General features: G+C 41.2%; 3 protein-coding genes across 3 annotated transcripts; 2 read left to right on the top strand and 1 right to left on the bottom strand.

Moving 5' to 3' along the window:
- The first annotated feature begins 22883 nt into the window (after positions 1-22883).
- Positions 22884-93839, top strand: c12h11orf53 (chromosome 12 C11orf53 homolog). The gene is made up of 7 exons (XM_039006185.1): positions 22884-23031; positions 23243-23340; positions 69328-69553; positions 90715-90815; positions 92445-92487; positions 92794-93098; positions 93423-93839. The coding sequence occupies exons 1-7, from the start codon at positions 22884-22886 to the stop codon at positions 93837-93839; spliced, it is 1338 nt and encodes a 445-aa protein (XP_038862113.1).
- Positions 93840-97151: 3312 nt separating this feature from the next.
- stk36 (serine/threonine kinase 36 (fused homolog, Drosophila)) lies at positions 97152-112425 on the top strand. Its single transcript, XM_039005980.1, has 21 exons — positions 97152-97471; positions 97610-97750; positions 97890-97967; positions 98103-98233; positions 98646-98895; positions 99126-99219; positions 99334-99494; positions 101958-102139; positions 102359-102497; positions 102638-102754; positions 102972-103148; positions 103438-103529; positions 103677-103740; positions 103829-103939; positions 104141-104215; positions 104304-104421; positions 104651-104777; positions 104950-105124; positions 105457-106497; positions 107188-107328; positions 108663-112425. The coding sequence occupies exons 1-20, from the start codon at positions 97388-97390 to the stop codon at positions 107284-107286; spliced, it is 3456 nt and encodes a 1151-aa protein (XP_038861908.1). The 5' UTR covers positions 97152-97387; the 3' UTR covers positions 107287-107328; positions 108663-112425.
- Positions 109138-114676, bottom strand: atf5a (activating transcription factor 5a). Its single transcript, XM_039005981.1, has 4 exons — positions 114446-114676; positions 112854-113108; positions 111285-112524; positions 109138-111009 (listed from the first exon to the last, which is right to left on the bottom strand). The coding sequence occupies exons 2-4, from the start codon at positions 112996-112998 to the stop codon at positions 110820-110822; spliced, it is 1575 nt and encodes a 524-aa protein (XP_038861909.1). The 5' UTR covers positions 112999-113108; positions 114446-114676; the 3' UTR covers positions 109138-110819.
- Positions 114677-144179: the final 29503 nt, after the last annotated feature.

Consider the following 144179-nt stretch of genomic DNA (forward strand, 5'->3'; position numbering starts at 1 on the left):
GAGCCCGGTCGGCTTTTCTCAAGACCACCTAGGGGGTATCGACGACAAGCGGTCTGCCACCGGACCCCGGCACCCCGGTATCGTCTCAGGCAGAGGGTATGGCTGTCCACCCGAGATCTGCCCCACTGGGTGGAGTCCCGCAAACTTTCCCCCGGTTTATCATCCCTTTCCCCATCTCCAAGATCATTAGCCCCTCTGCTGTTTGTCTTCTGTTGCCCCGTACCCTCCGTATACATCCCACTTTTCATGTGTCTAAGATCAAACCCATGTCTCACAGTCCTGTGTCTCCTGTTTACGGGATCACTCTCCACCACATGGCATCAAACTGCACAATTTTGTTTCTCTCCATTGCCCATGAACTTTCAACATTTAGATAATAAAGCATTTGACCTTTCCATTGTGTTAACGATGGAGGATTGGTTGATTTCCAGTTTTTAAGTACACGTTTTTAAGTAAAGATGATTGACAACAAAAGTATCGTCCAACCCATCGGTTAACCTGTCTAGCCCCAGCGTTCCGCTAGCGGAACTCCTCCCACATTCCACTGAAAAGGCAGAGCGCGAAATTCAAAAAATATTTTTTAGAAATATTTAACTTTCACACATTAACAAGTCCAATACAGCATTTGAAAGATAAACATCTTGTGAATCCAGCCAACATGTCCGATTTTTTAAATGTATTACAGCAAAAACACCACGTATATTTATGTTAGCTCACCACCAAATACAAAAGAGGACAGACATTTTTCACAGCACCGGTAGCATGCAGGTAGCATGCACAAAGCCAACCTAACTAACCTAGAACCAACCTAACTAACCTAGAAACAACTCCCTCAGATGACAGTCCTATAACATGTTACACAATAAATCTATGTTTTGTTCAAAAAATGTGCATATTTGAGCTATAAATCAGTTTTACATTACTGCTACCATCATAGCTACAGTCAGAAATAGCACGGGAGTAGCCAGAGTAAATACAGACACCAACGTCAACTACCTAATTACACATCATAAAACATTTCAGAAAAATATATGGTGGATAGCAAATGAAAGACAAAGATCTTGTGAATATAGCCAATATTTCCGATTTTTAAAATGTTTTACAGCGAAAACACCACGTATATTTATGTTAGCTCACCACCAAATACAAAAGACAGACAGACATTTTTCACAGCACCGGTAGCATGCAGGTAGCATGCACAAAGCCAACCTAACTAACCTAGAACCAACCTAACTAACCTAGAAACAACTCCCTCAGATGACAGTCCTATAACATGTTACACAATAAATCTATGTTTTGTTCAAAAAATGTGCATATTTGAGCTATAAATCAGTTTTACATTACTGCTACCATCATAGCTACAGTCAGAAATAGCACGGGAGTAGCCAGAGTAAATACAGACACCAACGTCAACTACCTAATTACTCATCATAAAACATTTCAGAGAAATATATGGTGGATAGCAAATGAAAGACAAAGATCTTGTGAATACAGCCAATATTTCCGATTTTTGAAGTGTTTTACAGCGAAAACACAATATATCGTTATATTAGCTTACTACAATAGCTATCACACAACAGCATTGATTCAAGGCAAACGGTAGCGATAGCACAGTTCGACAGATATATGAAATAGCATCCCAAATTGGGTCCTTATCTTTGTTGATCTTCCATCAGAATGTTGTACAAGGGGTCCTTTGTTCAGAACCGTCTTTGTTTGGATCCAGAACGAACTATTTCCCTCTTGAATTAGCAAGCACACTGGCCGTGCGGCGCTAACCTCTCCTTCTTGAACAAATTCCTCCAACGCATCACGTCTAAAGTCCCAAATAAATTTCAATAATATAATTAAACTATATTGAAAAAACATACTTTAGGATGATATTGTGACATGTATCAAATAAAATCGAAGCCGGAGATCATATTCACCTATAACGACGGTTTTCCAGGAGGCGATTCCAGGTCCAACTTCGCGCCTTCCAAAAAAAAATAATGGCGGACCTCTCACTCCAAGAGGTTGTATTCAATCCCAGAACGAGATAATCAAGTCATTTCTGCTCTCACTTCCGCATGACACCCAGGGGAAGGTGTATGACGTGTTTCTACAGTCATAAGTGACATGCCCTTTTATAGACAAGCTCTTGAAGAGAGACCTCGCTTTTGGAAATCTCACTTCCGGATAGGAAATGGGCTGTAAAAAGAGTTCTGTTTCACTTAGAGAAATAATTCAAACGGGTTTAGAAACTAGAGAGTGTTTTCTATCCAATATTAATAATAATATGCATATTGTACGAGCAAGAATTGAGTACGAGGCCGTTTAAATTGGATACGATTTTCCCCAAAAGTGAAAACAGCACCCCCTGTCCTTAAGAAGTTTTAACTCACTGCACCCTCATATGCCATGTCTTGAAATATGCAGACAGATTAAAATTTAATTTACATTGTAAAACTTCTGACGGCCAACTTTATAGACTTTATAGCATTCCACGAAGGAATGGATTATTGAGTCATTGTTAGTTTTACTCTGTCGTTGTGCTGTAGAATTTGTGAATGTTGTCTCGTGTTATAAATTCTGTACATGAATTCATACTGGATTAAGCGTACATTTACATGAACTGTAATTTAGTTAGTTCCAACATTCCCTCCATCTTGTGCCAATATCAGTTCTTTAAGTCTTGGTTCCAAGTTGGATAGGGCTCTCTGCAAGGTTTTGTATATCTTACCTATCATATGAATATCCTTTTCTGACCTAAATAGAGATTACTCTGATGTTCAAATGATCTACATAGGTCAATCCAAAATGGATTTTTAATTCTGTCATGGAATTACATTTATTTCCTATCAACAAGTTATTTCGGGGTTCTATGCCTTTAGTCTTCCATGTATATCACTTTAGCTGTGGATTCTGAAAAGCTATCCAAGGATTGTTCCATAGGGTTGTGTTTTTATGGAGTGATATATGTTCTTGTAGATTACGTTTCATTTTCTTCCATATTGTTATAGTGTTCTTAACTATGACATTTGTTAATGTTCTTAGCTCTATCCTTAAAAAAATTTAAATGTAAAAAGATTCTGGGGATGAGCATGCGCATCTTCAACACATACCCATTGTCCCTCTTTGGTGCATGTGTCGCAAGTAAAAACCCTGGGTGGTGAGTTAATACAATTCCAAGTCTGGAAGGTTGAAATCACCCTCTGCTTTCTTTTTTATCCTATAAGTTTGTTTTGCGTTATTTTTTATTTATTTTATTTCTCATTTACAACTGCGACCTGGCCAAGATAAAGCAAAGCAGTGCGACAGAAACAACAACACAGAGTTACACATGGAATAAACAAGCGTACAGTCAATAACACAATAGGGAAAAAAGAAAGTCTATATACAGTGTGTACAAATGGCATGAGGAGGTAAGGCAATAAATAGGCCATAGTAGCAAAGGAATTACAATTTAGCAGACTAACACTGGAGTGATAGATGAGCAGATGATGGTGTGTAAGTAGTGATACTGGTGTGCAAAAGAGCAGCAAAGTAAATAAAAACAATATGGGGATGAGGTAGGTAGATTGGGTGGGCTATTTACAGATGGACTATGTACAGCTGCAGCGATCGGTTAGCTGCTCAGATAGCTGAGGTTTAAAATTAGTGAAGTCTCCAGCTTCAGCGATTTTTGCAATTCGTTCCAGTCACTGGCAGCAGAGAACTGGAAGGAAAGGTTGCCAACGGGGGTGTCACGTTCCTGACCTGTTTTCCTTTGTCTTGTATTTATTTTATTTGGTCAGGGCGTGAGTTGGGTGGGTTTGTCTATGGTTGATTTTCTATGTTGGGATTTTTGTGTTCGGCCTGGTATGATTCTCAATCAGAGGCAGCTGTCAATCGTTGTCCCTGATTGAGAATCATACTTAGGCAGACTGGGTTTCACGTGTGTTTTGTGAGTGTTTGTTTCCGTGTTTGTGTTTTTCACCACACGGTACTGTATCTGTTTTCTGCACTTCGTTTATTTGTTTTGTATTTTCAGTGTTCAGTTTTTCCGTTATAATAAATCATTCATCATGAACACTAACCACTCCGCGCATTGGTCCGATCCTTCTCGCCTCTCCTCGTCCGAGGAGGAGGAATATGACGACTACCGTTACAGGGGGTGTTGGCTTTGGGGATGACCAGTGAGATATACCTGCTGGAGCGCGTGCTACGGGTGGGTGTTGTTATCGTGACCAGTGAGCTGAGATAAGGCGGAGCTTAACCTAGCATAGACTTATAGATGACCTGGAGCCAGTGGGTCTGGCGACGAATATGTAGCAAGGGCCAGCCGACTAGAGCATACAGGTCGCAGTGTTGGGTGGTATAAGGCGCTTTGGTAACAAAACGGATGGCACTGTGATAGACTCCATCCAATTTGCTGAGTAGAGTATTGGAAGCTATTTTGTAGATGACATCGCCGAAGTCGAGGATCGGTAGGAGTGTCAGTTTTACTAGGGTAAGTTTGGCGGCGTGAGTGAAGGAGGCTTTATTGCGAAATAGGAAGCCAATTTTAGATTTCATTATGGATTGGAGATGTTTGATATGAGTCTGGAAGGAGAATTTACAGTTTAGACAGACACCTAGGTATTTGTAGTTGTTCACGTATTCTTGGTCAGAACCGTCCAGAGTAGTGATGCTAGTCGGGAGGGCGGGTGCGGGCAGCGAACGGTTGAAAAGCATGCATTTGGTTTTACTAGCGTTTAAGAGCAGTTGGAGGCCACAGAAGGAGTGTTGTATGGCATTGAAGCTCGTTTGGAGGTTGGTTAATACAGTGTCCAAAGAAAGGCCAGATGTATACAGAATGTTGTCGTCTGCATAGAGGTGGATCAGGGAATCACCCGCAGCAAGAGCGACATCGTTGATATATACAGAGAAAAGAGTCGGCCCGAGAATTGAACCCTGTGGGACCATTCTCAAATCATTTTCTCTTCTATTATTCTATAATAGACATTTCACATTCTTAAAATAAAGTGGTGATCCTAACTGACCTAAAATAGGGAAATTTTACTTGGACTATATGGCAGGAATTGTGAAAAACTGAGTTTAAATGTATTTGGCTAAGGTGTACGTAAACGTCCTACTTCAACTGTATAATACCATCACTGGTGGCACTTGTAAGGGCCATCCCCTGACTTATAATATCACTGTTGTTGTGCACTAGAGGGCAGTCTTTGTTGGGTTAACACACAGGTCACATTCAGGGTTTTTCCTGGCCCCAAAAAGGGCTTATGTGGCAAGCACAATAGGATAAAAAGAGAGTGAAAGAAGGAGAGAAGGAGCAGACTAACACTGAGAGGAGAAAGGAGAAAGAAAGAGAGACTAACAACAGTCCAAAATTTCCTCACTATTAATTTACAACAGACTTGAGAAATCCCAAAGAGCAAATGCTGACTGATGTCTCCAGACTTCATATCGCACAGAAGATTGTTCATACACCTCATAGTGAAAACAGGCATCTAACCTGTAATATATGTGTGGCAGGATCAAAGGTATACCATATGATGCATTTATGAGGGCATGAGTGGCTCGGATGGCTACTCAATTTGGCCTGAAACCAGTGTTTTCATAATTTATGGGAGAGAGGAAAAACGTATCTTGTGAGATTGTGGACACGTCCAATAGCTTGGCAGTGAACTGCATACTACATCAGGGTGTAATCGTGTCATCCCGCCAGGACACATACAGTACCAGTCAAAAGTTTGGACACACCTACTCATTCCAGGGTTTCTATTTATTTTTTACTGTTCTCTACATTGTAGAATAATAGAGAAAACATCAAAACTATAAAATTACACAGATGGAATCATGTAGGAACCAAAAAAGTGTTAAACAAATAAATTCTGTCCTTGGTCTGATGAGTCCAAATTTGCGGTTTTTGGTTCCAACCTCCGTGTCTTTGTGAGACACAGAGTAGGTGAACGGATGATCTCCGCATGTGTGGTTCCCACCGTGAAGCATGGAGGAGGTGTGATGTGTGGGGGTGCTTTGCTGGTGACACTGACTGTTCTGCCCCTGAACAAGGCAGTTAACCCACTGTTCCTAGGCTGTCATTGAAAATAAGAATTTGTTCTTAACTGACTTGCCTAGTTAAATAAAGGTAAAAAAATATTCTGCAGTGATATCCCATCTGGTTTGCGCTTAGTGGGACTATCAGTTGTTTTTCAACAGGACAATGACCCAAAACACACCTCCAGGCTGTGTAAGGGCTTTTCTCAAGGAGAGTGATGGAGTGCTGCATCAGATGACCTGGCCTCCACAATCACCCAACCTCAACCCAATTGAGATGAGTTGGACCGCAGAGTGAAGGAAAAGAAGCCAACAAGTGCTCAGCATATGTAGGAACTCCTTCAAGACTGTTGGAAAAGCATTCCAGGTGAAGCTGGTTGAGAAAATGCCAAGAGTGTACAAAGCCATCATCAAGGCAAAGGGTGGGTACTTTGTAGAATCTCAAATATAAAATATATTTTGATTTTTTTAACACCTGTTTAGTTACTACTTGATTCCATATGTATTATTTCATTCATTCATTCATTTGATGTCTTCACTATTATTAAACAATGTAGAAAATAGTAAAAATAAAGAAATACCCTTGAATGAGTAGGCGTGTCCAAACCTTTGACTTGTATTGTATTTGTCATCATTTCCAATTAAGCTTTGAATTTTTTGGTTTTCTGGCATCATGACGAATAGTCATTTACTTTTGTACTCTTGTCCTCAGATTTGACATCAAAACAATAAATATGGGGTCCTACCTCGCCGCCAACATTGAGACGTACCCAACCACACCAATATGTGGGTATTTGCCTTAGGTGAGCTATATTACTCCATGGTACAGTGTTACTGGTGCCACAGTGGTGATACTGTACTCTGATTTTGAACTCCAGTGTTATTCAATTGTGTTTCTTTTTCCTACAGAGAACCATCCAGTTTAATTTGAAGGGGAAACCTCTCAGACCCCTCAACAGACGGGATTCTTTGTCAGGGTGTGAGGAGTTCATCCAAGAAGACCAGGTCCGTGTGTTTTTCACAACCTAAATTAGGAATTGGAACGAGATCTACAGGGACACATGGTGTCAATATTGTGAACTTCGTAACAACAATCATGATGAGAACAAGGTGTTCCTCGGGAACAGACACTTACACTGTCATGTAGAGTTGTCATTATATCAACTGCAGGGGTGAAATTAGATTTAATTTCTTCCCAGTACGGGGACATGCGATGTGTGCACGTGCTTGCGTGTAAAGGTAGTAAAGATTTGTTGTTTAGCTTTAAAATGTATTAGTTTTAAAATGTATTAGCCTACACTGTAAGACTTTTCTGTCATTTCAACAGTAAAACAATTTAGAATGCACAGTAAAATACCATAAATGTGTTTAACAGCATTAGTGGTGTAGATTGCACTGTATTATGGGTAAAAGCTGAAAATACTGTTAACTGTAATTGGAATCCTCCTTTAAAAATTACTCTAACATACTGTATTTCTACTGTAGATTCAAATGATCAGTTTCAGGTGTCAACCTCATGCTGTCGGGTGAGACACATGAAGCTCAGACTATTGCTGAGTAGGTACCTTGACTTGTTTATAAGTATCTTTATTGCAAGCCAACGGTGAATTACTGCATGTTTTCTTAGTTAACCAGCTAGCTGGGTAACGTTTGCTAGCTAGCAAGAGCCTCTTAAGGATCCACCCTTTTTTGTCCATTTTTGCCTAAAATGACATACCCAAATCGAACTGCCTGTAGATCAGGCCCTGAAGCAAGGATATGCATATTATTGGTACCATTTGAAAGGAAACACTTTGAAGTTTGTGGAAATGTTAAATGAATTTAGGAGAATATAACACAATAGATCTGGTAAAAGATAATACATCATCTTTTAATAAGTACCATCATCTTTGAAATGCAAGAGAAAGGCCATACTGTATTATTCCAGCCCAGGTGTGATTTCGAGTTTGGCCACTAGATGGCAGCAGTGTATGTGCAACGTTTTACACTGATCCAATGAACCATTGCATTTCTGTTCAACATTTTGTATCAAGACTGCCCAAATGTGCCCAATTTGTTTATTAATAACTTTTGATGTTCAAAATTGTGCACTCTCCTCAAACAACAGCATAGTATTATTTCACTGTAATAGCTACTCTAAATTGGACAGTGCAGTTGGATTAACAAGAATTAATATATCAGATATGTCTATGTCCTGGGAAATGTTCTTCTTACAACCTCATGCTAATCGCATTAGCCTACGTTAGCCCAACCGTCCCGTGAAAGGGACACCGATCCCGAAGAAGCTAGCTAGTTAGTTAGCTCAAAGTGAGACAAGCCATTTCGGTCTGCTCTAAATTGCTCTTAAATATCCTGCTGTGCAACATAGAAAAACATCACCCAGATAATAAATGCTGTAATGGTGATAGGCTTCGGTGTACCGCAGCCTCTGAGTACCATAGAGAATACACTGAGTGCAGATTCATGACCGTTTTTTTCACCATTACTACAGAGAAAATGGCTTGTTTCTAGCAGTTTAAAAGATAATACCCATAATACCAGCAAATAAGTTTTTTGGGGGGATTGATGGGCCGCATTTTACACATGAACCACATTGAGGGCACCGTTAAAGCTGATGCGAATGATGAGTGCACCGGTGTTGTAACGAGCTAACTGCCGACCTAAGGTGCAGTGGGCACTGGGCAGCTGTAGACTTTCACAGTGTCGTTGGCGGTAGCTATTTTTTCACAGTGTCGCCGGCAGTGGCCACTTTTTTTTCCCTCCCAGGATTATATTCAAGTAGGATAGCAGCCTACACAAGAAATAACTAATATTGGTAGCCGTCTAGATGTCGCCTTGAGATAGTCTACTCAATGGTGAGAGCATGAACGGCAACGGCAACAGCTCCAGGACACAGTGTCCTCCTTAGCTGTCACAACCCTGTGTGATTCAGTTCACTTGGCTCTCAGCTGTGCGACATATATCATTGTTTGTATTTTACAGTACTATTTTCTTTACTGTAAAACATTACACAATCACTGTACATTTACAGCAGGGATGCTGTAATGTATGCAGTAAGAAAATAGTCCTGTAAAATATATTACAGCATCTCTGCTGTAAAGCAAAATTACAGTATTAAGCTGGCAACTCTGGTGACCGTATTATGCTGTAAATTTGTAGGGGATTTTTTTTTACAGTGTACCTTTTAATTCGGCATAAACACAACCAGTCATGATGATTCCATCTGAATGTCAAACAATTACTTCAAAAGGCTGCTGTGGGACCCCTGTGCACGTTACTCTACTCTAAAATAATAGGCACATCCATTCAGTGTGCTGTGCAACCGCCATTTGATAAATGCAAAGAGACATCAGTTACAAAACACCAGAAAGTGTTATGAATAAGTGACATTCGGTTATTGTCACTTACACAAGACTTGTAACCCGAATTTACACATTCACTGCTGTCAGCATGAGTCTCGGTACCGGGAAGTACCCCACTATTTATTACTCCACACCATCTTACTTTCCCCCCTGATCAACTGTACATTTGTTCCATTTCATTCAAAAGTGTATAAACTTGGCTTCCAATCATGCACATCTATTCTATTTGTAGATTTTGTGATTGTCCATCCATGAATCCACTGGCGTACTGGATACCCCCACAGCTTCCAAATGGCCTACAACCACGTCTATTTTTTATTTTATTTAATCAATAATTTTGACAGTAACCCTCCAAAAAGTCATTCATAAACCTTTTTAATTTCCATATGTACTTTGTTAGTTTCTTGGGCTTCAAGAATGTGACAGAAAAAGTGCTTCGGACCATAAAAAAAAGTAAATGAAAGTAAGGGGATATCGGTGAACAAATGCCGTGGTCAAGGCTACGATGGCGCTAATGCGATGAGTGGAGCTTAACTCAGGTGTTCAAAAGTGCATATCAGATCGAGAGCCTAATGCTTCTATACTTCTTTATGAGTTTTAGTTTAGAAAACGATCTTTCTGCAGCAGTGACAGTTACAGGGATGGTAAATAATGCTTGATTTCCGTAGCAACATCAGGTAGTGGGCACGAAGGAGTGATGCTTCACATACAGCAGTTCTGTAACATATTTAACTGAGCCTCTCATTCTCCTTCATTTCCGGCCTCATTTGTGTAGTCCAGAGAAAATCTGCTGAGTTCGACAATAAATAGTGGTTGAATTTAAGACCGAGTCTGCGTCTCTCACATGGATAGGCAGACCATTCCATAAAAAATGTGCTCTATAGGAGAAAGCCCTGCCTCCATCTGTTTGCTTAGAAATATATAGTAATATAGAATATATAGTGAAACAATAGGGGTCCTAAAACGGAACCTTGAGTAACACAGACACTTACCATTGATTTGTCAGAGGACAAACCATCCACAGAGACTAACTGATATATTTCCCACAGATAAGATCTAAACCAGGCAAAACTTGTCCATGTAGACCAATTAGGGTTTCCAATCTCTCCAAAAGAATGTGGTGATCGATCGTGTCAAAAGCAGCACTGAGGACAGGCCTGGGAAAAGGCCGGCCCGGGGGCCGTATGCTGCCCGCGATCTGATTATATACGGCCTGCAGAATCATGCTCAGATCACATAAAGAATTTGCGATAGTAAAGTTTTCAAAAACGTATTTACTCAACAAATTAAAAGCCAAATTAATATTTGCCTTTGTGTAATGATTTAACTCCCACTGCTTGTGGGACATTTATTTTGAAGGCATGTATCAATAACAACTGCACGAGGACAGACAGTGACTGACAGGCTGACACACACGTCACAGTTACAAAAAATAGTTTTTCAAAGATTTCAAAGAAAAGGAAAGTAGACAATGAATGTAGAGTGTTCCAGCAAGAGTGGACATCAAAATATTTCTTTATTGACGTATCAGGGAAAGCTGTGTGCTTAGTGTGCAAAGAGAGAGTCGCTGTCTTGAAAGACTACAACTTGTCCCGACACTTCTAAACGAAGCATGCAGAGAAATATAGGAATATGTCTTCTGAGCAGAGGGCAAGTGCATCGAAAGAGTTGCTTTCTCAGTTGCAAAAGTAGCAAGAACTTTTCCCAAAACTGCATTCAGCAAACGACGGAATTGCGAGAGCTAGCTAAAATTGCTAAGCATAGCAAGCCATTCGCTGAGGGCGAATTCATTAAAGAATGTTTAATTGACTCTGCGGCAATACCTTGTCCCGACAAGGAAGAGCTGTTTAAAAATGGTTCCCTGTCAAGACGAACAGTGACACGGCGTGTTGAGGACATTGCAGAAAATATGGAACAACAGTTGAAAGACAAGGTAAAAGATTTCACCTATTTCTCCTTGGCCCTGGATGAGAGCAGTGATGCACGTGACACAGCGCAGTTGTTGATATTCTTACGAGGCATAACCCCAGACTTTGAAATTACAGAGGAGCTTGCTTCAGTGCAGTCAATGAAGAGCACAACCACAGGGAAATATTTATTGGTGGAGGTTAATAAGTGGCAAAGCTGGGACTGAGTTTTGAAAAGTTATCCATTGTGACCGCTGATGGGTGCCCAAACTTCACAGGAAAAAAACTTGGCCTTTTGAAAAGGATATAAGATCAAGTAGCTGAGCCGAACCCATATCAGAAAAATATTTTCCAGCATTGCATTATTCATCAGGGGGTGCTCTGTAAATGTGTTCTGAAAACGAGCCATGTTGTGGATGCAGTCACTAAAGTGGTAAACTTCATAAGAGCAAAATCTTTAAACCACAGGCAGTTTTCTCACTGCAGATCTCCCCTACCACACAAACGTGAGATGGCTGAGTTTGGGGAAGGTGCTTAAAAAGGGTGTGGGACCTGAAGTCGGAGATTGCGGAGTTTTTGCAAATGAAAGGAAAATATGTGGATTTCCCTCAACTGCAAGATAAAGAATGGTTGGCTGATTTTGCCTTCACCGTGGACATCATGGCCCTCATGAATGAACTGAATTCCAAACTACAAGGGAAGGGCTTTTTCCACATCAGATGTACAGCCTTATCAAAGCCTTCAAGGGAAAAGTATTCCTCCTGACCCGCCAAGTAGAAGCCAACAATCTCACCCACATTCCGACACCACTAGTCTGTTCCCTATCAGATGACCAGCGGGAGAAGTATACATCGCTGCTAAGTGCTTTGAACAGTGAGTTCTGTTCAAGTGTTGGAAAATTAAATACTGCTGGTTTCCTCTCCTTTCACCTTCATTGTGGATAACGCTCCCACTGACCTGCAACTTGAGCTTATTGATCTTCAGTCTGATGCAGTGATTGGAGAACTATTCAAAACAATGTCACTGACGAGGTTCTATGCATCTCTCGATGAACAAAACTTTCCAAAGATTAGGAGTCGAGCTCAGAAGATGTTTGTACTGTTTGGGTCAACCTATGTATGTGAACAGACATTTTCAGTGATGAAATATAACAAGTCAAGGCACAGATCATCTCTTACTGACTCTCACTTCTCAGCAATCCTGCGTATAGCGAGGTCAGAAACTACACCCGACTTCACTGCTCTAGTCAATTCAGGGAACTCAGTGAGGAATGCTTTATACGGGCCAGGAGGCCTGTAAACAGTAGCTATAAAAAGTGTTTGAGTAGGCTTGCACAAACTCTATAACCTGCACATTTACTTATACAAAGGAAGGGCTTTTTCCCACATCAGATGTACAGCCTTGTGAAAGCCATCAAGGGAAAAGTATTCCTCCTGACCTTATCTGTTGAGAAATAATCACATACTTACATTTGGTAGTTATATTCTTATGTCTTTCCCCTAGCACATCAGACTGCTGTAAGTGTTAATGATTTTTCTGTAAATAAATATTTTTCGTTTTAAACTGTGCTTATGTAAGGTTTGTCCTAGGAATAAGTACATAAGTGATTGCCAAATCATCAGACAAACATGGAATCAATAAGTAAATAAATAAACTACCAAAATACTATTTATAGTGTCTTAAAATGTCGTATTTTTTTCTAAGACATATTCAACACTTAAGATGTCTTGAGACGTCTTTAAAGGGATACCTCGGGATTTTGGCAATGAGGCCCTTCATAGAGTACATTCCTGAAAGTATTCAGGAATATTTTTCCACATTTTGTGACTTTACAGCCTAATTCTAAAATGATTTTAAAATGTTTTGTCAATCTACAGTCGTGGCCAAAAGTTTTGAGAATGACACAAATATTAATTTCCACAAAGTTTGCTGCTTCAGAGTCTTTAGATATTTTTGTCAGATGTTACTATGGAATACTGAAGAATAATTACAAGCATTTCATAAGTATCAAAGGCTTTTATTGACAATTACATGACGTTGATGCGAAGAGTCAATATTTGCAATGTTGACCCTTCTTTTTCAAGACCTCTGCAATCCGCCCTCACATGCTGTCAATTAACTTCTGGGCCACATCCTGACTGATGGCAGCCCATTCTTGCATAATCAATGCTTAGAGTTTGTCAGAATTTGTTGGTTTTAGTTTGTCCACCCGCCTCTTGAGGATTGACCACAAGTTCTCAATGGGATTAAGGTCTGGGGAGTTTCCTGGCCATGGACCCAAAATATCGATGTTTTGTTCCCCGAGCCACTTAGTAATCACTTTTGCCTTATGGCAAGGTGCTCCATCATGCTGGAAAAGGCATTGTTCGTCACCAAACTGTTCCGGGATGGTTGGGAGAAGTTGCTCTCGGAGGATGTGTTGGTACCATTCTTTATTCATGGCTGTGTTCTAAGGCAAAGTTGTGAGTGAGCCCACTCCCTTGGCTGAGAAGCAACCCCACACATGAATGGTCTCAGGATGCTTTACTGTTGGCATGACACAGGACTGATGGTAGCGCTCACCTTGTCTTCTCCGGACAAGCTTTTACTGGATGCCCCAAACAATCGAAAAGGGTTCATCAGAGAAAATTACTTTACCCCAGTCCTCAGCAGTCCAATCCCTGTACCTTTTGCAGAATATCAGTCTGTCCCTGATGTTTTTCCTGGAGAGAAGTGGCTTCTTTGCTGCTCTTCTTGACACCAGGCCATCCTCCAAAAGTCTTCGCCTTACTGTGCGTGCAGATGCACTCACACCTGCCTGCTGCCATTCCTGAGCAAGCTCTGTACTGGTGGTGCCACGATCCCGCAGCTGAATCAACTTTAGGAGACGGTCCTGGCGCTTGCTGGAATTCCCTTGGGCGCCCTGAAGCCTTCTTCTCAAAAATGTAACCGCTCTCCTTGAAGTTCTTGATGATCCGATAAATGGTTGATTTAGGTGCAATCTTACTGGCAGCAATATCCTTGCCTGTGAAGCCCTTTTTGTGCAAAGCAATGATGACGGCACGTGTTTCCTTGCAGGTAACCATGATTGACAGAGGAAGAACAATGATTCCAAGCACCACCCTCCTTTTGAAGCTTCCAGTATGTTATTCAAACTCAATCAGCATGACAGATTGATCTCCAGCCTTGTCCTCGTCAAACCTCACACTTGTGTTAACGAGAGAATCCCTGACATGATGTCAGCTGGTCCTTTTGTGGCAGGGCTGAAATGCAGTGGAAATGTTTTTGGGGGGATTCAGTTCATTTGCATGGCAAAGAGGGACTTTGCAATTAATTGCAATTCATCTGATCACTCTTCATAACATTCTGGAGTATATGCAAATTGCCATCATAGAAACTGAGGCAGCAGACTTTGTGAAAATGTATATTTGTGTCATTCTCAAAACTTTTGGCCACGACTGTACACACAATACCCCATAATGACAGTTTTGATATGTCATTATGGGGTATTGTGTGTAGATTGATAAAAATAAATGTTATCTCTAGATTACTGTGCAAATGTATATATATATATATATTTTTACATTTATCACATTTACATAAGTAGTCAGACACTTTACTCAGTATATTGTTGAAGCACCTTTGGCAGAGATTACAGCCTCAAGTCTTCTTGGGTAAAACGCCAAACTTCTTCAATTTAAGAATGATGTAGGCCACTGTGTTCTTGGGGATCTTCAATTCTGCAGAAATGTTTGGTACCCTTCCCCAGATCTGTGGCTCAACACAATCCTGTCTCGGAGCTCTACAGACTGACAACTATGGGACCTTATATATTTTTTATAAATTCTAAAATCTAAAAAACAGTTTTTGCTTTGTCATTATGGGGTTTTGTGTGCAGATTGCTGAATAAAATAAATATTTAATCAATTTTAGAATAAGGCTGTAACGTAACAAAATGTGGAAAAATTCAAGGGGTCTGAATACTTTCAGAAGCCAATGTACACACCTTCAATACATCTTCACTTATTAATTAAGACATGTCTTAAGATGTCTCAAGACGTTTTCAATGATGTCTTAAGACGTCTCAAGACATGGCGATGGCTGGGTATGATTCTAATGGTATTTCTTATGGCTGTTTTCAAACAGTTTCCGTGCCAAGAGGCCAGAAGCTATTTGGATCACGCATAATACAGTGATAGGTCTTGGGTTTCTCAAAACATGTTTTTTTTTAAATAACAGCTAAGAAAACATGTTTTTCCTACATTTCAGGAAAACTTGTTTAATGTGTAGCTTTGTTTCACTAAATAAAATATCTGGAGCTTGACGTTTTTATATGGTAGAAGGTAAGAGTCAGACATCTGTAAAACGATAGACACCTGATCTTGTTGTTGACAAGGGAATATGTTTGAGGGTTAACTAACTCCATGAGATCCGGAACATGTTTTCATAGTTTTATAAGACACAATACCCTCAGCATCCAACACTGCATTTCCACCATTATGTCTCTGTAGGTTTGAAGACCTTCAGTACCAACACCGACGCCTCGACCAGGCAGAGCTGAATGGACCAGAGAGACCCTTCACACGAGGGTCTCTCATCAACATCATCCGAACACCACAGATTTACTAGTGCAACACATGCAGAGCCATGTTCACCAATTCTGGCAATTTAATCTTACACCTTAGTAAGATTTTTAGGGAACTCCTGCATAACAGAATAAAGGGTTGCTAGTGAAAGTACGATGCCTCCTGTCAGCCATGTTGGCCGACCACTGCATCAATTATTTTGGCCGAGTGGCAACCCCAAGCTGCATGATAACGGTGCCTAAAACTACTTGGTTCATCACCATGGTCAATTTCTGTGATGTATTTGGCTGCGCTAACAAGGAAGGAAAGACAACAGGAAAAACATTTTTTTACAGGTTACCCGCACCGAGATTGACCCAGTATCTGTGCGTTAGAGATCTCGATGAGTATGACGGGTCTCCTCTCTAAACGCCCAGGAAGCTCTGATTCAACTACAATATCTTAATTTACTCCCTTTACGGCCGATATGTAGTTCCAAAAACGGTCTAAATAAACATTTACAAGCAACCAAAAAAATGCCTATTCAACACCTCCAATGTAAATCATGCATTACTTCCACTGACAACAGATGACTACACTAGAGGTGCCGAATAGTCCATTTTTAGGTTGCTTGTAAAATTGTATTTAGACCTTTTTTGGAACTACATACTGTCCGTAACCGGAGTAAATGAAGGTAGTTGCTCAGCGAAACTCAATTTTTGGTGAGTAATGAACGTATTTTGACATACTCATCGACATCTCTAATGCACAGATACTGGGGCACAAGGAGATAGGACTCAAGAATTGTCCGAAAAGCCAAGAATCCTTTGGTTGGATTGCCTTCATTAACCGTCAAGACCTGACTGCAGACCACAGTCAGTACAGGGTCTGCTACTATCATTTCATCACTGGTAAGTCTGATCCATAACACGGTTAGTTTATCTGTTATGCTAACCAGGTGTTAACAGCAAGACTAAGTTGCCAACATTAGCTAGATTGCTTGTAGTCTAGCTATTAAAATGCGTCTCTCTCATAGGCGGAGTGTGAGTTTCAAGTTTTGGTGAAGCAATTTTGTTCACATATCATTAAAAACAACCTTTTCTTGAATGCAACCATCTAATCTTGGCCTATGAAAAAGAAAGACACAAATTGTACAATACGACGTCCATCTATCATGGAGGAGGAAATTATTGTCAAATGTAATTCTCTAGTGGCAGTGACCGAATGAGAATTGGTTGATAACTTTATTGATAAGAGGAGGGAAAATGTATGGACATTACAGCATAGGACAAAGGCCTCAATGGGATAGGACAACCTGTTGTCTATTTCTGTTCCAGCCCAACAATTGATCTCATATTTTAATGACACTAAAACACCTGAATGAATTTAACAACCAAACAATCAAAAGCCTTGACGGCATAGGTGACCTGAAGAAGTGATCACGTCGACTGGATTCCCACTGTGAAGATTAGCAACGCTGCAGCAGCATCAGTTTATACTTCTACTACTTTGTCCTTTTCCAGATATAAAAAAGACCCAGATGACGGCCGGGAAGAAAAGAAGACTAGTAGAAGAAGAACAGATAAGTGAAGAAGATGTGGCCTTGGCACAGGCTTGGATGCTGTGGAGAAGGGTTGGTGGAAGTCATACAAACTTGGGAGCATCCAACATTGAGGCACTGACCAATGAGGTTCACTACAGTCTACTGTAAATGACTTCAAGTTTATAACAGAGCCTTTTTAGTATTCAGACGTGAAGTAGGTACCCTGCATAATAGTTTTGCCTAATTACATGGTGTTAGAGTTGTTGTTTCAGTTTGCTTTTCCTGGTATACTCCAAGCAAGGTCACGCCATGTATTTATTATAGCGTAACACTATTCTTTATGTATTTTACAATTTAAACACATTTAGCATAGACAACGTAATTGCTGTGGTAGTTTTAGGCAAACCATATTCATTATCAGTGTGTGTGTGTGTGTCCGTATGCTAGAATGGAGGTTTAAAAACGGTTGTACGATGTTCTGTGCAATAATATAAGCAGAGTTAGATTTTTAAACCAGATGAGTTCTCAAATAGCAGCAACCCAATACCATGGTGGGCATGAATAATATTGGATGCATTTTAATACAGTGCCTTCAGAGAAAGTATTCATACCTCTTCACTTATTCCACATTTTGTAGTGTTACAGCCTGAATAAATAGATTTTTTTCTCTCACCCATCTACACACAATACACCATAATGAAAAAGTGAAAACATGTTTTTAGACATTTTTGCTCAGTTAAAGAAAATTAAGTACAGAAATATCTAATTTACAGTTGAAGTCGGAAGTTTACATACACCTCAGCCAAATACATTTAAACTCAGTTTTTCACAATTCCTGACATTTAATCCTAGTAAAAATGCCCTGTTTTAGGTCAGTTAGGATTACCACTTTATTTTAAGAATGTGAAATGTCAAAATAATAGAAGAGAGAATGATTTATTTCAGCTTTTATTTCTTTCATCACATCCCCAGTGGGTCAGAAGTTTACATACACTCAATAAGTATTTGGTAGCATTGCCTTTAAATTGTTTAACTTGGGTCAAACTTTTCGGGTAGCCTTCCACAAGCTTCCCACAATAAGTTTGGTGAATTTTGGCCCATTCCTCCTGATAGAGCTGGTGAAACTGAGTCAGGTTTGTAGGCCTCCTTGCTCGCACACACCTTTTCAGCCACAAAATGTCTATGGGATTGAGGTCAGGGCTTTGTGATGGCCACTCCAAAACCTTGACTTTGTTGTCCTTAAGCCATTTTGCCACAAAAGTATGCTTGGGGTCATTGTCCATTTGGAAGACCCATTTGTGGCCAACTTCCTGACTGATGTCTTGAGATGTTGCTTCAATATATCCACATAATTTTCCTACCTCATGATGCCATCTATTTTGTGAAGTGCACCAGTCCTTCCTGCAGCAAAGCACCCCCACAACATGATGCTGCCAACCCCGTGCTTCACGGTTGGGATGGTGTTCTTCGGCTTGCAAGCCTCCCCCTTTTTCCTTCAAACATAACGATGGTCATTATGGCCAAACAGTTATATTTTTGTTTCATCAGACCAGAGGCCATTTCTCCAAAAAGTACGATATTTGTCCCCATGTGCAGTTGCAAACCATAGTCTGGCTTTTTATGGCGGTTTTGGAGCAGTGGCTTCTTCCTTGCTGAGCGGCCTTTCAGGTTATGTCGAAATCGGACTCGTTTTACTGTGGATATAGATACTTTTGTACCTATTTCCTCCAGCATCTTCACAGGGTCCTTTGCTGTTCTGGGATTGATTTGCACTTTTCGCACCAAAGTACTTTCATCTCTAGGAGACAGAACGCGTCTCCTTCCTGAGCGGTATGACGGCTGCGTGGTCCCATGGTGTTTATACTTGCGTACTATTGTTTGTACAGATGAACATGGTACCTTCATGCGTTTGGAAATTGCTCCCAAGGATGAACCAGACTTGTGGAGGTCTTGGCTGATTTCTTTTGATTTTCCCATGATGTCCAGCAAAGAGGCACTGAGTTTGAAGGTACGCCTTGAAATACATCCACAGGTACACCTCCAATTGATTCAAATTATGTCAATTAGTCTATCATAAGCTTCTAAAGCCATGACATCATTTTCTGGAATTTTCCAAGCTGTTTAAAGGCACAGTCAACTTAGTGTATGTAAACTTCTGACCCACTGGAATTGTGATACAGTGAATTATAAGTGAAATAATCTGTCTGTAACCAATTGTTAGAAAAATGACTTGTGTCATGCACAAAGTAGATGTCCTAACCGACTTGCCAAAACTATAGCTTGTTAACAAGAAATTTGTGAAGTGGTTGAAAAACGAATTTTAATGACTCCAACATAAGTGTATGTAAACTTCCGACTTCAACTGTACATAACTATTCACACCCCTGAGTCAATACATGTTAGAATCATATTTGCCATTGATGAGAGCTATGATTCTTTCTGGGTAAGTCCCTAAGCGCTTTGCACACCTGGATTGTACAATATTTGCACATTCTTTAAAAAAAAGTTAAGCTATGTCAAGTTGGTTGTTGATCATTGCTAGACAGCCATTTTCAAGTCTTGCTATAGATTTTCAAGCAGACTTAAATCAAAACTGTAACTAGTCTACTCATGAACATTAAATGTTATCTTGGTAAACAACTCCAATGTATATTTGGCCTTGTGTTTTAGGTTACTGTCCTGCTGAAAGGTGAATGTCTCCCACTGTCTGTTGGAAAGCAGACTGAACCAGGTTGTCCTGTAGGATTTTGCCTGTGCTTAGCTCTATTCCGTTTTTTATCCCAAAAAAACTCCTTAGTCCTTGCCGTTAACAAGCATACCCATAACATGATGTAGCCACCAACATGCTTGAAAATATGAAGAGTGGTACTCAGTGATGTGTTGGAATTGCTGAAAACATGCTTTATATTCAGGACATAAAGTAAATTTCTTATCAACATTTTTTGCAGTTTTACTTTGCCTTATTGCAAACAGGATGCTTGTTTTGGAGAAGAAAAAAATATTCTGTACCCACTCTGTCATTGAGGTTAGTATTGTGGAGTAACTACAACGGTGTTGATCCATCCTCAGTGTGGAGGAGGTAATGTTGCTTACCTTCATCACCTGGGGGCGGCCGGTCAGTTACATAGGGAGGAGTTCAGACCCAGGGTTGTGAGCTTTGTAATGAGCATATAGGGCACTATGGTATTGAAGGCAGAGATGTAGTCGATGAACAGCATCCTCACATATACATTCCTTTTGTCCAGGTGGGTAAGGGCAGTGTGCAATGGCGGTTGCGTTGTCCATGGATCTGTCAGAGAGGTAGGTGAATTGGAGAGGGTCGAATGTGTCGGGGAGGGAGGAGGTGATATGTTTTTTGACTAGCCTCTCAGCGCACTTCATGATGACGGAAGTGAGGGTTACTGGTCGGAAGTCATTCAGTTCAGTTACTTTCCCTTTCTTGGGCACAGGGATGATAGTGGGCATCTTGAAGCAGGTGGGTATAGAGGCCTGAGCTAGGGAGAGATTGAAAAATGTCAAAGAACACAACAGCCAGCTGGTCTGCACATGCTCTGAGGGCACGGCTAACGATGCCATCTGGTCAGGCAGCCTTGCGAGGGTTAACACGTTTGAATGACTTCCATACATCCTAAGTGGAGATTGAGTGTGTAGCCCACGTTGTAATGATTGTTAGGATCCCCTGCCACTCGTCCGACCCACTAAATTGCTCCTCCTCTTTGTCTCTATACTTCTGTTTCGCCATCTTGATCAATCTGCATAAGTCATATTTGTACTGTTTAACCAAACTATTGTCCCTGGTCACCTTGCCAGGTTTACAAGCAGCATCTCTCTCTTTCAGTTTTCCTACAAGGCTGCTATCAATCCACATTTCTTTATTTTCGGGTACGTTTTGAAAGATACTATCTGTAAAATGTCATCTATGCATTTTTATTATTATTATTATTATTATATATGAACATATATGATTTTTCTCCACAATTTTGTGATATCCAATTGGTATTTACAGTCTCGGCCCATCACTGCAACTCTCCTATGGACTTGGGAGAGGCAAAGATCGAGAGCCATGGGTCCTCCGAAATACGACCATACCAAGCAGCACTGCTTCTTGACACACTGCTTGCTTAACCCGGAAGCCAGACGCACCAATGTGCCGGAGGAAACACCATCCAACTGGCGACCAAAGTCAGCATTCAGGCGCCCAGCCCGCCATAAGGAGTCACTAGAGCGCAATGGGACAAGGAAATCCTGGCCGGCCAAACGCTCCCCTAACCCGGACGATGCTGGGCCAATTGTGCGCCAACCCATGGGTCTGCCGGTCACGTCCGGCTGTGACACAGCCTGGGATCGTGCCTTAGAGCGATGCACCACTCGGGAGGCCATCTATGCATTTTTTGATGAATCGGGTGACTGAATCAGCATATTTCTTGACATTATCTCCAGAGGCAACGCGGAACATTTTCCAGTCCACGTGATCAAAATAGTCTTGGAGCGTAAATTCTGATTGATCGGACCAACTCGGTATACACCTGATCACCGGAACTTCCCTCGAGTCTTTGTTTGTAGGTGGGGAGAAGCAAGATGGAGTCATGGTCAGATTTTCTAAAAGGAGGACGGGAGAGGGCCTTATACCCATGTAGCTAGCCAGCTAGCGTTATACAGCAAGTAAAGTTAGCTGGCTAGCTACGTTAGCAGCTCATTTGAGTTAGCCTGCACACTAACGTTACTGTAGCAAGCTAGCTAGCTAATAATACATAGTTTAACATTTTCAAAATGTATTTACTTAATTAAATAGGTTCTCCCACTGCCTCTGTTTTCTGGGTCCTTCGAAATTAAATAATGGGCAATCTTATTTGGTTTTGATGGTAGCAAAACGCAGCCAGCCATGTGGATGATTGGAGGACACAGGGAAACAAAGTTCCATCACAGTGACTCTGGTCTTCCAAAATGGCACCTGTTGTGGTTACTAGGTAATTTCTGATGCAACTGCAACCGCTCTATAGTGTAGTAAATTTTAAAACCAATTAAAACAATGTCACCTCCCATCCCATACCTGACACTGACGTCATCAGAGCGCGACGTATGTTTGTTGTTGTTGAACACTGTCGAACGCTGAAACCTGAACTAAAGACCTCAGTTTCAAAAGCTGACAGTGTTTTTATATACTTTTATTGTATTTTGAATCCTGCGGCTCTGTTGGGCTAAATTGCTGTGAGCGCTGCTATCTGTCCTGGGATCCTGCCAGATTCCATATAGGAGAGACGTGAAAGCCCAGCTAGCCTCAAGAAGAGGCCGCTATTGAACGTTTCCAACGTTGCAGGAGCTGCGTTTACTTTGCTTTGTTCCGGGACAATGTGGACCGCGTTGACTCTCAATGTAGCAGCTGCTTGCTTGTGGAGGACTACAGGAGCGAAGTAGCTACTCTTAGCAAGCAAGTAGCAAACCTTCATAAGCTACAGGGGAACCCACGCCCACCTACTTTTTATTTTTCCTCCACCCCAGTAGCCGGATGCCGCTCTGGTCTGGTGGAAGTTTCGCCGCCGTGTTGGCTCTCCACAGCCGACTGGCCAGTGCTAGGCAGGGGTTCCATCCCCAAAGGGGTCTCCTCCTTCCCTGGAGAACGGAGCTGATCTCGACTCAACCAACCAGCCATGGAGGTACGTCACTCGCCGTGGAAATCAAAGAAGGCGTCCTCTGGCAATGGCGGTCTCCATGGAGATGTTGAGCCCGGAAATGACAGCTTTGCCGCCCTGGTTCCAGAGGTTCCACTGCCTTCTTCCGTGGTGGCTTCTGAATTAAGATCGGATCCGGAGGTACCTGAGTCTTAGTCCTCGGCTCTGTCTCCCTCTCCGGTGGCTTCTACCTCAGGTTCAGATCCTCGGAGCTCCCAGCTTCACCAGACCGTGAGGCTGCCTGAGAGACCGGCCCATTCAACATCATCAGCTGTCATCCTAGGCAGCTCTATGGTGAGAAACATCTCAGTCCCCAAGGCAAAAACCCTGTGCTTGTCACACCCTGACCTTAGAGAGCCTGTTAATTTCTCTATTTGGTTAGGTCAGGGTGTGATTTGGGTGGGCATTCTAGTTTTCTATTTCTTTGTTGGCCGGGTATGGTTCCCAATCAGAGGCAGCTGTCTATCGTTGTCTCTGATTGGGAATCATACTTAGGCAGCCTGTTTTCCACCTGAGTTTGTGGGATCTTGTTTTTGCATAGTAGCTGTATAGCCCTGCAGAACTTTACGTTTGTTGATCTTCTGTTGTTTTTTGGTGTTCATTCTAAAATAAATTGAGATGTACACTTTCCACGCTGCGCTTTGGTCTCATTCCGACGACGGACGTAACAGTGCTACCCAGGAGCACGAGTACAGGACATAACAAGGTTGCTTCCCACTGGTCTACCATAGATGCTGGGATATGACACTGTTGTAGTCCATGTGGGGTCAAACGACATAGGGAGGGCTAGCTCGGAACATTTGAAAATTGATTTTAAAGAACTGATTTTAGCATTAAAAGACTCCAGAAAAACGGCCAATAATTTCAGGTCCAGTACCATCGTTGGGCCACGGGTATGAAAGATTCGGCAGACTGCTGGTATTACACATCTGGCTAAAAGACTACTGTAGCTCTGCTGGAGTCACTTTTATTGATAACTTTGACACCTTCTGGAAACAGAAGATACTCTACAGGAATGACGGAGTTCATCTAAATCATCTTGGCTCCTGGACTCTGTCCCCGCATTTCAAGGCTGCGTTGAAACAATGGCTGGTAAATTATCCAGGACCAGCTCAGTTAATCCCTACCATTGTGACAATGAGTCGTCATAATGCTGCATCAAATGTACACGATCTTAGGGGCATTGGCAAACACAATGTAAGTAATTTAAGTTATGTACCCCTAATTGCATCGAATACATCTGTTTAACCTACAGCTATTGTAAGCAGTAATCATGAGCCTATAAACCAGAGTTACACTGTTAGCACTGAGCCGGTGTGCAATAGTAGGAAGACCACGTTATGCAGCTCACTGTGCACTATCAGCTCCAATGTAAATAACATGAGTAAATCTAACTCTGATAAGCTTCCCAGTAAAGTATTAAAAACAATCAAGCAACCCAGAAAAGTGCTACAAATAGCCCATATTAACATATGTAGCCTAAGAAACAAGATCCACGAAGTCAATAACTTGCTTGTAACAGAGGACATTCATATTCTGACTATTTCTGAAACTCTTTGATGACCTTTGATGATACAGTGGTAGCTATACATGGTTATAACATCTACCGAAAATACAGAAATGCCAATGGTGGAGGTGTTGCTGTCTATATTCAGAACCACATTCCTGTAAAGCTTAGAGACGATCCAATGTTAAATACAGTTGAAGTAATATGGCTACAGGTTCATCTGACTCACCTAAATCCCATTCTTGTGGGAAGCTGCTATAGACCATCAAGTGCTAACAGTCAGTATCTGGATAATATGTGTGAAATGCTTGATAATGTATGTGATATAAACAGAGAAGTATATTTTCTGGGTGATTTAAATATTGACTGGCTATCATGAAGCTGCACACTCAGGAAAAAACTTCAAACTTTAACCAGTGCCTGCAACGTGGATCAGGTTGTCAGTCAACCTACCAGGGTAGTTACAAACAGCACAGGAATTAAATCATCAACATGTATTGATCACATTTTTACTAATGCTGCAGATATTTGCTTTAAAGCAGTATCCAAATCCATAGGATGTAGTGATCACAATATAATAGCCATATCTAGGAAAGCCAAAATTCCAAAGGATGGGCCTAACATAGTGTATAAGAGGTCATACAAGAACTTTTGTAATGATTCATATGTTGATGATGTAAAGAATATTTGCTGGTCTGTAATGAGGAGCAACCAGACGCTGCACTTGACGCATTTATGAAACTACTTATTCCAGTTAATAATAAGCTCACACCCACTAAGAAAATGACTGTAAAAACTGTTAAATCCCCTTGGATTGATGAGGAATTGAAAAATTGTATGATTGAGAGGGATGGCAAAAGGTATGGCAATTAAGTCTGGCAGAACAACTGATGGCAAACGTACTGCAAATTAAGAAATCATGTGACTAAACTAAATAAAAATAAAAAGGAACTTCACTATGATTCAAATATAAATTATATAAAGAATAATAGTAAAAAGCTTTGGGGCACCTGAAATGAAATTCTTGGGAAAAAAGCCAACTCGGCTCCTTCATTTATTGAACCAGATGGCTCATTCATCACAAAGCCCACTGATATTGCAAACTACTTTAATGACTTTTTCATTGGCAAGATAAGCAACCTTAGGGAAGACATGCTATCAACAAACGCTGACACTAAACATCCAAGTATATGGGACCAAATTATGAAAGACAAGAATTGTACTTTAGAATTCCGTAAAGTCAGTGTGGAAGAGGTGAAAAAAGTATTGTTGTCTATCTACAATGACAAGCCACCAGGGTCTGACAATCTAGATGGAAAATTACTGAGCATAATAGCAGACGAAATTCCACATCTTCAATTTAAGCCTACTAGAGAGTGTGTGCCCTCAGGCCTGGAGGGAAGCTAAAGTCATTCCGCTACGCAAGAATAGTAAAGCCCCCTTTACTGGCTCAAATAGCCGACCAATCAGCCTGTTACCAACCCTTCGTAAACTTCTGGGAAAAAAGGTGTTTGACCAGATACAATGTTATTTCACAGTAAACAAATTGACAACAGACTTTCAGCTTATAGGGAAGGACACTCATCAAGCACAGCACTTACACAAATGACTGTTGATTGGCTGAGAGAAATTAATGATACAATTATTGTGGGGGCTGTCTTGTTAGACTTCAGTGTAGCTTTTGACATTATTGTTCATAGTCTACTGCTGGAAAAACGTATGTGTTTTTGCTTTACACAACTTGCTATAATGTGGATACAGAGTTGTCTAACAGAACACAGAGGGTGTTCTTTAATTGAAGCCTATCAAATATAATCCAGTTAGAATCAGGAATTCCCCAGGGTAGCTGTTTAGGCCCCTTGCTTTTTTCAATTTTTACTAACGACATGCCACTGACTTTGAGTAAAGCCAGCGTTTCTATGTATACTGATGACTCAACACCATACACGTCAGCTAATACAGCGACTGAAATGACTGCAGTACTCAACAAAGAGCTGCAGTTAGTTTCAGAATGGGTGGCAAGGAATTAGTTAGCCCTAAATATTTCTAAAATAAAAAGCATTGTATTTGGAACAAAACACTCACTAAACCCTAAACCTCAACTAAATCTTGTAATAAATAAATGTGGAAATTGAGCAAGTTGAGATGACTAAACTGCTTGGAGCAAGACTAGATTGTAAACGGTCATGGTCAAAACATATTGATGCAGTAGTAGCTAAGATGGGGAGAAGTCTGTCTATAATAAAGCGATGCTCTGGCTTCTTAACAACACTATCAACAAGGCAGGTCCTACAGGCCCTAGTTTTGTCGCACCTTGACTACTGTTCAGTCGGGTGGTCAGATGCAACAAAAAAGGACTGCAATTGGCTCAGAACAGGGCAGCACGGCTGGCCCTTGGATGTACACAGAGAGCTAATATTAATAATATGCATGTCAAGCTCTCCTGGCTGAAAGTGGAGGAGAGATTGACTTCATCACTACTTTTATTTATGAGAGGTATTGACATGTTGAATGCACCGAGCTGTCTGTCTAAACTACTGGCACACAGCTCGGACACCCATGCATACTCCACAAGACATGCCACAAAAGGTCTCTTCACAGCCCCCAAGTCCAGAACAGACTATGGGAGGCATGCAGTACTACATAGAGCCGTGACTACATGGAACTCTATTCCACATCAAGTAACTGATGCAGTAAAATTTGATTTAAAAAAACGGATTAAAAAACACCTTATGGAACAGTGGGGACTGGGAAGCCACACAAACATTGGCACAGCCATGCATGCACACACACACACACACACACACACACACACACATATACGATAACATATGCACTATACATAGACATGGATTTAGTCATGTAGATATGTGGTAGTGGTGGAGTAGGGGCCTGAGGGCACACAGTGTGTTGTGAAATCTGCTTTGGCAGCAGCTAATGGGGATCCATAATAAATAAAAATACAAATACCTCAACCCCACCAACGTCCACATTGTGCATCAGCCTAGATAATGACATTTCTGGGTAGAGTCGACCCCCTGCAGACGTGGAGCCCCGTAATGCTCCAAATTAGGCCTCTCCCTGGGCCTCACCCTGCACATCTGCATCCAGCTAAAACAATCTGCCGCAGCTCAGACCCAGTCAGCCCAGCAGCTCGGACCCTGACCTCCAGTGAGGTAATGCTCTGGCCTGGCCAGACGTCAGATGTGCGACGTGTAGCGAACGCGTTGGCAGGCTCCTCCATCGCAGTGCTGCACGATGATGCTGATCCGATACATATTTTTTCCATCCAGATAATCAGAAACAGACTCTCATTGGCCCCCCCGCTCCTTCAGCTGCGCAGCTGCTGTTTATATGCAGATGTAAACAGCCAGAATAGAGATATCACTTTACGCAAATAAAGGCTCAGCGCTTGCATGTTTTCCCATCATTAAAGATCACAATAATCTAGTTTCTCTTCAGCAATATTATACTCCGGTCCTTTGTTTACATCTCTTTATAAGCAGTGGTTTCGGTGTTAGTAATGTGTTGTTTTCATAAGTGTCAATCTCCATTGACCATGACATTATAATGCTTTCTCTCTCTCCCCCCTGGCCCCTCTCTCCCTCCCTCAGTAACTGAGCCAGCTGCAGGAGTAGTCTCTGGGCCAGTTGTAGCTGATCTCCTGCTCTCCCCCACAGATAGACAGGTCCAGGATGGGGAAGAGGGGCTATAGTTGAATAGTACACCAAAAGGTCCTTACCTCTCAACAGGGAAGCTAGGTGCTGTACTAAGGTCTCTGCAGCATTCTGAATTAGTGTCTACTTCATAGCATTACTACAGTATGGCCTGTAGGTCACAGTCACTACCGGTAGTGACCAACATCAGATTCAGCTTTAGGACAGGACACTCATAGTTCTGGCTACGACCTCAGGCCCAAAATGGAAAAAGTAATATGAAATGATCCAGATGATGGTTGAGCAGCCTAAGCTCAGGACATTTGCCTTGGTGAACCAGATAAGGTCCGTAGTGTGGTGTAATGTCATGTAAGCAGATTCCAAGACACATGCATGTGATTTGGTGTCCCTCTGATTTGCGACCCGGGACCGAGGTTACTGTGAGGAATTGGGTCAGTTCCCATAGCATCCACGTGTCTCTATGAATCACTGAAGGTGGTAAACCAAATGGAAACAATTATCTGATGATTGTGTCATGTAGAATGGATGAACTGTATAGCAAAAAGCAAAAAGCGAAGAGGCCCAGATCTGAAGTTCCATCCACTCAAGCAATTCTAACGTTCTGGTATTGAGGAAAACACAATACAATCGATTCTCGTTGTGGTTTTGACAATATACTATCATACAGATTCAATGTCTTCCATATGGTAGTGAGACTGCACCATATTTCAGAATGTACAGTACCAGTCAAAAGTTTGGATATTCCAGGGTTTATCTTTATTTTTACTATTTTGTACATTGTAGAATAATAGTGACGACATCAAAACTATGAAATAACACATATGGAATCATAAAGTAACCAAAAAAGTGTTAAACAAATCTAAATATATTTCATATTTGAGATTCTTCAAAGTAGCCACCCTTTGACCTTGATGACAGCTTGGCACACTTGGCATTCTCTCATCCAACTTCATGAGGTCGTCACCTGGAATGCATTTCAATTAACAGGTGTGCCTTGTTAAAAGTTAATTTGTGAAATGTCTTTCCTTCTTAATGCGTTTGAGCCAATCAGTTGTGTGTTGACAAGGTAGGGTTGGTATACAGAAGATCGCCCTATTTGGTAAAAGACCAAGTCCATACTATGGCAAAAACAGTTCAAATAAGCAAAGAGAAATGACAGTCCATCATTACTTTAAGAAATGATGGTCAGTCAATGCGGAAAATTTCAAGAACTTTGAAAGTTTCTTCAAGTGCAATCGCAAAAACCATTAAGCGCTATGATGAAACTGGCTCTCATGAGGACCACCACAGGAAAGGAAGACCCAGAGTTACCTCTGCTGCAGAGGATAAGTTCATTAGAGTTAACTGCACCTCAGATTGAAGCCCAAATAAATGCTTCAGAAAGTTAAAGTAAAAAACACATCTCAACATCAATTGTTCAGAAGAGACTGCGTGAATTAGGCCTTTATGGTTGAATTGCTGCAAAGAAACCACTACTAAAGGACACCAATAAGAAGAAGAGACTTGCTTGGGCCTACTCTGCATCTTTGTGAGACGCAGAGTAGGTGAACGGATGATATCCGCATGTTTTGTTACCGCTGTAAAGCATGGAGGAGGAGGTGTGATGGTGTGGGGGTGCTTGCTGGTGACACTGGCAGTGATTTATTTAGAATCCAATGCACATTTAACCAGCATGGCTACCACAGCATTCTGCAACGATACGGCGATCGGGTTTGCACTTTGTGGGACTATCATTTGTTTTTCAACAGGACAATGACCCAAAACACACCTCCAGGCTATGTAAAGGGCTATTTGACCAAGAAGGAGAGTGATGGAGTGCTGCATCAGATGACCTGTCCTCCACAATCACCCGACCTCAACCCAATTGAGACGGTTTGGGATGAGTTGGACTGCAGATTGAAGGAAAAGCAGCCAACTAGAGCTCAGCATATGTGGGAACTCCTTCAAGACAGTTGGAAAAGCATTCCTCATGAAGCTGGTTGAGAGAATGCCAAGAGTGTGCAAAGCTGTCATTAAGACAAAGGGTGGCTACTTTGAAGAATATAAATATATTTTGATTTGTTTAACACTTTTTTGGTTACTACATGATTCCATATGTGTTATTTCATAGTGTTGATGTCTTCACTATTATTCTACAATGTAGAACATAGTTAAAATAAAGAAAAACTCTTGAATGAGTAGGTGTGTCCAAGCTTTTGACTGGTCCTGTAGGTCTACATAGTGTTTTAACCTTTATGTGTTTTAAGTTTTTCCAAATTGTAGGCTACTACCTTTAGTACATTTTATTGTTCAAATATTTTCATTGTTTTAAAGCACTACCTTACTGCTTTAGCACATGGCCACATGCACATGTTCCAATGTGAATCCTTTAAGAGATGGGTGGGTCTAAGGCTTTAGAGGGTGTGAACGATGCTAAAAGGGGCATAAACAAAGGGCAACACTGTAGCTGTTCAATGTGAAAGGTTATCTTTATTATACAACAACAGGCAATTTAATACTGTGAATGGCTTGTTTTAAGGGGTACCTTGGTGAGAATAAGTTCAGACAATCAATTTGTTCAATTTGGTGAAATAATTCATTTTCTAGATATACTGATATAATTTTATCCAATGTAAAAAACACAATTTAAAATGTCGCTACATAAGACTAAAATATACGGTGGGTCACATATTGTGTTTGGTTACCAGAGACAGTAACATCAGATTAGAATATAGGCCAAGGACTAGATAAAGTGTATTTTTACTACTACTTTTTTCTACTACTTTCACCACTGTTAGTCTTGAAATCTTTGATGGTTTACTATACTACCTTACTCTGTTAAAGCACATGGCCACACATGTGAATCCTTAAACAGGTGGGCGGGGCTAAGGCTTAAGAAGGTGTAAACAATGCTGATTGGGTGTAGACAAAGAAGAGCTCTCCAGTAGGTGTACAAAAACATTTTCTCAAAAGTGGGTTTACAAGTTTAGCAACTTTCAAAGCAGAATCACTTTCCCATTGTTGCTCAACTGTGGTGTATAATATACAATTTTCTAGCTCTGAGTCTCTACTTTTATCCAATGTAAAAATAAAAAAATAAAATTGAATTTTGCTACGTAAGACCAGATCGAGGTAGTGGGTCACAAATAGCTAAAGTACAAAAGGGAAAAAAATAACATAAATATGGGTTGTATTTACAATGGTGTTTGTTCTTCAGTGGTTGCCCTTTTCTTGTGGCAGCAGGTCACAAATATTGCTACTGTGATGGCACAAAATTTGATTTGTTTTCTAAATCTTTGTGGGTCTGTGTAATCTGAGGGAAATATGTGTCTCTACTATACATTTGGCAGGTTAAGAAGTGCAGCTCAGTTTCCACCTCATTTTGTGGGCAGTGTGCAAATAGCTGGTTATCTCGAGAGCCTGGTCTGCCTACGGCGGCCACTCTCAATAGCAAGGCTACGCTCACTGAGTCTGTACATAGTCAAAGCTTTCCTTCATTTTGGCTCATTCACAGTGGTCAGGTATTCTGCCACTGTGTACTCTGTTTAGGGAAAATTAGCATTCCAGTTTCCTCAGTTTTTTGGTTATTTCTTTCCAATGTATAATTATATTTTAGTTTTTTCATGATTTGGTTGGGTCTAGTTACTGTCCTGAGACTCCGTGGGGTCTGTTTGTGAACAGAGCCCCGGGACCAGCTTGCTTAGGGGACTCTTCCCTTGGTTAATCTCTCTGTAGGTGATGGCTTTGTTATTGAAGGTTTGACACTCGCTTCCTTTTAGGTGGTTGTAGAATTTAACTGCTCTTTTCTGGATTTTGATAATTAGCGGGTCAATTATCATCCTAATTCTGCTCTGCATGCATTATTTGGGGTTCTACGTTGTACACAGAGGATGTTTTTGCAGAATTCTACATGCAGATTCTCAATTTGGAGTTTGTCCCATTTTGTGAATTCTTGGTTGGTGAGCATGAGAAGACTTTACCTTTGTTTTGGTTTGTTTGTTTTCAATTAGGATGTGCATGGTGAATATGTGGTCTGTCGTATGGTAATTTGGTAAAAAGACAAATTTGACATTTGCTCAGCACGTTGTTTTCACTGAGGAAACGTATAAGTCTATTGTTAATGATAATGCAGTGGATTTTCCCAAGGTTGCTGTTGACGCATATCCCACGGTAGTTATTGGGGTCAAATTTGTCTCCACTTTTGTGGAATGATCAGTCCTTGGCTCCAAATATTGGGGATGATGCCAGAGCTGAGGATGATGTTAAAGAGTTTAAGTATAGCCAATTGGAATTTGTGGTCAATTTCATTTAGGATACCATTTTCTCCTGTAGTTCAGTCAATGTAATTGGAGAATCCAGTGGGTTCTGGAAGTTTTTAATAGCTAACTCAAAGATCATGATCATTGTATACATTTTTGCTGTTTGTTCTTTGTTAAAGAGCCAAAAAGATTGTAAAAGTGGTATATCCAAACATCTCCATTTTGGATAGATAACGCTTTGTGTTGTTTGTTTAGTGTGTTACAATTTTCCCAGAAGTGGTTAGATTCTATCGATTCTTCAATTAAATTGAGCTGATTTCTGACATGCTGTTCCTTATTTTTTTCTTAGTCTATTTCTCTATTGTTTTAGTGATTCACCACAGTGAAGGCATAGGCTCAGGTTTTCCGAGATTCTATGTTTTAGGTTAGATACTTTTCTCAATTTCTTTCTTAGGCTTTTGCATTCTTCGTCAAACCATTTGTCATTGTTGTTCATTTTCTTATAACAGGGCAGAATTACTATTCTTAAGAAACTACCAGGAAATGACTCATCATTGAGAATGTATAGGATCATCTACAGTGCCTTCAGAAAGTATTCATATGAATTTGTAATTTTCTGTCAATGATCTAAACCAAATACAGTAATGTCAAAGTGGAAGAAAAATTCTTCCATTTGTAAAAAATAAAAAAATAAAACACAAAAATATCTTGATTAGATAAGCATTCAACCCGAAGTCAATATACAGTATGTTAGAATCACTTTTGGCAGCGATTACAGCTGTATCTTTGTGGGTAAGTCTCTAAGAGCTTTCCACACCTGGATTGTGCAACATATTATAGAATTTCTAAGCAAACAGCTGGAGGCAGGGCTTTCTCCCATAGAGCTCAATTTTTATGGAATGGCCTGCCAATCCATATGAGAGATGCAGACTCGGTCTCATACTTGAAGTCTTTACTGAAGACTCCTCTTGTCAGTAGGTACTATGAGAGTGAAGTCTGGCCTAGGGTTGCGAAGATGAGCGTCAAGGCACTAGAGTGATGAACCGCCCTTGCTGTCTCTACCTGGCCGGCTCCCCTCTCTCCACTGAGATTCTCTGCCTTTGACCCGATTACGGGAGCCGAGTCACTGGCTTTCTCCTCTCCCAGAGGACCTGAGCCCTAGGACCATGCCTCAGGACTACCTGGCCTGAAGACTCCTGGCTGTCCCCATCCCCAGTCCACCTGGTAGTGCTGCTGATACAGTTTCTGCTCTTTTGCCTGTGGCTATGGAACCCTGACCTGTTCACCAGATGTGCTACCATGTCGTGCCGCTGCTCCAGTTTCAACTGTTCTGACTGCAGCTGTGGAGCGCTGACCCATTCACTGGACGTGCTACCTTCTACCGGACCTGCTGTTTTTGACTCTCTCCCTCTCTCTCCCTCCCTCTCTACCGCACCTGATGTCTCAACCATTGAATGCTCATCTATGAAAAGCCAACTGACCTGTTGCATCTGCTATAACCCTGCAGGTCATCTATGAACATCTTGAAAAACGATCTGGCCTTAATGGCCATGTATTTTTAGAATCTCTATACCCAGAAGAGGACTGGCCACTCCTCAGAGCTTGGTTCCGCTCTAGGTATCTTCCTAGGTGCCTGCATTCTCTGGAGTTTTTCCTAGCCACCGTGCTTCTACATCGGCATTGCTTGCTCTCTGGGGTTTTATAGGCTCAGTTTCTGTATAAGCACTTTGTGACAGCTGCTGATGTAAAAGGTCTTTATTAAATAACCATTTTCAGGTCTTGATTTCAATAAAAACTGTAAGTCAGCCACCCAGGAACATTCATTGTCTTCGTGGTAAGCAACTGCAGTGTCGATTTGGCCTTGTGTTTTAGGTTATTGTCCAGCTGAAAAGTGAATTCCTCTCCCAGTGTCTGGTGGAAAGCAGACTGAACCAGGTTTTCCTGTATAATTTTGCCTGTGTTTTAGCTACATTCCATTTATTTTTGATCCTGAAAAATACCCCAGTCCTTACAAGCATACACATAACATGATGCAGCCACTATGCTTGAACCTATGGAGATTGTACTCAGTAATCTGTTGTATTAGATTTGCCCCTCTTTCAGGACAAAAAGTGAATTGCTTTGCCACAATTTTAGCAGTATTATTTTATTGTCTTGGAAACAGGATGCATGTTTTGGAATATTTTTATTCTGTAAAGGCTTCTTTCTTTTAACTCTGTCAATTAGGTTAGTATTGTGGAGTAACTACAATGTTGTTGATCCATCCTCCGTTTTCTCCAATCACAGCCATTAAACTCTGTAACTGTTTTAAAGTCCCCATTGGCCTCATGGTGAAATCCCTGAGTGGTATCCTTCCTCACCGGCAACTGAGTTAGGATGAATGCCTGTATCTTTGTAGTGACTGGGTGTATTGATACACCATTCAAACTTTTATTAATAACTTCACCACGCCCAAAGGGATATTCAATGTCTGCTTTTTTATTTTTACTCATCTACCAATAAAATTGAAAAACATAATTCCAGTCTGATATTATGGGGTATTGTGTGTAGGCCAGTGACCAAAATAATCAATTTAATCGATTTTAAATTCAGGCTGTAAAACAAAATGTGGAAAAAGTCAAGGGTTTTGAATACATTCTGAAGGCACTGTATGTTGAGTATCAAGAGTTGAGGGTACCGATTTCTTTAACTTTTCCATGATTTTAGTGAGTATAGATTGTATTTTCTTATCACCATAGAAGAGAAGAATAATGGTACCTGTGTGGTTACTGCTGATTCATCCAAACAACCATATATTCTTTAAAGAAATAACTCTAAAAGTAGGTCACTTTGTTCTAACAAACAAAAAATGTCTGGCTCCCTTCCATCAACAAACTATCTTTTTCCTCTGGCAGTATTAGGATGGAGAATGTTCTACTGTCAAACAGGTTGCTACAACAGTGAGCAAAGTGTCTGTATATACTTTATGTCTAACTTGTCAAGGCTCCTGGATTTGATGTTCTTACACCTTCTCGTGTAGCCTGGTTAAACCAGACCGAACGCTATGAATGCATTGAACAAACCTTCCATTTGCAGCAAACACGTTCCCCAGTAACAATTTTCAGTTGGATGATTTGAATGAGTTTAGACTCAAAACAGACACTTACGTTCATCACACACTACCTTCTCAGACTGTTAGCTAACACAAAACAACGGAATATATTTGCTAAGGTTAGACTGAACGCTGTGAACGCCAGACTGAAGCCAGGTTAAACCAGACGGAACATTGTGAGCGCAATGTTCAGTCTGCTTTAACCAGGCTTCCTCATCAGATCAATGACTACAAGGTTACAGGATATAATTCCATTGAGGACAATGCTATAGCTGTGGTATATTATTAGGTAAGATACCGCAATGCATGTGATATCCTAATAAAAGCTATTGATGAAACAGATGAGGTAATGTGCTTTAGACAGACTCTTAAAGACATGATAAGAGGACGTCATATCAAGACATTCCTTATCTTAGAGATGAACGTTGTTGCTTCTCTCCATCATGAAAAGACACTTTAAACTGAAAATAAACTATTACGTGATGGTTTAATACAGATCATGTCTACAGAATTAGTTCATGTCTTTGGGGATTTTTTCTAGCCAGGACCAGTGTGATGAGATAACTGGGACTGTGGAACAAGATGGTACGAGTGCTAATTGCAAAGAGCGCCCGTAAACCACGCCCCCAGTGGGCAGATCTACAGTAGGCATGTTGCACTGGGACACATTTTAATATGGAGATTGACCTCTCACTTCACAATGGGTCCACGGTGGTTCTGTGTTGTTATGCTAATATGTTTGAGACAAGTTGGCAGTTAATTTTGTCTTTGACTTAATAAGTAAAATATCTTTGGGTAGGGTAACAGGGTTGGTTATGTTTCCTCTTGCCTCTAAAGAAATGTGTATTTAATGTTCATGTATTTTTATTGGTTGGTTCAATTCCGATGACAATAAGGCGTGTTGTTATTGGACCCGCTTGCAGATAGTGGGAGATCGCGAACGTCAAGTCTCCCCAGTATGAAAATGTGATGCAAGGGGTAGGTCACATTCTGAATACTGTATTCTATTTGTATATTTTACAATGTGTACAAGTTTGCTGTACATTCCTGATTTATACATGTGTGGGTATATGGTACCTGTTAGGGATTGAGGGGCTTTTTGGGATGTGCTTTGTTATATGATTGCTGTATATAAGTGTTAGCTAGCATGCACCGATGTAACGGTCACAAAAGCACACTGCTAACACAGTTGTTTTCATGCTACAAGCAACACAAACATTGGCACAGACACATGCATATACACACACACACACACGATAACATACACACTATACATACACATAGATTTAGTAATGTAGATATGTGGTAGTGGTGGAGTAGGGGCCTGAGGACACACAGTGTGTTCTGAAATCTGTGAATGTATTGTAATGTTGTATAATTGTATAAACTGCCTTAATTTTGCTGGACCCCAGGAAGAGTAGCTGCTGCTTCGGCAGCAGCTAATGGGGATCCATAATAAATACAAATACAAACATCATTAAGCCCTGCACAACTAACGTGCTGTTTCGTATTTAACTACAGGTATTTACACATGTTATATTTTGTATTTTGTTTAGGCCCAGTATGAAAATGTGATGCAAGGGATTTTACCATCGACAACCATCAACATCCTTAAGACCTGCACAACTAACGTGATGTTTCCTATTTAACCACAGATAATAAATAATGCTCAACTGCGACCACTGGCTGGGGGTGATTTCTTTGAACAAAACACAACACAAGGAGAGTATCTGTTACACGATAGCAAACAGTGAAACAATGAGATCCAGACAGTTCACACTAGAACATTTTCTGGGTGAGGAGGGTGTTGTTTACTTCCTGAATTATTTGGATTATCTGGTTATCCCCAGTGTTTGGAATAAATTGTGCTCGTTGATAAAACAGACCTGGGTTGCCTTTTCACACAGAGATTTATTTGACAAAGGTCCGCAGTGTGTCTGTGTGTGTAGTTTTATATTGGAGACATGTTTATAATTGCAGCGACTGTTATCTATTAATTTACTGTTAGGCTATAGTGTTTCTGAGTAGCAGCCATTGGTAGCAGCCAGGGAAACAACAACTTGTTCTCACTTTAGAGGATAGAACATTCCAATTTATCTGCATGACTGACACACTTTACCTGAATTTTTGGGATTATCTTGCTGATTAGGAAACAATGCTGATTAGGTGTAGACAAAGAAGAGCTCTCCAGTAGGTGTACAAAAACATTTTCTCAAAAGTGGGGTTACAAGTTTAGCAACTTTCAAAGCAGAATCACTTTCCCATTGTTGCTCAACTGTGGTGTATAATATACCATTTTCTAGCTCTGAGTCTCTACTTTTATCAAATGTAAAAATAAAAAAATAAAATTGAATTTTGCTACATAAGACCAGATCGAGGTAGTGGGTCACAAATAGCTAAAGTACAAAAGGGAAAAAAATAACATAAATATGGGTTGTATTTACAATGGTGTTTGTTCTTCAGTGGTTGCCCTTTTCTTGTGGCAGCAGGTCACAAATATTGCTACTGTGATGGCACAAAATTTGATTTGTTTTCTAAATCTTTGTGGGTCTGTGTAATCTGAGGGAAATATGTGTCTCTACTATACATTTGGCAGGTTAAGAAGTGCAGCTCAGTTTCCACCTCATTTTGTGGGCAGTGTGCAAATAGCTGGTTATCTCGAGAGCCAGGTCTGCCTACGGCGGCCACTCTCAATAGCAAGGCTATGCTCACTGAGTCTGTACATAGTCAAAGCTTTCCTTCATTTTGGCTCATTCACAGTGGTCAGGTATTCTGCCACTGTGTACTCTGTTTAGGGAAAATTAGCATTCCAGTTTGCTCAGTTTTTTGGTTATTTCTTTCCAATGTATAATTATATTTTAGTTTTTTCATGATTATTTGGGTCTAGTTACTGTCCTGAGACTCCGTGGGGTCTGTTTGTGAACAGAGCCCCGGGACCAGCTTGCTTAGGGGACTCTTCTCTTGGTTAATCTCTCTGTAGGTGATGGCTTTGTTATTGAAGGTTTGACACTCGCTTCCTTTTAGGTGGTTGTAGAATTTAACTGCTCTTTTCTGGATTTTGATAATTAGCGGGTCAATTATCATCCTAATTCTGCTCTGCATGCATTATTTGGGGTTCTACGTTGTACACAGAGGATGTTTTTGCAGAATTCTACATGCAGATTCTCAATTTGGAGTTTGTCCCATTTTGTGAATTCTTGGTTGGTGAGCATGAGAAGACTTTACCTTTGTTTTGGTTTGTTTGTTTTCAATTAGGATGTGCAGGGTGAATATGTGGTCTGTCGTATGGTAATTTGGTAAAAAGACAAATTTGACATTTGCTCAGCACGTTGTTTTCACTGAGGAAACGTATAAGTCTATTGTTAATGATAATGCAGTGGATTTTCCCAAGGTTGCTGTTGACGCATATCCCACGGTAGTTATTGGGGTCAAATTTGTCTCCACTTTTGTGGAATGATCAGTCCTTGGCTCCAAATATTGGGGATGATGCCAGAGCTGAGGATGATGTTAAAGAGTTTAAGTATAGCCAATTGGAATTTGTGGTCAATTTCATTTAGGATACCATTTTCTCCTGTAGTTCAGTCAATGTAATTGGAGAATCCAGTGGGTTCTGGAAGGTTTTAATAGCTAACTCAAAGATCATGATCATTGTATACATGTTTGCTGTTTGTTCTTTGTTATAGAGCCAAAAAGATTGTAAAAGTGGTATATCCAAACATCTCCATTTTGGATAGATAACGCTTTGTGTTGTTTGTTTAGTGTGTTACAATTTTCCCAGAAGTGGTTAGATTCTATCGATTCTTCAATTAAATTGAGCTGATTTCTGACATGCTGTTCCTTATTTTTTTCTTAGTCTATTTCTCTATTGTTTTAGTGATTCACCACAGTGAAGGCATAGGCTCAGGTTTTCCGAGATTCTATGTTTTAGGTTAGATACTTTTCTCAATTTCTTTCTTAGGCTTTTGCATTCTTCATCAAACCATTTGTCATTGTTGTTCATTTTCTTATAACAGGGCAGAATTACTATTCTTAAGAAACTACCAGGAAATGACTCATCATTGAGAATGTATAGGATCATCTACAGTGCCTTCAGAAAGTATTCATATGAATTTGTAATTTTCTGTCAATGATCTAAACCAAATACAGTAATGTCAAAGTGGAAGAAAAATTCTTCCATTTGTAAAAAATAAAAAAATAAAAAATAAAACACAAAAATATCTTGATTAGATAAGCATTCAACCCGAAGTCAATATACAGTATGTTAGAATCACTTTTGGCAGCGATTACAGCTGTATCTTTGTGGGTAAGTCTCTAAGAGCTTTCCACACCTGGATTGTGCAACATATTATAGAATTTCTAAGCAAACAGCTGGAGGCAGGGCTTTCTCCCATAGAGCTCAATTTTTATGGAATGGCCTGCCAATCCATATGAGAGATGCAGACTCGGTCTCATACTTGAAGTCTTTACTGAAGACTCCTCTTGTCAGTAGGTACTATGAGAGTGAAGTCTGGCCTAGGGTTGCGAAGATGAGCGTCAAGGCACTAGAGTGATGAACCGCCCTTGCTGTCTCTGCCTGGCCGGCTCCCCTCTCTCCACTGAGATTCTCTGCCTTTGACCCGATTACGGGAGCCGAGTCACTGGCTTTCTCCCCTCCCAGAGGACCTGAGCCCTAGGACCATGCCTCAGGACTACCTGGCCTGAAGACTCCTGGCTGTCCCCATCCCCAGTCCACCTGGTAGTGCTGCTGATACAGTTTCTGCTCTTTTGCCTGTGGCTATGGAACCCTGACCTGTTCACCAGATGTGCTACCATGTCGTGCCGCTGCTCCAGTTTCAACTGTTCTGACTGCAGCTGTGGAGCGCTGACCCATTCACTGGACGTGCTACCTTCTACCGGACCTGCTGTTTTTGACTCTCTCCCTCTCTCTCCCTCCCTCTCTACCGCACCTGATGTCTCAACCATTGAATGCTCATCTATGAAAAGCCAACTGACCTGTTGCATCTGCTATAACCCTGCAGGTCATCTATGAACATCTTGAAAAACGATCTGGCCTTAATGGCCATGTATTTTTAGAATCTCTATACCCAGAAGAGGACTGGCCACTCCTCAGAGCTTGGTTCCGCTCTAGGTATCTTCCTAGGTGCCTGCATTCTCTGGAGTTTTTCCTAGCCACCGTGCTTCTACATCGGCATTGCTTGCTCTCTGGGGTTTTATAGGCTCAGTTTCTGTATAAGCACTTTGTGACAGCTGCTGATGTAAAAGGTCTTTATTAAATAACCATTTTCAGGTCTTGATTTCAATAAAAACTGTAAGTCAGCCACCCAGGAACATTCATTGTCTTCGTGGTAAGCAACTGCAGTGTCGATTTGGCCTTGTGTTTTAGGTTATTGTCCAGCTGAGAAGTGAATTCCTCTCCCAGTGTCTGGTGGAAAGCAGACTGAACCAGGTTTTCCTGTATAATTTTGCCTGTGTTTTAGCTACATTCCATTTATTTTTGATCCTGAAAAATACCCCAGTCCTTACAAGCATACACATAACATGATGCAGCCACTATGCTTGAACCTATGGAGATTGTACTCAGTAATCTGTTGTATTAGATTTGCCCCTCTTTCAGGACAAAAAGTTAATTGCTTTGCCACAATTTTAGCAGTATTATTTTATTGTCTTGGAAACAGGATGCATGTTTTGGAATATTTTTATTCTGTAAAGGCTTCTTTCTTTTAACTCTGTCAATTAGGTTAGTATTGTGGAGTAACTACAATGTTGTTGATCCATCCTCCGTTTTCTCCAATCACAGCCATTAAACTCTGTAACTGTTTTAAAGTCCCCATTGGCCTCATGGTGAAATCCCTGAGTGGTATCCTTCCTCACCGGCAACTGAGTTAGGATGAATGCCTGTATCTTTGTAGTGACTGGGTGTATTGATACACCATCCAAACTTTTATTAATAACTTCACCACGCCCAAAGGGATATTCAATGTCTGCTTTTTTATTTTTACTCATCTACCAATAAAATTGAAAAACATAATTCCAGTCTGATATTATGGGGTATTGTGTGTAGGCCAGTGACCAAAATAATCAATTTAATCGATTTTAAATTCAGGCTGTAAAACAAAATGTGGAAAAAGTCAAGGGTTTTGAATACATTCTGAAGGCACTGTATGTTGAGTATCAAGAGTTGAGGGTACCGATTTCTTTAACTTTTCCATGATTTTAGTGAGTATAGATTGTATTTTCTTATCACCATAGAAGAGAAGAATAATGGTACCTGTGTGGTTACTGCTGATTCATCCAAACAACCATATATTCTTTAAAGAAATAACTCTAAAAGTAGGTCACTTTGTTCTAACAAACAAAAAATGTCTGGCTCCCTTCCATCAACAAACTATCTTTTTCCTCTGGCAGTATTAGGATGGAGAATGTTCTACTGTCAAACAGGTTGCTACAACAGTGAGCAAAGTGTCTGTATATACTTTATGTCTAACTTGTCAAGGCTCCTGGATTTGATGTTCTTACACCTTCTCGTGTAGCCTGGTTAAACCAGACCGAACGCTATGAATGCATTGAACAAACCTTCCATTTGCAGCAAACACGTTCCCCAGTAACAATTTTCAGTTGGATGATTTGAATGAGTTTAGACTCAAAACAGACACTTACGTTCATCACACACTACCTTCTCAGACTGTTAGCTAACACAAAACAACGGAATATATTTGCTAAGGTTAGACTGAACGCTGTGAACGCCAGACTGAAGCCAGGTTAAACCAGACGGAACATTGTGAGCGCAATGTTCAGTCTGCTTTAACCAGGCTTCCTCATCAGATCAATGACTACAAGGTTACAGGATATAATTCCATTGAGGACAATGCTATAGCTGTGGTATATTATTAGGTAAGATACCGCAATGCATGTGATATCCTAATAAAAGCTATTGATGAAACAGATGAGGTAATGTGCTTTAGACAGACTCTTAAAGACATGATAAGAGGACGTCATATCAAGACATGCCTTATCTTAGAGATGAACGTTGTTGCTTCTCTCCATCATGAAAAGACACTTTAAACTGAAAATAAACTATTACGTGATGGTTTAATACAGATCATGTCTACAGAATTAGTTCATGTCTTTGGGGATTTTTTCTAGCCAGGACCAGTGTGATGAGATAACTGGGACTGTGGAACAAGATGGTACGAGTGCTAATTGCAAAGAGCGCCCGTAAACCACGCCCCCAGTGGGCAGATCTACAGTAGGCATGTTGCACTGGGACACATTTTAATATGGAGATTGACCTCTCACTTCACAATGGGTCCACGGTGGTTCTGTGTTGTTATGCTAATATGTTTGAGACAAGTTGGCAGTTAATTTTGTCTTTGACTTAATAAGTAAAATATCTTTGGGTAGGGTAACAGGGTTGGTTATGTTTCCTCTTGCCTCTAAAGAAATGTGTATTTAATGTTCATGTATTTTTATTGGTTGGTTCAATTCCGATGACAATAAGGCGTGTTGTTATTGGACCCGCTTGCAGATAGTGGGAGATCGCGAACGTCAAGTCTCCCCAGTATGAAAATGTGATGCAAGGGGTAGGTCACATTCTGAATACTGTATTCTATTTGTATATTTTACAATGTGTACAAGTTTGCTGTACATTCCTGATTTATACATGTGTGGGTATATGGTACCTGTTAGGGATTGAGGGGCTTTTTGGGATGTGCTTTGTTATATGATTGCTGTATATAAGTGTTAGCTAGCATGCACCGATGTAACGGTCACAAAAGCACACTGCTAACACAGTTGTTTTCATGCTACAAGCAACACAAACATTGGCACAGACACATGCATATACACACACACACACACGATAACATACACACTATACATACACATAGATTTAGTAATGTAGATATGTGGTAGTGGTGGAGTAGGGGCCTGAGGACACACAGTGTGTTCTGAAATCTGTGAATGTATTGTAATGTTGTATAATTGTATAAACTGCCTTAATTTTGCTGGACCCCAGGAAGAGTAGCTGCTGCTTCGGCAGCAGCTAATGGGGATCCATAATAAATACAAATACAAACATCATTAAGCCCTGCACAACTAACGTGCTGTTTCGTATTTAACTACAGGTATTTACACATGTTATATTTTGTATTTTGTTTAGGCCCAGTATGAAAATGTGATGCAAGGGATTTTACCATCGACAACCATCAACATCCTTAAGACCTGCACAACTAACGTGATGTTTCCTATTTAACCACAGATAATAAATAATGCTCAACTGCGACCACTGGCTGGGGGTGATTTCTTTGAACAAAACACAACACAAGGAGAGTATCTGTTACACGATAGCAAACAGTGAAACAATGAGATCCAGACAGTTCACACTAGAACATTTTCTGGGTGAGGAGGGTGTTGTTTACTTCCTGAATTATTTGGATTATCTGGTTATCCCCAGTGTTTGGAATAAATTGTGCTCGTTGATAAAACAGACCTGGGTTGCCTTTTCACACAGAGATTTATTTGACAAAGGTCCGCAGTGTGTCTGTGTGTGTAGTTTTATATTGGAGACATGTTTATAATTGCAGCGACTGTTATCTATTAATTTACTGTTAGGCTATAGTGTTTCTGAGTAGCAGCCATTGGTAGCAGCCAGGGAAACAACAACTTGTTCTCACTTTAGAGGATAGAACATTCCAATTTATCTGCATGACTGACACACTTTACCTGAATTTTTGGGATTATCTTGCTGATTAGGAAACAATGCTGATTAGGTGTAGACAAAGAAGAGCTCTCCAGTAGGTGTACAAAAACATTTTCTCAAAAGTGGGGTTACAAGTTTAGCAACTTTCAAAGCAGAATCACTTTCCCATTGTTGCTCAACTGTGGTGTATAATATACCATTTTCTAGCTCTGAGTCTCTACTTTTATCAAATGTAAAAATAAAAAAATAAAATTGAATTTTGCTACATAAGACCAGATCGAGGTAGTGGGTCACAAATAGCTAAAGTACAAAAGGGAAAAAAATAACATAAATATGGGTTGTATTTACAATGGTGTTTGTTCTTCAGTGGTTGCCCTTTTCTTGTGGCAGCAGGTCACAAATATTGCTACTGTGATGGCACAAAATTTGATTTGTTTTCTAAATCTTTGTGGGTCTGTGTAATCTGAGGGAAATATGTGTCTCTACTATACATTTGGCAGGTTAAGAAGTGCAGCTCAGTTTCCACCTCATTTTGTGGGCAGTGTGCAAATAGCTGGTTATCTCGAGAGCCAGGTCTGCCTACGGCGGCCACTCTCAATAGCAAGGCTATGCTCACTGAGTCTGTACATAGTCAAAGCTTTCCTTCATTTTGGCTCATTCACAGTGGTCAGGTATTCTGCCACTGTGTACTCTGTTTAGGGAAAATTAGCATTCCAGTTTGCTCAGTTTTTTGGTTATTTCTTTCCAATGTATAATTATATTTTAGTTTTTTCATGATTATTTGGGTCTAGTTACTGTCCTGAGACTCCGTGGGGTCTGTTTGTGAACAGAGCCCCGGGACCAGCTTGCTTAGGGGACTCTTCTCTTGGTTAATCTCTCTGTAGGTGATGGCTTTGTTATTGAAGGTTTGACACTCGCTTCCTTTTAGGTGGTTGTAGAATTTAACTGCTCTTTTCTGGATTTTGATAATTAGCGGGTCAATTATCATCCTAATTCTGCTCTGCATGCATTATTTGGGGTTCTACGTTGTACACAGAGGATGTTTTTGCAGAATTCTACATGCAGATTCTCAATTTGGAGTTTGTCCCATTTTGTGAATTCTTGGTTGGTGAGCATGAGAAGACTTTACCTTTGTTTTGGTTTGTTTGTTTTCAATTAGGATGTGCAGGGTGAATATGTGGTCTGTCGTATGGTAATTTGGTAAAAAGACAAATTTGACATTTGCTCAGCACGTTGTTTTCACTGAGGAAACGTATAAGTCTATTGTTAATGATAATGCAGTGGATTTTCCCAAGGTTGCTGTTGACGCATATCCCACGGTAGTTATTGGGGTCAAATTTGTCTCCACTTTTGTGGAATGATCAGTCCTTGGCTCCAAATATTGGGGATGATGCCAGAGCTGAGGATGATGTTAAAGAGTTTAAGTATAGCCAATTGGAATTTGTGGTCAATTTCATTTAGGATACCATTTTCTCCTGTAGTTCAGTCAATGTAATTGGAGAATCCAGTGGGTTCTGGAAGGTTTTAATAGCTAACTCAAAGATCATGATCATTGTATACATGTTTGCTGTTTGTTCTTTGTTATAGAGCCAAAAAGATTGTAAAAGTGGTATATCCAAACATCTCCATTTTGGATAGATAACGCTTTGTGTTGTTTGTTTAGTGTGTTACAATTTTCCCAGAAGTGGTTAGATTCTATCGATTCTTCAATTAAATTGAGCTGATTTCTGACATGCTGTTCCTTATTTTTTTCTTAGTCTATTTCTCTATTGTTTTAGTGATTCACCACAGTGAAGGCATAGGCTCAGGTTTTCCGAGATTCTATGTTTTAGGTTAGATACTTTTCTCAATTTCTTTCTTAGGCTTTTGCATTCTTCATCAAACCATTTGTCATTGTTGTTCATTTTCTTATAACAGGGCAGAATTACTATTCTTAAGAAACTACCAGGAAATGACTCATCATTGAGAATGTATAGGATCATCTACAGTGCCTTCAGAAAGTATTCATATGAATTTGTAATTTTCTGTCAATGATCTAAACCAAATACAGTAATGTCAAAGTGGAAGAAAAATTCTTCCATTTGTAAAAAATAAAAAAATAAAAAATAAAACACAAAAATATCTTGATTAGATAAGCATTCAACCCGAAGTCAATATACAGTATGTTAGAATCACTTTTGGCAGCGATTACAGCTGTATCTTTGTGGGTAAGTCTCTAAGAGCTTTCCACACCTGGATTGTGCAACATATTATAGAATTTCTAAGCAAACAGCTGGAGGCAGGGCTTTCTCCCATAGAGCTCAATTTTTATGGAATGGCCTGCCAATCCATATGAGAGATGCAGACTCGGTCTCATACTTGAAGTCTTTACTGAAGACTCCTCTTGTCAGTAGGTACTATGAGAGTGAAGTCTGGCCTAGGGTTGCGAAGATGAGCGTCAAGGCACTAGAGTGATGAACCGCCCTTGCTGTCTCTGCCTGGCCGGCTCCCCTCTCTCCACTGAGATTCTCTGCCTTTGACCCGATTACGGGAGCCGAGTCACTGGCTTTCTCCCCTCCCAGAGGACCTGAGCCCTAGGACCATGCCTCAGGACTACCTGGCCTGAAGACTCCTGGCTGTCCCCATCCCCAGTCCACCTGGTAGTGCTGCTGATACAGTTTCTGCTCTTTTGCCTGTGGCTATGGAACCCTGACCTGTTCACCAGATGTGCTACCATGTCGTGCCGCTGCTCCAGTTTCAACTGTTCTGACTGCAGCTGTGGAGCGCTGACCCATTCACTGGACGTGCTACCTTCTACCGGACCTGCTGTTTTTGACTCTCTCCCTCTCTCTCCCTCCCTCTCTACCGCACCTGATGTCTCAACCATTGAATGCTCATCTATGAAAAGCCAACTGACCTGTTGCATCTGCTATAACCCTGCAGGTCATCTATGAACATCTTGAAAAACGATCTGGCCTTAATGGCCATGTATTTTTAGAATCTCTATACCCAGAAGAGGACTGGCCACTCCTCAGAGCTTGGTTCCGCTCTAGGTATCTTCCTAGGTGCCTGCATTCTCTGGAGTTTTTCCTAGCCACCGTGCTTCTACATCGGCATTGCTTGCTCTCTGGGGTTTTATAGGCTCAGTTTCTGTATAAGCACTTTGTGACAGCTGCTGATGTAAAAGGTCTTTATTAAATAACCATTTTCAGGTCTTGATTTCAATAAAAACTGTAAGTCAGCCACCCAGGAACATTCATTGTCTTCGTGGTAAGCAACTGCAGTGTCGATTTGGCCTTGTGTTTTAGGTTATTGTCCAGCTGAGAAGTGAATTCCTCTCCCAGTGTCTGGTGGAAAGCAGACTGAACCAGGTTTTCCTGTATAATTTTGCCTGTGTTTTAGCTACATTCCATTTATTTTTGATCCTGAAAAATACCCCAGTCCTTACAAGCATACACATAACATGATGCAGCCACTATGCTTGAACCTATGGAGATTGTACTCAGTAATCTGTTGTATTAGATTTGCCCCTCTTTCAGGACAAAAAGTTAATTGCTTTGCCACAATTTTAGCAGTATTATTTTATTGTCTTGGAAACAGGATGCATGTTTTGGAATATTTTTATTCTGTAAAGGCTTCTTTCTTTTAACTCTGTCAATTAGGTTAGTATTGTGGAGTAACTACAATGTTGTTGATCCATCCTCCGTTTTCTCCAATCACAGCCATTAAACTCTGTAACTGTTTTAAAGTCCCCATTGGCCTCATGGTGAAATCCCTGAGTGGTATCCTTCCTCACCGGCAACTGAGTTAGGATGAATGCCTGTATCTTTGTAGTGACTGGGTGTATTGATACACCATCCAAACTTTTATTAATAACTTCACCACGCCCAAAGGGATATTCAATGTCTGCTTTTTTATTTTTACTCATCTACCAATAAAATTGAAAAACATAATTCCAGTCTGATATTATGGGGTATTGTGTGTAGGCCAGTGACCAAAATAATCAATTTAATCGATTTTAAATTCAGGCTGTAAAACAAAATGTGGAAAAAGTCAAGGGTTTTGAATACATTCTGAAGGCACTGTATGTTGAGTATCAAGAGTTGAGGGTACCGATTTCTTTAACTTTTCCATGATTTTAGTGAGTATAGATTGTATTTTCTTATCACCATAGAAGAGAAGAATAATGGTACCTGTGTGGTTACTGCTGATTCATCCAAACAACCATATATTCTTTAAAGAAATAACTCTAAAAGTAGGTCACTTTGTTCTAACAAACAAAAAATGTCTGGCTCCCTTCCATCAACAAACTATCTTTTTCCTCTGGCAGTATTAGGATGGAGAATGTTCTACTGTCAAACAGGTTGCTACAACAGTGAGCAAAGTGTCTGTATATACTTTATGTCTAACTTGTCAAGGCTCCTGGATTTGATGTTCTTACACCTTCTCGTGTAGCCTGGTTAAACCAGACCGAACGCTATGAATGCATTGAACAAACCTTCCATTTGCAGCAAACACGTTCCCCAGTAACAATTTTCAGTTGGATGATTTGAATGAGTTTAGACTCAAAACAGACACTTACGTTCATCACACACTACCTTCTCAGACTGTTAGCTAACACAAAACAACGGAATATATTTGCTAAGGTTAGACTGAACGCTGTGAACGCCAGACTGAAGCCAGGTTAAACCAGACGGAACATTGTGAGCGCAATGTTCAGTCTGCTTTAACCAGGCTTCCTCATCAGATCAATGACTACAAGGTTACAGGATATAATTCCATTGAGGACAATGCTATAGCTGTGGTATATTATTAGGTAAGATACCGCAATGCATGTGATATCCTAATAAAAGCTATTGATGAAACAGATGAGGTAATGTGCTTTAGACAGACTCTTAAAGACATGATAAGAGGACGTCATATCAAGACATGCCTTATCTTAGAGATGAACGTTGTTGCTTCTCTCCATCATGAAAAGACACTTTAAACTGAAAATAAACTATTACGTGATGGTTTAATACAGATCATGTCTACAGAATTAGTTCATGTCTTTGGGGATTTTTTCTAGCCAGGACCAGTGTGATGAGATAACTGGGACTGTGGAACAAGATGGTACGAGTGCTAATTGCAAAGAGCGCCCGTAAACCACGCCCCCAGTGGGCAGATCTACAGTAGGCATGTTGCACTGGGACACATTTTAATATGGAGATTGACCTCTCACTTCACAATGGGTCCACGGTGGTTCTGTGTTGTTATGCTAATATGTTTGAGACAAGTTGGCAGTTAATTTTGTCTTTGACTTAATAAGTAAAATATCTTTGGGTAGGGTAACAGGGTTGGTTATGTTTCCTCTTGCCTCTAAAGAAATGTGTATTTAATGTTCATGTATTTTTATTGGTTGGTTCAATTCCGATGACAATAAGGCGTGTTGTTATTGGACCCGCTTGCAGATAGTGGGAGATCGCGAACGTCAAGTCTCCCCAGTATGAAAATGTGATGCAAGGGGTAGGTCACATTCTGAATACTGTATTCTATTTGTATATTTTACAATGTGTACAAGTTTGCTGTACATTCCTGATTTATACATGTGTGGGTATATGGTACCTGTTAGGGATTGAGGGGCTTTTTGGGATGTGCTTTGTTATATGATTGCTGTATATAAGTGTTAGCTAGCATGCACCGATGTAACGGTCACAAAAGCACACTGCTAACACAGTTGTTTTCATGCTACAAGCAACACAAACATTGGCACAGACACATGCATATACACACACACACACACGATAACATACACACTATACATACACATAGATTTAGTAATGTAGATATGTGGTAGTGGTGGAGTAGGGGCCTGAGGACACACAGTGTGTTCTGAAATCTGTGAATGTATTGTAATGTTGTATAATTGTATAAACTGCCTTAATTTTGCTGGACCCCAGGAAGAGTAGCTGCTGCTTCGGCAGCAGCTAATGGGGATCCATAATAAATACAAATACAAACATCATTAAGCCCTGCACAACTAACGTGCTGTTTCGTATTTAACTACAGGTATTTACACATGTTATATTTTGTATTTTGTTTAGGCCCAGTATGAAAATGTGATGCAAGGGATTTTACCATCGACAACCATCAACATCCTTAAGACCTGCACAACTAACGTGATGTTTCCTATTTAACCACAGATAATAAATAATGCTCAACTGCGACCACTGGCTGGGGGTGATTTCTTTGAACAAAACACAACACAAGGAGAGTATCTGTTACACGATAGCAAACAGTGAAACAATGAGATCCAGACAGTTCACACTAGAACATTTTCTGGGTGAGGAGGGTGTTGTTTACTTCCTGAATTATTTGGATTATCTGGTTATCCCCAGTGTTTGGAATAAATTGTGCTCGTTGATAAAACAGACCTGGGTTGCCTTTTCACACAGAGATTTATTTGACAAAGGTCCGCAGTGTGTCTGTGTGTGTAGTTTTATATTGGAGACATGTTTATAATTGCAGCGACTGTTATCTATTAATTTACTGTTAGGCTATAGTGTTTCTGAGTAGCAGCCATTGGTAGCAGCCAGGGAAACAACAACTTGTTCTCACTTTAGAGGATAGAACATTCCAATTTATCTGCATGACTGACACACTTTACCTGAATTTTTGGGATTATCTTGCTGATTAGGAAACAATGCTGATTAGGTGTAGACAAAGAAGAGCTCTCCAGTAGGTGTACAAAAACATTTTCTCAAAAGTGGGGTTACAAGTTTAGCAACTTTCAAAGCAGAATCACTTTCCCATTGTTGCTCAACTGTGGTGTATAATATACCATTTTCTAGCTCTGAGTCTCTACTTTTATCAAATGTAAAAATAAAAAAATAAAATTGAATTTTGCTACATAAGACCAGATCGAGGTAGTGGGTCACAAATAGCTAAAGTACAAAAGGGAAAAAAATAACATAAATATGGGTTGTATTTACAATGGTGTTTGTTCTTCAGTGGTTGCCCTTTTCTTGTGGCAGCAGGTCACAAATATTGCTACTGTGATGGCACAAAATTTGATTTGTTTTCTAAATCTTTGTGGGTCTGTGTAATCTGAGGGAAATATGTGTCTCTACTATACATTTGGCAGGTTAAGAAGTGCAGCTCAGTTTCCACCTCATTTTGTGGGCAGTGTGCAAATAGCTGGTTATCTCGAGAGCCAGGTCTGCCTACGGCGGCCACTCTCAATAGCAAGGCTATGCTCACTGAGTCTGTACATAGTCAAAGCTTTCCTTCATTTTGGCTCATTCACAGTGGTCAGGTATTCTGCCACTGTGTACTCTGTTTAGGGAAAATTAGCATTCCAGTTTGCTCAGTTTTTTGGTTATTTCTTTCCAATGTATAATTATATTTTAGTTTTTTCATGATTATTTGGGTCTAGTTACTGTCCTGAGACTCCGTGGGGTCTGTTTGTGAACAGAGCCCCGGGACCAGCTTGCTTAGGGGACTCTTCTCTTGGTTAATCTCTCTGTAGGTGATGGCTTTGTTATTGAAGGTTTGACACTCGCTTCCTTTTAGGTGGTTGTAGAATTTAACTGCTCTTTTCTGGATTTTGATAATTAGCGGGTCAATTATCATCCTAATTCTGCTCTGCATGCATTATTTGGGGTTCTACGTTGTACACAGAGGATGTTTTTGCAGAATTCTACATGCAGATTCTCAATTTGGAGTTTGTCCCATTTTGTGAATTCTTGGTTGGTGAGCATGAGAAGACTTTACCTTTGTTTTGGTTTGTTTGTTTTCAATTAGGATGTGCAGGGTGAATATGTGGTCTGTCGTATGGTAATTTGGTAAAAAGACAAATTTGACATTTGCTCAGCACGTTGTTTTCACTGAGGAAACGTATAAGTCTATTGTTAATGATAATGCAGTGGATTTTCCCAAGGTTGCTGTTGACGCATATCCCACGGTAGTTATTGGGGTCAAATTTGTCTCCACTTTTGTGGAATGATCAGTCCTTGGCTCCAAATATTGGGGATGATGCCAGAGCTGAGGATGATGTTAAAGAGTTTAAGTATAGCCAATTGGAATTTGTGGTCAATTTCATTTAGGATACCATTTTCTCCTGTAGTTCAGTCAATGTAATTGGAGAATCCAGTGGGTTCTGGAAGGTTTTAATAGCTAACTCAAAGATCATGATCATTGTATACATGTTTGCTGTTTGTTCTTTGTTATAGAGCCAAAAAGATTGTAAAAGTGGTATATCCAAACATCTCCATTTTGGATAGATAACGCTTTGTGTTGTTTGTTTAGTGTGTTACAATTTTCCCAGAAGTGGTTAGATTCTATCGATTCTTCAATTAAATTGAGCTGATTTCTGACATGCTGTTCCTTATTTTTTTCTTAGTCTATTTCTCTATTGTTTTAGTGATTCACCACAGTGAAGGCATAGGCTCAGGTTTTCCGAGATTCTATGTTTTAGGTTAGATACTTTTCTCAATTTCTTTCTTAGGCTTTTGCATTCTTCATCAAACCATTTGTCATTGTTGTTCATTTTCTTATAACAGGGCAGAATTACTATTCTTAAGAAACTACCAGGAAATGACTCATCATTGAGAATGTATAGGATCATCTACAGTGCCTTCAGAAAGTATTCATATGAATTTGTAATTTTCTGTCAATGATCTAAACCAAATACAGTAATGTCAAAGTGGAAGAAAAATTCTTCCATTTGTAAAAAATAAAAAAATAAAAAATAAAACACAAAAATATCTTGATTAGATAAGCATTCAACCCGAAGTCAATATACAGTATGTTAGAATCACTTTTGGCAGCGATTACAGCTGTATCTTTGTGGGTAAGTCTCTAAGAGCTTTCCACACCTGGATTGTGCAACATATTATAGAATTTCTAAGCAAACAGCTGGAGGCAGGGCTTTCTCCCATAGAGCTCAATTTTTATGGAATGGCCTGCCAATCCATATGAGAGATGCAGACTCGGTCTCATACTTGAAGTCTTTACTGAAGACTCCTCTTGTCAGTAGGTACTATGAGAGTGAAGTCTGGCCTAGGGTTGCGAAGATGAGCGTCAAGGCACTAGAGTGATGAACCGCCCTTGCTGTCTCTGCCTGGCCGGCTCCCCTCTCTCCACTGAGATTCTCTGCCTTTGACCCGATTACGGGAGCCGAGTCACTGGCTTTCTCCCCTCCCAGAGGACCTGAGCCCTAGGACCATGCCTCAGGACTACCTGGCCTGAAGACTCCTGGCTGTCCCCATCCCCAGTCCACCTGGTAGTGCTGCTGATACAGTTTCTGCTCTTTTGCCTGTGGCTATGGAACCCTGACCTGTTCACCAGATGTGCTACCATGTCGTGCCGCTGCTCCAGTTTCAACTGTTCTGACTGCAGCTGTGGAGCGCTGACCCATTCACTGGACGTGCTACCTTCTACCGGACCTGCTGTTTTTGACTCTCTCCCTCTCTCTCCCTCCCTCTCTACCGCACCTGATGTCTCAACCATTGAATGCTCATCTATGAAAAGCCAACTGACCTGTTGCATCTGCTATAACCCTGCAGGTCATCTATGAACATCTTGAAAAACGATCTGGCCTTAATGGCCATGTATTTTTAGAATCTCTATACCCAGAAGAGGACTGGCCACTCCTCAGAGCTTGGTTCCGCTCTAGGTATCTTCCTAGGTGCCTGCATTCTCTGGAGTTTTTCCTAGCCACCGTGCTTCTACATCGGCATTGCTTGCTCTCTGGGGTTTTATAGGCTCAGTTTCTGTATAAGCACTTTGTGACAGCTGCTGATGTAAAAGGTCTTTATTAAATAACCATTTTCAGGTCTTGATTTCAATAAAAACTGTAAGTCAGCCACCCAGGAACATTCATTGTCTTCGTGGTAAGCAACTGCAGTGTCGATTTGGCCTTGTGTTTTAGGTTATTGTCCAGCTGAGAAGTGAATTCCTCTCCCAGTGTCTGGTGGAAAGCAGACTGAACCAGGTTTTCCTGTATAATTTTGCCTGTGTTTTAGCTACATTCCATTTATTTTTGATCCTGAAAAATACCCCAGTCCTTACAAGCATACACATAACATGATGCAGCCACTATGCTTGAACCTATGGAGATTGTACTCAGTAATCTGTTGTATTAGATTTGCCCCTCTTTCAGGACAAAAAGTTAATTGCTTTGCCACAATTTTAGCAGTATTATTTTATTGTCTTGGAAACAGGATGCATGTTTTGGAATATTTTTATTCTGTAAAGGCTTCTTTCTTTTAACTCTGTCAATTAGGTTAGTATTGTGGAGTAACTACAATGTTGTTGATCCATCCTCCGTTTTCTCCAATCACAGCCATTAAACTCTGTAACTGTTTTAAAGTCCCCATTGGCCTCATGGTGAAATCCCTGAGTGGTATCCTTCCTCACCGGCAACTGAGTTAGGATGAATGCCTGTATCTTTGTAGTGACTGGGTGTATTGATACACCATCCAAACTTTTATTAATAACTTCACCACGCCCAAAGGGATATTCAATGTCTGCTTTTTTATTTTTACTCATCTACCAATAAAATTGAAAAACATAATTCCAGTCTGATATTATGGGGTATTGTGTGTAGGCCAGTGACCAAAATAATCAATTTAATCGATTTTAAATTCAGGCTGTAAAACAAAATGTGGAAAAAGTCAAGGGTTTTGAATACATTCTGAAGGCACTGTATGTTGAGTATCAAGAGTTGAGGGTACCGATTTCTTTAACTTTTCCATGATTTTAGTGAGTATAGATTGTATTTTCTTATCACCATAGAAGAGAAGAATAATGGTACCTGTGTGGTTACTGCTGATTCATCCAAACAACCATATATTCTTTAAAGAAATAACTCTAAAAGTAGGTCACTTTGTTCTAACAAACAAAAAATGTCTGGCTCCCTTCCATCAACAAACTATCTTTTTCCTCTGGCAGTATTAGGATGGAGAATGTTCTACTGTCAAACAGGTTGCTACAACAGTGAGCAAAGTGTCTGTATATACTTTATGTCTAACTTGTCAAGGCTCCTGGATTTGATGTTCTTACACCTTCTCGTGTAGCCTGGTTAAACCAGACCGAACGCTATGAATGCATTGAACAAACCTTCCATTTGCAGCAAACACGTTCCCCAGTAACAATTTTCAGTTGGATGATTTGAATGAGTTTAGACTCAAAACAGACACTTACGTTCATCACACACTACCTTCTCAGACTGTTAGCTAACACAAAACAACGGAATATATTTGCTAAGGTTAGACTGAACGCTGTGAACGCCAGACTGAAGCCAGGTTAAACCAGACGGAACATTGTGAGCGCAATGTTCAGTCTGCTTTAACCAGGCTTCCTCATCAGATCAATGACTACAAGGTTACAGGATATAATTCCATTGAGGACAATGCTATAGCTGTGGTATATTATTAGGTAAGATACCGCAATGCATGTGATATCCTAATAAAAGCTATTGATGAAACAGATGAGGTAATGTGCTTTAGACAGACTCTTAAAGACATGATAAGAGGACGTCATATCAAGACATGCCTTATCTTAGAGATGAACGTTGTTGCTTCTCTCCATCATGAAAAGACACTTTAAACTGAAAATAAACTATTACGTGATGGTTTAATACAGATCATGTCTACAGAATTAGTTCATGTCTTTGGGGATTTTTTCTAGCCAGGACCAGTGTGATGAGATAACTGGGACTGTGGAACAAGATGGTACGAGTGCTAATTGCAAAGAGCGCCCGTAAACCACGCCCCCAGTGGGCAGATCTACAGTAGGCATGTTGCACTGGGACACATTTTAATATGGAGATTGACCTCTCACTTCACAATGGGTCCACGGTGGTTCTGTGTTGTTATGCTAATATGTTTGAGACAAGTTGGCAGTTAATTTTGTCTTTGACTTAATAAGTAAAATATCTTTGGGTAGGGTAACAGGGTTGGTTATGTTTCCTCTTGCCTCTAAAGAAATGTGTATTTAATGTTCATGTATTTTTATTGGTTGGTTCAATTCCGATGACAATAAGGCGTGTTGTTATTGGACCCGCTTGCAGATAGTGGGAGATCGCGAACGTCAAGTCTCCCCAGTATGAAAATGTGATGCAAGGGGTAGGTCACATTCTGAATACTGTATTCTATTTGTATATTTTACAATGTGTACAAGTTTGCTGTACATTCCTGATTTATACATGTGTGGGTATATGGTACCTGTTAGGGATTGAGGGGCTTTTTGGGATGTGCTTTGTTATATGATTGCTGTATATAAGTGTTAGCTAGCATGCACCGATGTAACGGTCACAAAAGCACACTGCTAACACAGTTGTTTTCATGCTACAAGCAACACAAACATTGGCACAGACACATGCATATACACACACACACACACGATAACATACACACTATACATACACATAGATTTAGTAATGTAGATATGTGGTAGTGGTGGAGTAGGGGCCTGAGGACACACAGTGTGTTCTGAAATCTGTGAATGTATTGTAATGTTGTATAATTGTATAAACTGCCTTAATTTTGCTGGACCCCAGGAAGAGTAGCTGCTGCTTCGGCAGCAGCTAATGGGGATCCATAATAAATACAAATACAAACATCATTAAGCCCTGCACAACTAACGTGCTGTTTCGTATTTAACTACAGGTATTTACACATGTTATATTTTGTATTTTGTTTAGGCCCAGTATGAAAATGTGATGCAAGGGATTTTACCATCGACAACCATCAACATCCTTAAGACCTGCACAACTAACGTGATGTTTCCTATTTAACCACAGATAATAAATAATGCTCAACTGCGACCACTGGCTGGGGGTGATTTCTTTGAACAAAACACAACACAAGGAGAGTATCTGTTACACGATAGCAAACAGTGAAACAATGAGATCCAGACAGTTCACACTAGAACATTTTCTGGGTGAGGAGGGTGTTGTTTACTTCCTGAATTATTTGGATTATCTGGTTATCCCCAGTGTTTGGAATAAATTGTGCTCGTTGATAAAACAGACCTGGGTTGCCTTTTCACACAGAGATTTATTTGACAAAGGTCCGCAGTGTGTCTGTGTGTGTAGTTTTATATTGGAGACATGTTTATAATTGCAGCGACTGTTATCTATTAATTTACTGTTAGGCTATAGTGTTTCTGAGTAGCAGCCATTGGTAGCAGCCAGGGAAACAACAACTTGTTCTCACTTTAGAGGATAGAACATTCCAATTTATCTGCATGACTGACACACTTTACCTGAATTTTTGGGATTATCTTGCTGATTAGGAAACAATGCTGATTAGGTGTAGACAAAGAAGAGCTCTCCAGTAGGTGTACAAAAACATTTTCTCAAAAGTGGGGTTACAAGTTTAGCAACTTTCAAAGCAGAATCACTTTCCCATTGTTGCTCAACTGTGGTGTATAATATACCATTTTCTAGCTCTGAGTCTCTACTTTTATCAAATGTAAAAATAAAAAAATAAAATTGAATTTTGCTACATAAGACCAGATCGAGGTAGTGGGTCACAAATAGCTAAAGTACAAAAGGGAAAAAAATAACATAAATATGGGTTGTATTTACAATGGTGTTTGTTCTTCAGTGGTTGCCCTTTTCTTGTGGCAGCAGGTCACAAATATTGCTACTGTGATGGCACAAAATTTGATTTGTTTTCTAAATCTTTGTGGGTCTGTGTAATCTGAGGGAAATATGTGTCTCTACTATACATTTGGCAGGTTAAGAAGTGCAGCTCAGTTTCCACCTCATTTTGTGGGCAGTGTGCAAATAGCTGGTTATCTCGAGAGCCAGGTCTGCCTACGGCGGCCACTCTCAATAGCAAGGCTATGCTCACTGAGTCTGTACATAGTCAAAGCTTTCCTTCATTTTGGCTCATTCACAGTGGTCAGGTATTCTGCCACTGTGTACTCTGTTTAGGGAAAATTAGCATTCCAGTTTGCTCAGTTTTTTGGTTATTTCTTTCCAATGTATAATTATATTTTAGTTTTTTCATGATTATTTGGGTCTAGTTACTGTCCTGAGACTCCGTGGGGTCTGTTTGTGAACAGAGCCCCGGGACCAGCTTGCTTAGGGGACTCTTCTCTTGGTTAATCTCTCTGTAGGTGATGGCTTTGTTATTGAAGGTTTGACACTCGCTTCCTTTTAGGTGGTTGTAGAATTTAACTGCTCTTTTCTGGATTTTGATAATTAGCGGGTCAATTATCATCCTAATTCTGCTCTGCATGCATTATTTGGAGTTCTACGTTGTACACAGAGGATGTTTTTGCAGAATTCTACATGCAGATTCTCAATTTGGAGTTTGTCCCATTTTGTGAATTCTTGGTTGGTGAGCATGAGAAGACTTTACCTTTGTTTTGGTTTGTTTGTTTTCAATTAGGATGTGCAGGGTGAATATGTGGTCTGTCGTATGGTAATTTGGTAAAAAGACAAATTTGACATTTGCTCAGCACGTTGTTTTCACTGAGGAAACGTATAAGTCTATTGTTAATGATAATGCAGTGGATTTTCCCAAGGTTGCTGTTGACGCATATCCCACGGTAGTTATTGGGGTCAAATTTGTCTCCACTTTTGTGGAATGATCAGTCCTTGGCTCCAAATATTGGGGATGATGCCAGAGCTGAGGATGATGTTAAAGAGTTTAAGTATAGCCAATTGGAATTTGTGGTCAATTTCATTTAGGATACCATTTTCTCCTGTAGTTCAGTCAATGTAATTGGAGAATCCAGTGGGTTCTGGAAGGTTTTAATAGCTAACTCAAAGATCATGATCATTGTATACATGTTTGCTGTTTGTTCTTTGTTATAGAGCCAAAAAGATTGTAAAAGTGGTATATCCAAACATCTCCATTTTGGATAGATAACGCTTTGTGTTGTTTGTTTAGTGTGTTACAATTTTCCCAGAAGTGGTTAGATTCTATCGATTCTTCAATTAAATTGAGCTGATTTCTGACATGCTGTTCCTTATTTTTTTCTTAGTCTATTTCTCTATTGTTTTAGTGATTCACCACAGTGAAGGCATAGGCTCAGGTTTTCCGAGATTCTATGTTTTAGGTTAGATACTTTTCTCAATTTCTTTCTTAGGCTTTTGCATTCTTCATCAAACCATTTGTCATTGTTGTTCATTTTCTTATAACAGGGCAGAATTACTATTCTTAAGAAACTACCAGGAAATGACTCATCATTGAGAATGTATAGGATCATCTACAGTGCCTTCAGAAAGTATTCATATGAATTTGTAATTTTCTGTCAATGATCTAAACCAAATACAGTAATGTCAAAGTGGAAGAAAAATTCTTCCATTTGTAAAAAATAAAAAAATAAAAAATAAAACACAAAAATATCTTGATTAGATAAGCATTCAACCCGAAGTCAATATACAGTATGTTAGAATCACTTTTGGCAGCGATTACAGCTGTATCTTTGTGGGTAAGTCTCTAAGAGCTTTCCACACCTGGATTGTGCAACATATTATAGAATTTCTAAGCAAACAGCTGGAGGCAGGGCTTTCTCCCATAGAGCTCAATTTTTATGGAATGGCCTGCCAATCCATATGAGAGATGCAGACTCGGTCTCATACTTGAAGTCTTTACTGAAGACTCCTCTTGTCAGTAGGTACTATGAGAGTGAAGTCTGGCCTAGGGTTGCGAAGATGAGCGTCAAGGCACTAGAGTGATGAACCGCCCTTGCTGTCTCTGCCTGGCCGGCTCCCCTCTCTCCACTGAGATTCTCTGCCTTTGACCCGATTACGGGAGCCGAGTCACTGGCTTTCTCCCCTCCCAGAGGACCTGAGCCCTAGGACCATGCCTCAGGACTACCTGGCCTGAAGACTCCTGGCTGTCCCCATCCCCAGTCCACCTGGTAGTGCTGCTGATACAGTTTCTGCTCTTTTGCCTGTGGCTATGGAACCCTGACCTGTTCACCAGATGTGCTACCATGTCGTGCCGCTGCTCCAGTTTCAACTGTTCTGACTGCAGCTGTGGAGCGCTGACCCATTCACTGGACGTGCTACCTTCTACCGGACCTGCTGTTTTTGACTCTCTCCCTCTCTCTCCCTCCCTCTCTACCGCACCTGATGTCTCAACCATTGAATGCTCATCTATGAAAAGCCAACTGACCTGTTGCATCTGCTATAACCCTGCAGGTCATCTATGAACATCTTGAAAAACGATCTGGCCTTAATGGCCATGTATTTTTAGAATCTCTATACCCAGAAGAGGACTGGCCACTCCTCAGAGCTTGGTTCCGCTCTAGGTATCTTCCTAGGTGCCTGCATTCTCTGGAGTTTTTCCTAGCCACCGTGCTTCTACATCGGCATTGCTTGCTCTCTGGGGTTTTATAGGCTCAGTTTCTGTATAAGCACTTTGTGACAGCTGCTGATGTAAAAGGTCTTTATTAAATAACCATTTTCAGGTCTTGATTTCAATAAAAACTGTAAGTCAGCCACCCAGGAACATTCATTGTCTTCGTGGTAAGCAACTGCAGTGTCGATTTGGCCTTGTGTTTTAGGTTATTGTCCAGCTGAGAAGTGAATTCCTCTCCCAGTGTCTGGTGGAAAGCAGACTGAACCAGGTTTTCCTGTATAATTTTGCCTGTGTTTTAGCTACATTCCATTTATTTTTGATCCTGAAAAATACCCCAGTCCTTACAAGCATACACATAACATGATGCAGCCACTATGCTTGAACCTATGGAGATTGTACTCAGTAATCTGTTGTATTAGATTTGCCCCTCTTTCAGGACAAAAAGTGAATTGCTTTGCCACAATTTTAGCAGTATTATTTTATTGTCTTGGAAACAGGATGCATGTTTTGGAATATTTTTATTCTGTAAAGGCTTCTTTCTTTTAACTCTGTCAATTAGGTTAGTATTGTGGAGTAACTACAATGTTGTTGATCCATCCTCCGTTTTCTCCAATCACAGCCATTAAACTCTGTAACTGTTTTAAAGTCCCCATTGGCCTCATGGTGAAATCCCTGAGTGGTATCCTTCCTCACCGGCAACTGAGTTAGGATGAATGCCTGTATCTTTGTAGTGACTGGGTGTATTGATACACCATCCAAACTTTTATTAATAACTTCACCACGCCCAAAGGGATATTCAATGTCTGCTTTTTTATTTTTACTCATCTACCAATAAAATTGAAAAACATAATTCCAGTCTGATATTATGGGGTATTGTGTGTAGGCCAGTGACCAAAATAATCAATTTAATCGATTTTAAATTCAGGCTGTAAAACAAAATGTGGAAAAAGTCAAGGGTTTTGAATACATTCTGAAGGCACTGTATGTTGAGTATCAAGAGTTGAGGGTACCGATTTCTTTAACTTTTCCATGATTTTAGTGAGTATAGATTGTATTTTCTTATCACCATAGAAGAGAAGAATAATGGTACCTGTGTGGTTACTGCTGATTCATCCAAACAACCATATATTCTTTAAAGAAATAACTCTAAAAGTAGGTCACTTTGTTCTAACAAACAAAAAATGTCTGGCTCCCTTCCATCAACAAACTATCTTTTTCCTCTGGCAGTATTAGGATGGAGAATGTTCTACTGTCAAACAGGTTGCTACAACAGTGAGCAAAGTGTCTGTATATACTTTATGTCTAACTTGTCAAGGCTCCTGGATTTGATGTTCTTACACCTTCTCGTGTAGCCTGGTTAAACCAGACCGAACGCTATGAATGCATTGAACAAACCTTCCATTTGCAGCAAACACGTTCCCCAGTAACAATTTTCAGTTGGATGATTTGAATGAGTTTAGACTCAAAACAGACACTTACGTTCATCACACACTACCTTCTCAGACTGTTAGCTAACACAAAACAACGGAATATATTTGCTAAGGTTAGACTGAACGCTGTGAACGCCAGACTGAAGCCAGGTTAAACCAGACGGAACATTGTGAGCGCAATGTTCAGTCTGCTTTAACCAGGCTTCCTCATCAGATCAATGACTACAAGGTTACAGGATATAATTCCATTGAGGACAATGCTATAGCTGTGGTATATTATTAGGTAAGATACCGCAATGCATGTGATATCCTAATAAAAGCTATTGATGAAACAGATGAGGTAATGTGCTTTAGACAGACTCTTAAAGACATGATAAGAGGACGTCATATCAAGACATTCCTTATCTTAGAGATGAACGTTGTTGCTTCTCTCCATCATGAAAAGACACTTTAAACTGAAAATAAACTATTACGTGATGGTTTAATACAGATCATGTCTACAGAATTAGTTCATGTCTTTGGGGATTTTTTCTAGCCAGGACCAGTGTGATGAGATAACTGGGACTGTGGAACAAGATGGTACGAGTGCTAATTGCAAAGAGCGCCCGTAAACCACGCCCCCAGTGGGCAGATCTACAGTAGGCATGTTGCACTGGGACACATTTTAATATGGAGATTGACCTCTCACTTCACAATGGGTCCACGGTGGTTCTGTGTTGTTATGCTAATATGTTTGAGACAAGTTGGCAGTTAATTTTGTCTTTGACTTAATAAGTAAAATATCTTTGGGTAGGGTAACAGGGTTGGTTATGTTTCCTCTTGCCTCTAAAGAAATGTGTATTTAATGTTCATGTATTTTTATTGGTTGGTTCAATTCCGATGACAATAAGGCGTGTTGTTATTGGACCCGCTTGCAGATAGTGGGAGATCGCGAACGTCAAGTCTCCCCAGTATGAAAATGTGATGCAAGGGGTAGGTCACATTCTGAATACTGTATTCTATTTGTATATTTTACAATGTGTACAAGTTTGCTGTACATTCCTGATTTATACATGTGTGGGTATATGGTACCTGTTAGGGATTGAGGGGCTTTTTGGGATGTGCTTTGTTATATGATTGCTGTATATAAGTGTTAGCTAGCATGCACCGATGTAACGGTCACAAAAGCACACTGCTAACACAGTTGTTTTCATGCTACAAGCAACACAAACATTGGCACAGACACATGCATATACACACACACACACACGATAACATACACACTATACATACACATAGATTTAGTAATGTAGATATGTGGTAGTGGTGGAGTAGGGGCCTGAGGACACACAGTGTGTTCTGAAATCTGTGAATGTATTGTAATGTTGTATAATTGTATAAACTGCCTTAATTTTGCTGGACCCCAGGAAGAGTAGCTGCTGCTTCGGCAGCAGCTAATGGGGATCCATAATAAATACAAATACAAACATCATTAAGCCCTGCACAACTAACGTGCTGTTTCGTATTTAACTACAGGTATTTACACATGTTATTTTTTGTATTTTGTTTAGGCCCAGTATGAAAATGTGATGCAAGGGATTTTACCATCGACAACCATCAACATCCTTAAGACCTGCACAACTAACGTGATGTTTCCTATTTAACCACAGATAATAAATAATGCTCAACTGCGACCACTGGCTGGGGGTGATTTCTTTGAACAAAACACAACACAAGGAGAGTATCTGTTACACGATAGCAAACAGTGAAACAATGAGATCCAGACAGTTCACACTAGAACATTTTCTGGGTGAGGAGGGTGTTGTTTACTTCCTGAATTATTTGGATTATCTGGTTATCCCCAGTGTTTGGAATAAATTGTGCTCGTTGATAAAACAGACCTGGGTTGCCTTTTCACACAGAGATTTATTTGACAAAGGTCCGCAGTGTGTCTGTGTGTGTAGTTTTATATTGGAGACATGTTTATAATTGCAGCGAATGTTATCTATTCATTTACTGTTAGGCTATAGTGTTTCTGAGTAGCAGCCATTGGTAGCAGCCAGGGAAATAACAACTTGTTCTCACTTTAGAGGATAGAACATTCCAATTTATCTGCATGACTGGCGCACTTTACCTGAATTTTTGGGATTATCTTGACAACCGAACAACGCTACTTATTTTGCTTGACTAGATGTTGAAATAAATGGTGTTTCTTTGAAAAGATTGGCCTGGCTGAGAATAGAACAATCAGACATAGAACAGCCTTGTTCCACGGCCCGAGTTATCTCATCACACCGGTCGCAGAGATAGCTTATTTGTATATGCATCCATTTTCCTGTCAAATTAAGGTGAAATTCTTACCACAACAGTGAAATCACTTTTCTGGCGCTGTCTCTTACTGTAACAAGTGATGTAGTGGTAAAAAAAAATAGGTGGGTAAAATCTGATCGCCGGTTGTGGGTTGAAAAAGGTAATGCTTCCTACAAAGGTAGGTAAACTTTTTGGCAAAAGAAAAAAGATGGGTAAACTTTGTTTACTTGCATTTACCCTCCACTACTCCATTGACTGTAACATGCACTTACTCATACTGTCATCTGATGTTTGCCCCCGTTGCCAGGAAACTATCCACGTACCTTGGAGCTGAGTGCAGAGAGAGAGAGCCAGGCAGGAAGCTACTGTGTCTGTCTCCTCAGAGAGTTTGTAAAGGTGAGAAGGATTAAATGTCCTGGTGACGAAGTCTCTCCCTCAAAACCCTTTTTTTCCCTCACTACGATATCTCAAACATAGACGATGTTGATATGATGATGACACCCAGTTATGTTCAGCCCAAATCAAACTGAGGTCATTGTCAGCTGCTGACGTCTTAAATCTGACATGATTATACTACGAGTAATTCTATTATGATTTATATGAAATCAACATCAGGCTTCTAAAGGGAACATTGTATTGTATCAAGACAGTAGCCTGGTTCCAGATCTGTTTGAGCTGTGTTGCCAACTATTATCGTCTTTGGCATGACAATGACCATAGGAGTTGGTTGACAAGACAGCACAAACACAGCTGGGACCAGGCTCTCAAAACAGTGTCCCCTCAGGTCAATAATCTCCTGGCTGCTTTGGCTGTGTTTTTATGAAAAGTAACATATATTTGTGTAATAGACTTTTAATCTGATATACTGGATCCAATTGAGTATTTCTCCAACATTTCATAAACTACAGTATAATTTCATAACACCTATCAAGGTTTCAAATGGATTTCAACAGATGTTAGATAATAAACATTTGGATCACATATCATGCTTGATTTATAGGGAGCTACTTTTGTGGGCCTCAAGCTCAACTGGCACAATGTCTTTTCCATTGTCACAGAGCAGCGGTGTGATTTTTCATTAGGACAATTGTCCTTTATTTCGCTTGACAAGGATTAAGTATCTCATAACTGTGTCCTAATGTTGCTGATAGCCTATATATATATATATATATATATATTGTTGTATGTTCCATTCTTTCATGAGTAGTATGCGCAGAGATTTTTTGAAAACATTGCTGTTTTCCATTGCACATTTGTAGTGTGATATGATCATTTGTGACGACCTGACACAAATGACAACATCACACAATAACAGTGCTATTTTCCAACAGATCTGAATTTGTAACTGGGGGTGTGGTTGAAAATCTAGAGAGCTGCCCTTCTAATCAAGGTGAGCTGCTGTCAACAGGTGAAATATTGGACATAGAGAGGACAATACAGCCAATTACAGTGCCGTCAGAAAGTATTCACACCCCTTGACTTTTTCCACATTTTACTGTGTTACAAAGTTGGATTAAAATATATTTAATTGTCATAGAATTTTTATTTTTGTATTTTCTTTAAACACTAATATATCTTCATTACATAAGTATTCAACCCCCTGAGTCAATACATGTTAAAATCACCATTGGCAGTGATTGCAGCTGTGAGTATTTCTGGATAAGTCTCTAAGAGCTTTGCAAACCTGGATTGTACAATATTTGCACATTATTCTTTTAAAAAGTCTTCAAGCTTCGTCAAGTTGGCTGTTGATCATTACTAGACAGCCATTTTGAAGTCTTGCCAGGCCACTCAGGAACATTCAATGTTGTCTTGGTAAGCAACTCCAGTGTATATTTGGCCTTGTGTTTTACGTTATCGTCCTGCTAAAAGGTGAAATTGTCTCCCAGTGTCTGTTGGAAAGCAGACAGAACCAGGTTTTCCTCTAGGATTTTGTCTGTGCTTAGCTTCTTGTGGCTGAGATCCCTCAAATTCCTCAAACATACAAGTATCTTATACCATTTTAAAGGTAATCTTGTTGTTAATCCCACCACAGTGTCCGATTTCAAAAAGGCTTTACAGCGAAAGCACCACAAACGATTATGTTAGGTCACCGCCAAGTCACAGAAAAACACAGCCATTTTTCCAGCCAAAGACAGGAGTCGCAAAAAGCAGAAATAGATATAAAATTAATCACTAACCTTTGATGATCTTCATCAGATGACACTCATAGGACTTCATGTTACACAATACATGTATGTTTTGTTCGGTAAAGTTCATATTTATATAAAAAAAATCGCAGTATACATTGGCGCGTTATGTTCAGTAGTTCCAAAAACATCCGGTGATTTTGCAGAGAGCCACATCAATTTCCAGAAATACTCATAATAAACGTTGATCAAAGATACAAGTATTATACATGGAATTTTAGATCCACTTCTCCTTAATGCAACAGCTGTGTCAGATTCCGAAAAAGCAAACCATGCAATAATCTGAGTACAGCGCTCAGAGCCCAATCACGACAAAAAGATATCCGCCATATTGTGCAGTCAACAGAAGTCAGAAATAACATTATAAAAATTCACTTACCTTTGATGATCTTCATCAGAATGCACTCACAGGAATCCCAGTTCCACAATAAATGTTTGTTTTGTTCGATAATGTCCATCATTTATGTCCAAATAGCTACTTTTGTTAGCGCGTTTTGTAAACAAATCCAAAGTCATGAAGCGCGTTCACTAGGAGCAGACGAAATGTCAAAAGGTTCCGTTACAGTCCGTAGAAACATGTCAAACGATGTATAGAATCAATCTTTAGGATGTTTTTAACATAAATCTTCAATAATGTTCCAACCGGAGAATTCCTTTGTCTTCAGAAAAGCAAATGGAACAGAGCTCGCTCTCACATGAACGAGCGTCACGAGCTCAAAGCATTCTGCCAGACCTCTGACTCATTCCCCTCTACCAATAGGAGCCCTTATTTGTAAGGCATTGAAAAACCTCCCCAATCTTTATGGTTGAATCCATGTTTCAAACGTACTGCTAGACTGAGGGACCTTACAGATAATTGTGTACAGAGATGAGGTAGTCATGCAAAAATCATGTTAAACACTATTATTTCACACAGAGTGAGTCCATGCAACTTATGTGAATTTTAACTCCCGAACTTATTTAGGCTTGCCATAACAACTATACTTATTTAACTCAAGACTTTTTCAACTTTTCATTTTTTATTCATTTATAAAAACATAATTCCCCTTTGACATTATGGGGTATTGTGTGTAGGCCAGTGACACACAATCTCAATATAATCCATTTTAAATTCAGGGTGTAACACAGTAAAATGTGCTAAAAGTCAAGGGCTGTGATACCTTTTGAAGACAGTGTAATATACTGTAGGTATTTAGAAAAAATCTTATGCATCTCCTAAAGCAGTGGTCATGGTCACCAACCTTTTCTGAGTCACGTTCTTTTTTTCACGACTTGAAAAATGTAAGCCTATGCAACATTAACCTAATAAAAATGTAAGAATGAGGTTTGTGCAGTAGACCTAATACATTATCACAGCATATTGGCTATGCTTGGCCTGCCAATTGTCACGCCCTGACCTTAGATATCTCTGTTTTCTATATATTTTGGTTAGGTCAGGGTGTGACTAGGGTGGGTACTCTAGTTTTTGTATGTCATGGGGGTTTTGTATGTCTATGTTGGCCTGATAGGGTTCCCAATCAGAGACAGCTGTTTATCGTTGTCTCTTATTGGGGATCATATTTAGGTAGCCATTTTCCTCATTTGTGTTGTGGGATCTTGTCTACATTGAGTTGCCTGAGTGCATACAAGTAGCTTCATGTTTCGTTTGTTCTTTATTGTTTTGTTTTGGTGAGTTTCAGTTCATTAAAATATGTGGAACTCTACTCACGCTGCGCCTTGGTCTCATCATTATGACAAACGTGACAGAAGATCCTACCACCAACGGACCAAGCAGCGTGTTCAAGAGGAGCAGGGATCCTGGGCACGGGAGAAAAGAGAGTGGAGGACATCCTGGACCTGGGAGGAGGTAATGGCAGGGGACAAGACCCTGCCATGGAAGCAGGCGGAGGCAGCGAAAGAGGAACGGCGACGATACGAGGGGACACGACCAGCACGGAAGCCCGAGAGGCAGCTCCAAAAAATGTTTGGGGGGGCACACAGAGAGATTGTCGGAGGTAGGGCTTAGACCTGAGCCAACTCCCCGTGCTTACCGTGGGGAGCGTGTGACTGGTCAGGCACCGTGTTATGCAGTGATGCGCACGGTGTCTCCAGTGCGCATTCATAGCCCGGTGCGCTCTATTCCAGCTCTCCGCATTTGCCTCGCTAGAATGGGCATCCAGCCAGGACGGGTTATGCCGGCTCAGCGCTCCTGGTCTCCAGTACACCTCTTCGGACCAGGCTATCCTGCGCCGGCTCTACGTACTGTAACGCCAGTACGCCTTCACAGCCCAGTGCGTCCTGTGCCAGCGCCCCGCTCTTATCGAGCTAAAGTGAGCATCCAGCCAGGACGCATTGTGCCAGCTCTACGCTCCAGACCTCCAGTGCGCCTCCACAGTCCAGTACGTCCTGTGCCTCCTCTCCGCACTCGCCCTGAGGTGCGTGTCATCAGCCCGGTGCCACCTGTACCGGTCCCACGCATCAGGTCTCTGGTGCGCATCCACAGTCCAGTATGTCCTGTGCCTCTTCCCCGCACTCGCCCTGAGGTGCGTGTCATCAGCCCGGTGCCACCTGTACCGATCCCACGCATCAGGCCTCCAGTGCGCCTCCACAGTCCAGAGCATCCGGCGACAGTTCCCAGTCCAGAGCTTCCGGTGACAGTTCCCAGTCCAGAGCTTCCGGCGACATTTCACAGTCCGGAACCTTCAACGACGGTCTACGGTCCGGAACCTCCAACGACGGGCCACGGTCCGGAACCTCCAACGACGGGCCACGGTCCGGAACCTCCAACGACGGGCCACGGTCCGGAACCTCCAACGACGGGCCAAGGTCCGGAACCTCCAACGACGGGCCAAGGTCCGGAACCTCCAACGACGGGCTACGGTGCGGAACCTCCTGAGACGGTCAGCGGTCAGGAACCTCCAGAGACGGTCAGCGGTCAGGAACCTCCAGAGACGGTCCGCGGTCAGGAACCTCCAGAGACGGTCCGCGGTCAGGAACCTCCAGAGACGGTCCACGGTCAGGAACCTCCAGAGACGGTCCACGGTCAGGAACCTCCAGAGACGGTCCACGGTCAGGAACCTCCAGAGACGGTCCACGGTCAGGAACCTCCAGCGACGGTCCACGGTCAGGAACCTCCAGCGACGGTCCACGGTCAGGAACCTCCAGCGACGGTCCACGGTCCGGAACCTCCAGCGACGGTCCACGGTCCGGAACCTCCAGCGACGGTCCACGGTCCGGAACCTCCAGCGACGGTCCACGGTCCGGAACCTCCAGCGACGGTCCACTGTCCGGAACCTCCAGCGACGGTCCACAGTCCGGGGCCTCCAGCGACGGTCCCCAGTCCGGGGCCTCCAGCGACGGTCCCCAGTCCGGGGCCTCCAGCGACGGTCCCCAGTCCGGGGCCTCCAGCGACGAGCTGCAGTCCAGAGTCTTCAGCGATGAGCTGCAGTCCAGAGCCTCCAGCGGTGGTTCCCAGTTCTGAGCCTCCGGCGATGATCCACAGTCCGGTTCCTCCGGCAACGATCCACGGTCCAGTTCCACAGAAGCGGAGGGATCAGTGTAGGGAGCGGGGAGTACGCCCCGAACCGGAGCCGCCACCGAGGGTAGATGCCCACCCGGACACTCCCCTATTGGTTCCGTTTTGCGGCCGGGAGTCCGCACCTTTTTTTCCGGGAGGGTACTGTCACGCCCTGACCTTAGATATATCTGTTTTCTATATATTTTGGTTAGGTCAGGGTGTGACTAGGGTAGGTACTCTAGTTTTGTATGTCTAGGGGGTTTTGTATGTATATGTTGGCCTGATATGGTTCCCAATCAGAGACAGCTGTTTATCGTTGTCTCTGATTGGGGATCATATTTAGGTAGCCATTTTCCTCATTTGTGTTCGAGCTTTGATAACAAAATAGATCAGTTGTTGTATCACTTGCGAGGCACAGTGGAGTATAAATTGAAATAATTAAAAATAATTTTACTGGACTGATGGTACCTGCATCTGATGGTCAGTCTCAGCAGAGGGAGAGAGCAGCAGAGGGTCCGTCTCTCACGGTCCCTGCTCTCTCCTTTCCTCTGGTGAGACTGACCAGAGAGAGGGAACATGTCTTCCACTTGATAGCGAAACTCGCGTAGCACACATTACTTCTGCTTCTTGCACAAATTCATGTTGTTCCTATGACCAAAGAAAGTGAAATATTCCTCAATATTAAAATAGAAACAATGAGCTGCTAAAAAATTTAAAAGCAGGCCTATCGATACACTTGGCTTCTCATTAATTGCAGATGCAGTGCTGGTTGTAGTGACAGTAGGGAGAAGTGCATTTTATGTTTTGTTTTTAGTGCTGAATAAAAACTTAAACATGAACTCACTAATAAAAACAGCAGCTCTTTGCTGTATTCTTTGAAAGTCACGCTCTGGTCATGATTTAAAAGTTCTGAAACATCACGTGGGGTAGTATCAAACTTTGCTGTCAGGTCATGGAAACTGTAGGAATGGTGATTTGAGCTATCCGATTGGCCAGCACAGTAGGCGCACTTGATTTAGCTCTCCTGGTTCACCGGGTAGGCAGAGTTAGTCCCATCAGACAAATTAAATGGTTAAAAATGGGAACACTTTGCATACCCGGCATGCAGGCCTTCTGAATAAAGTGCACCTACCGCCAACTGCGCAAGACAAATTGCCAAGGCTTTATCGTTGGCTTTTCTACAGAAATGTTTGGTGATTGACAAGGAATGCCTTGAAGATCGATCAGTCGATCGATTGACCGGTTGGTGACCACTGTCCTAAAGATGCAATCTTAACCACCAGACGAAATAGGGCTCAGTTTCTAATGTTGTGGGGACTGACCTACTGTAACTTCCCTGTCACCAACTTCCTTGACATCTTCCTTCTCTACCAGCAACCCCAGCAGCTGATAGAATGTATAAAAGGATACCCATTAAAACCTATCACTTATTTTTTGCTCTGAAAATAACTGGAATTGCCAAACCCCAAAAAAGTCTGTCTGACTATTAAATGTTGAGAAAAAATTCTAATGACCGAAAATTGAAATATCCCTATTGTTCTCTTTTTAAAGAGACAAATACTTTGTTCCTTTGATGGAACAAACTTCCAACAGTTGACCTGAATATAAGAGTCAACATTTGAAGAAAAATAAAGGTGTTGTAGGAACAGGTGCATTGCACCCAGTAGCGGTGCGTAAAATCACTGGGGAAGCCAGAAAAAAAAGCCATATTGCAACCTGTGTGATAATTGCGTTGTTGTTCCCTCTATCTCTGCCTGAAGGTTCATAACATTTTAAATCTATCACTCAACTTCTTCAACACCATCCCCCAGCTAATTGTCACCCTCCAATAAACACTCCCTGATCCTGTTACATAAATACACTATAACCCAGACAGGGGCCAACATAATCCTTACTCAGACAGGGGTAATGCAAAGATAGACCTTGTCGTGTGTGTCCTTGTCTTACACCCAGTAGGGCCTCCAACTTCTGCCAGTCACTATGGCGGTGTCTGTCTTACTTTAAGTCCTTGTTTTACATTAAATCCACAAAACAACAAAGCTAAAAGTCGTCTAAGATTAAGTGCAACGATATGTGATGGCATGGGATCTATATTTATTAGGGCCTGTCACTTCTCAGACAGTCACAATGGCTGTGATAGTCCCCTCTTACTGTAAATACACAAAACAAGCAAAGCTAAAGTCATCGAAGCTTAATGAAACAATATGATGATGGGATTGGATCTACATTTCTATCTTTATACATCCAGTGAAGCCCATTTACTGGATTATAGTAAAATAATAGCACAAGACCAGTAGCGTAGTGAAGGGTATATGCAGGTATACGCCACATTGTGTATACTCACTTCTTAATCCCCACAATGGGTATCAAAGTGGTATAGTGGAGGTACACGCTGTATCAATTAATAATGCAGATGTAACAGATCAGAATGTTTAGCTTAAAATGTTAATGAACTATTATTTCCTCACACTTGAAGTGCAGAAATGTGCACACGGCAGTAGGCCTACAAGCAAATGTTCCAAAATGCAATTTGTGGGAAAACACCGTTCTCAAATGTGCACTGCACATGCGAGCAGTTTCATGGACAGAGATGGAACAACTATCATGGGTAACCAATACGACTAGGATAATGCCTTTGCCTGCTAGACAATGAAAGAAAGTTGATTTGAAAACCAATACAACAGGAGAGCGCATAGGAGGAAGTCTTTATAAAATGATTACCTCCATGTTTCTATGGTGGGATTTTGGCTAGGCTACATTGAAGCGAAGATATTCTTCATAGTAAAACGTCCAGGTTTCAAACAAATAAGGAACAGGAAAAATATAGTGAGGCTAATGATAGGCCTAACCGTCTTCTGGTAGATGGAAAGGCTTTCCCAAAAACATTCTCAATTAAATGTTAAATAGCTAGAAATTAGCCTATGCTTACCTGGCAGAATGATATCAGGATTATTATTATATCGACGGGGACAGAAGTGGAGCGGGTCAAGAGTTTTGAGTTCCTTGGTGTCCACATCACCGAGAAACTATCAGGGTCTAACACACCAACACAGAGGGTACAACAACACATTTTCCCCCTCAGGAGACTGAAAAGATTTGGCATGAGTCCCCAGATCCTCAAAAAGTTCTACAGCTACACCATCTCGACTGGTTGCATCACTGCTTGGTATGGCAACTGCATGGCGCTACAGAGGGTAGTGCAAACGGCCCAGTACATCACTGGGGCCAAGCTTCCTGACATCCAGGACCTACTGTATATACTAGGCGGTGTCAGGTGTCAGAGGAAGGCCCCAAAAAATTGTCAAAGACTCCAGTCACCCAAGTCATAGACTGTTCTCTCTGCTACCGCACAGCAAGCGGTACCAGAGTGCCAAGTCTAGTGCCAAGAAGCTCCTTAACAGCTTCTACCCCAAGCCATAAGTCTACTCAACAACTAAACTAATCAAATGGCCACCCAGACTATTTACATTGACCCCCCCATTACGGGGAACTGCATTGTTGGTTAAGGGCTTGTAAGTAAGCATTTCACGGTAAGGTCTACACCTGTTGTATTACGCGCATGTGACAAATACAATTTGATTTGGATCTCAAGTGCACAACAGAAATATCGCTAACCAAACAACAGTGCAGGTGCCTGCACAGTTGAATTAACTATACTCAAAACTGTAAATATCGTAGATTTTTTTCCAGACCTCAAAAGTGATCTCCTAATGTGGTTTAATTAAGCATGGTTGTAGAATTGTTGTAGAACATCCAATTTTGTTGTTTTCTATTAATAAAGTGTGACTTGCAAAAATAATGAAAAATCAGAACCCTGTGAATTTCTGAATCAGCTGACAGCGTAATTTATCTAATTCAAAAGTAGCCCTACTATTAGCCTGATTGCACAGAACAGCTTGGGTTGGCCTGACTGTGAAAGACCAATATGGGATTTATCATTTTTTGGTCTTTTAGAGTGTATAGTGTATTCGGAAAGTATTCAGACCCCTAGACATTTTCCACATTTTGTTACCTTCCAGCCTTATTCTAAAATGGATTAAATAATTTTTTCCCCTCATCAATCTACACACAATACCCCATAATGACAAAGAAAATAAATACAACTGGTAATATGACATTTACATAACTATTCAGACCCTTTACTCAGCGATTACAGCCTCAATTCTTCTTGGATATGGTGCTACAGCTTGGCTCACCTGTATTTGGCGAGTGTCTACCATTCTTTGGCCCAGTCTGAGGTCCTGAGCTCTCTGGAGCAGCTTTTCGTCAAGGATCTCTCTGTACTTTGCTCTATTAATCTTTCCCTCGATCCTGACTCCCAGTCCCTGCCACTGAAAAACATACACACAGCATGATGCTGCCACCACCATGCTTCACCGTAGAGATGGTTCCAGGTTTCCTCCAGACGTGACACTTGACATTCAGGCCAAAAGTTTCAATCTGAGTTTCATCAGACCAGAGAATCTTGGTTTTCATGGTCTGAGAGTCCTTTAGGTGCCTTTTGGCAAACTCTAAGCAGGCTATCATGTGCCTTTTACTGAGGAGTGGCTTTCATCTGTCCACTCTACCATAAAGGCCTGATTGGTGGAGTGCTGCAGAGATGGTTGTCCTTCTGGAAGGTTCTCCCATCTCCACAGAGGAACTCTGGAGCTCTGTCAGAGTGACCATCAGATTCTTGGTCACCTCCCTGGCCAAGGCCCTTCTCCCCCAATTGCTCAGTTTGGCCAGGCGGCCAGCTCTAGGAAGAGTCTTGGTGGTTCCAAACTTCTTCAATTTAAGAATGATGGAGGCCACTGTGCTCTAGGGGACCTTCAATGCTGCAGAAATGTTTTGGTACCCTTCCCCAGGTCTGTGTCTGAACACAATCCTGTCTCGGACAATTCCTTTAACCGCATGGCTAGGTTTTTGCTATGACATGCACTGTGGGACCTTATATAGACAAGTGTGTGCCTTTCCAAATTATGTCCAATCAATTTAATTTACCACAGGTGGCCTCCAATCAAGTTGCAGAAACATCTCAAGGATGATCAATGGAAACAGGATGCATCTGAGCTCAATTTCGAGTCTCATAGCAAAGGGTGTGAATACTTATGTAAATTCTAAAAACCTGTTTTGGCTTAGTCATTATGGTGTATTGTGTGAAGATTGGTCAGGGGAATTTTTTTTTTTACTCCATTTTTGAGTAAGGCTGTAACATAACAACATTTGGAAAAAATCAAGTGGTCTGAATACTTTCCAAATGCACTGTTTGTCATATCATTTTTCACACGGGGTGCCTTTCCTTCTCTGGGCGGACAGTTGGCAAAAATGTTGTATACCCACTTCTCCAGGCACCACTACAAGACCAATCATGGCAAGGAATTTAGGTCATGACTTTTTTTAACCTTTATTTAAATTATGTTTCATATTGACGGCCTACCTCGAATGACCAGACACAACTGGGAGAAGATCTCCAAAAGCACTGCCTTAGTATCCGAGCCACTGCAGCAGCAGAAAATAGCCAAGTTCTGTCTCTGATCTGATAAAAGAATGTCACCATGCAGCACGATCCAAAGTCTTGGACGTAAAAAGCCCTAGCATTTCTCCAGCCTCTGGCTTCCAAGGAAATGTTTGTTACCATGGCAGCCAAACGAACGCTGCTCTGGGACAGACAGAGAGACAGATGGTGGAGAGGAGAGCATCATCCCATCATTTCCTGGCTGAGTGGGCAGAGCAGAGGAAGATTCCAGTCAGCAGCTCTTTTTTCCCTTCTTTTGACATTTTCTAAGTGTTTGGATACAGATGCAGCCTAGAAATGTATGACATGAGTGGGATATAGCACAGAACATGTGCACACACACAAACAGCCACCATCTCCCCTCCACAGTGTGGCTGCATGAGGCTGGTGTTGGTGGGCTAGGCAGCGGGAAGAACAATTCACTCCCCTGTCCTCTCAATAAGCTCAATATCCTCCATATCAGTCCTTCCAGTCTCCCCGTCAGTCTGTCCGAGTATAGCCATATAAAAATGGCTGTCTGTATAAACTGAGTGCGTTCCTTCCCAGGGTTCACTGACTGTTACATTTTTCTGCTGCAGTCAGGTAGAAAGAACACAGAGTCCAAGGCCTCAGAGTGACAGTCATATGCAGACCAGGCCAGTCCAGTTACCTTTTTATTGGAAAGGCTTTTATACAGCCTCAAGGTATTTGAATATTATTTCTGACAGTAAATAGGAGACAGATGGCAACTGACGCCATATCAAAGAGCTAGATAGTCTATACTTTGGTTCGTCTCAGTATATCTTAACCGCATTTTTATGGCATTTTAACCGAGGCTGAAGTTGGAACACCCATACAATAACGTTGCATAACAACCCTAGTAGAGTGATTTTACACACATGCACGATTAACAGGGGTCAATCTGTGGGTCAGATTTGCCCGCATACTTTTTCTCTTTACAGACATACATTTATGACCATAATGTCCATGTTTTTTTTTTTAATTGGGGCCTCCACTCATCCCATTTCAATCTCTCGGAGGACCCACTCACCCCAAGTAGACACCCAACAGCCACTATACTTTATTTTAATTGATAAGGTAATACAAACAAACCACAGTACTTAAGTGGCAGTCATTCTTCAAATGTATGTACAATGTATGTATTCACATTTTTTGGGGTACTTTATACTACCTAGAGAGTTTTCAACTGTATTTTTCGTAGCTGTCTACATACCACCACAGACCGATGCTGACACTAAAACTGCACTCAATGAGCTGTATACCACCTTAAGCAAACAGGAAAATGGTTTTCCAGAGGTGGCGCTCCTAGTGGCCGGGGGCTTTAATGTAGGGAAACTTCAATCAGTTTTACCTAATTTCTATCAAAATGTTAAATGTGCAACCAAAGGGAAAACAATTCTAGATCACCTTTACTCCACACAGAGACGCGTACAAAGCTCTCCCTCGCCCTCCATTTGGCAAATCCAACCAAAAATTAAAGCAGGAAGCACCAGTGACTCGGTCTATAAAACAGTGGTCAGATGAAACAGATGCTAAATCAATCAAATCAACCAAATGTATTCACAAAGCCCTTCTTACATCAGCTGATGTCACAAAGTGCTGTACAGAAACCCAGCCTAAACCCCCAAACAGCAAGCAATGCAGGTGTAGAAGCACGGTGGCTAGGAAAAACTCCCTAGAAAGGCCAGAACCTAGGAGTAAACCTAGAGAGGAACCAGGCTATGAGGGGTGGCCAGTCCTCTTCTGGCTGTGTCGGGTGGAGATTATAACAGAACATGGCCAAGATGTTCAAATGTTCATAGATGACCAGCAGGGCCAAATAATAATAATCACAGTAGTTGTTGAGGGTGCAACAGGTCAGCACCTCAGGAGTAAATGTCAGTTGGCTTTTCATAGCCGATCATTCAGAGTATCTCTACCACTCCTGCTGTCTCTAGAGAGCTGAAAACAGCAGGTCTGGGACAGGTAGCATGTCCGGTAAAGAGGTCAGGGTTCCATAGACGCAGGCAAAACAGTTGAAACTGGAGCAGCAGCACGACCAGGTGGACTGGGGACAGCAAAGAGTCATCAGGCCAGGTGGTCCTGAGGCATGGTCCTAGGGCTCAGGTCCTCCGAGAGAGAGAGAGATAGAAAGAAAGAGAGAAGAGAAAGAGAGAAAGAAAGAGAGAAGAGAATAAGAGAGAGAATTAGAGAGAGCATACTTAAATTCACACAGGACACCGGATAAGACAGGAGAAATACTCCAGATATAACAGACTGGCCATAGCCCCCCGACACATAAACTATTGCAGCATAAATACTGGAGGCTGAGACAGGAGGGGTCGGGAGACACTGTGGCCTCGTCTGACGATAACCCCGGACAGGGCCAAACAGGCTGGATATAACCCCACCCACTTTGCCAAAGCACAGCCCCCACACCACTAGAGGGATATCTTCAACCACCAACTTACCATCCTGAGACAAGTCAGAGTATAGCCCACAAAGATCTCCACCACAGCACAAACCAAAGGGGGGGGGGGGCCAACCCGGACAGGAAGATCACGTCAGTGACTCAACCCACTCAAGTGACGCACCCCTCCTAGGGACGGCATGGAAGAGCACCAGTAAGCCAGTGACTCAGCCCCTGTAATAGGGTTTGAGGCAGAGAATCCCAGTGGAGAGAGGGGAACCGGCCAGGCAGAGACAGCAAGGGTGGTTCGTTGCTCCAGTGCCTTTCCGCTCACCTTCACACTCCTGGGCCAGACTACACTCCATCATAGGACCTACTGAAGAGATGAGTCTTCAATAAAGACTTAAAGGTCGAGACCGAGTCTGCTTCTCTCACATAGCTAGGCAGACCATTCCATAAAAATGGAGCTCTATAGGAGAAAGCCCTGCCTCCAGCTGTTTGCTTAGAAATTCTAGGGACAGTAAGGAGGCCTGCGTCTTGTGACCGTAGCGTACATGTAGGTATGTACGGCAGGACCAAATCAGAAAGATAGGTAGGAGCGTGCCCATGTAATGCTTTGTAGGTTAGCAGTAAAAACTTGAAATCAGCCCTTGCCTTAATAGGAAGCCAGTGTAGAGTCTTGAGATCAGGGTCCAGAGCAACGCCGAGGTCCTTCAGTTTTATTTGAGACGACTGTACAACCATCAAGATTAATTGTCAGATTCAACAGAAGATCTCTTTGTTTCTTCGGACCTAGAACTAGCAAATCTGTTTTGTCCGAGTTTAAAAGTATAATTTTTATTTTTTATTTTTTTTTATTTCACCAGGTAGGCCAGTTGAGAACAAGTTCTCATTTACAACTGCGACCTGGCCAAGATAAAGCAAAGCAATGCGACAAACAACAACACAGAGTTACACATGGAATAAACAAACGCACAGTCAATAACACAATAGAAAAAGTATATTTACAGTGTGTGCAAATGGCGTGAGGTGGTAAGGCTCATAGTAACGAAGTAATTAAAAATTAGCAAATTAACACTGGAGTGATATATGTGTAGATGAGAATGTGCAAGTAGAAATACTGGTGTGCAAAATAGCAAAAAAGTTATATGGGGATGAGGTAGGTAGATTGGAAGGGCTGTTTACAGATGGGCTGTGTACAGCTGCAGCGATCGGTTAGCTGCTCAGATAGCTGATGCTTAAAGTTAGTCAGGGAGATATAAGTCTCCAACTTCAGCAATTTTTGCAATTCGTTCCAGTCGTTGGCAGCAGAGAACTAGAAGAAAAGGCGGCCAAAGGATGTGTTGGCTTTGTGGATGACCAGTGAGATATACCTGCTGGAGCGCGTGCTACGGTTGGGTGTTGTTATGGTGACCAGTGAGCTGAGATAAGGCGGAGCTTTACCTAGCAAAGACTTATAGATGACCTGGAGCCAGTGGGTCTAGCGACGAATATGTAGCGAGGACCAGCCGATGAGAGCATACAGGTCGCAGTGGTGGGTGGTATATGGGGCTTTGGTGACAAAATGGATGGCACTGTGATAAACTGCATCCAGTTTGCTGAGTAGAGTGTTGGAGGCTATTTTGTAAATGACATAGCCAAAGTCGAGGATCGGTAGGATAATCAGTTTTACGAGGGTATGTTTGGCAGCGTGAGTGAAGGAGGCTTTGTTGCGAAATAGGAAGCTGTCTCTAGATTTCATTTTGGATTGAAGATGTTTAATATGAGTATGGAAGGAGAGTTTACAGTCTAGCCAGACACCTAGGTATTTGTAGTTGTCCACATATTCTAAGTCAGAACCGTCCAGAGTAGTGATGCTAGTCGAGCGGGCGGGTGGGGGCAGCGATCGGTTGAAAGCATGCATTTAGTTTTACTAGCGTTTAAGAGCAGTTGGAGGCCATGGAAGGAGTGTTGTATGGCATTGAAGCTCGTTTGGAGGTTTGTTAACTTCACTAGGGTAGGGGGCAGCATTCGGAATTTTGAATGAAAAGCGTGCCCAAATTAAACTGCCTGCTACTCAGGCCCAGAAGATAGGATATGCATATAATTAGTAGATTTGGATAGAAAACACTCTAAGGTTTCCAAAACTGTTAAAATAATGTCTGTGAGTATAACAGGACTGATATGGCAGGCAAAAACCCGAGGAAAATCCAACCAGGAAGTACTATTATTTTGAAAGGCTGTTTTTCCATTGAAAGCCTATCCACCATACAAAGACTTAGGACCCAGTTCACGGTCTCTATGACTTCCTCTACATGTGGCCAGTCTTTAGGCATTGTTTCCGGCTTTTAATCTGAAAAATGAGGGAGATACAGCACTTTCAATCAGTGGCCAGTGGAAATTTCCATTCATCAGCCATGCGCCTAAACGGGAATGCGCCTTTCTTGTTTCTCCTATATCTTATATCTTATAAGCTTCTGGATTAGTGTCCCACTCCTTGAAAGCGGCAGCTCTAGCCTTTAGCTCGATACGAATGATGCCTGTAATCCATGGCTTCTGGTTGGAATATGTACATACGGTCACTGTGGGGATAACGTCGTCGATGCACTTATTGATGAAGACGATGACTGAGGTGGAATTCTCCTCAATGCCATTGGATGAATCCCGGAACATATTCCAGTCTGTGCTAGCAAAACAGTCCTGTAGCGTAGCAGCCACGTCATCTGACCACTTCCGTAATGAGCGAGTCCCTAGTACTTCCTGCTTTAGTTTTTGCTTGTACACAGGAATCAGCAGTATAGAATTATGGTCAGATTTGCCAAATGGAGTGCCAGTGACAGATTTGTATGCGTCTCTGTGTGTGGAGTAAAGGTGGACTAGAGTTTGTTTTCCATCTGGTTGCACATGTGACATGCTGGTAGAAATGAGGTGAAACAGATTTAAGTTTGCCTGGGGATTTGGGCCCATTCCCGAGAAAGCAGTAGATCCTTTGCGTCAGACTCGTTATAGAAAGTGAGTAATCGCTGTTCTGATGTCCAGAAGATATTTTCGGTCATAAGAGATGGTAGCAGCAATATTATGTACAAAATAATTTTAAAATAAGTTACAAACAACACGAAAAAAACTAACACAATAGCACAGTTGGTTAGGAGCCTTTAAAACGGTAGCCATCCCCTACGACGCCATTCTAAGACAGTAATGAAATTACTGTTCACAGAAATGTGCGCTTAATCCAGTATAAACTATTGCATATAATTTATTATACAAGAGACAAAATTCACAAATTCTACAGGACAACACTAGAGTCAGATGTCTTAAGTTTAAAACTAACAGTGATTCAATACTCAATGCTTTCTGGGAATGCTATAAAGTCCAAAAGTTATGGTCGGCGCTAGATAGTTGTCTGTCAGAAGTATTGCAATGTAAAGTTACTTTTAATCCGTCTGTCTGCATATTTCAAGACCTGACATGAGCTGGACGATTCTCTTCTCATCACTCATCTTGAAAAAAAAAAGTATATTAAAAACATGGACATCAATTAATCCGCCATCACTAACAAAATGTAAAAATCTAATAATGAATTATTAAAATAGCATGGGCGACCGAGAAAAACGAATTGGTACAATTTAAGGCCATGTGGCAAACAATAACGAGTGATGGAGGTGTAAGCATATTATTTCACCTTTATTTAACCAGGTAGGCCAGTTGAGAACAAGTTCTCATTTACAACTGCGACCTGGCCAAGATAAAGCAAAGCAGTGCGCCAAAAACAACATCACAGAGTTACACATGGGATAAACAAACGTACAGTCAATAACACAATAAAAAAAAATCTATATACAGTGAGGTGCAGATCTGGGCAGAGGAGATGTAGTTGTTTATGTGCGTCTGTAAATTGCTGTTCGTACGTGTATGTTTGTATTTGGTGTGGAGAAAAATAAGACAAATAAATGAAAATAAAGAAATCGGCCCGAGTCGAATGACAAAAGCGGGCCGAGCATGGGGAGACAATGATAGACAATGAGTAGGTTCTTGTTATCTGTGAAAGCTATCGAAGGGATTTAAAGAGACTTGGATTTAAAGAGACTTAGAGAGAGAGAGAGAGAGAGAGAGCAGTCCACAGATGGTAGTGTCATAAGGTTTAGCTAGCTCCTGGTCGCTGAGTTGGAGTCCAGAGCCCAGTAAGGCAGCTAACACTTATGCTTATTTATGATGGGAAGGAAAGGACCAGACTTGACTTCTCCTGGCTTGGTTCTCTCCTCCAGGAACCCAGCGCCATGGCTGACCTTTCAGTCACTTCCTCATGCTGTGACGTCCGTCTGTTGGTCCCCTGGATGTTTATTAATGATCGCTATCCCAGAAACCACGGAAGCAGTCATCACAGAACCTCGAAAGTGAACAATGAGAATCTACTGTATACTGCACAATACCTAACACCAACGTTCATTGACAATACAGGACTGTTTTAACAATTTCTTTTGAAATAATAATATATAATCAACTTTGGGGGTGAAAATGGGGGATGGGGAGGAAAGAAGAGATCAAGGATCAGAGGAGGAAGAGGAAAGATGATGGCGTAGAGAGGGAATGAAAACATAAGAATGGAGTGAATGGAGTGTATTTACAGCTTGTTGTTATGAGAGGATGTTGAGGTTAACCGTAAGCCTAAGAGATTAGGTGATGGAGGCTGACGGTGCAGGTTGAGGTCGTGGTTGACTCCTGATTGTAACTCCAGACTGTGTGTGTGTGTGTGTGTGTGCGTGCGTGCGTGCGTGCGTGCGTGCGTGCGTGCGTGCGTGCGTGCGTGCGTGTGTGTGTGTTCATGCGTGCCTGTGTGCGTCATCTAGACACAATGGATGAGACAGACAGAGCCTCGTCTCCCAGGCTCCACCACCATAACCTCTCTCATATGGTCAACATATCCCAGGCAGTTTCCTGGAAAGCAACAGGATTCTGGATGCAGAGAATACGTTGTGAGCAACATGCATGGGGCTCATTCAAAAGTTCCATAAGCAAAGGCTGTGCTCAGGTACTTCAGAAGACTATTGGATTTTGGCATGTGGCCTCCTGGTTCGGATATCAAACCGTGTGGCTTGTGGCTTGGTCTTGTGGCTCCCTGTTTAACCATCTGAGACAGTCAGACCGATTTAGCCTACTGTAAGCAAGGGGAATACTGACACCTAGTGAAGGTAAAATAGAACTAGAGGGATATTTTACAGTTCTCCATGACCTTGTACAGTATATCAATAACTTGGGTGTTACACTGGTTTTAACGCAGAACGTCGACAGTGGAGAAATAGGTTGACTGAAATTAAAGCTCCTAAACCCGATGTTTATTTATCTTGCCCTGTCACCCAACACTACCTCATCTCTCAGATCCAAAGGCCCATGAGTGATCCAATGACAGTATTTATACCTAGGATTTATAAATAGGATGACACAACTGTATGAGTGATACAGCATAGCAACAGAGTGTGCACTGATCAGATCACCCAAGCAGAGGTAAACAGACGGACACATGTAATGTTATTGTAAGCAAGTATTGACTCCTCAACTGTTGGGTGTGGTCACTAAGGGAACATAATACCACTACAGGTGAGGTGACAGTTGTCTCTGACATCATCCCCAAGTGAGATAACACGGGTAACTAACAGTAACACACCTTTGGGAAAAGGTGATGCTACAGTATTCTCAGCTGGATGACGACACCTATCTACCCGGGTTTGGATAAACAGGTAGGTTGTTAGGCATGATTCTATTCTGTCAGGATCTGCCCTTAGCTTGGCTCCCCAACGACAACACCATGGAAGGATAGCAACACGTTGTCATCTGACCATAGAAACTTGGCAGATGTGTGATTGCCTTTAGGGGCAGTTTCCTGAACTAATCCGTCAATGAACGTAATCAGCAGATGTCATCTACTGTATGTATGTGCTCTACCACTGTCTTTAGATCATAGAAACTAGTCAACCAACGGACAGCAATGACGATTTTCTAATAATTTGTCTTGCTCTAAATGAATGAGTTAATGAGTGAACGAACGACTCGTAAATCGTCAAATGAAATGAAAATGTCGTTTGCCACATGCGCCGAATAAAACGGGTGTAGACTTTACCGGAAAATGCTTGCTTACAAACTGTTCAACGGTGCAGAGTTAAAAATGAATAATAAATTGAAAAATATAGTAACACAAGGGGAATAAAATGCACAAGAATGGAGCTATTTACAGGGAGAACCAGTACCAAATCAATGTGCAGGGGCACGAGGTATGAGGTAGATACACTACATGAACAAAAGTATGTGGACACCTGCTTGTCAAAAATCATGGGCATTAATATGGTGTTGCCACTGCCCCTTTGCTGCTGTAACAGCCTCCACTCTTCTGGGAAGGTTTACCACTAGTTTGTGGAACGTTGCTGTGGAGACTTCCTTCCATTCAGCCACAAGAGCATTACTGAGGTCGGGCACATTGGGCGATTAGGCCTGGCTCTCAAACGGCATTAGAATTCATCCCAAAGGCGTTCGATGGGGTTGAGGTCAGGGGTCTGTGCAGGCCAGTCAAGTTCTTCCACACTGATCTCTACAAACCATTTCTGTACGGGCCTCGCTTTGTGCAAGGGGGCATTGTCATGATGAAACAGGAAAGATCCTTCCCCAAACTGTTGCCACAAAGTTGGAAGCACAGAATCGTCTAGAATATCATTGTTGCTGTAAGGTTAAGATCGTCCCTTCACTGGAACTAAGGGGCCTAGCCTGAACGATAAAAAAAGCCACAGACCATTATTCCTCCTCCACCAAACTTTACAGTTGGCAATATGCATCTGGGCAGGTAGCGTTCTCCTGGCATCCGCCAAACCCAGATTAGTCCGTCTGACTGTCAGATCGTGAAGCGTGATTCTTTACTCCAGAGAAGGCGTTTCCACTGCTCCAGAGTCCACTCAGCTGACCCTTGGCATTGTGCATGGTGATCTTAGGCTTGTGTGCGGCTGTTCGGCCATGGAAACCCATTTCATAAAGCGACAAACAGTTATTGTGCTGACATTGCTTCCAGAGGCAGTTTGGAACTCTGTAGTAAGTGTATCAACCGAAGACAGGCGATTTTTATGCGCTTCAGCCCTCTACGATCCCGTTCTGTGAGAGTATGTGGCCTACCACTTTGTGGCTGAGCCGTTGTTGCTCCTAGATGTTTCCACTTCACAATAACAGCACTTACAGTTGACTCTAGCAGGGCAGAAATTTGACGAACTGACTTGTTGGAAAGGTGGCATCCTATGACGATGCCACATTGAAAGTCACTGAGTTCTTCAGTACGGGCCATTCTACTGCCAATGTTTGTCTATGGAGATTGCTTGGCTGTGTGCTCGATTTTATACACCTGTCAGCAACGGGTGTGACTGAAATAGCAGAATGCACTAATTTGAAAGGGTGTCCACCTACTTTTGGCCATGTGGTGTAAGTACATGGAGGCAGGGTAAAGTGACTAGGCATCAGGATAGATAATAATAAGAGTAACATAAAGAACAGAGTAGCAGCAGCATATAAGTATAAAAGTGTGTGTGTGTGGGGAGGGAGGGGGTGAGAGTGTCAGTGTAGCGTGTGTGAGTGAGTGTCTATATACTGTGTATATATAGGAGTGTGAGTGTGCATAGGGTCAGTGGAAGATAGAGCCAGTGCAGATAGTCCGGGTAACCATTTAATGAACTATTTAGCAGTCTTATGGCTTGGGGGTAGAAGCTGTCTCGGAGCCAGTTGGTCCGAGAGCCGATGTTTCGTAAATATATGGTTCTTACAGCCGTCTAACCTGCTGGTTTGTTGATTTTGACTAATATATCTCCATGGTCATCTAGTTTAGTGGTGATATACTGTAGGTCGAATAAGAAAGCCTTAGCATACTGAATCCTGAGCAGTGATTGGCCCATTGCCAGGAAGGAGAGAACAGTGATTGACCCGTAGCCAGGAAGGAGTCAGGATGGGATTTCCTGTTGGCTCCTTTGTAGTGTCAGACAGATACAGGGCCCAGTGTGCCTCAGGTGTCAGTCCTGTAGTGTCTACAGTACCCCACCTGCTATAAGCCTAAGGCCAGACAGTAGCCTGCACTATAGGCCAGACAGTACTCTCAGTACCCTCCACTGATTAAAAGAGACTAGAGAAGAGATGGCACTGACATTGACTGAGAATATCCTTTTGTAGGTCTATTGAGGCTGTTTTTTTTTAATCAGGGATCCATTGATGTGGGCTTTCGAAGTAATAAGGGTCCTTTGTTTCTGAAATTAGTTTTTTTCCCATGTGGTTTTTATGATAAAAAAATAGGCTAAAGGCAACAGATACTTTACATCCTGTGGATTGACTATCAGAGGATGTCTCGCTCTGATATGTGAATGAGTGTCAGATGCCTGTGTTGTTGTGGCCTTAATTAAAGATGGATGCTGCAACGTTAGGGACTTTTTGGTCAGTTTTCCAAAAATGATTAACTGGTCTGTCTCCATCCCTTCTCTCATTCTATGTTCGAGGATGCTCTTTGATCTCTCCTCCGGTTGTTTGTCTCTTTACGATGTCAGTCACAACCATCCCTCTCTCTCTCTCTCTCCCTCTGATGACATCCCTCTTTTGGAGAAGGGAACATGTTTGAAGCCACTGCTACTCCTTGATAAGAAGTTGAAATTCCACTGCAACAAGAAAAGGTCCTAAAACACAAAAAGTTACATTTTCTCTCTGCCATCAACACTCTCTCGCACCTGAGCTAAGCCCACATCACAACACAAATCACCACTCTCCTCAAGACTTCAACGTCCATTTTGAAGTCAAAGACCACGGCCAGGTGAGAAAGGAATCAATTCATTATTAATCTTTTTTAAACCATTTAGTTTACACCCATGTCACTTTGTGCCCCAAAGACAAACTACAAAGCCATAATCAAATTATTAACTATAAAGAGAGTTTGATGTCACAGGTTCATCTGTTGTGTTCTGCTGCCAGCCAGCCTCTCTTAAACCTCAAAGGCTGCCTGGCCTGTCGTAGGTGTGGACCATGTCCCACTGCCTCCGCTCCCTCTGCCCACTTCCTCCTCGCTCCGATAGCCATCGACACACAGAGCCTGCAGGCCTAGTTAGTGCTCATTCCTGTATTTAATTAAGGGTGCTGACAGGTCAGGAGCGTGAATGTCCTCCTGCGCCTCCTCCTGCCGTCCTCCTCCTCCTCAGCTGCCCAGGACGCGGGTGGCTGCGTGTCAAAGTCCATTTTGTTCACCCCACCATATTGGATCCGCCATGAAGCATCCCGAGCCAATGCCTGTCCCTACTGACCTGAGAAATTGTCTATAGAATAAAGTCACTGAAGAACAAGTCCTGCAATGACTGTTGCTTGTGCCTACCTGTGTCTCTCTGTCTGTCTCTGCCTGCCATGGAAAGAACTGGAGCAGAGATAAGGTCAAGTTGTGCTTTTAATACTGTACTGTTATTTTGAATGAGATGCATCTCTTATCGACGACTCCCACCTAACCGTCTGAACGCAACTGCACTTGTCGATGTACCACTCAGACAATAACGAACACCCAGCACCTGAGGCTATACTCCAGTCTGTCAGGCCATCCTCTAACACACAGGCCTCTACACCCCCCCCCCCCCCCCCCCCCCCCACATCAACCATGACCCAATTACAGTGGGTACAAAACATGTATCATATTAACAAACATGCACAGGTTTGAGGTGCCCAGGCTCCATTGCTATTGAGTCTGTTCAATGTTTGCTTCTTCTGCAAACCAGCAGACAGTGGCCACTAGCCTTTGCAGCTCTGTGTCACCAGAGCGAGATAAAGAGGGCACTGCGTTATCAAACTGTACACACAGAGCACGGGCAGAGGGTTTCTCTCTAGGAGAGGGTGGAGTTAGTTAACCTGATTATAAATGTTCCCATGAAAACAGAAATGCCGCTTGAAACTATAATGATTCACTAAGCCTGAAATGTCAGTTTCTGTGGAAAGAGGTGGGGCTTTTTACATAGGCCCCCCCTGCAGGGGGTTACAAAAACGGTTAGTCGGGCGGCAGGTCATTTAGTGGTTAGAGTGTCGGGCCAGTAACCGAAAAGTTGTTGGAACGAATCCCCGAGCTGACAAGTTAAAAAAATCTGTCGTTCAGCCCCTGAGCAAGGCAGTTAACCCACGAAGACGTGGATGTCGATTATGGCAGCCCCTCACACCTCTCTGATTCAGAGGGGTTGGGTTAAATGCGGAAGACACATTTCCGTTGAAGTCATTCAGTTGTACAACCGACATGGTATCCCCCTTTCCCTTTTAACCCCTCCAAAAATAACTTCCCTTTCCTGTTTAACACCCCTGTGTCATACACTGTAATTCACTACTACTGTACATGACCCACTGGCATGCATTACCAATCAATGTCAACAGTTTTACACACAGGACAGCCATGGTAGAAAACCGACCAATGATCTTAATAAGTCATCCAATTATAAAGCCCAGAGAACTTTTCCCAGGACCTGGATAAACATTCAGCCATTTCCAATGTTACAATGGCATTACACACAGGACAGCCATCCTCAAATCCCGAAATATCTGAATAAATCCTGGAAAATAAATGTACGGTAATAATAATAATAATAATAAAATATATGCCATTTAGAGGACAACCTTTTAACCCAAGCGAATTACAGTCATGCATGCATATATTTGACATAATAAAGCACACAGGACTTTTACCAGAGATTCATATTGGACACCTGTTTAATCCCCTACCCAGTGTGGGGTCATCAGGTCTACCCACATACAGCCGTTTGAGTCCTGGGAAACCCCCTCTACTAGAACAAGTTGGCTTTGTGAGATATACTGTAGCTTGACAGGTGAACAAGCCTGCCTTTTCAGTTAGGGCTTAAAAAAAAAAATGATGTTGGAGTATTCGTCATCAAAAGTTGTTGCCCTCCTCTTTCTCTTACCGGTCTCGTCTTCTTTCTCATCATCAACACCATCACCAAAACAAATTCCAAAACACATCCCCCTGCATCAGTACGATGGTAAAGTAGGTTCTCTCTGTCTAATCTGGAATAATGATGCAAATTATTTTAAAAAACGTCCAGCCAATAATTTGCATTTACACAAAGCAAAAAGACTGCCTCAGAGGCACTTCAATGACTGGGTTATCACATCTGAACTTCTATAGGAGTGGTACAGAGTTAGTTTGTAAGGGGCTGAAGTTTGGTATCATGAACACTGTCCACTTCAACTCCTGGAGACATTAAGAGAACACCCTTTAAGATCCTTGTGTGGATAACTAGGCCTCCACGATGGAAGCAGGCGCGTTCATGGAGGGTACGGTATAGTATATTTTCTCATGTTTCATCTCAACATGGAAAGGCCTTTGTGCAAAACATCTTAAAACAAGAATAGTTTACGTTTAGGGGCCGTATAAAAGAGCTTGGCTAAGTCCTTATTATAGATTTCATTGACGTTGAAGCCATGTTAGGTTACAACTGAGGAAAAACAACATGTATGTTTTGTGTCCTGATGGATTAGCCTATGGCATTTGTTCAATGCCTTAACATCTTTGGCTTAAGGTAGGTAGTTTAGCATATTATATTACTGGTATCTGGTCACTTTGAAGTTAAAGCCACTAGGGCTCATCGTTAGCCAACTGAATAAATCAAAATGACATTTTCCATGTCAATATTTAATTTATTTCTCAAATTCTTCTCCATGACACTTTTTTTATGGATGTGTAACATTTCTGAGTAGCAAGAAATAGCCTAACCTTTTCTTAGAATGGCTGCTGACATCACTGTTGTATCATTGATGTACGGCCCAGTACATCACTGGGGCCAAGCTTCCTGCCATCCAGGACCGATATACTAGGCGGTGTCAGAGGAAAGCCCCAAAAAATTGTCAAAGACTCCCAAGTCATAGACTGTTCTCTCTGCTACCGCACGGCATTCGGTACCGGAGCGCCAAATCTAGGACCAAAAGGTTCCTTAACAGCTTCTACCCCCCAGCTATAAGACTGCTGAACAATTAATCAAAATGGCCACCCGGACTATTTACATTGACACCCACCCCCCCCCCTTTGTTTTTATACTGCTGCTACTCGCTGTTTATTATCTATGCATAGTCACTTCACCCCTACCTACATGTACAAATTACCTCGACTAACCTGTACCCCCGCACATTGACTCGGTACCGGTACCCCCTGTATCTAACCTCGTTATTGTTATTTTATTGTGTTACTTTTTATTATTATTTTATTTGGTAAATATTTTCTTAACTCTTTCTTGAACTGCACTGTTGGTTAAGGGTTTGTAAGTAAGCACTTCACGGTGAGGTTGTATTCGGCGCATCTGACAAGTTTGATTTGATTTTGTTTAGGCGTATCTTGCTTCTTTTAGACTGTATTATCTAAAATTATTTTACCTGAAATTAAATAATATGGCAGTGTGGGTTCCATCTAACTTCTCCCATGATCTCATGGTATGGAAACTAGAACATCACAAGGGATGAAAGATTGGACAAATCCAATGCACGTTGTAGCCATTGTTAATATAATATCTCAAATAGGGACTTTTCTGTATCATATATCTTTTATTTTTACAGTCCTGAGGAAAATATGCTGCCAAAAAAAGTATTATTTAGCCCCGCAGCTCTTGGTAATATTCACGTTGTCTCATTTGAAACCCTGATGAAGAAATGATTACATTGGAGCTACTAGAGTGAGCAGATGTTCCTTTTCTTTTAATGACTCATTTGATTGTACAATGTGTCGAGAGAGAGAGAGAATCCTGCCTGTAGGCTACTAACATATTGACCAATACATACAGGTCAACTGTTTAATAACATTATCATAACAATGATCCCTAATTATATTCTCTGGATAAACAGGTTATGACTCTGGCGTGGTTTCTTTGCAGAATACTCCAAAAGAGTGTACCAGGGTGTCAGGGTCAAACACACTGTCAAAGACCTCCTGGCAGAGAAGAGACAGAGACAGACAAGTGTTCCCAGGTTCAACGTGAGTTTACTTTTCGGCTTGTCCTCTTTTGCTCCCATCCATTTTCTCCCTTTTCGGTCTTTCGCTCCCTCGTAGCCTCTCCGATTATTTACACTCTGTATCGTCTTTCTTTCAATTAAACAATCAACGCGACCGCCACCGACCACACAAAGGAAATAGCCATGGAGAGAGTGTGTGAGAGAGTGAACGTGTGTGTTCCCAAGAGGCTTCAGTTGACACTAGGCTACATCCCTGCTGGGCTTTCTGTGGTAAGCACTAGCAGGTCACCTATCAGAATCCTGAAATCAGACACACCTGCCAATGCTATTAGCCTTCTCCCCAGCAGATCATTTCAGACAAGCAAGCCATTGTTGGGCCCCAGGCAGTTAAGCTGAGGTTAGGCCATCTCTAAACCCAGGCCTAGATCAAACAGGGAAAGACAACAAGCTCCTTTCATCAGCCACCACCAAATCATAAAATGGCTGCTCGTTTTCAGTTGGGTGACAGGTCAGTCTGATGACTGATCACAAAGAGCTCGACTCTTTTTCATTCACTCTCATTGGGAATGGGGACTGTTTAAATAAACTGATGTATTGTCAATTGACATATATTTGTATTCTCATAGATATGGTTGGTCATTGTTGGCTGGCTGAAAAGCTTGGTTCACACACATCTTGCAGATATATGGTTGGTCATTGTTGGCTGGCTGAAAAGCTTGGTTCACATGTGTGTCTTATGACAGTTTATGTGACACCATTTCAAATGGTTCATGCAGCAGAACATGAGGGAATTTACCTAGTTCTGCTATTACCCTGTAATCATACCGTCCAAACAGTTTAGAAAAATAACAAAACCTGTGTGAAGGAGAATTTTTGGTGGTGATTTGGATAAAATTCACTAACTGGAAAGACAATTGATTTATTCTAAACGGAATGATAGACTGGGGTCATTTTGCCCATGCATTGCTACTCAGAGTAATTGGAAAATACAAGTCCATTTAACGCTCAAATATTTTTCACTAGTCAAGTGTTTAGATAGGTATTGTATAATTAAATAACCAGTCCAACTCTGCAGGTGTGATGTCTTCTCAGCCATCAGGCCCAGTCAGTATTGGCTCTGTATTCTGTCTGTGCTGTAGTATACTAGTTTGTGTATCAAAACACATTTATTTATAAAGCCATTTTTACATCAGCAGATGTCACAAATTGTTTATACAGAAACCAAGCCTAAAACCCCAAAGAGCAAGCAATGTGTACTCACTAGGGAAATGGCACTTGGAGGGGGTAGGGCACATCCCAATGGCGAATTGGCAAATTACATTCAAATTTTTACCCACAACATTTGCCTGCCTGCCCTCCATTCCGCCTCCTTCCCTCCCCCTCGGTCTCACTCAGTCTCTCTCTCTCCCATTCTCTCTCATGCTCATTGCTTACTTCCTCTCACTCTGTCTCACCGGAATTGTGTGCTTGATCCAAGTTCAGTGCATTGTTTTGCATAATGCACACACACACACACACACACACACACACACACACACACACACACACACACACACACACACACACACACACACACACACACACACACACACACACACAAAGCAGTGCCAGTGTGGTAGGTAGTACTCATCAGTCTCTGTCTCACCAGCAGGCTGGGACAAGTAATTCCCAGGCAGCCTTTGTGCAGATGCCAGGTGAGTCTATTGTTGGAGCCTATTGTAATACTCACTATGGCTGAAGCTTTTACAACAGCATACAGTATGTGGGGGTTCATATGTAAATATACCTACTCCTATTTAGCTCAATTGGTAAGAACTTGGCGCTAGCAACGCCAGGGTCATGGGTTCAAGTCTGGCTGGGATCACATATACTAAAATGTATGGACACACAGTAATTTAAGTCTATTTGGATAAAAGTATCTTCTAAATTGTATATATTATGGGGGGGGGGGGGGGGATTCCACTGTTACACTGGAAGCTTCACCTCTACTCTTTCTACAGGATCCCATATGCTTCCTGGTTACTATAGCATGAGGAGGCCCCCCTACCTGACTGACTCAGACTTCAGCCCGTCCACTAAACAGTACTCCTCAGATCCCTACAGCTCAGCCCTGGGGGGAAAGGCCCTCTCCTTCGACCACCCCTCCACTTACCCTGCCTATATTGACAGCTACTATACACCCGAGTCATTTGGGGACTACCGTGGTGCCACAGCCTTCTCTACCAGCGGAGGATCCCTCTTCCCCACCTCGTCTCTACCTCATCTGCTACCACCTCTCCCTGGGGAATCATCAAATCTCCTCCTGGTACAAACACATTTCACCTTAACTGCTATAGAGACAGTTTCAAAAATAATACCAAGAAAGAGAGACAGAGAGTGAGAGAGTCTTCCTTTAGTGTGTCACAGTGCATTTGAGCTGCTGTCTTATAAAACGTAAAGGTCTCCCCTTACGGTCAAGTCAAGTGTAAGACCTTTAAGTTGTAAAAGACCCCAGTCTGTTCTCAAATGCTTCTCCATTACTTTCATATTTGTTTCATCATCACAACCTCTGAGTATTATGTGAATACAGTAGATCTGTGTTGCGCTCTTAACCTTCCCCTCACTGTTCTCATTTGTCTTCCCTCAAAAGAGAGACTCTTGGGAGCAGTCTGACGGACACTCAGTGAGCCAGGATGAGGTCCTGTGTTCCGAGGGCCCAGTGCCCACCACAGCCTCCTCTGGCCTGGCTTCGCCTGACCCCGACAGCACCTCCCTCTATCGGCTGATACCTGGCCGTAGTGGAGGATCCACCCTGTCCGGCTCCCAGCCCTACTCTCTACACCCCCTGGAAGAGGTGCACTACCCTGGTGCCTCGTACAGCCCCTCATCCAGCTACCCCTCCAGTTACACATATTTGACATCCCCAGGGGAGACTCCAGGGGTCAAGGTATCACCTGTGCCCTCGGAGGACCCTGGCAGTGTAGCCGCCACCCTCAGTGATGCCTCGTGGGCCAAGGATGACGGCACTGGCTCTTGGTTGCCATATGAACCCAGGAAGGCCTATTGATTACGCATGGACACTGACTGAGACACGGACTGACATGTTGTTGTGGACATTAATGGATAGATACAGTACAGTTCACTACAGAGTCACTACCACAGAGAATGTGGCTGAATGTGGATGTGGGTTTGTTATACAATATAATTATATACTTTGTATTCCGTTTGACCTGTATATAAACATTTAATTGTGCAAATGTTAAAATACAGATATAAATCTTTGATTGGGACATATGTGTCTGTGTTTTTTAACTCTCTGTGTGTGTGTGTGTGTGTGTGTGTGTGTGTGTGTGTGTGTGTGTGTGTGTGTGTGTGTGTGTGTGTGTGTGTGTGTGTGTGTGTGTGTGTATAACCATTTAAAAACATTATTCAAGAAACTAGTATGAAAATGCATCATTAGGCCTACCTCTTTTGGGAGCATTGTAACTACATGGATGAGACAATAGAGGTCGCCTTAGACCAGAAAAAACGCTTCTCTTTTTGAGATGCATATTTGAATATTCAAATGCATACCCCACAATCATTGTTAATCGTTATGACGACATGGTTGTACACTGTATATATATATATGAATCACAAAACGCAGAAGTAAAAACAGAAGAAATACAACTGACCTGTATTTCTGGTTCACGTCTTAGCCACGTTTGGAGGTCCTACCTCGTGTTTCGTTTGTTTCCCTTGAGTGAGTTGATCCAGCACCTTGCCGCTGTCCACCTCCACCTGGTCGGCTTTGCACTGCATTCTTCTCAGTTTTGTGTCTCCAAGCAAAATGTCAGGTGGTGAGTTATTTTATATTTTGATAACTGTGTATTGGTTGGCTGAAAAAGCATCAGCAAGTAAGTAAGTGAAATAAAATAAGTTGAGGACGTTGTTATTCTCATGCTCAAACTCATTTAAAATTAACCATTGGCAGGAAATTACTGAAGTGTAGCCTAATGTTAAGATTCGGTCAACAATAAGGCTGGCGGCATATTCACCAATTAACGATTTAAGTGCGCAAAAAAGAAACTACGCACATTGCGTAAAATGGATAGGCTATCAAACTTCAGCACCTGCGTAAATGCATGTGTGAGAAATGCCATTTTCTTATGTATAAATCTACTCATTTCCTTGACACAGAAAAGCCAAAGGTCTACGAAGGTGTTCGGGTGAAGATCACGGTAAAGGAATTGCTGGAAAAGCGCAGAGCTCGTCAAATGAAATTGTCATCGGTAAGCTGAGATCCTTCGTTCCAAAACCAGAGAAAGAACACACATGCTCGCGCTCATCTCCACTTTAAATAACTTTGCAAAAAAGTAATGTGCAGTAAAATACGATAAGATCAACTTCACAATGCACCTCACTATGTGGTATATTAAACATACGATTGTGTAAAATAACACATTTTTGATATCTTACAGGAATATGCAAACTCTTGGTATCAAGATGCTGTTGCCACACCTTTCTTAAGTCTGGTGCCAGAGCCAAGTGCACAACCCTGGCCCTGTGAAGACAACCCCAGTGACTATGGGACAGAGTGTCTCTCATTATACAGTGATAACTTCAGCTCAGCTCAACAGACTGAACCTGCAGCATACAGTGAACCCTGCAACTACACTCATCAACAGCCCTGGTCCCTTGGACATATATTGCACAAGGACTATAGGGAAGGACAGGTACGCATAATGGCAATTCACACAGTGATATCCTTTAGCTTCCTCCCCTGTTTTTTCCCCTTCTTAAATCCTTATGTGGTGGATCTATCGCTAATTCCCTCTGTTCTAGCTGTAGGCTAATTGATTATCTTCCTAAATGTCGAGGACTGTTAAATAGCCTCTTTGAATGTCCCCAAGTCTTGAATATCCCTTTCAGAATGTGGCGCCTTGAAAGCGCCTTGGCTACGGCATATTTGGTTGTCTGAAAGGACACACTACGAATGTTTAAATTCCGCAACGAAGACTTCTCTGGAAATACTGTAGTTTCGAAGCGCCACTGAACAAGCATGTAACGTGTCTGTAAAGGAATGATGCTTCTGAAGGGGGTCTAACGTCCATCAAGGCAACCAGCACTGTCAATCAAATTATCTTGAGCTGTCTGCACGTTGCCTGCGTGCAGACCACTCGATCCTAAGAAAATTACTTTGAAGTTCGTTAAATACAATGACTTTCCAATACATTTAGTAGAAAGAAAACACATATCTACCCTACCATAAAAAAAAACAGAAAGGCAACACAACAGCACATCAATATGTAAGGTTTATTGTTGTCAGGGAAACAATACTGAACATTCTATGAGGAGCAGAATTCTACAGTCTGAAAAGGTACAGAGGCTTCTAATGCGGCAATTTTTGTAATTGTCTAAAAGGTTATCCATTTTTGCGATTGACCCATTACTGTAGCGGTGTCTTATGTATGAAAAGGGTACAATTGGATGCATATTCTCTTGAACATCATCTTTTCATGTTTTGTTTGCAGGCCTCCTGGTCATCGTTAGAGACTTGGACTCCGGCCTGCACACCAGAGAATATTACTCCTTTGGACACCCATCATCTCCCCTCCTCACTACAAGAATACTCAGACCCTGTGGATCCCACTTACATATCACTTAATACAAATGTCACTCAATATGATACCTCTGTGTACTCAAACCATACTGAATCGACCTCTACAATACAGTGGATGCCCTGACCTAAGTAGCACAGGTTATTATGGGTCAACTTTGGACAACTGTTATTATAAATGGCAAATGTCAAGCATGAGTCATGTTTAAATACAGAGTTTGTGGCGGGGAGATGGTACCCCATCTGGAGACCAACCTGAGGTTTAGGGCTGGCAGGGTCTACCAGCTGTGTGTGTGAGAGAGAAAGTGAGAAGTTACTTTTTTTTTTATAGATTGCCATAATTATTTTAAGTCAATAAAATGAAACTGAAAAAGGTTGTCGTTGTTGATCATCCAGAGCTGTAGTTTATCCAAGTATGGTTTAGAAACTCTGGTTTATCTATCTTTTTCCCCATCCATCTATTCATTATATTTCTATGGCCCAAATCCACCGACAGCATCGGTTACTGGGACGCAAAATCGGTTGTTAGGCTAAGGACCCATATTAAATTTGCTGTCTTCTCAGTAGCCTGCCTCAAATGTGTATTACGGTTTAATACAAACCCTTCAAAGTAACGTAATGAAGTATTTTGATAATAATTATAATAATTTGTTATGAAAGAATTCATGCGATGTAGTAATAATCATTAGTATTGTCCCTATGCTTCTTTGTGAGACTGTTTTAAAACGGCGCTTTCTTTAGACGCAACAGGTTGTCAAGCGCTCTTTGTTTTCTTTCCTCTGCACATTGGTTAACACTTCATTGCAGAAAAATAACCAATATTCATATATTTTATACTCATGGAGCAAATTGAATATATGTTAAGGTCCTTCAAATAACTAGTCTCTGCGACAAACGTTTATCACCTCATTAGCTAGCCTCTATAATTTTTCGAGGGATAACGTGGATATTAAAGTTTTCCTAGCTAACGTTAACGTCGTTTAGCGAGCTAGCTAAGTTCTCAAACACTCTTCAACATGGACTTGTATCACGTTTTGGAGATGATAGGAGAGGGCTCGTTTGGACGAGTGTATAAAGGACGTAAAAAGTTCAGTGGCCAAGTGAGTATATGGTATATTGGGAAAATATAAAGTTACACACTGACCTTTCTGCTGTACGTTAACTTCAGCTTTGTCTGTCATTAATAGCTTGTAGTGCTCCCTTTCATTGCGCATCCATTTTGTTTTGGTCCGTTGTAGGTCGTGGCACTAAAGTTTATCCCCAAGGTGGGCCGTTCTGAGAAGGAGCTGCGCAATCTCAAAAGGGAAATTGACATCATGAGGGGACTTCAACATCCGAATATTGTCCTGCTCTTAGACAGCTTTGAGACTGAACGAGAGGTATGTAAAGCTGTTGTCTTCACCTGCATATAATGTCATCACTTATACGTTACATTATTACTTAGCATGGAAGATACATGCTTACAGTACATTTTAATTTCATTAATAACATGATGATAATGCTGTCTATTCATGGCAGGTTGTTGTTGTGACAGAGTATGCAGAGGGAGAGTTGTTCCAGATCCTTGAAGATGATGGGAACTTACCAGAGAGCCAGGTAAAGCCATTGACTCATAATGTAGTAGGTTATTTCTCAACGTATTACAATAAGAACGACAAAGTACTGTAAAATGAAACCTATTATCGATCAAACTGCAGATATTCATGCATGTATTTTTCATCCTATGCAAAGGTTCGTGATATTGCCTGCCAGCTGGTCTCTGCCTTGTATTATTTGCATTCCCATCGGATTCTCCACCGTGACATGAAACCACAGAACATTCTGCTGGGCAAAGGAGGGGTGGTGAAGCTGTGTGATTTTGGGTGAGTATATTTGGTGCTGAAAGGACAGCCTTTGTGTTGGAGAACTTTGTGGTGTTGAAAGCTGTGACATTCAATCCGTTAAGAAAAGCTCTGACGAGGCCAACAGGCCAAAACGTAAGCTTGAATAAAAATAGTGATGGCTATTAGCAAGAACAGTGTGCGGGTGTCTCTTTTCTTTCAAGTATTGCCATTGTTACCATGCACCTGCAACAGACAGCTCAGATGTGCGAGTGCATTTTAGAATTTTGGTTCAATCAGTTATAGAAATCTCACTGATGAAGGCACACACTTTATTATATGTATGAGTAGAGGAAACTAGAGGAAACTCAAGTGGAGAATGATGCCTAATTATACCCTATAGCGAGTCTGTCTGTCTGCCTTTAACTGTACCTGTGTGTGTCCTATCCTCCAGATTTGCTAGAGCAATGAGTGTGTCCACCCTGGTCCTGACCTCCATCAAGGGGACGCCCCTCTACATGTCCCCAGAACTGGTAGAGGAGAAGCCCTACGACCACACAGCCGACCTCTGGTCTCTGGGCTGCATCCTCTATGAGCTCCACACGGGGGTGCCACCCTTCTACACTAACTCCATCTTTCAGCTGGTCCAGCTCATAGTCAGAGACCCGGTCAAGTGGCCGGACACCATGAGCCAGACCTGCATGGTACTACAGAGTCCCTGTTAACTCTGAATTAATCCAGTGTTTTACCTTGAAATGCAAACTGAATCATGCTACATTTCACAGTGAAACTATAGTGAAACTAATAGTGAAACATTTAGTTTGTGTAATTCAATTTGGAATTGAAACTAGTGATTTTAAGCTCATGTATATTAATTAAGATAGCATTTAGAGTCCCATCACCACATGGCTTGTCTATAATCTTTCCATGCCAGACTTTCCTGAAAGGTTTGTTGACCAAAGACCCACAGAAGAGGTTATCGTGGCCACACCTCCTAAAACACCCATTTGTTGCTGATGGAGTTCTAGGTAAGACCCTTTTTTATTCTAAATTCTATTTTTTATGATAGACCTCTTTAAATAACAGGCTTCTATAGTAGACATATAGACCTCGTTTATTCCTTGTGTTGTTGTTGTCTGTAGTTCTCTCAGACCCCGTTGTGTCCAGCCCGCTGACAGTGGCCCCCAGCCCAGACCTGCAGGTGCTAAAACTCCAGCAGGCAGTGCAGAAAGCAGCGCCACATGGTGGAGAGGGGAGATTACTGCGCAAGGCCAGGGAACAGAGGGACAAGAGGAACAGACAGGTAGGTAGACTGGGCAAGGGCCATCACTAGCTTTAAGCACCAGCTGTCAGAGCAGCTCACAGATCTATGCACCTGTACATAGCCCATCTGTAAATAGCCCATCCAACTACCTCATCCCCATACTGTATTTATTAATGTATTTATCTTGCTCCTTTGCACCCCAGTATCTCTATTTGCACATTCATCTTCTGTACATCTATCACTCCAGTTTTTAATTGGTATATTGTAATTACTTTGCCACCATGGCCTATTTTTTGCCTTACCTCCCTTATCTTACCTCATTTGCACACACTGTATATAGACTTTTTCTACTGTATTATTGACTGTATGTTTGTTTATTCCATGTGTAACTCTGTGTTGTTGTATGTGTCGAACTGCTTAGCTTTATCTTGGCCAGGTCGCAGTTGTAAATGAGAACTTGTTCTCAATTAGCCTACCTAGTTAAATAAAGGTGAAAAATTACTTGTCCCTTCCCCGGGACAAGTAAAAAATAAAAAATAGCAGGCAAGCAGACTAAAGATTTAAGTAGACCGAATGGACAAGTTAAAAAAATCACACAAAAATCACAATATCTTACACAATATATTACTCCGATCAGAAATTGGATCAGAGTGTCATCCGGATGCAATGTTTTGCGCACTATTCTCCCAATTTCAGCAGAGCGCATCGGAGTAGAATTGTTTTGCAATGACAGGAACGAGCAGTCTTTTTCAATCACCAAGGGCCGGTTGCACCAGTTGGTCGTAAGCCCTTCTATGAGTTACAAATGGGGCAAATTCAACGACTAGTGGGGAGCAGGCGTATGGTGTTAAATTGGGACTATATCATGATAGGCAAAGAAAATATTAGCAATCTATATTTTTTTTTACGTGTCTCGGGTTCATATTGCAAACACTCTGCAGGCTTTTGGAGTTGCATATGCGTGAGGTTATTTAAGGTTACATTAGCAAGCTAAATGTTTCTTATCAGTGATAGATGAGACAACAAATAGATGAGCTATCACCTCCACTTATTTGCCCAGCTAGAGATCAATTAACCAAATACACAGACCGATTCAGTTAGACTAATCAATCAATGTGGTTTTGTTTATCAGACAAGTCATGGGTTTTTGATTGGGAGAAGGCGAGTGAAGAGAAAAATAATCCACTTATTGAGATGAGCAAACTAGACTAAAGATGATCATAAGCACTCGCCTCAATTAAGCTAACATTTTCCTGACCTAATTGCAACCAAATATCCAATATCTGGGGATTCAGTGAAAAACTAAAGTCTGACATTGATTGATTTGTCAAGACATGTCCCCAGTCCCCACACTTGTCTCAAAGCAGCACGATGGCACTGTCCCAATCAAAACAGTGCTGAAATTCTAATCTTTTCCACTATTGCTTTAATTTATTAACAGTTGGTGGCTTTGGGAGTTTCCGAATATTTTATCCGTACAAGGTTATAGATAAACATATCTTAGTTACCTTGCTTTGAAGTAGCCTACCTTAGCCATTTGTTCCCTGATTAATTGAATGAGGGAATTATTTTATATAGACATAAAGTACTAGTTTTAATTGTGGTGTTGCAATATTTTATAGGCTACTTAAGGCGTGAGAATGCTTCAGTCCTAACCGAACGAGTGTGCTTGCATACTCCCTTAAAAGACCTTTGCTTGAAAAACTAGAAAAAAACGGCAATAGTACTGTTTGTCCGTTTTGAGATGAAGTAGCCAGTATGCACTTCCTCAAAAGAGTCCGAATGAATTTAAGATAACTCAAGAAATCTGTCATTAAAATTTCAACATTTTTGCCAAAGAGATCTTAGTTGTGCAATTTTACATCTAACAGATGTTTGATGCAGTATTTTTTCTATGAAACAAAATGTGCATGAAAACAAGTCGTCTCTCATTGAACGACAACACTTTATTGAAGAATCCCTACTGTTGACCAATCACTGACGAAGGGGCGTAGACTTTTTGTGTGCCCGATAAGCCAAGAAAACCCTCAAGTCCAAAACAAACAAAAATGTCACAAAATGTCATCAGAATAAATTCACGAACTCCACTAAACTGGGAAGCATGTGGACGCCTTTAGGGTGGCCAACCATCCACCAAGGGAGCCTTGTTATATTTTGATAGGCAGAAAATGTAGGCAAAAAAAAAATCTGATTTTCTATGGTAATAATGATAACGCATTTTATTTTGTAAAGTGGTTCCTTGCATCATACAATGATGTAAAAATGGTGTTACAGAAATCTGTCCTACTTGTCTGAAGGTTAATGTCAAACACTGTGCGCACAAAGTGACAGACAGAGCTGTTGAATCAACACACCGTATCAGGCCAGAAATGTTGTAAAAGTAAAGTATCATGTGTATCATAATTGTGTGTGTCGTAATCATGAACGTACGTAGAAATGGAAAGGAAGGACAAGCTGTTCTATTCACTGTAACTTTCACACTCATGTACACTCTATGCTCAGGTGGGAAACGGAAAGACTGAATCATCTAGTCAGGCACCTTCAAGGACAGCCCCTGCAGTGAAGCCCCTGTCCAAAGACAGCCTGGTGGCTCCCTCAGATGGTTTGGATCAAGATCTGTCACAATTAACCGCCAATCTGAGCCTTACCCCAAAACAGTCTGCCATCGAGATTTCCACTAACAGGTACAATGTGGTGAGCCTTTAAAACTCCAGACAGTCTACTCCCCACAGACAGGTGTGTTCTATGAAAATGATCAATGGAAAGCACTCACACATCTGAGGGTTGCTTCTCCAGGTGCATCGTAGATGTTCAAAGCTTTGACAAAGGCTGTCAACCTGAAACGTTACTAATTTATAAAAGTCGTTTATGTAAATGTAAAGGGGTTTCCCCCGTGTCCCCAGCAGGGGTCAGATCAGCCGGGACTACGAACAGGAGTTCCCCTCTGTGGAGGTTGGGCCCCGACAGGCCCTGAGGCGACCTGAGACTCCGGAGCGGGGTCAGGCCAGGACCAGCCTGGGTGCTGTGAGGCTCCACAGCCAGGTTCGTGTCACTACTGCTGGAGAGAAGTGCTCTTTGAGTGACAAAGACACAGTCTAGGATAGGGTTTTGGGTTTCATGAGTTTTTCTTAAGCTTATCATGTTTTGCAATTCATTGTTGGTTCTTTACTACTTTTTGTTAGGATGTTGACAGTGATGAGGAGTGGGAGAGGTTGATCCAGCAGACCTCCGTTTCCAGCGGCCAAACCATTCAAATCATACCTCGATTGAAAGAGAAGTTGCTGACATCCAAAACCCTGGTAACTACTACTTACAGGCGACTACAGTAGAATCAAGTTAGTTGAATTCAAGTTGGATGGGAAAAAACGTATTTGGTGTGATTTGAATTCAATGCCACCGTAAAGTGTGGGGTGTCTTCTATGCTGGTGACAAATCCAATTTCCCCTCTGAGGATCAATAACGTTTATTCAAATGTTTTCTTTGACATAAACCCTGTGGTTCTGTGTTCTTGGTCAGCTATTGGATGGTATCCTGGAGGGGGCATGTCAGATCCGTCAGCCACTGAAGGTCCTGTCCAACCTGATCTTGACCTCTGACTCTGAGGACTCCCATCGACTTAGACAGGAAGTTGGACTACCTCATTTCCTGTTCAACCTAGTCCAGGATATTGTGGAGAATCCAGTGGTCGTTAAGGTTAATTTGGTGACATTAACCAAAATTATTATTATACCTTTATTTCAACAAGGAACACAGACTGAGACCAAGGTCTCTTTTACAGCTGGGCCCTGCTTATACATGTTATATTTTCATAGATCAGGACTTGGTCTTCAATAATCCAATGAGATTGTGAGAACTATTTAATGGCTGTTTTATTCAAGTAAATATGTGCCAGTAAGGACTGCAATGTTAATTTCGGGGTGGATTTCCCCTCAACTGCTAACTCGCTTTTTTCTGTCTCATCATGTTAATAATCTCCCATCAGCAACCATGGAGTGTGACAGTACTGGGGGAAGTGATTGTTCTACTCTTGAACTATTGGGAGAAGCACCGTGACTGGCAACAAGCAGAGAACAAGTTTGTTTCTTTATTTCTTCTCCCCTCTTAGTGGTTTAAAATGGTTGTATTTAGTACATTTACATAGTTAAGAGGTCATAGTTTAAAATGACATAATGTTTAACAATATTTCAATGTCATATGAGACAAAACCTTTTCTCACTGTAGACTGGAAGATTACGCCATGCCCTTTTTCAAGATTCTGCTTCGGCCTGACCCTAACCCATTGGCAGTAAGTATGAAACCACTCAAAGAAATGCAGTAGGCTAGTGGTGTTGAATTGGCTCTGGACAGACTCCTTTCCTCCATCTCTCATCTAGCCTCTGGCTGCAGCCATTCTGGCCATATTCAGCCAGTGTGGAGTCTCTGTGGTTGTTAGCATGGACAGGATCACTGTCCAGCTCAACAAGCTTCTCTCAGACTCCGACGAGGTAGGCTATGAGTGTCTATTAAATTGCATAGCTAACGTACTAATATAAGTGTATGATTGAATGGTGTTATCTTTGTGTGTAAATATTTCTACAAATTATTTGTATGACAGCTTTACTTCTTGAAATAGTTTTGGAATGAAAAAAATATATATGATTTGTTGTGTCTGACTAGACTGTTCCCTGAAATGTTCCCTCTCCCAGCCACGCGTCCCGTTACCATCAGGCTGGGGGTTCTGTGATGGCTTCTTGTCATTGGTTCTCCACACCCTAACTGAGGTTAATTGTGCCTGCATACAGATTTGTCAATAACGAAAATATTTTGATCCATTTAAAAAAATAAAATCTCCTTTTATTCTCTGAACAGCATGAAAGCCCTCCACACTCTGCTTCTTTGGATCCAAGCATTCTGCGCCTCCTGTGGGTGAAAGTTGGTACTTCACTTGAGAAAACATCAGCCAGAACAAAGTTCTGCTCCTCAAACGGTATAAACTACACTACCTGATGATGTTGGTCTCTCACCAACATTGAACACAATGAAGAAGGCTAAAACCCGAAACGTCTGTCTAATCTGTTTCCCTGCCTCCTTAAAAAAAGACATTAAAAAACAAACAATTATTTTCTGGAATTCTGTCTTATTATTATTATTATTATTACCCAAGGTTGAGCTCTCACCAATCTAATATAAATGGTTTCCATCTCCTCTCCCATCAGGACTGTATGTGTTCCTGTCCCTCGCCCTTTTTGTCCTTACCAGGGACCCGTACTGCTGTGTTCCCTTGTTCTCAGACAGCGACACAAACTGCATACTCACCCTGGGCCACCTGCTCACCACTGATTGGTTAGTGACCTCTCCATCTCTCTCTCCCTCTCTCTCTCTGTTTAGCTGTCTTCTTGCATAACACATCTTCTTATTCACTTGTGATTGTCCTAATAATACTTATAGCATATCAACAGTCAATCAATTACCATACTGTTACGGTGGTGATATGTGGAGAGTGCCTCTTTTCCAGGCCGTCTGACGAGACTCACGGCCAGCTTTGGGGTGGTGACTCCAGTGTGAACAGCCTATCAGTGTTGAGCTGCCACCTGCTGTGTTTCCCCTTTGCCCTGGACCTGTCCTCAGAGACCATGGACAGACTACTCCAGCTGTACCACAGCGCTGGCATTGTCTCTGGCCTGCTGCAGGTCAGGCTCTCCCCTTACAGCACCCTTACAAGAACATTGTTACGCCTTTGGATGTATGTGTATATATTGACAATGCGCAAAGACCCCACTCTTAATTGATCTCCCTCTGTTGATAGGTCTGTCTGACATACCGAGTGACTGAAAACCTTACAGTTTTTCTGATGCAATTTAAGATGACGCTTGCTCTAGTCACACATCAGGTTCATCCCACAACTGCTACTCCACCACACTGCTGTCTTGGCACCATTGGGAGAACATTGTGTTGTTCAACGTCTGGTGTCTTTGACGGTTGAACTGGATTGTGTGTGTTTTTTTTTTCTGTTCTGGATCAGGTTATCCAGTCCGTTCCTCCGTCTCTCCTGGAACTGCCTCTCTCTCTGCTGTGTCGCCTGCTGCTGTGTGACCCCGGCCGCTCTGTCCCCTGCTTCACAGCAGCCGCCAGGGCCCAAGGCTTCTTCTCTCCACCCAGCAGTGACCCCAAGGAGGATAGAAGAGACCAGGCACCAGCTTCCAGGGTCAGGGACCAGGCTGGGCACCCAGTGTCTGTATCTAGGACTGCCAGCTCCCTTCTCTCTGACCTGCTAAAGCCTGATAGTGAAGCCCTGTGGGGGTCGGCCGTGGAGCTCTTCACCCTACTATCCCAGGCTGCCCGCTGTTCCCCTAGGTCCCGACCCTCCACCCCTCATCTCCACCTGGAGCCTGCTCCCCTGCACCAGGCCCTGGCTCACCCAGACGACAGGGTCAGAGCTGCTGCCTGTAGCCTGCTAGGTAACCTGGACCCGTTTACACCTCATACTCCTCCCTCCACCAGTGACCCACAATGGACCCGGCTGCAACCCGCCATCCTCAGAGACATAATTGGCTGTCTCCACGACCCCTCCGCGTCCGTACGGAGGATGGCCTGCAAGGCCGTGGGCAATTGGCTGGGGCTCATCGGAAAGGCAGAGTTTAGAACGCGGAGAGCCAATGGGAGAGAGAACAGTAGTGCCCCTATTACAGCCCGGGAAAGGAAGAAGGGCAAGCCAGACAAGACTGTGTCCTCCCAGTTCCTGGTAGGAGACGGAGGAGACTCATCCACAACACTCAAACAGCAAGTAGCAGACCAGGAGGATGGAAGTGGATGGGTGGAGGAAGCCAATTGGGCAACAACTGAGCTACTCTCCCTCATGGCGGACGCTGATGCCCTGACGCGCCGCCACTGCTGCGCTGCCCTGGGCAACATGGCTGCTGTGGAAGGGGGTGTGGCCTCACTGCTGGAGGGAGACGTGCCCCTTCTCCTCCTACAGGCCGCCTGTACCGACTCCCAGCATGCAGTCCAACGAGCGGCTGTCGCTACCCTGAGCTTATACAGCCAACAGGACGCACTACGACAGGTAACAGAGGGTGATATTCCCAAGGGGTAGACATTGAAATAAATATAAGCACCATAGAATAGTTTAATCACAGTGGATCAAACTTCAACAAAAAAAAAATCTGAAAAATTGCTTCATATCCTCCATGAGATGGTGAATGTCTATCTAGCACACATTAAAAAAAATTATATATAATAACTGTGGCTTGTTATCTCATTTAGAATGCAATTAATACTACTCTTTGAAGTGTTTACATAGTTATTGGATTTTCTACATTTCTAAAACCTTTTTCCGTGTGTTGAGGCCAGGCTGTTGTGGAATGTTATCCCCTCCGAACCCCTTGCTTACACAAAAAGTTTTTATTTAGTCTTTCTATTATATAATTTATTGAGTTTCTTAAATGTTGCCATATCTCATGTCATGATCAAACACCAAAACTTTCTTTACTCACAGTTGCCTTTAGTCATTTAACTCTGGATGCAACACTGCATGTCTGCTCACACACACACATTCACTCTCTTATCACTCTCGTGCTTACACAGATACACACTCACACTCTCTCACGCAAACATACTCTCACACACACACACACACACACACACACACACACACACACACACACACATTCTCGCTCTCTCTAACACATACACAAACAGACAAACTCTGTCTCTACTAAGACCATATTCCAACCTCTTTCATCTGTGCCTTAAGGCTCTGCTGTCCCTTGATGCACGTGAGAAACTTCGTCAGGCTTCACAGCATGTCGCACCTCCACAGTGTGACTACAGTCAGATCATCAAGCTGCTATGAAGGCCAACGCAGCGAGTGAGAGAAATAGTGTGTGTCTATTTGGTAAGATCAGACTTGTGGATCAGCCCGTCTGCCTTTGCCTTAATACTGGGATTCAATGTATAAGCTGGATGCCGGCTGTTATATCCCCTACCCATAACTCATCTGTGCGGAGCGCTGGTTGATAAAATTATTGCCATCAATATTTTATGTCTTTGTTTTAGAAGATAAAAGTACATTTCATTACATTGAGGGATTTGTCATTTGGGATAACTTGTTAACATGTTTTATTCTCTTGAATTGAAAGGCGCATAATTGGTTTGTTTAGTTTGGGCAATATGGTCTGGACTCGTACGGTGTAAGTCAAGTTTTTTGAGTGTAATGTAATTTGTAAGGCTTTGAATTTGAATAAAGTATGTAGTGTAAGCCTATCATAAATGTATAGATTTTGTTTTAACTATGTAAAAAGGTCGTTTTCAAGTAATTCTTGACGAAGACTTTTGATTTGTTATGCACTGGTATTAATGAACCCTTGTGTGCCATTCTAATGACAAGGGCTCTATTTGTGATAGTTTGTTTTACCTGCTTTTGAGCCAATCTTAATAATTAGATGAAAATGACACTATCATTGCATTCATTCAAATCATAATTTAACAAAGTATAATAACTCAATTGTAAAACAAACAAAAAAATACAGGTGGCCATGTGAGCAAGTTTTCAGAACAAATAATATTCTAAAAATCGGTTTATTTTGATTGTATTATTAAGATGATGTCAACTTTTAAATTAGCCCTTTTTATGAGACGGAATATCATTCAGGTATGAATATAAAGGGGTTTAGAACATTGGCATTGCACATGTTGGTTGTACAACTTTCTTGCTAAAGTGCAGTTTGCGGCAATTCGCAGGAAGAGAGAGAGATCATGTTGCAAATTTCCTTGTGGCACAAATATGTTTTGTATGATCCAATTGGATTTTAGATGGGCATAAGGTCTCTTGTGAAAATGTCTCAAATTAGTATTTGTCAAAGTAAATGTTTTCCCCCCCAGAGTACATAAATCAATATATTTGAGTGTGATGCATCCCCCTTAAAACATCAATTTTGATGAGATAAAATATATATAAAATACTGTTGAACATTATATGCTTGATAACATTTGGTCCTAGGCTGTGTGATACAATGTGACTGATAGAGTCGAAACACACCTTCAATGATAATTGCATATGTGTTGTTGAGTAGGCTAGTGCCTGATTTCGTGCTGAATAGGGCCTATATGACAGTTTAATATGTATGTAGTAAAAAAAAATTACATGTAAAATGACATGTTGGGATTTTTCGCATGTCATTTTTTCGATATGTAGGTCTACACCACTTAAAACGTGTCTTCTTTTCACAGAAAATGACATGCTCGGGAGTGAATACTGGGTCCATCTCACGTGGAATGACTGGTTGCACTTGTTTGAAAAATGTATAAATGTATATGCTACAGGTATGTATGTCAAAGAAAATCCTGTCGTGTATAAAAAATTGCTTGCCCTCCATAACAAAAATATAGACAGGGGTTTTTGGCCTTACCCTCAGAGGAGCAGATTGATAAAGCAATAAAACGTTAAATATATTTGAAATCAAGCCAGATTCTGTACAACAGTCCATATAATCCACGCTGTGTAAAAGACAACAACATAGCCTAAGCATCGCCCCAAAAATACTTTTAATGCCTCATTTCGAAACAGTTCCAAGAAGTATCCTAATCTATCCGTTATTTCATTTATGTGGGCTTAATCTCCCCTGGCTTTTCACCAGAAATTACCCATGCGTAACGGAGATGAGCTCAAAACAAGAATAAACTGTTAGGCTACTGTGTAGACACAAATCACTTTATTTGAATAAAACGAGTGACATGTAACACAAAGGAAATATATTGAGAGGAAACATTGGAATTATTTCAAAATGACTAAATGGTTGGTTATTTTATCTGGTGTAACTTATTGGTCGTAATCGTGTTGCTGAAATGCGTGAGGCTTAATATTGAAAGTAATAGAATCTCAATATCACAAAATAACATTAATACACATTGCATTAAAAGCTGTATTTCAGAAACATGATTGTATATCGCCAAGATAACAGACCATATTTGAAAAAGATGCAGTGTCCTACTCATTCATCCAAAAGATTGATAACAAATAATTACATTATATTAAGATCTTAACTATTCGTTAAGACATTTAAGAGTTATTGCATTTCAACTTAAATTCATTCAAAAAGCAACAGCAATTCAATTGGATTAATTCCTATTAAAGATCAAATTAGATTTTCAAATTTAAAGATGATATATTGTTACATTTGCTTAAATCAGATTGACCATTTTTAGAAAAATGTAGAGTTGTACCTAATTATAAAATAAAGGTTTATACTAAATTAATTGACACTGCATCCTCGTAGACAAAAGCGGGAAAGAACATGAGAAGCTATCACAAACATTCTAGTGAAAAATAGTTTTTTTGTTCTTTTTAGAAAAAAGCAAAGGCTGACTACCTACCTACCATCTCTCCTTTCAAGACACAATTGAAAAAGTCTTTATAAATTAGACGAGCATACCCGCCATATAAAATCACAAACCCTGATTTGCTTTTACAGCAAGTAAAGAGACAGAGGGTCCCACATTGATTTCTGAAATCCTATATACCATCTAATCCAGTGAAGAGAAACGACTAGGAAAGAGCTAGAGACAAGTGAATTTGCTGAGAGAGAGCATGGAATGTGAGGCTGCTATGGAATCAGTGCACAGTAGCTATATAGCATCATATAGACAGACAGAACTCGTTAATTTTAGTAGCCATGAAAGTCTTTGCCATGCAAAAAAATCTTCAGTCAAGAATTACCAACTTACATACTTCTAGAACTTTGGGCATGAATTGCATAACCTGAGCTATAAAACTGATTGTATCATATTGCAATTAGCATTTAAGGGGACAACACTTTCAACAAAATCTTAAGTCTTCCCTAAAGGCTGTTTTTGCATTCATATTTATATTACTTTGCTGTCAATTATTGGAATAATAATTTGGGAAAATATACAAATAGTGCAAAGCTCCCACAAATAAACAAAGATTGTCTTTTGATAAAAAGCTAATGAGTATATTGAACCAGTAGCTAAGTTATTGACATCAAGACCAGTGTAAGGCCTTAGTTGAATCACATTAGTCTAACCAGTATATAAAAACACCACTGGTGGAAATCAAAGCCATCTCCATTCAACAGGAAACCCATTCAGAAATTGATTGTCAGCTGAGACATTACAGCATCACAGTGCAGGCTTGCTTGGTTAGTGCCGATTGCCGAAACAGTGGAAGTATAAAGTAGTTGTTTGACTCTTAAAAAAAAAAATAATCAAAACATGCAATTGAACCCCTTTGTCGCCCCCCACCCTGACCCTCCCAAAGAAAAATAAAAAATGTAATATTCAATTTCAAAACATTGAAAAACGAACATTTCCCTGTCATTTTTTCTTCAAATCTACTTGCAGAAAGTCTTCGTCATCTTATCTTCATCATCAGGCGTCGGTGTCCGGTTGCTTGAGCCGCTGACTGCGGGCCTTGTACACTTCGATCAGTAGGTCTTTAACATACTGGATCTCCCTCTCAACTGACTCTGCTTTGTCCCGAAGTTCCCGGTTATGCCCCTCCAGACCGTGCAGCTGCTCCTCAAGGCAGTCCAGCTCTGCCCTTTTACGTTGGCGATACCTGGTAGGGTGGGGTCAAACGGGAGAAGATAGGATTAATCAGAGTGAAATCAAAGTAAAAGTCAAATGCCAGTGGCAATGTTCTATTTAGTTCTGTTATCAACAAAATTTGGATAACCACAAACATGTCGATTCAGAGTTGAGATAAGCACACACAACTCAGACTTTCGCTAAAATCATTTATTGATGTCAATGGGAGACTTGTGTAGAAATTGTGCACAGATCTCAAGTTTGAATACCACCTTAAGTTTTCAGCGCTTGGTTGAATCATCATACCTATGAGCGGCAGTCTTGTTTTGGTCTCTCTTCTTCTGCTTGCGCTCTGGCGGATGGTGGACCTCCCCTGGCATTGTTTCGTCCAGCTCAGGCTTTGCGAGGGGACAGGGGTCCTCCTTCAACCCCAACACCACCTGCCTGTCAAGAGCCTCCCTATCCATTGCCAGACACTCAGAGCCCTGCTGGTCCTCTAGGAACCCACCACAGTGGAAGTCATGATGTTGACGGCCCATCTCTAAACCCTCTGCCTTGACCTGCTCGCTGACCGTCCCTTGCAAGCCGTGGTGGTAGGAGGCCTCTGATTGGGACGCTGCCTGAAGATAACAACCCTCACTAGTCTCTGACTTCCAAGGAATAGTGGACATCTTGGAACACAACTCACCGACTACGCCAACTTTGACATTACTACTCAACAATTCTATCTCACTGCTACTAGCACATCCTCCACCACCACAACTGACATTCACTTCCCTCATGCCATACATCAACAGCTCCTCTTTCTTGTGTGGGATATCCAATGGCCCGCCAAAGCCACCATACCCACTGCCAACAGCTATGACCTCTTCCGCGAACTGACAATTTTTCTCTTCCTTGGGTAAAAAGGGGCATCTTCGAATCTCAACTCCACTGCCTAGACAGTAACCTTTCCCGACTACCCGCTCGTCCTCTACACAGCTGTAACTGCCACTTAGAGTCACCGACGGGTTACTTCCTTTGGAACTCCATATGCTATTCTCGTAGACCTCGCCCACCCTCACCCCATCTGAAACTCTTTTGCGACTACACCCATTGGGGCGATTGCTACAACTGTAAGGGGCGTGTCTAGGCAATTTTGATCGCCCAATAGGCCCACCTCCACAAAAGCTCAGCAGGTCTAGTTCCCCAGTTGCCAGGGTAACAAGTAGAGGGCTGTGTTCCGATTGGTTGGAGGTGGAGTATGATGACGCATGAAAGGGCAACTGGTAGTATGACTGGTGGGGACCCACTGGCGGTGGACCCTTGTCGCATTTTCCCAGTTTCGGTCCTTTCTCCGGCAGCGGTTCAGACAGGAAGTAGTCCTCCAGTTGAGCGAGTTCCTCTTGCAGCAGAGAAGTCATGACCTCCAAGTCAGAGGGCACCTGGATGTCATGCTGGAGGGGTGAGGGAGGAAGGGAGGAATTGGGGGAGGGAGAGGGGTGAGGGTTTGGGAGGTACGAGGAGAAATCCACTTCTTCCGTCATCCAGTCCGTGAGACCATCACCTATTGAGAGAAGAAAAATACAAAATTGTCATAAATGCAAGCAACATCATCGTTAATTGATTGTAATTAATTAAAACTACATAGCAATGGTAATGAAATCTTAAACGGCGATAATGGAAAAACAAATAACGTGTTTGTATTTTAAAGCCTGAACATTAAAATGAGTGAAAACAACTTAAATCGTTTGGTAAAAAGTAGCTACATTTTAACAGGAAAAAACTTCAGACGTGAACTACTTTATTACTCACTGTTCGAAGGAGAACGAATGTGCTGCAGTGCGGTGCCCACCTGAAATGTGGAAAAATAAAAAAGCGTACTCTGCAACTCACCAATTAAGTGCTGGCTCTCCTCTGGCACCTCCCCCCTGCACTCCTGTGATTGGCTGAGGTTAGCCTGTGGGTGAGAGAGGGTGAGGGGGTCTGCCGGGCAGACGCGAAGAGTCTTCCAGAGAGGAGCTGCTGACGTTGCCATCATTTTGTCTATTGGTCTTTTGATTCAATCCGATTAGTCCGATCGTACGATATGAGTCGGTGGGGTCTGAGAGTTGAGCCACAGTGAGCAGGGCTGGGTGAGCATAATGACACCTATAGGAGATAAAGAATTGAGTAAGGAGGTGTTTTAAAGCGAGTCATTAAAAACTATACACTGACACTTTTTGGGTTGCTGATCATCATCACAAAAACAGTGGCTGAGACATTTCTTAAAACAGTATGGGTCACTCATCAGACAAAAAGAATAGATGTCCCACTTAACAAAGGAACAAGAAGAAAACATGTTGGGTTGAACCCATTCAGTCTCTAGGTGGCTAGGTAGATAATTACCTCAACAGGTTTGCAAGCATAACACTTACAACATTACGTTTTTAAAAATTGTGCTTTTGAATAGCAGTCAATCGCAATAAATATAAATATAACCTAATGTTGCACTATTACCATGCTATCATATTGTTATTAGTGCAAGTAACACATGTCCTCAAGGTCCCACTCCCAACTGAGGTTCTTGGGTTTTTGAACGTACCTATCTGACCTTACAAAATCTTAAAGGTTCAGATCATAAAGGTGCGATAACAGCCCAAGCCAAACCCACAATAGAGACAGCAACATTCACACATTATGTTCACTTACATACAGTAAAAAATCAAATAAAAAAACTATAATCGTCAGAAATAAAAGATCTCTCAAACGTCAGAATCACTTCAGAGGAACTGAGAGTCCGTGGGTGTGCTGTCACACCGACCACACCACAAATGTTATGTTGATGCATTCAAAACACGTGGGCTTAAGCAAATGACATAATGCACACCTGTTTATGTTCTAGGATAACCCACTCATCTGGAGCAACCGTTACTTCCTCAATAGGGTTGACTATCTAATTGGCCTACTCTAAACAATCAGCCTACACATGCACCATTTAAGACGTCATTAATAATAGAGAAACACCTTCGCCTAATGGTTGTCTAACTATGACAACAGCTTCATTAATGGATACTCAGACAAAGTGAATAGAAAAACTGAAAAAACCTATTCCCACACATGACAACACCTTTTGCCAAGACAGACTAAAATATACTGAGCCAATAAAGTTTACAGTAATGGCCATACTGTACATTTATCACAAATAGTGTGTTCAACATTTTTTTTTACAGTAATAACATAACATACTGTTGTTATTTGCCTTTTGCTGCCATTGTCATTATCATTTATGGGATTTCTATTGTTGGGTTGTGATTACTGTTGTTGTTGACAAAGTTTTCAGCAGTCATCCCAACGCTGTAGCTGTTATAAGCACCTGTAGATTACATTACTGAGTTAAATGTATCTCAAACAGATACAATGTAACATGCACAACAGTTCAAGTGAGTGGGCTGGCAACAAAGTTTCGAACGCTTCAGAAAAGATACAATGTAACAAGTTTCACTTACTCCATTCTTGCTGAAAATTCTTGTGAGTTTGGAGTGCGTTGCAAGAGCAAAGCACGGCGTCTGTCGGGGGTCCGAGTTCTTCTCAAATTTAACAAGCCATGTCTCCCTTGGAAAATCCGGGACAGAAGTGAAGTCTTGTTGTTGCTTCTTTGTTGTGGTGAACTTGATGACTGAGAGACGATTTATTGAGTGAGAGCATCAGTTCATTCACACCTAGCAACCGGCTGCGTCACGATGGGCAGGCAAACCATGCTGTAGATTCCTCCGCCCTCTCTCCAACCTCTTGTTTTCAAGACATCCACGCACGTTCCAGTGTGAGACTTGAAGAATATCTATTCAATATATTTGCTATTGGTGGAGATGTCTTTACAATTATATTGAAAATCGATGTTTAGGTGGGAGGAGGAGGAGGTAGACTATAGCTGGTTCCCTATCAGAGCAGGTGCACAGGAAATGTAAACATGCCTGATGCCAAAAATGTGACATTCTTGATGCCACGGGGCGTAAACACACTTATGCGCCTCATTGTTTACATGGGGACTATTTCATTTCATGCTGCGAGGAAGGACACCATATGCTATACAGGGGATGCTTGGTTGCTATTGCAACTCAGTTGCATCAGCGCTTCAGGCAGAGCGCAGATTCGCTGGATGCACCGAACCTGTCGCTCCGCTATTGGCTGTGGAAGGATAGATCTGTTGCCCGATTGGCTACCGGGTGCTATGGATTCATCCCGGTGGTTTTTCAGTTTACCGCTCTCTGTGCACATGTTCCACGTAAACAACATCCCGAGTGTAAACGGAGGAAGAAGGAACGTTTCCAAAGAGGCGGCTGCGGCACATCATCTATGTTCTGAAAAGGGTTAGCATGTTGTATTGGGGTTCCACTATAGGCTACATTGTAACCCAAGCATTACTCATGTAAAGTGGATTATACCTGGTTTGTAACATTGTCATAAAGATGTGCTACAAAGAACGTGTGAGAAATGTCTTAAATTGCATGTAGGCTATGGGAAATTATTAATGCGGCCCAAAATCCATGTTAAAAAATATAACACTTAAAAGCAGGAGCTTATAAGTTTACACCGATTAAACACCTATTAAGCTTGTATTCAATTTCAATTGTCTTATCTGGGCTATAGAAAACTGTTTGGTGGTGAAGTAAATGAACAACAGACGAAGAAAAAACAACCACTCCAATCACCCCATCCCTTGTTCGTGCGTAGCCTAATATTGTATCATATGTAGACCAATTTACACTCTAGACCCACAGGGTGATGTGGAAACTGTAGCTACCTACTGTGATTAAACGATAGCAAGTGGAAACGACTCATTTAATCGCATCTTCAGCACATTTTATTTAGCCTGTAGGGGGTTGGCTTGAAGGAATCTTCCGCTTCACAACTCCTGCTCCCCTCTGCCTGTTGCTGCATTGGCACACCTGACACGCGCGCTCCTGTAACTGGATTATAGGTTGTGATGTAAACAAACCGCATTGGATAAGTGTTAGGCTAAATTCTTTGTTTTGGTAGTATCCTAATTCACTTTAAAATGGTATGCATCTCATGGGGGTTATGTTTAGGCATAGGTTTATGTCTGATACTTAGAAGCCTAAAGGCTTGCCCTGGGAGACACAGCTGGTCTAATCAAATTAATACACTGATACATTAAATCCAGCTAATGACGATTATGAAAAGAATAAGGCCTTGTTTTTCGCCCCTTTCAGCAAATCCAAAAGCTGATTGAAGGAGCGGTGTCTTCCTGTTGCTATAGTAATAGCGAACACTGCCCCCTATTTTAGACGTGTTTTCTGGTTGCTGTTGCCATGGGATTTGCAGTGCTTGCTCTCTTTCCCTTCCTCTCTCCTCTTGTCTCGAGCTCGACCCATGTTTCCCCTCTACCAGCTCACACCTGCTGAGTTGCATCTCCGAAAAAAGTTTTCATGTTTGCAGTATTCTTTTGCCACATTCATACACAGGACAAACTGTGTATGTCTGTGTACAATTTCTAAGGCTTTTGACTCCTTGTTTTTGGATGTCTAACTAAAAACATAAAAATAACAACATATGGATAACATGGACCTCACCTTATGTCATCTATTCAGGGGAATTGTTTTAAGCATCGCCACATTATGTTGGGTCGCATAGCCTACCGGTATTGTTGTCTAGAGGTCATGTTTTCAGGTGATCATTTATTAACTTGTCATCTAAAAGCTTCCCGATACACAGTAGACCTACCCAGAGAGGTAGAGTAGCCTAACTCAAAAGAGAGTATTTACTAAAGGTCAATGGGCTTTCATCTGCACGGGAAACACCCTGTTTCATTGAGACAAGTAGCCTAATTACAGCCAAAGGATGGAGACAACTTCTCTACACCTGCCGTCCCAAATAACACTAAACCTTCGAGTATCATAGCACGTCCTTTGAAGTTGTAACACTGTACTAACGCACATGACGGTTCACAGTTGAGTTGTAGAAGAGCGACCTGATGCAATCTAGATACGCGCGATCGTAACGGAGACGAGAAGTGAGATATAATAATGCTTGTTAAAGTGAGTATGTCTCAAAGGAAAGCGCTGACTCCTCTCGCGGGCCGTGTTAATTGGTCCACGGAGAGCACTACTGTTTGCGCAGTGTGAGAGGTATCCAGTGTACCGCACATGGCCTTAATGCTGGATTTGTTCCCAAGTCTCCACTCCACTATACCTAGATTTCATTCCCTCTGTCAATATTTTTTCATCTCCAGTCTTCACAAGTGTATACAAGTGCAGCTTGTATTGAAGCTTTAAAAATATTGAATATTGAATATTGAAGCTTTAAAAAAAGAAACGCAAGGTAGGCCTACTGAAAGTAGCCTAGTCTACAAGGTAAAAATCTGTGTATTTTCTTATTTGGCCTTCAATTTGAAAACACAACAACTATAGTTTGTTGAAGAATGTTGTTGCAAATCGATAGGCCTACCAATCAATCTATTCTCAATGTATAGTTTCTGTCAATTAACTAAGCAACCGTATGCCTACATCGCACATGTCACCCATCCAAACCAGCTTCAGGTGAAATTAGAAAATTATAACCTAATTAATGTCAGCAACATTGCTCTCGACGCTATATGAAATAGTCAAAGCCAGATATAATGCCTTGTCTGCGAGTTATTTTATTTATTTGTGAGTCTGAAGTGAACATACAGCATATGAAGGAAGCAAGTCAGAAAGCTAGGAGCACAGCATGCCAAGTGCATGTATGGCACATTAGTACGGGTTTCATCACCATTTCATCACACACCAACCAACTCTCTCTGAATTCATTGTTGTCTACAACTTTTTACATCCCCTCCTTGAACATACGATCAAAACATTTGAAACTGAACGAATGAATGACTTGTGAAGGGTATGCATGCATTCCAATAGGGATTTGTGATATTAACATTAAGCTGTGTAGCTTGCATGTTTTTTTTTCCATGTCTGCATTAATGAAAATATTAGTCACGATGAACCCAAACAAAATAGGTTTGAAATATGTAATTAAAGCTCAAATCTCCAAATTTGTTTCCATCATGCATGCTTGCGTAAAAATCACCGTAAAGTAAGCTGGACTGGTGTAGCCTATATTAAAACCGTGGCACAGCCAGGGAGGTTGATCTGTTTAGTATTCCACAAGGAGACCGTGGTAAATGAGAACTGTTTGATTTTGAGGACGAACATTTGTTTTTGTCCTCCTTTGGGATGGCAGGGTGTTAGGAATGCGAGAGCGCTTCTTGCATCCCAAATAAAAGGCGCGGCCATAGAGCGAAAGGTAGGAACCCGAAACCACAGTGGAGCCGGTCTCAGTAAGGTGCAAAACTTCCAAACCTCGAGATCAGTTGCTCTTTCATCCTCACAACGTATACAATTGGTAAAGCAGAAATATAATGGCCATGAATTAATTATGTATCAAGTACACTAATGACAAACAATTTCACAGGAGGTAGGGGCCCTATGGGCCACAGGTCTATGGCATCTTATTTAACCTTCTGTCAGCTTGAGGCATGACTTAAATCTATTCAGTAAAGCAATGTTTCACATTCAAGTGCAATCTTGTCCCAGGTGTCCCCTCTGTCATCAACTGCGCTCGTGATTTGTCAGGTTGATCTTCACATTCTGAGGCGCGCGAGAGCCCTTGGACCCGCTCGTCTCTCACCTTTGAGCTCGGGCAGTAGATACTTATATAGGGTATAGGCCTATACATCTCATTCAAGGTGGGGAAATGACTCAAAGTAGAATTAGAAAATTGTCAATTGTCTTTTTTGTACATGATCTAGGCCTACATTTGCCCCCCCCCCCCCCCCCCCCCATTAAACAAAATAATATAACTAATAATAAATCAAATGTGTTGTAACTCAGGTCTAAAAATGTAGCCTAGCAGTAGCCTATAATTGTCGACATATAGGCTATTCCTCCATGATACATTTTCTGTTTCTTTGGTTCAGTCATAGGATTTAAATGATTCATATTCAAATGTAAAGCATGCAAGTTAAAATAGTGTAAATAAAATCGACATGACACAGATAAATACAAATAAATATAACGTACATTCCATTAAACTTTGTGGTAGTCCTGAAAAGTGGTGGTAAATGTGGTGGTAGAAAGACAATGATTAAGTGTTTTGGAAAACTCACTTGGCAACGGTCTTCACTTTTAGTCAGTAATCTTATATGAAACTAGGCTACAGTAGATTGTAATACAGATAAATTGAATGATATTGGACATATGTTGCCCTCTTCTGGCCAAGGTGGGATTTGTACTTTAGGTTTCCTGTGGTTGTTTTAGACCATATGCCAGTGTTTCCCAACTCCAGTCTTCGAGTACCCCCAACAGCACACATTTTTGTTTTAGCTCCTTGACAAAAACACCTGATTCAACTTGTCAAGGGGGCTTGAAGAGTAGTTGACAAGTAGAATCAGATGTGCTTGTCCATGGCCACAACAAAAATATATAATGTTGGGGGTACTCGAGGATCAGAGTTGGGAAACACTGCACTATGCTATGAGAAATATTCCCCCAGCATGGACATAGTAACTCATTAATTTTTCAGTTTGGCAGCACCTATGTATTTTTGTTATGCAGTACTATATTGTTCGAATGCCAAATTGTCTTAATTTCACCATATTTTCAGGATGTTTTTTAGCCCATCTTAACATTTCCCATGAATATTGATTGACACCATGCCATCCTATGAGACGCGGCTTTGCTTACTCAGAACCAGACCCTCCTATTAATGCGTCTCTACAGCTCAAGGAGGGACCATGTCAATGCGTGTGTGTGAAACTGGAGAGAGATCACTCACTGCTCATCTATATTTCACCCACACTGAACCTGGGTGTCACTCAACACCTGCTCTCCTTGGTAATGAGCGTAGACGGGCCTTTTAAAGATCCTGTTTATTATTCAATATGGCATCCTCGCAGGTCTCTGCAGCCTCACCGGTATTACTTCATGTTGGCATGTGGAATTCTCAATGTCAAACAAAGACCCACTATAGGTTCTCAACAGCTCTTATTGTTATTCACAGAGACAGAACCTGTTATGGTTGATAAGTGTTTTCAGGTAAGGTTAATATGGCTGTTGGAGTGTAGGTTTATAGTGTCACCTGTGCTGAACCGAGGGGACTGTATGTGTGCCATGTACCTGTCTGACTCTATCACCATCAGAGGAAAGAGCATTAGGGTGTTTTTCAGTTGCACCTCTGCTCCGTTTCTAGATCGCGAGGGAATGACAGGTTGACTGGGTTCTTCAGCGGTGCTAAATTCCATCTAATCTACCTCTCAAAATAAAGTGTTTGCCTGTTAACCTGCACTAAGTGTGTGCCTTTGATGACCTTACCCTGCGTGTGTCTGCTTCAGCCTTACTAGTCTTTGGGGATCTGTGTTCATACATTAATCATATGGAATGGCACACGCTAGTGTTCGTCTGTCAACAACACCTCCCCTTTAACTCTCTCAAATTCAAGCCAGATTTTCCCAAAACTCCCTCTCCTGAAATAATCTACATGAACCCAACAGTTAATACCTGGTTCTAACATGCGTCTGTTGTCCTGCTCTTGTCCATATTCTGATTGTGCCCACATTTGTCGGCAGGTGTAGACAATCAAGACACATTGTGATCTGATTGTACAGATAGTCTTGAAGTGTAAACGAATCCTGACAACTAAAGCATATACGTTTGGCCAATGTCACGAAATATTAACTTGCAAATTGGTTGTAGTTATACAAGTGCCACGTTCAACCAGTTAGCAAGTGGGAAATTTCAGAGTTTCCTAGTTCCGACTAGCACGTGATGGCGCCATAATTATGGACAACGCAGTGACTTGCGGTCAGGATAGGGAGGGTAGGCACACAAATGAATGAAAAAACAACTGTAATTAAAAATAAATATAAATGTTTTCATCTTAGTTTTTTCTGCATGATTAATTCGGTTTTCAGTCAGTGGCAGTCCTGTGGGTGAAAACTGCTTGTTGATGTAAGATCGAAGAAAAATGGCAAGAACCCTGCAAGCTGATAGGCAGCCCACAAACAGGCAAATAAGGGCGCAGTACAACAGTGGTGTGCAGAAACGGCATCTCGGAACGCACAACTCGTCGGTCCTTGTCACAGATTGGCTATTGCAGCAGACGACCACATCGGGTTCCACTCCTATCAGCTAAAAGCACAAATAAACAGGCTCCAGTGGGCACACTGGACAATTGAGGAGTGGAAAACATTGCCTGGTCTGATGAATACCGGTTCATGTTCCGTCATGCTGATGGCAGAGTCAACATTTGGCGTTAGCAGCATGAGTCCTTGGCCCCATCCCGCCCGGTGTCAACGGTACAGGCTGGTGGCGGTGATGTAATACTGTGGGGAATGTTTTCCTGGCACACGTTAGGTCCCTTTATACCAATTCAGCAACATGTCCATGCCCCAAAGAATTCAGACTGTTCTGGAGGCAACGGGTGGTTCAACCCGGTACTAGATGGGTGTACATTGTACAATCAATTGGTGAGAAAGAGAGACTCATATCATACTTATTTGTACATGTCCACTGTATAAATGAAGTTCGGCAAAGTTGGTTCCTGTTTCAGTCACGTCTTTGGTCACGTTCGCGTGGGTCAAACAAAACACCCTAATGATTGCTTGACAATAGAGCCTCTCATAGTACAGTGACCTTTGATCACGTTTTTTGCAACGTTCATGCAGTCGACATGTAGGCACAAAACTGACATTTTGTATCCCCATAATGCAGCACCCTTTGAAAGGCGCCACCGACTTGACAGAAGTGATCCGCTCGAATGCGCCCACTGACATGACTTGTGCATGCGTGTTTCTACCGTGTTTGAGAGGATCAAAACCTCAATGTATCAGAGGTAACTTGTGACTGACTGACTGACAGACAAATAATGAGTCGTTATTTATGATGCAAGGTGACTTATAGATCAGTCAGTCGGCAGTCGCCTGCAGTCGTTTTGATGCTCTCAAGTAAGGCCAATATGTCCCATTAATTTTCATTGCACTCAAATAATAAATGTGCATGCATATCGTTGTTAAAAAAGTAATGGGATAGGAAGGAGGATAGGCAGAGCTCGCTCCTGCCTATGGACGTCACACGTCATCCGCTTCCTTTTGGTGATCAGTATGGCGAACATATTGTATCTGAAACCGTTTTCAAAGTTGGATTTTCTAGCGAAACTGGGTTATAACAGATGGAAGACCAACACCTGAGCCTAGGGACATACATCAAAGGAAGGGACAGAAAATAACATGATATTTTCAATCTGAGTGGTATCAACAGAAATAATAGAAAAGGCTCAATTTAAAGTGCCTTACCGGCCTCAGACCTTACTGTATGTCACTGGGACAACGATACCTCTACAATTCCTCCAGAATTAAGATCATTGTCTTCATGTCACGTTCTGACCTTAGTTCCTTTTTTATGTCTTTATTTCAGTTTGGTCAGGGCGTGAGTTGAGGTGGGCATTCTATGTTGTTATTCTATGTTTTGTTATGTGTGTTATATTTCTATGTGTTTGGCCTAGTATGGTTCTCAATCAGAGGCAGGTGTCGATCGTTGTCTCTGATTGAGAATCATACTTAGGTAGCCTGTTTTCCCACTATGGGTTGTGGGTAGTTAATTTCTGTGTCTGTGTTTCACCATACAGAACTGTTTCGGGTTGTTTGTTCGTGTTTTTGTTATTTTGTTCTGTGTTCCTTTGATTTATTAAAAAATCTAATTATGGACACTTACCACACTGCACATTGGTCCGATATTTCCTACTCCTCCTCAGACGAAGAGGAGAATCGTTACACTTCATTGGAAACCAAGTGCCTACTGGCACTGTGGTCGGATGCTACTGTCCAATCGAAATTAGATCACACATTTAGAAATAAAGATATTTATGAAGAGATCATTCGGGACATTTTCCCGAATGAGAGAAAAAGGGAGTTTGGCTGAGGTCATTCCGTTCCGACTGTCTAATAACTGTCAGGTGACTATTGACATATTTCTCGGACATTTTTCCTTTCAGAGGGGCGCTAGTGAGCTGAATATCAAGCTGACGTGTTATTCCTTCTAACATTTTTCCTGTCAGAGGCGCTAGTGAGTTGGTAATTCGTTGACGTTTACTGACAGGGTGGCGCTCTTGAGGATTGTCACTGACGCATAGTTATTCATATGAACACAGTTCAGCACTCGTGAGTAACCAGTTGCGTTTGAGCAACTATTTATATCATAGAAGAAAAATAAACTATAGAAAATGGTGCATTATTTTTGTTCTGGAAGATACCGGTGTTTTATACCTCTATGGAAGAGACAAGGCAGGACTTCGTAGGTATGTTTTATTGAAAGCTAAGGTAGTTATTTTATTTGATGTCAATAAATTTAAGTGGCAGTGTTAACATGAATTATCTGTAAAAAAAAACAAAAAAAACGGTACATTAAATGTAATGTAAATGTGAAAAAGTCAGTGTGCATGAACAGCAGCTAGCTAGCTAGCTAACGTTAGCTCTGTTATTAGACTGTATCTAGCTAATGTGTCACTCCTACTTCCGCTCCCCTGCTCCAGCTCTTGACGTCGCCGTTCAACTAATCACCGGTCCTGGCAATCATCATTACGCACACCTGCTCCCCATCATTACGCACACCTGCTCCCCATCGTTATGCACATCTGGACCTCATCATCACTTTGATTACTCTCCCTTTATTTAGCCCTCAGTAGGCTCAGTGTTCAGGTAGTATTGTTTTTTGTCACATTCAGTACCCTTCTCCTGTTTTTATTTATCTACCCTTCTTATCATTAAACTTACTTTCTGCACCTGCTTCCTGACTCCAAGCGCATACATTACATAAGGGTCATTTTACATACAGGCTTTGTCTCTTAGTAGCTAGTCTAGATATTTTTGACAAACGTAATTCATATTCAACGACATCTCCATTTGTGTGAATGCATCCGACGACTGGGGTGTATTCCTTAGTGAAGACCATAGTCAACCATAGTGAAATGCTTTGCAGTGTTAAACGTTTTGCAAGGAAAACCAGCATTATTTTGTTGTACAAGTTCAGATTATTCCCTCCCCGCTTCAATGCATTTGCTCCCATTTGGTTCCTAGTGAATACAACCCTGAAGAATATGGCTGCACTCTTCACTGATATCTACGAGGCTAGACAGCTACATAGATGGTTTATTAATCTGATTGCTGAACTTTGAAGAATGCAACAACTTTTTCAGGACAGGTGGGTGAGATATTTATGATGATACAAAAACCATGGTGATTTGTGTTGTTTGAGAGAGCCCTGAGTGACTGGCTATACGAGATGAATATGTGTGCAAACTTAGTTTGAAATGTATATTTTTATTTGACCTTTATTTATCCAGCTTAGTCTAATTGAGATCAAATATTTTTTAAGAGACCCATGGTCCAACCAAGACAGCAGCAGGGGGAATAATGTTTCAGACAAATATCAGACTTAACTTACAGACATAGACACGCCATTAACAACATGTAGACGTAGACACATATACATTACAATTGTCATGACTCTCCAGGTCGAGGATCCAAGGCCTAAGATCAGCTTGGCAAAAGGCTGACAGATAGCCAGACCCCCCTCTCTCCCACAGGAGAGGAGAGGGGTGCTGGGCTCGGCCGGTTTTATGACACCTCACACCAATTGTAAATCTTATGCAGCAGAGAACCCTCTCCTGCTCTTCAGTATCAACCAAAGGAATGCCTTTGTCTAGAGAGATTGTTGACCGCCCAAAAACTCTAACATTCAAAAAGTGAATATTGGAACAATATTTCTAAGATAGGAATGGTCAGTGGGGATCTAAAGAATAATCATGTCAATATTTTTCATTTTGTGATGTCATTAAAAACTGTATAACGAAAATACTGTAACTTGAAGAGCTTTCACACTGTGTATATCAGGTTTACATCCTTTACGTTGTGTAAGAAATATGAAGAACTATGCAACTATTTTTGTTAAGATAGGAATGTGCTTTTAGTTTTCTAACAAGATCATAGTTTTCATGTCCTTTGCACATTAACTAAGCCACGCCCCAAATGAGGTCAGAAGAGCGTGTCAGTGTGATGGAACCGCCCTTTCCGCCCAGAGTGCTTAAAAGGACTTGCTAAGAATTAACCTATTGAGACCAGCACACGGGAAGCATGAGCTAAATGTCACAAATGGTTGAAACTCCCAGACCAAAAGCCGTGAGGCCGTGGTCCACACGTTGAAATGGTTAGAAACTCTGAAACTCAACACGAGGTGAAGAAGATAAAGACTAGACCTTAACATTGCCAGTCTATAGCTGGGCATGTGTAAAGTGAGTTTGGAACTTTGACTATCTACCCGAGGAAGGAGAAAATCCCATCTCAGACAAGCATCTGAGTATCTGCTCTGAAAACACTCTACTACAAGAACAAGAAAACTGAATAATCAGAAAAGGCTGGGGTTCTTGCGCATTCAAGAAGTCTGCGACGTTCAGAATGAGACTGATATGAGGTAATGGTTAATAAATTACTGTTATCGATATATCTTATATATATCATCTTGAGTTTCATTCGAGAGACGGTAACTCGTTAACCAACTTCTTCCATAGTGCCCCAAATTCCTAATGAGTTAATTGTTAACTGATTCATTTAATTGAGTAACAATTAAACATAGTTAGTTGATTCGATACATAACAGTCATCAGATTAAATAAGTCACGTCAAGACACAATCACAGAGTATTTGGAATGATTATAACAAAAAACACCAGCAAAAAAATGAACAGAAGGGCATGAAACATGCAGGTTCAGCTGCCGGCTTGGTGGGAGAAGATCTGAACCTATGCTTCTTATAAAAAATGTTGTCCATGTTGTCTGTTGCCGAGCATTGCTCCAGTGTCCCATACCCTGTAGCCTGTGAAATTTCATAGAAATATTGGGACAACAATTTGGCAGTGTATAATGAGCTATATTGAAAAGAGCCTATGCCAAGCAGAATTGTGCATGGATGACAAAGCAAAGGAGTGCTGTTGCTGGTCCGAGCTGGTCTCCTACCTACAATGAAAGATTACATGCCATTTTCAGATCCCTGATTTTCACTACTTTCCTTCTACTTGACGCTTTATTATGTCTGCCCTTGAGGATATTGTATGTGTGGGATTGCAACCTTGGTTGCAGCAGCAAAAGTGTAACAGAGGACAGCAGAGAGCACTTCCAACACTGTTTACAGTCTAAGGTATTGTAGCTTTACTGATACCTATCTACTATTGATAAATTTTATTTGACGCCTAGCGTCATTACATGTTATGACACGGTCATAGCTATGTCATAATTATGTAACAGCTTACATAACCTGTCATAATATGGTCATAACACAGTTTTTTTTATTGATTTGAAGAATATTGTCCAACCCATCTGGTATCTCACTGCACCCTCATATGTCATGTCTTGAAATATACAGACAGATTAATTAAAAGTATATTTACATTGCAATACCTCTGACATGCATCTTTCCAACTCTGCCCATAACTGTTGAATTTTGTAAGATTCCAAGAAGGCATGAACTATTGAGTCATCAGTAGTTCTATTTATCAGACGTGACTCTGCCGTTGTGCTGTATAATTTGTGAATTTTGTCTATTGTATAATTTATTCTATACATTAGTTTACACTGGATTAAGCGTATATCTTTGTTAACTGTAATCTTGTTAGTTATGTTCCAACATTCCCTCCATCTTATGCTAATATCAGTTATTTTAAATCTTAGTTCCAATAGACGTTATAATCATTTGTACAGTTGACCTATCATGTGAAAATCATTTTCTGACTCAAATAGGATTCCCTCAAGATTTTGTGATATACAACTTCTATGCCTTTAGTTTTCCATGTGTGTCAATTTAAGGATTGTTCCATAAGGTTGTGTTTCTAGGGAGTGATATTTTCTTCCATATTATTATAGTGTTCCTAACTATGAAATTGTTCATGTTCTTGTCTTTTTCCTTTGAAATTATACACGTGTAAAGATTCTGGGGATGAACATGCGCATCTTCAATATGTACCCATTGCTTCTCTTTACTGCATTTAGCTACAGCGCATTCGGAAAGTATTCAGACCCCTTCATTTTCCCCACATTTTGTTATGTTACAGTCTTATTCTAAAGTGGAATATTTTTTTTTTCTCTCATCAATCTACACACAATACCCCATAATGACAAAGAAAAAATGATTTTTTGAAATTTTAGCAAATTTATTTAAAAAAAAAACTAAACTATCACATTTGCATAAGTATTCAGACCCTTAACTCAGTACTTTGTTGAAAAACCTTTGGCAGTGATTACAGTCTTGAGTCTTCTTGGGTATGACGCTACAAGCTTGTTACACCTGTATTTGGGGAGTTTCTCCCATTCTTCTCTGCAGATCGGTTGGATGGGGAGCGTCGCTGCACAGCTATTTTCTGGTCTCTCTAGAGATGTTTGATCGGGTTCAAGTGCGGACTCTGGCTGGCCCACTCAAGAACATTCAAGAACACTCCTGTGTTGTCTTGGCTGTGTGCTTAGGTTCGTTGTCCTGTTGGAAGGTGAACCTTTGCCCCAGTCTGAGGTCCTGAGCACTAGGTTTTCATCAAGGATCTCTCTGTACATTGCTCCGCTCATATTTCCCTCGATCCTGACTAGTATCCCAGTCCCTGCCCCTGAAAAACATCCCCACAGCGCTGCCACCACCATGCTTCACCATAGGGATGGTATTGGCCAAGTGATGAGCGGTGCCTGGTTTCCTCCAGACGTGACGCTTGGCATTCAGGACAAAGAGTTCAATCTTGGTTTCATTAGAACAGAGAATCTTGTTTCTCATGGTCTGAGATTCCTTTAGGTGCCTTTTGGCACTCCGAGCGGGCTGTCATGTGCCTTTTACTGAGGAGAGGCTTCTGTCTGGAGATGGTTGTCCTTCTGGAAGGTTCTCCCGTCTCCACAGAGTAACTCTGGAGCTCTGTCAGAGTGACCATCGGGTTCATGGTCACCTCCCTGACCAAGGCCCTTCTCCACCGATTGCTCAGTTTGGCCAGGCAGCAAGCTCTAGGAATAGTCTTGGTGATTCCAAACTTCTTCCATTTAAGAATGATGTGCCCACTGTGTTCTTGGGGACCTTCAATGCTGCAGAAATGTTTTGGTACCCTTCCCCAGATCTGTGGCTCGACACAATCCTGTCTCGGAGCTCTACGGACAATTCTTTTGACTTCATGGCTTGGTTTTTGCTCTGACATGCACTGTCAACTGTGGGACCTTATATAGACAGGTGTGTGCCTTTTCAAATCATGTCCAATCAATTGAATTTACCACAGGTGGACTCCAATCAAGTTGTAGAAACATGTCAAAGATGATCAATGGAAACAGGATGCACCTGAGCTCAATTTCGAGTCTCACAGCAAAGGGTATGAATAGTTATGTAAATAATGTATTTCTGTTTTTTATTTCTAATACATTTGCAAAATTTTTAAAAAAAATACAGTTTTCACTTTGTCATTATGGGGTAGTGTGAAGATTGATGAGGATTTTTTTTAATTTAATCCATTTTACAATATGGCTGTAACGTAACAAAATTTGGAAAAAGTGAAAGGATCTGAATACTTTCCGAATGCACTGCATATGTCGTAAACGCCTTTAGTAATGAGTTGATACAATTCTAAGTCTGCAAGGTTAAAACCAACCTCAGGTTTAGGAAGATGTAAAACTTTCCTTTTTATTCTGTTAATTGTATTTGCCCATATAAAGTCTGTTATGACAGAGTATACTTTAGGAGCCATGCCATTCTAAAGAGGTTACATTTCATGTAACGGCTCTCGTTGGTGGTAGGAAGAGTAGACCAAAGTGTTCATGATTCCTTTTATTCAAAAATCACTCAAACAAAATAACAAAAGCGAAAACGAAAGCGCACAGTTCCGTCAGGCTAAGACACTAAACAGAAAACAAGATCCCACAACCTAATGGTGGGAAAAAGGGCTGCCTAAGTATGATCCCCAATCAGAGACAACGATAGACAGCTGCCTCTGATTGGGAACCACACTCGGCCAAAAACAAAGAAACAGAAGACATAGAATTTCCCACCCGGATCACACCCTGACCTAACCAAACATAGAGAATAATAAGGATCTCTAAGGTCAGGGCGTGACATTTAATTAGATCTGCTTTCATATTGTTGAGTAATGGAATAAGGTTATCTTTTTATATTTGTTGTTTATCGTCATTTATTAAACATCCTAAATATTTAATCGTTTTTGTGGTCCACTTAAAGCATTGCTGTAGACCGTGAGTTATTTTTTTCCTATTGCCATTATTTAGTTTATAACCTGAGATTTTTGAGTATTCAGAAAATATTTTTAGCAAAAGGGGCATTGAGTTTTCAATATTGGTCAGGTATATCAGGATATCATCTGCAAATAAAACAGGTTTCTTTCTGCAAGCGTTTCAATTGCCAATGCAAACAGGAGGGGGAGAGGGAACATTCCTGTCTTGTACCCCTTTATAAAGGAATTTCATCAGATAATGTATTATTTGTGTATATTTTTGCTTTTGGACATATAAACAATATATTTATTAAATGTATGATTTCAGCTGGATTTATTATTCAGCACCTGTGAACTCCATTCTCTGTGTGCCACAGTACTGCCGGGAATTGGAGATGAGACTTGACAGTTTCACAGCTTAAATATTACTTTGCGAGGGTACTTAGGTCTCTTCTGCTTCACACCAATCCTCAGGCAATGCTCCAGCTCCTCAGGCAACACATCCACACCAAGCTCCTCCAATATCAGGTTGATCACGTAGCTGGAAAAGTCCCCTTTTTCCTTGTCCTCCGGTAAGGACAATATTCTCATATTATTTTTGTGACCCTTTTCAGGAAGCGTGGTGTATGTAGGATGTCACTACTTCACAAGAGAGGCATTTGAATGTTATTTTTTAGATGATCAAAATGTGTTTTTTTTGCAGAAATGCCTTCTGGAACAAGTGAACTTTCATGTTCCTTTATAACAAACTTGTATGCCATCTGTAAATACGAATACAATTGTTCATTTACAAGCCTAGTTGGTTTAGCCACAGAAACCTACAGGAACCTTCCCGCTAGCTATGATTGGCTGAGATAATGTATGGGCTCGACAAGCCGACAGATGAGTTTGTATTGGTCTGCCATGTAGCCTGCTTCTGTCTATAACATTAGCTGCTCAGTATGTGTAGATCATCCTTGAAACCACAACTTTTTTGAAAGATATAACGTTGCCATGGAGAACTGCAAAAGTTTTGCTACTACTCTCATCAACATTGCTGCCCTGAATTTAGCAGCCGCTATCACCAAAGATCAGTGGGAGTTGTGATGGACTACTTTCTGCACACATTCAGTGTGAACTGGAGTGACTTGACACAACGCGGGCCAAAAAGTTTTATTTACATTTATTTATTCAACCTTTATTTAACCAGGAAGGGCTCATTAAGATTTGAAATCTCTTTTTCAAGAGCGTCCTGGCCAAGATAGGCAACACCAAGTCATCACACAATTACAGACAGACAAAATGAAAAACTACAAGTAATCTTGTAAAAACCATAGAAATCACAGGAGTGTAACGAAATCATAGATCAGCAAATTAAAAACATTGACAGGTCAAGGAATCAGCCTCAAAATCCTCTATCAATGATTTGAAAACACCAATCGGGACAAGTTCTTCCAGTTTAAAATTATTTTGTAAAGAGTTCCAAGCCGATGGCGCAGAGTACATAAAAGCACTTAAACCAAATTCAGTTGTGACATTTGGAAGAGTTAGCAGGATAAAGTCCTGTGAACGAAGAGAGTACCCAAAACATTTCTGAAGAATAAAAAATCAAATGGTAGTAAACCCAAAATGGCTTTGGGAATAAAAGTATACTGAGCCTACGAGTGACTAGAGAAGGCCAGCCAATACTGGTATATAAAGTGCAGTAAGGGTTTTGCAGTTCAAAGAAATCTCAATGCTCTATGATAAAGGTTGTCAATTGATCTCAAACACTGAGCGGAAGCATTCCTATATAAAATATCACCATAGTCTAGTATAGGTATAAATGTAGCTGATACTAGCCTCCTTCTGGCTTCAAAAGAAAAACAGGCCTTATTACTAAAATAAAAACATTTAATTTTACAAACAAAACTTAAGTGGCTCAGGACGTCTTACTTAGTTAGCTAAAGGGGTTCCAGTCTGCTGTCAAGAGTTCATCCATGTAAATGCGTAAGAGTCTAGCTATATTTTCAGATATGTTTCTAATTTTGTCAGAAAGTCGTTTTCATTGCAAGTTAAAGCATACTGTTCGCTAGCTAGTGAACATTAGCTTGCTAGCTCATTAGCTAACGTTACTTGTATGATCTGTGTAGTAATATTATTTGTATCTCAGAAAACCATTTGCATTGCTAGTCATAGCCTAATGTTAGCTAGCTAGCTAAAAATGTACCTATACTGAACAAAAATATAAACACAACATGTAAAGTGTTGGTCCCATGTTTCAGCTGAAATAAAAGATCTCAAGAATTGAACATACGCACAAAAAGCGTATTTCTCTCAAATTGTGTGTACAAATTCCACCTGACAGGTGTGGCATATCAAGAAGCTGATTAAACAGCATGATCATTGCACAGGTGCACCTTGTGCTTGGGACAATTAAAGGCCGCTCTAAAATGTGCAGCTTTGTCACACAACACAATGCCACAGATGTCTCAAGTTTTGAGGGAGTGTGCAATTGGCATGCTGACTGAAAGAATGTCCACCAGAGGTGTTGCCAGAGAATATAATGTTCATTTCTCTACCAACATCACTATGCTCATACCTGGAGGCGAAGGGCCTGAAGTATGAAAAAAGAAGCTGTCACGTATACTCCCTCTACGGCCTCTAGGTCACCAGGCTGCTGATTATTACGCACACCTGTCACCATCGTCACGCGCACCAGCGCTTCATGACACTCTCTTGGACTCCATCACCTCCTTGATTACCTTCCCTATATCTGTCACTCCCCTTGGTTCTTTCCTCAGGTGTTATTGAAGCAGAGGTTTTCTGAAACCTTTTTTTATGTTCTTGTGGATGTATACTTGCCTTCCCATCAGTACTCTTCTTCCGAAGAGGAGGAGTAGTGATCAGACCAAAATGCAGCGGGTTTTGAAAACATAATGAATTTATTAACTGCCGAAAACGAACACGAAAACAAACACTTGGAATGATTACAAAATAACAAAACGAACGTAGACTGACCTAAACCATGAGAACTTACATATAACACGAAGAACGCAGGAACAGGTACAGACTATAACAAACGAACGAACAAACGCTACAGTCCCGTGTGGTACGAACAAACATACAGACACGGAAGACAACCACCCACAAACAAACAGTGTGAACAGCCTACCTTTATATGGTTCTCAATCAGAGGAAACGTCAAACACCTGTCCCTGATTGAGAACCATATAAGGCTAATTACCAACGACCTAAACATAGAAACACAAAACATAGAATGCCCACCCCAACTCACGCCCTGACCAACTACACACATACAAAAAACAACAGAAAACAGGTCAGGAACGTGACAACTTGCTTTAACTTCTTTGGGACTGGGGGGCAGTATTGAGTAGCTTGGATAATAAGGTGCCCAGAGTAAACTGCCTGCTACTCAGGCCCAAATATAATATGCATATAATTAGTAGATTTGGATAGAAAACACTCTGACGTTTCTAAAACTGTTTGAATGATGTCTGTGAGTATAACAGAAGTCATATGGCAGGCAAAAACCTGAGAAAGAATCCAACCAGGAAGTGGGAAATCTGAGGTTTGTAGTTTTTCAAGTCATTGCCTATCAAATATACAGTGTCTATGGGGTCATATTGCACTTCCTTTGGCTTCCACTAGATGTCAACAGTCTTTAGAACCTTGTTTCAGGCTTCTACTGTGAAGGGGGAGAGAATAAGAGCTGTTTGAGTTTGTGATAATGTTATATTTTGGTTCTTTCTTTTGGTTTTGAGAAGATTTTTGAGAATTTGGCAGTACATCCAACTGGCCTCACAACCGCAAGCCACGTGTAACCACGCCATCCCAGATCGAAAAAATCCCACAAAAAGGCTTTATTACAGACAGAAATACTCTTCAGTTTCATCAGCTGTCCGGTTGGCTTGTCTCAGACGATCCCGCAGGTGAAGAATCCGGCCTCCATTATTCTTAAATGGAAGAAGTCTGGAACCACCAAGACTATTCCTAGAGCTGGCCACCCGGGCCAAATTGTGCAATCGGGGGAGAAGGGCCTTGGTCAGGGAGGTGACCATGAACCCGATGGTCACTCTGACAGAGCTCTAGAGTTCGTCTGTGGAGATGGGAGAACCTTCCAGAAGTACAACAATCTCTGCAGCACTCCACCAATCAGGCCTTTATGGTAGAGTGGAAAGAGGAAGCCACTCCTCAGTAAAAGGCACATGACAGCCCGCTTGGAGTTGCCAAAAGGCACAAAGGACTCTCAGACAATAAACAAGATTCTCTGGTCTGATGAAACTCAGATTTGGCCTGAATGCCAAGCATCACGTCTGGAGGAAACCTGGCACCATCCCTTCGGGACATGCTGTGGTGATGGTTTTCAGTGGCAGGTCCTGGGAGACTAGTCAGAATTGAGAGAAAGATGAACGGAGCAAAGTACAGAGAGATCCTTGAAATTCTCCAGTGCTCTGGACCTCAGACAATGGTTCACCTTCCAACAGGACAACGACCCTAGAGAGACCTGAAAATAGCTGTGCAGCGACGCTCCCCATTGAACCTGACAGAGCATGAGAGAATCTGCAGAGAAGAATGGGAGAAACTCCCCAAATACAGGTGTGCCAAGCTTGTAGCGTCATACCCAAGACTCAAGGCTGTAATCTGTGTCAAAGGTGCTTCAACAAAGTACTGAGTAAAGGGTCTGAATACTTATGTAAATGTGATATCAGTTGTTTTATTTTTCATAAATTTGCACAAAAAAAATATAAAAACATGTTTTTGCTTTGCCATTATGGATTAAATAGTTTTTTCCCCCTCGTCATTTTAGAATAAGGCTGTAACGTAACAAAATGTGGGAAAAGTCAAGGGGTATGAATACTTTCCAAATGCAGTGTATATTGATTTATCGATTTTTAAAGGCTTCATTTAGACTACACTGAACAAAAATATAAAATTTAACATGCAACAATTTCAACAATTTTACTGGGTTACAGTTCATGTAAAGAAATCAATCAACTGAAATAAATTCATTAGGCCCTAATCTATGGATTTCACATGACTGGGAATACAGAAATCCATCTGTTGGTCTTCAATACATGTTTCCTAGTCAAGACACGCTTTGTTTAAGAGCTATTAAAGAATGAAATCCAGAAGAATAAAAAGTATTTCCTCAGTGTAACCACCATTCAGCGCGACACATCTCCTTCGCATAGAGTTGATCAGGCTGTTGATTGTGGCCTGCGGAATGTTGTCCCACTCCTCTTCCATGGATGTGCGAAGTTGCTGGATATTGGTGGGAACTGGAACACGCTGTTGTACACGTCGATCCAGAGCATCCCAAATCTGCTCAATGGCAATGGGTGACATATTAGAAATTGTATTTTAATGTTTAAGAACTCTTGGAAGATTAGTCCAAATGAGGATTAAAAAGGATCCTATAATAAAATCTAAAAATCTGCAGGCCATGGAAGAATGATTCTTGTGACAAGGGGCCATGAATTATGATGTTGAAACATGAGGTGATGACAGCGGATGAATGGCACGACAATGGACCTCAGGATCTTGTCATGGTATCTCTGTGCATTCAAATTGCCATCGATAAAATGCCATTTTGTTGTCCATACCATACTGCCACCATGGGGCACTCTGTTCACAACGTTTACATCAGCAAACCACTTGGCAAAGGAGAAATGCTCGCTAACAGGGATATAAACAAATTTGTTTCTGAGAAATACACTTTTTGTGCGTATGAAAAATTGATTTGCTCTTTTATTTCAGCTTATTAAACATTTGACCAACACTTTACATGTTGCGTTTATATTTCTGTTCAGTATATGTTGTCTGGTTTCTTCATATAACCACAGTCTTGTCTTTACAAAACGGAGCTAGACTCTCCCCATTTAAATGTTTTATTTTATTTCACTTTTATTTAACCAGGTAGGCTAATTGAGAACAAGTTCTCATTTACACTGCGACCCGGCCAAGATAAAGCACAGCAGTTCGACACATACAACAACAGAGTTACACATGGAATAAACAAACATAGGGTCAATAATACAGTAGAAAAAAGAAAAGTCTATATACAGTGAGTGCAAATGAGGTAAGATAAGGGAGGTAAGGCAATAAATAGGCCATGGCCAAGCGATACGCCATCCAATCTGGTTTGCGCTTAGTGGGACTATCATTTGTTTTTCAACAGGACAATCACCCAACACACCTCCAGGCAGAAGAGAGTGACGTATGACGTAAAGGTAACGTAAGGGTAATGGCGGACTGAAGGGATTTATGTAGAGCACCTCAAGATAAAACATAATATTCGAAATATCTGCTAAATTAGACTAAAATATTAGCACTACTTAATCTGGTGAGTGATAACCTTCAATCTGGACAATAACACAAAACAAATCCTAAAACTAGAGACATTTATCGACAAATATTACGAAAACAGGCAACAACCAAACATGACGGAGAGTAAGACAGGGGAACCGATTACAAAACGAAAACGTGACTCTTCTACAGACACTGATGATTTAATATTCTCACCACCCGGAATGGTAAAGGTCGAAACCGATCTGTTAAAATCAATAAATGACAAACTGGGTATACTTGAATTAGTTAGTAAGGATATAAAAGAGTTGAAGGCAAGCCTAGAGATGAGTGATGAAAAAGCTGCGACATTGGAGAAGCAAACACACGCGCTAAAAGGGACAGTCAATAAGATTGAAACCGAAATGAATGGAATTAAAAAGGAGAACACCGTTCTGAAGGAAACCTTACTAGACATACAAACTAGATCCATGAGAGAGAATTTGGTACTTACAGGTATCCAAGAAAAAGAAGGAGAAGTTCCTGAATCTATAGTTAGAGAGTTCCTCCTTACAGCGCTTCAGATTCCACGCGAAGTTATCGACAAAATCCAACTTGAACGCGTTCACCGCTTCGGACAGAGAGGGCAGAGGTACGAACGCCCAATCGTTGCCAAATTTGCTTCATTTAAAGATAAAATAATGGTTAAAAGCCTGGGTAAAAGACTTGCTGGGACCAAAATTGGCATGAATGATCAGTTTCCGAAGGAAATTGCAGAACGGCGCAAAGTTCTGTATCCAATTTTCAAAGAAAATAGATTAAAAGCGAAACGAGTAGCTCTCGTCGTTGATAAACTATATATTGATAACCAGTTGTTCAGAGACACAAAGACTACTCCATGGTTATTTTAAAAAATTACAAAGTTCTCATAGACGAGGGAAATAAACACAATTCAAGCCCGGTTACTGATTGTAACAATACAATAAAAAATATAGCTTTTCTATAAATCTTCACATATAACTAATTGAACACACAAGCACTAATTCAACATAGTGAAGATAAAAACTAAGTAAACAGAAGGCACAGTATGTGTGGATGGTATGGTTTGTGTTTATTTTTTATTTTATTTGTTATGTTTGGAAAGTTGAGTGAGTGAGTAATGAAATGGTTGCATATCCCAGAGCCAATGTATTGCTGTGAGCCGGGTATGAGAGGGCTTTCAATGTTGTTCAGATGATGGATATACTTTTATAATGAATTATACGTCTTATTTATTTATTGTCCTATCATGGAGAACTACATTTTTTATTTATTTTTTTATAAATTATATCTAATTATTTATTATCCTATTTTAATGGTACGGTCCATGGCACTATACCCTAGACACCCACCTGAATGACCCAGATACTAAGGAGAAGTCCCTAACTGTTTTATGTGCCCGCTGTAAGCGGTCTGTATGCAGCTAAAATGAGGTCAGAGACCAAGAGCAGCACTGCCCCCTCAAGATTCTGAGCCTGCTTGGCAGGGTTGGTCCTGCAAAGCCAAAGCCCCAATAAGGGAGAGCATAATATACAAGGAAATTCTCAAAGCTGCTAATGAGAACCTTGACGACCTTGTACCTAGCCGGTGGGGATTCCGGTGGGGTGCCCCCACCCAGGCAGTGGCAGTGCTGGCAACACTAGCTGCAGTAACCCATGGGGAGGGGGTCACACTCGGACATTCAGAGAGGGGGTATATTATTGTGGCCCTGGCGGCACAAAATCAAAGTCGGACTGCATGGAGATGCGTGGGGACATGGTCATGACGGGTGGCCGTATTGTGGGTGTTTCAGGAATAAGGTGTACATTTGACCTCCATTATCTAGGATATGACAATGGTAAATAAATCTCTCAATTTTTGCTAATTTTTTGTGCGGTCTTGCAGGCCTTCTCATGCAGCTGCAACTGCAAGTGCATTTGTAAATCATGACCCATCTTGAGTTGGGCTCTGGGATGGTGCAATTGTTGAGAAAGTGAGCTTATGGTTGTGTAGGGGTAAGGGCTGAGTGTGTGTGGGTGTATGTGTGTATCCCACAACTGTTGCGAAGGAAGAAGTAAAAGATGTTAGGGACAATAGAGGATGATCCACAGATATATATAATACAAATCGAGGTGAGGGCAATGGAAATGCATATGGCAATTGATCTTCTTCAATTCGGTAAATGGCACTGTATGCTCTTTTCAAAGAATGGATCCCAGTCGGTTCAGGGCTATGGGATACAGGGGGTCGAGGGTGGTCTGCCGGGCATTGGGATGACAAGCCATCTCGAGATGAGGCCTTTTAGCGGGTGGAATAGTAGGGACCAATTGGAGGTTTACTTAGTAGAAATGCAAATATCATGGTACAACTATATAGACACTCAATCATTATGTTACTTTTTAATAGTACGTTTACAAAAATATATTCTGATTAAAAGAATGAAAGGTGTGTCTCATTATGGTAAGTGGTGAAATAAGTATAGCCAGTTACAATTGTAATGGCTTAGCAGATAATAAGAAAAGACGATCAGTATTTACCTGGCTAAAAGAGAAGGATTATAATATCTATTGTTTACAGGAAACCCATTCAACAGTTTTAGATGAAGTTTTGTGGAAAAAGAACTGGGGGGGCAAAATATATTTCTCCCATGGGCAAAGAAATTCAAAAGGGGTGATGGTTTTAATTAACAATAATTTTGATCCAAATGTGCAAATTGTCCAAACAGATCCTCAAGGTAGATGGATTATTTTAAATATGTTATTGGACAATAAACAAATATGGCTTGTTAACCTATACGGTCCGAATAATGATGATCCAAGCTTCTTTGAAAATATATATAAGAATTTATCAACTCTACAAGCAACACTAGACTCTATTATTATAGTGGGAGATTTTAATACGGTCTTAAATACCTCTATAGACCGGAAAGGAAATCACACTACAAACTATCACCCTCAGGCACTTAAGGAAATCATGAATGTCATGGATATATTGGAATTAGTGGATATATGGAGACTTAAATACCCTGATTTAGTGAGATATACATGGCGGAGGCTGAATCAAGCTAGTCGTCTTGACTACTTTCTTATACCATTCTCTCTGGCACCAAAAGTTAAAAAAGTGTTGATAGGGGACAGAATGCGGTCGGATCATCACATAATTGGCATATATATTTCTCTTACAGAATTTCCACGTGGGCGAGGATATTGGAAATTTAATCAAAGTCTACTAGATGATAAATTGTTTAGAACTAGGACAGAAGATTTTATAACTGACTTTTTCAGACATAACATAGGTACAGCAGATCCCCTTATTGTATGGGACACTTTTAAGTGTGCCTTTAGAGGCCATGCAATTCAGTACTCATCTATAAAACAAAAGCAATTTAGATCAAAAGAGTCCATATTAACAAAGGAAATTGAAGGACTAACAGTACAGTTAGATAGCAATAAAAACAGTACCATAGAGGCACAGAATAAGTTAGAGGAAAAACAAAAAGAAATGGAGGAACTTATTCAAGAAAGATCCAGTGTAATACATTATAAAAATAAAGCGAACTGGATGGAATATGGGGAAAAATGCACCAAATTCTTTTTCAATCTTCAATATAGAAATGCTATCAAAAAAAATGTATTAAAACTTGTTACAAATGATGGAGTCACGCATGATTCACCAAATGATATTTTGAAAGAGGAAGTAAAGTACTTTAAGAATATGTTTTCGTTTCAGGCTCCTCCATCTCCACTAACTGAAACTAATTGTATGGATTTTTTTCCTATTAATAATGTAAAATTAACATCTGTACAGAAAGACTCATGTGAAGGCCAAATTACAGAGGAGGAACTGCTTGATGCAATTGGGGCCTTTAAGGATGGGAAAACTCCAGGGCTGGATGGCATACCAGTGGAAGTATACAAAACTTTTTTTGATATACTCAAAGGACCATTATTAGCTTGTTTTAACCACTCCTATATAAATGGTAGATTATCAGACACGCAACAAGAAGGTCTGATATCGTTATTACTGAAACAGGACCCAAGTGGTATATATAAAGATCCAGTCCAATTAAAAAATTGGAGACCTCTTACACTTCAGTGTTGTGATGCAAAAATCCTAGCAAAATGCTTGGCGCATAGAATAAAAAAAGTTTTGTCAGATATTATTCATCCTAATCAGACAGGTTTTTTACATGGACGATACATTGGAGATAATATAAGGCAAGTACTGGAAACAATAGAACACTATGAAATATCGGGGACACCAGGTCTGGTTTTCATAGCTGATTTTGAAAAGGCTTTTGATAAAGTACGACTGGAGTTTATATATAAATGCCTAGAATATTTCAATTTTGGGGAATCTCTTATAAAATGGGTTAAAATTATGTATAGTAACCCTAGGTGTAAAATAGTAAATAATGGCTACATCTCAGAAAGTTTTAAACTATCTAGAGGAGTAAAACAAGGTTGTCCACTATCGGCATATCTATTTATTATTGCCATCGAAATGTTAGCTGTTAAAATTAGATCAAACATTAATATTAATGGATTAGAAATCCGTGGCTTAAAAACTAAGGTGTCATTGTACGCTGATGATTCATGTTTTCTTTTAAAACCACAACTAGAGTCTCTCCACGGCCTCATAGAGGATCTAGATACCTTTGCTATCCTCTCTGGATTAAAACCAAATTATGATAAATGTACCATATTACGTATTGGATCACTAAAAAATACACATTTTATATTGCCATGTAGTTTACCAATTAAATGGTCTGACGGAGATGTGGATATACTCGGTATAAAAATCCCAAAAGAAAGAAATGATCTCACTCCAATAAATTTTTATAGAAAGTTAGCAAAAATAGATAAGATCTTGCTACCATGGAAAGGAAAATACTTGTCTATTTGTGGAAAAATCACCCTGATTAACTCTTTAGTCATATCACAGTTTACCTATTTGCTTATGGTTTTGCCTACACCTAGTGACCTGCTTTTTAAATTATATGAACAAAAAATATTCCATTTTATTTGGAACGGCAAGCCAGATAAAATTAAAAGGGCCTATTTATATAACGAATATGAATTCGGAGGGCAGAAATTATTAAATATTAAAGCATTAGACCTCTCACTAAAGGCATCAGTCATACAAAAGTTATACTTAAATCCAAACTGGTTCTCTAGTAAATTGGTACGAATGTCTCATCCTATGTTCAAGAAGGGCCTTTTTCCCTTTATTCAGATTACACCTGCTCACTTTCGGTTGTTTGAAAAGGAAATAATCTCCAAAATATCCTTATTTTTTAAACAAGCCTTAGAAAGTTGGTTGCAATTTCAGTTTAATCCACCTGAAAGGACGGAACAAATAGTACAACAAATATTGTGGTTAAATTCAAATATAGTAATTGATAAAAAAACTGTATTTATCGAAGAAATGTTTAAAAAAGGTATAATTTTTGTGAATGATATCATAAATAGGACTGGTGGAGTTATGTCACACATGCAGCTCACACAGACATATGGAAATGTCTGCTCTACCCAAAATTACAACCAATTAATTGCAGCATTACCACAAAAATGGAAGAGGCAAGTAGAAGGGGAAAAAAGTAAGGAACTTGTATGTCGGCCCTGTATTAAAGAACATAAATGGTTAAAGAAAAGTGTGATAAATAAAAACATATACCAATTTCATTTAAGGACCAAAAAACTGACAGCTGTGCCATATAAATTGCAAAATAGTTGGGAAGAGATGTTCGATGTACCCATTCCATGGCACATGGTTTATGAATTGATACGCAAAACAACGCCGGATTCAAAACTTCGAATTTTTCAATTTAAATTATTGTACAAAATTCTTGCAACTAATAGAATGTTATATATATGGGGTATACAATCTTCCCAGCTCTGTAGATTCTGCTGTGAGGAGGCAGAGTCATTAGACCATTTATTTTGGTATTGTCCATATGTAGCTCGTTTTTGGTCACAGGTCCAGGAATGGCTGAAGAATTGCAACATTTGCCTAGAACTAACGCTACAGATAGCAATACTGGGGGATTTGAAAAGCCATAGTCAATCAATCAATAATATAATAATTATTTTAGCAAAAATGTTTATTTTTAATTTACAATCTGTAGAAGCTATGAGAATAGGAAGGTTCAAATCTTTTGTGAAGCATCACAGCACAGTTGAAAAATATATGGCAAATAAAAATCCGAAATGGATGATGTTGGAAGATAGATGGGAAGGGTTGAGTAGAACTGAAGGGTGGGACTAATAACAAGATAAACAATGTAGGGCATACGGGATCTGTGAAATGTGTATAGGTGCGGAGCTTTTGTGAAATAGCACAGTTACAAGTGGAAATAAAATTGGATGGACAACAGAAATAGAGGAAGGACTAAGAACAAACAAGAGAGAACTATTATAAAGTAGTCTGTGTCTGTAAAATAGGTATAAGATGTATAAATTGAAGGTAAAAGCAGAAGTGTTTATTAGTTTACTCCAATTGGGGGAGCGGTGGTAGGGTTGCGGGGAATAATAATAAAGGTATATTCTTTAAAAAAGTATGTATGTCTATATAGGTATGTGTATGTATATATGTATATATGTATGCATGCGTGTATGGATATATATATTTACCCAAAAAAATATGGGGGATTGGAAATGATGCAGACAATTACATTGGAAGCAACATTCTTTCCGCAATATTAAGCTGATCCACCCCAAAAAAAAAAAAAAAATAAAAATAAAAAATAAAAAATAAAAAAAAAATAAAAAAAAATAAATAGGCCATGGTGGCAAAGTAATTACAATATAGCAATTAAACACTGGAATGGTAGATATGCAGAAGATGAATGTGCAAGTAGAGATACTGGGGTGCAAAGGAGCAAGATAAATAAATAAATACAGTATGGGGATGAGGTAGTTGGATGGGCTGTTTACAGATGGGCTATGTACAGGTGCAGCGATCTGTGAGCTGCTCTGACAGCTGGTGCTTAAAGCTAGTGAGGGAGATAAGAGTCTCCAGCTTCAGTGATTTTTGCAGTTCGTTCCAGTCATTGGCAGCAGAGAACTGGAATGAGAAGCGGCCAAAGGAGGAATTGGTTTTGGGGGTGACCAGAGAGATATACCTGCTGGAGTGCGTGTTACGGGTGGGTGCTGCTATGGTGACCAGTGAGCTGAGATAAGGCGGGGCTTTACCTAGCAGAGACTTGTAGATGACCTGTAGTCAGTGGGTTTGGCGACGAGTATGAAGCGATGGTCAGCCAACGAGAGCGTACAGGTCGCAATGGTGGGTAATATATGGGGCTTTGGTGACAAAACGGATGGCACTGTGATAGACTGCATCCTATCGGTACGCAAATGCTCCTCCTCCGCCATTCTCTTGTTGCTGATGCCATCATATGCTGACAGCCAGCGGTGAGACACAAACCTCTGTGTGTCTCACCGCTGGCTGTCTGTTTTTTTTTGCCTATCTTAATCTTTTCTTTTTATTGGCCAGTCTGAGATATGTCTTTTTCTTTGCAACTCGGCCTAGAAGGCCAGCATCCCGGAGTCGCCTTTTCACTGTTGACGTTGAGACTGGTGTTTTGCAGCTACTATTTAATGAAGCTGCCAGTTGAGGACTTGTGAGGCGTCTGTTTCTCAAACTAGACACTCTAATGTACTTGTCCTCTTGCTTAGTTGTGCACCGGGGCCTCCCACTCCTCTTTCTATTCTGGTTAGAGACAGTTTGCTCTGTTCTGTGAAGGGAGTAGTACACAGCGTTGTACGAGATCTTCAGTTTCTTGGCAATTTCTCGCATGGAATACCCTTCATTTCTCAGAACAAGAATAGACTGATGAGTTTCAGAAGAAAGTACTTTGTTTCTGGTCATTTTGAGCCTGTAATCGAACCCACAAATTCTGATGCTCCAGATACTCAACTAGTCTAAAGAAGGACAGTTTTATTGCTTCTTTAATCAGAACAACAGTTTTCAGCTGTGCTACCATAATTGCAAAAGGGTTTTCTAATGATCAATTAGCCTTTTAAAATAACAAACTTGGATTAGCTAACACAATGTGCCATTGGAACACAGGAGCGATGGTTGCTGATAATGGGCCTCTGTACGCCTATGTAGATATTCCATTATAAAAAATCTGCCGTTTCCAGCTACAGTAGTCATTTACAACATTAACAATGTCTACACTGTATTTCTGGTCAATTTGATGTTATTTTAGATGGACAAAAAATGTGCTTTTGAACAGTAGTGTATATAGTTAATTAGATAGTTTTGTGGGAGCCCTCTGCCCAGACAAACTCAGACTGGTTGGGGGCTGTGCACCTATGGCCAGGCGGGGGTCCTCCCTGACTCAGCCATTGACCCCTAGCCCACCCTCGTTAGCCTCAGGTCACTCCGCAGGACACTGTCTGTTGGCACTGGCATGCTGTCGGTCGACACCGGTAATAGCCATAGGGGGATCTCAGCCCCTGATGAAAAAGGGTGCCAGCACAAAATCTAATATTTGGAAATTCCAAGGACTGTAATAGCAGGAGTGGGAATGGGAGAACCCAATGCCCATTTTACTGCTGAACGCTTTACGTGTGTGTGTGTGTGTGTGTGTGCGTGTGCGCGTGCGTTGTGCGTGCATGTATTTTAACCCTTCTGTTCTTGTTGTGTTACAAGGGATGAAACAAATAAAGTAT

This window comes from Salvelinus namaycush, chromosome 12, assembly GCF_016432855.1.
Source record: "Salvelinus namaycush isolate Seneca chromosome 12, SaNama_1.0, whole genome shotgun sequence".
Taxonomy (NCBI): Eukaryota; Metazoa; Chordata; class Actinopteri; order Salmoniformes; family Salmonidae; genus Salvelinus; species Salvelinus namaycush.

Excerpts from the sequence above, each read along its gene's own strand:
- c12h11orf53 (XM_039006185.1), top strand. The coding sequence starts at position 22,884 with ATGCCGCTCTGGTCTGGTGGAAGTTTCGCCGCCGTGTTGGCTCTCCAC. Across the intron at positions 23,032-23,242 it reads TCAACCAACCAGCCATGGAG|GTTCAGATCCTCGGAGCTCC; the intron begins GTACGTCACTCG and ends CTTCTACCTCAG. Across the intron at positions 23,341-69,327 it reads TCATCCTAGGCAGCTCTATG|ACGGTCAGCGGTCAGGAACC; the intron begins GTGAGAAACATC and ends GAACCTCCTGAG.
- stk36 (XM_039005980.1), top strand. The coding sequence starts at position 97,388 with ATGGACTTGTATCACGTTTTGGAGATGATAGGAGAGGGCTCGTTTGGA. Across the intron at positions 102,140-102,358 it reads ATCGAGATTTCCACTAACAG|CAGGGGTCAGATCAGCCGGG; the intron begins GTACAATGTGGT and ends CCGTGTCCCCAG. Across the intron at positions 105,125-105,456 it reads TTGTCTCTGGCCTGCTGCAG|GTTATCCAGTCCGTTCCTCC; the intron begins GTCAGGCTCTCC and ends GTTCTGGATCAG.
- atf5a (XM_039005981.1), bottom strand. The coding sequence starts at position 112,998 with ATGATGGCAACGTCAGCAGCTCCTCTCTGGAAGACTCTTCGCGTCTGC. Across the intron at positions 112,525-112,853 it reads GGAGAGCCAGCACTTAATTG|GTGATGGTCTCACGGACTGG; the intron begins GTGAGTTGCAGA and ends TTCTCTCAATAG. Across the intron at positions 111,010-111,284 it reads AACAAGACTGCCGCTCATAG|GTATCGCCAACGTAAAAGGG; the intron begins GTATGATGATTC and ends CCACCCTACCAG.